This window comes from Meleagris gallopavo, chromosome 1, assembly GCF_000146605.3.
Source record: "Meleagris gallopavo isolate NT-WF06-2002-E0010 breed Aviagen turkey brand Nicholas breeding stock chromosome 1, Turkey_5.1, whole genome shotgun sequence".
NCBI lineage: Eukaryota > Metazoa > Chordata > Aves > Galliformes > Phasianidae > Meleagris > Meleagris gallopavo.
Genome location: NC_015011.2, coordinates 70,088,579 through 70,196,436, shown reverse-complemented (window position 1 = coordinate 70,196,436; position 107,858 = coordinate 70,088,579). Strand labels below are relative to the sequence as shown.

At 38.3% G+C, this 107,858-nt stretch overlaps 3 protein-coding genes and 1 long non-coding RNA gene across 8 annotated transcripts; 2 read left to right on the top strand and 2 right to left on the bottom strand.

Annotated features, from left to right (window-relative positions):
• Positions 1 to 10,598: 10,598 nt before the first annotated feature.
• RAD51AP1 (RAD51 associated protein 1) lies at positions 10,599 to 18,774 on the bottom strand. The gene is made up of 8 exons (XM_010716379.2): positions 18,656 to 18,774; positions 17,138 to 17,187; positions 15,611 to 15,749; positions 14,954 to 15,063; positions 13,790 to 13,936; positions 12,574 to 12,720; positions 11,469 to 11,585; positions 10,599 to 10,727 (listed from the first exon to the last, which is right to left on the bottom strand). Exons 1-8 carry the CDS (start codon positions 18,673 to 18,675, stop codon positions 10,600 to 10,602), a joined length of 858 nt encoding a protein of 285 aa, XP_010714681.1. The 5' UTR covers positions 18,676 to 18,774; the 3' UTR covers position 10,599.
• Positions 18,775 to 18,776: 2 nt separating this feature from the next.
• C1H12orf4 (chromosome 1 C12orf4 homolog) lies at positions 18,777 to 42,434 on the top strand. 5 transcript variants are annotated; one of them, XM_010716383.3, is made up of 15 exons: positions 18,778 to 18,906; positions 19,563 to 19,757; positions 20,024 to 20,169; positions 21,523 to 21,704; positions 24,373 to 24,472; positions 24,563 to 24,684; positions 25,637 to 25,743; positions 26,462 to 26,659; positions 29,675 to 29,803; positions 30,923 to 30,991; positions 32,493 to 32,695; positions 32,763 to 32,856; positions 39,807 to 39,864; positions 41,109 to 41,176; positions 42,185 to 42,434. In XM_010716383.3, the coding sequence occupies exons 2-15, from the start codon at positions 19,580 to 19,582 to the stop codon at positions 42,193 to 42,195; spliced, it is 1,665 nt and encodes a 554-aa protein (XP_010714685.1). In that variant the 5' UTR covers positions 18,778 to 18,906; positions 19,563 to 19,579; the 3' UTR covers positions 42,196 to 42,434. The 5 variants fall into 5 exon arrangements, with proteins under 5 accessions (XP_010714704.1, XP_010714685.1, XP_010714709.1 ...); XM_003202567.4 differs by lacking the exon at positions 32,763 to 32,856 and having other exon boundaries at positions 18,780 to 18,906; XM_010716402.3 differs by lacking the exons at positions 39,807 to 39,864; positions 41,109 to 41,176; positions 42,185 to 42,434 and adding an exon at positions 35,215 to 36,146 and having other exon boundaries at positions 18,777 to 18,906.
• A 14,477-nt stretch (positions 42,435 to 56,911) lies between these two features.
• Positions 56,912 to 68,409, bottom strand: LOC104912527. The gene is made up of 3 exons (XR_004161194.1): positions 68,233 to 68,409; positions 59,936 to 60,007; positions 56,912 to 57,674 (listed from the first exon to the last, which is right to left on the bottom strand). It is a non-coding gene; the product is annotated as an uncharacterized LOC104912527 (long non-coding RNA).
• A 117-nt stretch (positions 68,410 to 68,526) lies between these two features.
• FGF6 (fibroblast growth factor 6) lies at positions 68,527 to 78,558 on the top strand. Its single transcript, XM_003202568.4, has 5 exons — positions 68,527 to 68,882; positions 69,783 to 69,886; positions 71,972 to 72,219; positions 76,581 to 76,688; positions 78,441 to 78,558. The coding sequence occupies exons 1-3, from the start codon at positions 68,543 to 68,545 to the stop codon at positions 72,146 to 72,148; spliced, it is 621 nt and encodes a 206-aa protein (XP_003202616.1). The 5' UTR covers positions 68,527 to 68,542; the 3' UTR covers positions 72,149 to 72,219; positions 76,581 to 76,688; positions 78,441 to 78,558.
• The last annotated feature ends 29,300 nt before the right edge of the window (positions 78,559 to 107,858 follow it).

Here is a 107,858-nt window from a genome sequence, read left to right as displayed (position 1 = left end):
TACCCTTGGTTTCTTAGGGTAGTTTTGAAATTTTGATTGTCCTTTAGTTGTCTCCATCTCCAAGGCTGGAGAAGGACATGGTTGGGCTGGTGGTCAATCTCAGCAAATTGGACCCCAACCCAAATTAAATCATTAAACATTTGTTTTCGGGAGACCCTTATGGGCCCCAGTTGAGTAGCCGGCATTTTGGTTTAGTCATCAGCAGGACCTCAGCTTCTTCCAGTGTCCAAATGTTGTGCCTGGTCCACAGGCATTCTGTTTCTCCTAGGTCAGCCACTAACTCTCCTAGGGCAGCCTGCTGGACTACAGCTTCTGAGGCCACCAGGGGATTTAATATAGAGACCAAAGTACCATACAAATGCGAGGGAGCTTGCTGTAGAATTAAATCTCTCATCCCTGCTGAGAATTTGACCACACCAGGGCCATCAAATGTGTCTTCATAAATTGCGTTCCTTACGCCTAGTTAGCAGATATTATTTTGAAGGTCCTCCATGGAGGACCACATCCCTGTATGTAGAGGTTTATCAGATTTATTCGGCCATATCATACAGCAGGCTACCATTAATTATTCTATTATAGAGTGGTTTTCATTAAGATATTGATTACCTGCATATAACTTCTGCCCGAGAGCAGAATGGACAATCATGGTGGCCAACATAGCTATTTCTGTGCCATTCACCAAAATACTTTCTGCCCCAGAATCCCACAGTCTTAATAACCAAGCTGGCACACTTTCTCTAGGCTTCTGCCAAAATTGCTGTACTAAATCCATCAATTCTGTTGCCATGTATGGCTGGGCTGTTACACGCAAATGTGTCTGGGCAGGGGGCAACTGATCAGGCAGCACCCCTGCCTGTCTGCCCTGTACTTTTTTTGTTTTCTGAGTTATGACAGGATGGACTTCTAGTGGATCTGTCAAAATCAGAAACTGGAGATCTAATTTAGATTTTTTATCTTCCTGATCAATGAAGTCTGTTGATTCAGGAGTTTGGTCATTGTTTATTGAAATGTTACAAACTTGACCTATTGGGAGATGCAGAATTGGTTTCCTCCCTGTTAATGTGCCAAGTTCTTGCTCTAGTTTTTCAATACAGCCTTTCAAAAGTTGGCTTTCATTCTCTGAAGGATTATTCCTCATTTCAGCATGATTTAAAGCATTTAATAGCGGCCATGCCACTGTGGAGGCAGCCAATTATCTTTTGTGATCAGTATATCTTTGCTAAGTCCCTGAAAGTAATCTGCCATGCAATACAGAGAGATATTTCCTATAACACATAAGAGACCCCACTTTTCAATGATAACTGCTAGTCCACAATAGGGAGATCCCACAAATCCTGGGGTCTGCCCAGGAATCATTTTATTTGGGGGGGGTTAGCATTCTCCCCCTTGACACATTTATAGAAATTCCAAAGAAAAAACATGACATAAAATTTAGTGTATTTGGCCTGGCTGGCTCATCAAGTGTATAATCAATGAATATTAAGAGGCTATAATTATAAAATAAACAAGAGAGTTAGGCAAAGCAGATTATAATAACAACAAGAGAATAGATAGAAAGCTTACCCATATCCCAGGCTTACTTAACAAAGTCCAGCAGAGAGGATCTCCAGAAGAGATCCTTCCCCACGGGCAGTTAGCTCTTAAATGGGTCTAGGAGAGGTGGAGCCAGGCTTCACCTGTGCTCCCGTGGCTGACCCATTGCTCGCCTCAGGTGATCAATCAGAGGTTCAGGCCATGACTCAGCAATTCCCATACAGTCTGTCAGGAATTATTTTGCTTTTCTACTTACTTTTCAGAATAAGTACACATTTCATGAGGTTAGATCTTTTCTTGCTGTAGGGAAATTTACGTAACAATGATAAGTGTTTTTTCAGTGTAAAGCTTTTGGAAAATTCCTGCAATTGGTAGATTTAGTAAGCCCGATTTTCTCTGACTTTCCATTCATCCCATTTTTATTTTTTTTCACAAAACATACATTTGAAATTTGTCTCACTCTGGTCTCAGTCTTGGCATCATCTTATTTTCAAAAATTACCTGTCTGTCAAAATTGCTAAATCAAAATTCCACATAGGCAATTGAAAAAAAAAAATCCTTTGAAAGGTTCTTGATTGTATCTTTCAATGCCATTTCATCCAACATGAAGAAACCAGGTCCTGCCAGTAGATGGGGTTATTTATAAAAAGCTTGTTAAAGGGAATGCTCAGAAGTGACCAAATTACTTGCAATTGTTACAGTAATATTTCTAAACCATGCTACATAGGTATGTTCATGCATCATTTCTCCAGTTGTTGCGCAGTGATAGTTTGTGGAATGCACTTGATTTGAATAACTGAAACTGTCAAAAAGATAACGTGTCTATTAGCAAGTCAGAGTTTACAGTCATGCATATACTTGCTCTTTTAGAACTGCATCATGTTATTAAAAAAGTAATAACAAAACTGTTTGTATGGGGCTGCTGAATCATGGCCTGAACCTCTGATTGATTACCTGAGGCAAGCAATGAGTCAGCCACGGGAGCACAGGTGAAGGCAAATCACCTGTGCTAAAAGGAAGGGGTGGAGCCTGGCTCCACCTCTCCTAGACCCATTTAAGAGCTGATCACCAGTGGGGAAGAATCTGTCTGGAGATCCACTCTATTAGAGTTCATCTTGTGAGCCCAGGATAGGGTGAGTTACTTTCTCTCCTTACTCCAATATATATTATATTTGCTAAGCTCCTGAATATATGTATATATACACACCATCTGTATATCCATTGATTAAACAATTGGCAAGCCAGGCAGGCCAAATCCACTTTACATCATGTCTCTCTTATGGAATTTCTATAAATGGGTCAAGGGGGAGAACACCATTCCCCTAGATAAAATGATCCCTGGGTTTCTGGTATCTCCTTATTATCAATTGGCAACTATAACTGAGAAATGAGGTCCCCTGCGTACTTTGAAGAATATTTCCCTGGTACACATAACAGAATACTTTCAGGGACTGGAGATATCTTAACTACAAAAGAAAGGTAATTAGCTGTATCTACAGTGGTATGGCCACTGTTAAATGCTTTAAATCAAGCAGAGACAAGATCAGGTAACTTAGAAAATGAAAATCAACTACTAAAAGCTCGTATTGACAAATTCGATCAAGAGCTTAATGTATTAATGGGGAAAAAAACAATTTTACAGTCTCTAGGTCAGGTCTGTAGTATTTCAATAGATGATAGTCATATCTTTGAAGTATCAGACCTGGTTCAACAGGAAAGCAGGAGTTCTAAGTCAGATCTAGAGGTTCTACTTATGGCAGATCCCCTGGAACTCTGTCCTATTATAACTCACAAAACAAAAAAGGTACAAGATAGACCAGCAGGGGTGCCCCCTGACCAATGGCCCCCTGCCGAAATGCATTTGCATGTGACAGCCTGACCGTACACTCCTACTGAATTAATGGATATGGTACAGTGATTTTGGCAGAGGCCGGGAGAGAGTATACCTGCATGGCTGCTGAGGTTATGGGATTCAGGAGCAGAAAGTATTATGGTTAATGGGCCGGAAATGGCAAAGCTGGCCACCATAACGTTACACCCTGCTGTCAGGCAGAGACTATACTCTGCTGTCCAGTATACCAATGAGAACCACTCAATAATAGATTGGTTAATGGCAGCATGCTGGATGGTCTGGCCAAATAAAACAGATATTCCCTTAAACATAGGACTATGGTTCTCTATGGAGGACCTTCAAAATTACATTTGCAAGTTAGGCATGAGAGAAGCAATATATGAAGACTCGTATGATAGCCTGGATATGATCAAGTTCTCAGCGGGCATGCAAGATTTAATTATACAACAGGCCCCTTCCCACTTATATGGGACCTTAGTTTCGATATTAAACCCTCTGGTGACCTTGGAAGTTGTAGTTCAGCAGGCTGCTCAGATAGTAGCTGATCTGGGGGAGACAGAACGCCTGCGGACTAGGCGCAACATTCGGATGTCAGAAGAAGCTGAGGTCCTGTCGGTGACTAAAACCAAGACGCTGGCTACTCGAGCTCCTCGATCGGGACCCATAAGGGTTTCCCAAAAACAAATGTTTAATGACTTAATTCGAGCTGGGGTCCAATTTGCTGACATTGACCACCAGCCCAACCATGTCCTTCTCCAGCTTTGGAGACAGCTGAAGGACAATCAAATATTTCAAAACTACCCTAAGAAACCAAGGGTAAGAATTAGAGAGAATACCACCAACAACATGGAACCTAGAAGACTTCATGGTCAAATTCTCAGCAGGGATGAGAGATTTAATTCTACAGCAATTTGTATGGTACTTTGGTCTCTATATTAAATCCCCTGGTGGCCTCAGAAGCTGTAGTCCAGCAGGCTGCCCTAGGAGAGTTAGTGGCTGACCTAGGAGAAACAGAATGCCTGTGGACCAGGCACAACACTTGGACACTGAAAGAAGCTGAGGTCCTGCTGATGACTAAAACCAAAATGCCGGCTACTCAACTGGGGCCCATAAGGGTCTCCCGAAAACAAATGTTTAATGATTTAATTTGGGTTGGGGTCCAATTTGCTGAGATTGACCACCAGCCCAACCATGTCCTTCTCCAGCCTTGGAGATGGAGACAACTAAAGGACAATCAAAAATTTCAAAACTACCCTAAGAAACCAAGGGTAAGAATTAGAGAGAATACCACCAACAACATGGAACCTAGAAGATTTCATTGCTCCTAATAGGAGAAAAAAAAAAAGGTGCCTCGGTGTCTCAGGCCACAATGCCTGAGCCACTGGAAGCAAAAGAATTGGCCATAGCACAACTCATGGTGTGATGAGGGATGTTAGTCCCCCTAGGGCCTCCAGATGGGACCGGAGGCCCTATGTAGAATTAATGATTTACTGGTCCCGAAAAAATATTCAGAGAATTATGGCATTAGTGGACGCTGGAGCAGAAACATCAATTATCTACAGAGATCCGACCAAGTCTGATGGAGACAGAGTGATGACTGGTGGTTTTGGTGAACAGACTATTCCTGTCACCCAAACATGGATGAAACTGGGGGTTGGGCTTCTCCCACCCTGGGAGTATAAAGTGTCTATTGCCCCAGTCCAAGAATACATCTTGGGCATAGATATTCTATGGGGTCTGGCTCTCCAGACAACCGTGGGAGAGTTCAGACTTCCACGGAGATGTATCAGTACTGATCATCATCAATACTGATGACATCAGTATCTGGGCGGAGCAGGCAATATTAAAAGGCCATGTGAAACTTGGGCCTATTTGCCTGCTGATACCGTGCCGGATTACTAATGTAAGGCAGTATAGACTCCCGGGTGGGCAAGATGAAATATTGAGAATGGTGCAGCAATTAGAAAAAGTGGGCATTATAAGACCTGCCCACAGCCCATATAATTCCCCCATATGGCCAGTGCAAAAGTTGGATGGTATGTGGAGAATGACAGTAGATTACAAGGAATTAAATAAGGTCACGCTGCCTATTCATGCAGCCGTACCCGATATTGCTTTCCTAATGGACACATTGAGTTGGGAGATACAAACCTATCACTGTGTCCTAGATTTAGCAAATGCATTCTTCAGTATCCCAGTTGCTGAGGAATCGCAGATCAGTTTGCATTTACGTGGGGAGGCAGGCAGTGGACCTTTCAGGTCCTGCCACAGGGGTACATGCATTCACCAACGTATTGTCACAATCTAGTGGCGCATGACCTGGCTGACTGGAGAAAACCTGATGATGTTAACCTATATCATTATATTGATGATCTCCTGCTGACATCCAACTCGCAGGAGGCAGTAGGACAGGCGGCAGATTCATTGACCGCCTATTAGCAGCAGAGGGGATGGCCTATAAATCCCCAAAAGGTGCAAGGTCTGGGCCTGTCTGTAAAATTCCTGGGGGTGGTTTGGTCAGGAAAGACCAAAGTACTGTCCAGTGCTATCATAGGTAAGGTTCAGGCGTTCCCAGTCCCTACAACATCGAAGTAGCTGCAAGAGTTTCTAGGTATACTGGGTTATTGGCGTTCCTTTATACCTCACCTAGCGCAGCTGCGAAGGCCACTGTACAGACTCTCAAAAAAGGGGCAGCTATGGGACTGGAGGAAAACAGAACAGAACCCTTTCAACAAGCAAAACTTGCAGTTAAGCAAGCCCAGGCATTGGGCATATTTGATCCCACCCTTCCAGCTGAGTTGGATGTTCACATCACTCAAGACGGTTTCGGTTGGGACCTGCGGCAATGCCAGAGTTCTGTTCAGGCCCCCATTGGTTTCTGGTCTCAGGTTCGGCATGGAACAGAAGAAAGATACAGTATGATTGAAAAACAGTTATTGGCTGCCTATTCTGCATTGCAGGCAGTAGTGCCAATAACTCAAACGGCTGAAGCTATAGTCAAGACCACTCTGCCGATTCAGGGGTGGGTAAAAGATCTGACCCACCTTCCTAAAACAGGGGTGGCCCAAGCACAAACAGTGGCACGATGGGTCGCCTACCTCAGCCAAAGGAGCAGTCTGTCTTCATCACCCTCGAAAGAAGAACTTCAGAAGATCCTAGGCCCAGTGACATATCATAGTGATGCACCAAAAGAAACACTGGTTGCTCCACCAGAGAAGAGCCCTGTTCAGGACGGGAAATATCCTATCCCTGAAGATGCCTGGTACACAGGTGGGTCCATCAAGGGCGACCCGAGCAAGTGGAGAGCAATAGCATACCATCCTTCTACTGAGATCATCTGGTTTGATGAGGGGGATGGTCAGAGCAGCCAGTGGGCAGAACTGCGAGCCGTGTGGATGGTTGTAACTAAGGAACCCGGTGATGGTATCCTGACTATCTGTACGGATAGTTGGGCTGTGTACCGAGGGCTCACTCTTTGGATTGCACAGTGGGCCAGCCAAGAATGGACTATCCATGCCCGGCCGATCTGGGGCAAGGATATGTGGCTAGACATATGGAATACAGTCAAACACAGGACTGTATGTGTCTGCCATGTTTCTGGTCATCAGCCCCTACAGTCACCGGGAGCAGATGAAGCTGTCGCGCTGGCCCGAGTTCGATGGATTGAGAATTCACCATCTGAAAACATCGCCCGTTGGTTACATCAGGAGCTACGGCATGCGGGACAAAAGACAACGTGGGTGGCTGCTAAAGCATGGGGACTGCCCATACACCTACCTGACATTGTCCAGACATGTCGGGATTGCGATGCTTGCTCCAAGATGAGACTGAGACCACTGCCCGGAACAGCAGCCCATCTTGCTAGAGGACACAATCCTCTCCAGCGATGGCAGGTCGATTACATCAGGTCCCTTCTTCGGTCTGAGGGGAGAGATATGCCCTGACCAGTGTTGACACTGCAGGTGGGCTATTGCAGGCCTATCCAGTACCGAAAGCCAACCAGGCATGTACCATCAAGGCACTCACAAAACTGATGTCTGCCTACGGGACACTCAAGTCATCGAGAGCGACCATAGGACTCATTTTACTGGTGCACTTATACAATGCTGGGCAGAAGGAAATAACATCGAATGGAGATTCCACCAGCCACATAATCCAATGGGGGTCGGCCTCACTGAATTTTATAACGGTGTTCTTATGGCTGCCCTGAAGACAGACTCCCAGTCCCTGCAGGGGTGGACGAAAAGACTGTATGAAACCTTGCGAGACCTGAATGAAAGAACCTGAGACGGCAGACCCAATGCCCTAAGAATGTTGCAGACAACATGGGCCACCCCGCTTAGGATCCAAATTATGGGCACTGATCATCAGGTAAGACCCCAGATTGGTAATGAAAATAATCTTCTGCTCTCTGCCCCTGAGAATTTAGATCCTGGCACCCATAGAATAAAATGGCCTTGGAAGGTGCAGGTAGGACCCAAGTGGTGTGGCCTACTTGCACCTTGGGGGAGATTGTTGGAGGTGGGAGGCTCAGTAGTCCCTCCAGTAATAGGTACATGGCCTACTGATATTGTGGTCAACACTCCAATCTTCATTGCTAAAGGGATTCCCATCGTGTCCCTATGGCAGATCAGGACACCTCCTTTGGTGCCTGATATTATTACGCAGCCATAGACATCTGGCCAGAAGGTGTGCTACAGATGACCCAGATGTGCCCCTGTACAAGCGGAAACGTTGATCCAGGATAGAAATACTGCCTGTATTTTGCCCTGGAGAGCAGACCTTCCCCTCTTAGTAGCCCTGAAACATCTGTACTGCTTCCTGTGAGTCTTTGAGCCTTCAGGATCACCGGAAGGAACGAAATGTCATCAAAGCGTTCCAGTGTTACTGTTAGATCATGTGTAACACCCGGTGATGGTCTGCATGGGACTGATGGAACATGGGACTGTCTTGCACCTCACAACCCATGCCTCCAGTGACATCATCGAGCGCTGGTCCATAGAAGGATGTCAACTTTCACCAATCGTCACTCATCTTAAAATTTACCAACATGTATCTCGATGAAAATTGTAAGCATCGTGGTGTATTGGATCTCTGTATTAGGGAAAGCTCACCCTTTTAGTCAACCTGATCATTGGTTCATGCCATGAAGGGGTGGAGTGTATGGGGCTGCTGAATCATGGCCTGAACCTCTGATTGATCACCTGAGGCGAGCAATGAGTCAGCCCTGGGAGCACAGGTGAAGGCAATTTACCTGCCCTGCTGGAAGGGGTGCAGCCTGGCTCCACCTCTCCTAGACCCATTTAAGAGCTGACTGCCAGTGGGGAAGGATCTCTTCTGGAGATCCTCTCTGCTGGACTTTGTTAAGTAAGCCTAGGATATGGGTAAGCTTTCTATCTCTCCTCTTTTTGTTATTATAATCTGCTCTGCCTAACTCTCTTGTTTATTTCGTAATTACAACACCTTAATATTCATTGATTATACACAGACTTATTTCAACAGAAAGAGACCAGGCGACTGTGATGCTGTAATAGACTGTTGAGCATGATTATTCCAAGTAGTAAGAAAACGACTGATGCATAAATGGAAGGTAGTGGATTGGGATGCTGCATTGAGTCACCCTAAGGCCCAAGGCTCTTTGTGTTTCTTTCCTGTTCTGCTACAGCTCCTTAACCATCACACATATCAGAAGAGATCTAGTTAAGTAAACACAAAAAAAAAAAGTGGGAATTAGATAGAGGAATAACACAACATTGACCTCCTAGTTATCACAAGTGTTATTCTTAGGCACTTATCTATTCCTTTGGGTACTTCTGTTTCATCTTTGTTTGGAAGCAGTTTCAAGTACATCAGCTGGCAATTTCCTGTAAAGGTGGGGTGTTTTTTTATGTGTCAGTTTAGCAAGCTAAGACAATTCACAAATGAGGCAGGCAGGTACTAGAGACAGAAGGCATGTGCCTTCCCTAAACTCACTTAGCCCATTCACTAGGCCCTACTTCACTAAGGGCTTTGTGATTCTGTTTGGATAAAATGAGTTTATACTAAACAATACCTAAATCTCCCTGTTTCTGAGAAACAATCTTTGGCCCATCAATACTCTGTCATTCCTTCCATAAGGCAACATGCACATTATTTTTATAATGTATATAGTGTAATACATGTATTTATTAGTATGTTGTTTTATCATGTACATACTATGCAGTTAAAAATTAGTCATATCATATATTTTTTTTTCCTTAGGTAATACCATGCTTTTGCCTGCATAACTACTTTGAGCAATAGGACCATGCATTCTTTTAACACTATTGTATATGTTAAGCAGTCAGATATCGTAAGTTATGTGAATGCAAATTATGACAAAATCCTTTAATTAGTACAGGGCCAATTGTAGCATCTGGCATAATATGCTTAGGTGGGAAACTGTCTAAAAACTCAGACTCATGACTCAGTACCAATCTCTTCAAGTTTTATAAATCCCACGTGCACACAGGACACCACGGTTTTCAACAAAAACTAAGGAGTCCAAACCAAAATCCTAATTGCCTGATCAGTTTGAGCCTAACTTATGTTACTGACATCCAATAAGTAATTCCCACATTTGCATGGCTGTAGACAAAATTTGGAAGTTAACTTCAGAATTAATAAAATCAATTACTAAGATTAATTAGACTATATATTTTATTTTACTTTTTTCAAAATACATTTTAAATACAATTCTACCTAAAATACATTTTAAAAGCAATTTAAAACACATTTAAGATATTAAGAAATTCTGAAAGTGAAGAAGTGGGGATAAAAGTGATGGCTTAAGTCTTCCAAGAAATACATTTAAAACATCACTTTCACTTGTATTAAAGAAACTATTTGAGATAGAATTCCATAATTGACATAGTGCTGGTTAGACTATTTTAATGCTGAGTTCACATAGAGAACTAGATTATATACCTGTATCTTTGAGTATAACCCATAATGGGTTGGTGACCCAGATATCACCTTGATTAAATAACATTATGCAGTAGCACTTAAGGATGCCTAGCATTTTACAGAATAAAACTCTGTAATATTAGAAGCGTACTAAACAACTGTCCTAGAAAACCAACCATGTCGTGAAGCTTTTGTTGCTCAGTGGTTTTCCACCCTCTAATTATACACAAAATACATTCCCAAGTCTTTCCTGAATACAGTCCTTCACATGGCACCTTGTCACTGACCACCTATCTGCTGGTGGCATTGGGATGCAGTGGTTTGACTCTTGCAAGTCTGGAAAGGCCAAGCCTAAGGCACTGAGTAGGTGATTTAACTGAAGCATATTTCATAGAGTTGTTACTTGTTCCTGTTGCAGCTGAAAATAATTTCAAAACAAAAAGTTTTAAGAACGCCGAAAAAAAAAAATCATATAAACCTAATCTTTTCATAGCTTTCAAAGCAGAGCGGAAAAAAAAGGTATTCTAAAGGCACTGCAAGAAGAACTGAACAACATACCATGAAAGTACAAGAAAATTAGCATGTTCATGAAGAACCAATCCATTTGGGAGTCAAAGTAGCAGGCATAGTACACATTTTTAAATAACCAGCAACGCATCAGACCAGTAGCACCACATGGCATTGGACAGGCACAGAAAAACTGTGCCTAGCCTACTGTGCATTTTCAGGTGTTCTGCAATCACACAATGGAACATAATGCCAAGTGAGAAAAGAATGTTTCAGAGACAGGAGTCAAAGAGGAAAGAAACGTGTGCAGAAAAGGAATATGAAGGAAAGTAAGAATAAGGAGTCAGCAGCAGTATGCTTAAACATCCTAAAACATTAAAACTCCTAACCATTAATCTTACTAAAGCAGTTAAAACAGTCAAACATATTTCTAATATTATTTTAGAATACAAAACAACACAGCACATACCAGAGCTAAAGAAAACTCTTAATAAGCAAGAAAGGGACACAATACAATCTCTTGCTCACAATTTGATCTATGCTCTGGAAGGCAGTCATTGTTCAGAAATATGGTTTATTTGTTTGGGTGCTTTTAGGAGGCATTTCTAAAAACTTAAGACAACAGATCTATCTGTTACAAACTGTAATGTACCTGGTGGTTCCCATTTGGGCTTCTTGTTTGTTACAGGACTTGATGTATGTAAAGGCCTTCCAACTGGTTCTGAAGACGTGGACATCTTTTGTGTTTGCTCAGATTTTAGTTTCATTACTTTTGAAGGAGTAAATACAGATAAAAATAAAAGTTTGGAAAGACACTTTTACTGAGAAATCATTGCACTGTATAAGATGATAGATCTCTTTACTGCAAGACCTCTCTGAATTGAGTGAAATGAACGTAGATGTTAATAGACAATCATGTCTTCCAACCAACAACATATATTTAAATAGTTACACTTATACTCTGGAATTTCAACCCAGGTTTGTTAATAAGCACTGCAACTATTTCTTGTTAAAGATATTCCAGATACTGAATTGCTAAGAGGGAAGGTTCTTGTGTCAGCTACATAAAACAAACCATTCCTTGTCACAATTAAAACTAAATGTAAACTAAATTACGTAAATTCATGCCTGAAATTGAAACACATTATCAAGTCAGACAGGATTAACATGACAGTAAGAATTTTCTTACACTTCTTAGGTAAAACTACATTTTGTTAGCAATACAGAGAAAAATTCAAGTCTGAAGGACATGAATATTTAACATTTTCTCCAAACAGTTTTTAGCACTAGCATTGTTTGGCTGTCCTTAGATTAAAGACTTACATGTGCAATTACATACAACAACTGCAAGAACAAGCTCTGAAATTGTATATATGTATTTAAGTCTTCATATCACTCAATACTATTTAGCCTTTTCTTAAATGCTGTTGTTGTTTTTTTAAAAAGAAATGAACTCTGTCTATTCAGTTTTGTCTGTTTTATTGTAAGCAGTGTTTGTTTATTTTAAAGCTTTTTTTCCTTCAGATTTTTTGTCATCTCCATTTCCCTTAACTGTGTAGAGTCAGTTTGTCAGCCTATTTTATCTGGCACTGCAGGTCCCTTTTAAAATACTTTGTTTTTAAATAAGAAAAATGATTATGAATATCAAAACAAACAAACAAACAAACATGGAATATTTATTGTGAAAGGTATGGATTAAAACAAAAGGAATCTTTATACTAAAACAAATGTATTTCAAATTCATAGTAGAAACTTACCAGTAGTATTATTCTCAGATTTAGGAATCTTTTGTTTTCCAGTCTGCCTCTTTATTTCTTTTTTATTTCTTTTGATTTTCATCTTTTCCATAGCACAGTCTTCATCATTACTTTCACTATAATCTGAATTTTCTTCTGATTCGTCATCTATAGCAAGGAAAAACGATCTCAACTCGTTAGAGGAAATAGAATTTACTATTGTTCTAGCTAGAGTCTTCTAATCTCATGTTGAATGTGAAGAATCAGGGTATATCAAGAATATAGTAAAACATATATATATGATGAAATGTGAAGGAAATACCATAAAACATTCTGCATTTACAGATATCGCTCCCTGTATTTCAATATTTCAACACTGGTATAAAATGCAATTAACAGTTTTTAATTATCAGTTAAAAGAAATCCCCATGTGCTAGATGAAAAAGGTAAACTCTGTCAGAGCCTCTGATTTTCACGTAATTTTGTTCACAAATATTTGAGGAAGAAAAATAAGTCAAATTTCAGCTGCAGGAAAGATTTTACACATTTATTATTTAAACATTTTTTTTAAAAATGCACTAGCAAATCTTAGGAATAAATTCCAAGTAGGAATATCTGGACTATTCTCCAAATACTTTATTTAACTGATAATTTTAGAAATATTTTCCAGTAAGCTTTCTGTAATGGATAAAGACTGGATAGAGACAAGTCAACTACTGGGGAATAAGAGAGAGAGAGAGCTACAGACATTCATTAATTAGATCCTACTGGAATCTTACTGACCTACAACCAGATGCAGTAAGGTTTTTGGAGAGTTGATAACGGAAAGAAGGAAGACTACTTTGTTCTTTAATAAGCTTAGATAAAGCCAACACTTAAAGAACTGTGATGAAGAACATGCGATACTTCTCTGCAATACAACTGCAAAAATGAACAGAGGCTCTTTCAAGAGACCATTTTTCCCCGGACAGTGTGGGTAGAAAAAATGATTTTCTGACATACTGCAGCATACATAGAGAAGTGGATTATTTTTGGCAGTTTAGGGAATGTGTATAAATAAGCCCCAGTGTCTAGATTTAGTGTCCAAGTGCACTTCAGATATCACTAGTATTAAAACATTTCAGTAAAGAGGAAGGAAAGATAAAAAAGTAGTATGTGTTTCAATGAACATATAACCTAAGTGTAAGTAATCACATTCAATACACATCTAAGCAAAGGATGTTTACTGACAACTCACCTGGTACAGTCACTGGTTCAGAGTCAGTAACATGCTCTCTGTCACAGCTGTCAATGGTCAGTAACTTCTGATGAGAGAAAGCTTTAAATGCTTTCCTTTGCCTACAGCCATTCGTAGGTATGTCATCATCTAGAACCTGACTGAAACCTAGAAAACAGAAGGTGGTCTAATTAACCCAAATTCATAGTAACTCTGCTCAAAGAGAAGCAGGTATTTGAGTCTTAAGGCTCTGAATTCTTTTTTGTTTTCTAAAGTACACCATTAGAGAAGCATATTATCTGTACCTGTTTTTATGACATTCTAACTTTACTTTTCTAACTGATCAAACTGTACTTTCTGGTAGTAAAAGTGATCAGTGTTTATCTGTAATCAAACTAACTAAAGGACAGAAAGCCAAAATAAAATCAGAAATATGAAAAAGTTTCCAGTGGCACAGCAAATGTTTCGGACACATCTATCTGATGCTTACATATTCCAGACACATTAAGAAATTGAGGGTAAGCATTGCTTCTTGTAAAAGCAAATAAACTCATCATCTGAAAACACTGTGTCTGTTGTTTCTTCCAGATATTTAGTGATCTGTAAATAATTACTCAGAGTAGTTTTTTTCCAATGTTAGGACTTCTAAATTCCTCAACATTTAGCATATTTTAAAATATAGACAGTTTCTTTTTCCCCACATAACTGAAAAACAGAAAACACGAGAAAAAAAATATGAGAGAAATGTATTTAAATGTGAATTTAAGTGCTATTTCTGAAAAGACAGAGTATGAAAACACCTAAAAGTTTGCTGTCTACACTGCAGTTGGAAAAACAAGTCTCCTATCTCCTGATTGAATATTCTTATTGTTTTAGGTATCCAGAAAATAAAATTTAAAAAATATAGAATAGTAATATTTGACATTATAAAAATGCAAGTTATTAAGAAATGAAAATAAAATTTTTATCTCTCTCTAAACAACCTATTCAAAAGATCTTATAGGGGATTTATTTTTCTCATAGTAAAAACTAATAACATAAGAAGACAGGTACCACCTAGAAATTCACATTTCCTTATCATGACATCTTAAAAAAAAGCATGACTTTCAATCTATTTTTTTATAAAACAAGTCACGTTGAGTTCAGCACATATAAACAGAATAGTGCACTGAACTGTACAATAACCTTGTTCTTTTGAATTCTGCACTTCGTGGATATTTGCTGATTTTTCTTCAATGGACAAGGCCACGGTAACGTTCAAATCCCTTTCACAGAAACTATCACCCAAGGATGTACTGAAAAAACAAACATTCAAAATAAAAGTATAATGAGACAAGAGTCACTAAGCTATTTCTGACTTGCAAGAATTTAAATATCAATATTTCTACAGAAATTAATATTTCAATATGTACTTTATCAAATATCATGCCACAAATTAGTTTCAGAAAAGACTTAAAGAAAGTATCTACTGATATTAAAACCACAATATATTTAAAAGTATTATTACAAGAGAAAACAAAGCAAACATCATCCGTCTCTTGACTTCCACTTCTATAAAATAATAGTCATAAAAACCATATATCACATCCGAGATATGCACAAAAGACTGTCCCTAAAAATACAATGTGTAGTGTGTTTAATGAAGATAAAGGGTAAAAACAACAACAACAACAACAACAACACTTTCTCATTTATTGCAGTACTTTCTTAACATTCTAATTCTTAAAATAACATTCTGAGTCTTCATTCTCAAATGCATAAAGCTATAGGAAAAAAAAATACTGTTTTGTAAGTCTAGGTTCCTATTACAAAGATAGTAAACCACATTTCAATTTTTCTTACCTTCCAATAGATGATTCTTTTTGCGATGAAGTCAATTCTTTTCGTGTTTTTTGCTTCTTCTTTTTCTCCTTTTTTGGTTCCTTAGGTTGTGTTCTGGATTTTTTTGTCAAAGGTGCAGCTATGCATGCAAAGTCTTCATCTATGTAGAAGATATTAACAAGCTTTAATTAATTTTCCTTCTGTATATTCTTCTATGTGGTCAAAAAGAAGTCACTCAACTCAACTTCATCATATACTGAAAATACAAAATACACAACCTTTCTGAAATTAAATCTGTTAGTAAAGAGACAAGTGTAAAACTACTGTTCTTCAATGCAATTTAAATGAAAATATAACAAGACCTCTTATGCATCTGTGTTAAAGGAAATTTATATTAACAATATGTGACTAATGGTTCAGTGTTGAGTTTCTCAATAGCTGCAAGTTTCACCTTTTGAAACACTAAATAATAATCAATTATAATAGCAATCAGTGTCATTCATTAGTTTTAGAGTCTTGGTGTTTTGGAAATTAATTACATTAATGCCTCCCATTCACAAGAAATGTAGACTGCTTCCTATTTTCTAGCCTTCTCATAATGCCTCTCACCAAATACAAAACACATTCTCCAGTTTTCTGAGAATATTTGAAGCTATGAAAACTAAGTTTCTTCTGACCAATTACAATGCAGTTCACAGTGCAAAATAAGGAAAAATACATATTCTAAATGCCATAGAACAGATACATGATCCCTTCTGAGAGAAAAAATCTAAGAGACAGAAGAAAACAACCTTTTTTTTTTTACTATTACAAGTGATCACTTAAAAAAAAATAAGAAAAGTTATGAACCACATTTAAACTCATGAAACTAAGACTCTGCATTAACTCACGTGACTTACAAGAGATCTTCAACATCATTAAATTTTTCCTTCCCCTTCCTATCACTTCAAAACATTCAATGGATACCAAAAACTGACAAATAGCACAGGAAAAAGAAAAAAAAAAGCGAATCCAAATTCATAAATTCATATGCAATACCCATTAGGGGTTAGAAGTAAAGGAGGACTGTCACGACAACAAATAGCCTGCAATCTATTTTTCTTACCAACAGAACTCAAAATTTGATTGCTAAATCCTTATCTAAAATCCTTTAAGACACAGACCTCCATGAGAAATGTCAGATCTGTGCACAGCTAACTACATAACTCTCTTTATATTCTGATATGCAGACTTGTGAAATGATCATCAGGAGGACATGGAACAAGTAACTCTTTGAAAACTGAGGCAGGCAGAGAAACATTTTCCTGCAATCAAAAGACACAGTGCATTCAACAGATCCCTGGCAAACTGCTGTTATGCTCTGGCTTACAGAAATCATATTCTTCTTGAATCAGGATTTTTAACAATGTGCTCAGTTTACATCCACTGAAAACAGTAATAGCCTTGTCACTTAACTAAGTTACAAAAAAGAAGAACACTAAAGCTGATGCTTCAGGTTGTGGCATTCGTGCTTGGCATTTCAGTTATGTACAGAAATACATCACTTACCACCATCTTCAAAATCCCCAAATTCTGAATAATTAACAATTTTCCTGTTCCTGTAGCAAAAGAACACAGCATTAAGCCCTTCATATTGAGAATCCTTACTAGCTAATTCTTGATTTGATTTAAATCATGTATATAAGGAGAAAAGCAATGTATGTCCAAATACATGTGTAACGTGTAACTGTTGCAAACAATATGGTTACTAAGAGTAATAATAGAATAGCTTGGTTGGAAGGGATTGTTCCAACCACCCCTTCCAAGTACAGGGACACCTCCACTTGATCAGGCTGCCCATTTAGCCTACTTCAGCTTCTCTGTGTAACCTGTTTCAGTGCCCCACCACCCTCATAGTGAAGAATTTCTTCTTAATATTCAACTAAACCTACCCTCATTAAGTTTAAAATTGTTTCTTCTTGTCCTCCTGAGAGTCCCTTTCCAGTTTTGTTGTAGGTTCCCTTTAGGTACTAGATGGCTGCTATAGGGTCTTCTTGTCCCCAGGCTGAATAAGCCAAGCCCCCTGAAACTGCCTTACAGAGAGGTGCTCCAGGCTTGCTCATCTTCACGGCCCTCATCTGGACTTGCTTCAACAGCTCTTCATCCTTCTCCTGCTGGGAGCCCCAAGCATCAGCACAGTTTTCCAGATGGGCCCTCATGATGCAGAGCACAGGGGAACAATCACCTTCCCTGCCCTGCTAGTCACCCCTCTTTTGACCCAGCCCAGGTTACAGCTGGCCTTCTAGGCTGGAATTGCACACTGTTGACACATGTTGGGTCTTTCACCAACAAACACTCCCAATCCTCTGCAGCACTACTCTCAATCCATTCATCTCCTTGCCTGAATAGCTCCTAAATAAGTGTTTTGTGTTTTTGTTGTTTTCCTTATGGAAACACGGTATTTTTACACACACACCCACACACACACACATTCTCAGAGATTTATTCAATTCCTTTGTCACTTTCAGATGCTCAAGGTGTGTTTTCCATGCAGTTCTACATGGTTTACCGTGCCACACTGCTACCAGTGCAGGTGTTTCTCTACCCAGAGGGCCCCTTTGCATGAGGTGTGTGACCGCCTCTCAGAGCCCCTCTGAGAGCTACCACCTGCGCGCACAAGCTCTTTGATGGACAGAAGCACGGCTGCTGCCTACTTTTTGTGTTTCAGTTTTTTTCCTACTGTAGGAAGAGCCTCGTGCTTTCAGCTAGAGAAGAAACGTCGCCAAACCGCCCACAAGCCTCGCTCTGCAGCAGCCCACAGAAAAGATCTCGCCTAAAAGAACAGGTGAAGCAGAACAGACGACAGAGGAGAGCGGGGTGGACGTCACGCAAGCGACGGGCAGATGCAGCGCGCGCGCCAGACGCTTTCGAAGAAAAATCGCTCGGCGCCGTTCGGCGCACACTCCCAACGCCTCCGCGCCCCGAGGAGCGGGAGGCACGGCGGCTACCGAACCGCGCAACACGCGCTCGTGTCCCTCATCCCGTCCGCGCGGCCCGGCCGGACCCGACCTGAGCTACGTCACACACCTCCGCACCATCCCCGCCATCGCCGCGGGCAGCCGGCGTCGGCCGCGAGAGACGCGCGCCGTTGACGACACCGTTCTCCTCTTCTGATGCCAGCAGAATTGCACATTCGTCACGGGGAGGCGGAGTGGAGGCAGCCGGTTCTACGACGTCGAATCTGCGTCTGCGGATGAGAAGCTACTGAAGGGAAAGGAAGAGGTCCTGGCGTCGGCACTTCCCGTACAGAAAAATCGAATATCTCGTCTGGAATCCAGGTGAGAGATGAGGACGGTGGAAGTCACTCCTGCCTTTCATACGAGGGCGCCGGCCCGAGTCCCTGTCAGCCCTGCACCGGTCGCCCAGCGCCCCTCAGCTTGGTGAGACCGCTCCGGAGCCGGTGCGGCGTTCGTCTGCTCTGTCGGCCGGGCCGCCCCTCCTGTGCCGTACCTTCGCACCTGGTCCTTGCAGTCGCGTGGCTGAACGAGCTTGCCTCGCAGCCGGGCAAAGGGCTTTGTTCGCCCGGGGAACACGTTACTGCAGACCCTTCTCCTCTTCCCCTCTGTCACCAACTTTGCGTTTTCAGTAACCACAGCTGCAGTTACAGTTTCTCAGTTAAAGATAGCTTTTTATGTGTTTTTCTTCTGTCTTGGTTCTGCGTTTTAGTCACAAGGTTTATACTGTAATTCTTGAAAGTAAGTACCCTAATGCGCTCAATCCCAGCTTGGAATAACTCAGTGTTCTGGAAATTGGTGTTCATTTTACAGCTACTACCTGTGTGTTTGGAATCCAGTGCTGAGATGAACACCAATGAAAAATGCAGGATTAAAAGTTTTCATGCTAGAAATTGTAAATTATTAACAAAGACATGTGCATTTATTTATTCATTTATTTTATGAGAATGTAATTATTGCTGTTTTCATTGCTACTGCAGGAAATGAACTCAAGAAGATGAAGCCTAATAGAGGAAAGGCCTGTGCTGGAGAGAGAGATTATGTTTACACACTCAATGCTGGAAATCAACATTTTGTGCTTACAGTTCCTCTCAAATTTCCTGTGCAAGAGAATATTAGTCATTTGCATGGGCGTCTAATGCTTCTGCACAATCTGCCATGTTTTGTAGAAAATGGTAAGAACTTTTTTTTTTTAATTCGTGTCAAATATCAATGCCCATAAATGTTTTACAAGATACTTTAAGAAACAAGTACTGAAAAAAAGTGTTGTTTTTTTTAATTAAAAACAAGAACAGCAAAACGTTTGTGAATATGGCTATCAGTACGAGCAAGTATGATGCCCAAATGAAAGCTTTTCAGAAAAAACTTTGTTTCCTACTTGATTACTGGTATTCCACTGATGTGGTTTTGTTGACGTAATGTTCTCTTCTTGTTATAAAAGACTTGAAGCAATCCCTTAATAAGTTCATAGAAGATGAAACTATAAAAGGTTATGATAGAGAAGCTGAAATGGCTCTGGAAGCTGTGAAGTCAGGAGAAGTAGACATAAACCAGCTGGCAGATACTTGGGCTAAAGCTTATAAAGAGGTAAGATTAAGGCTGAAAAATTAATATTCAGAACTTGTTTTGTGAGTGTATGTGCACGTATACTCAAATAATCATTTTTGCAAAGGTGCAAAATTGCACTGAAATTCATTTTTACTGATGAATTCTTGTAAATTTTCCCTTTTATACTGAAGTTCTTTATCAGGTTTTTCCTGAATTTATGTCATTACTGGCAAAAATTTAATTGAGCTATAAAATCAAAACAGAAAGGTAAAACAGATATTTGCAGTCAAACAGAAGTGGATGTATGGGTTACAGTGCATTAGAATCAAATCAGAAGATAATAAATTGCAAAAATATCCATGAGGACTCCAAAGAGGAGGTATGTGGTTTTCAGCTCATTTTCTGAGTTCATATGAGTATTGTACTCTTGGCTATCTGTTTTGTGTTTAAACTTCAAAAAAGAGGAATGCAGAGGAATTGGAGGAGTCCTCATGGAGAGAAAAAAGCATGACAGAAACTGCAGCTATTGTGGAAAAGTTTGAGGGCCTGACTTGTCATGGAAGAGTGAAGAATATTGTGGGAAAATGCGGGAATATGTGTCCACTATAAAGAAAATTGGCAAAAAAAAAATGACTGCCTTAATGAACATCAACAAAATGAAATTAGCCAAACATTTACAAAGGAATTTTTTTTAATTGGGGAGCATAGGAATGTGATGAAACAAGGAGTTTACCCTCTTTTTCTCTGAAGAAATGAATAGGTTAGGCAGACTATTTAAGAGCTTGTCTCTGTGCGAGGATTAGGATTATACTGTCTTTTGATATTCCTTAACTTATTATTCAATATATCAGCTACATTTATCAGATTACACTGGTATGTAAGAATATACGGAGTGTTTCAGTATAAAAGAGCTTGCTGAATTGACGTTTGGGTCATTCTTTGTTCAGTAAAAATTGCTTTTCTGAAATCATTGTTGATATCAACAATTGGTTCTCCTTTCTAATAAAAGATTTTTGTTTTCATAGCTGGTGTTTTGAACCCAATCTAAAATTCATCAAATGATGAAATATTGTACAGATATTATTTTAAGGTACTATTAAAAAAAAAAAAGTGCTAAATTTTCTTCTTTGCAATTGGTTGGTGGCTGAAAATTGATTATTCCTCTCTGTAATCCAAATGCTTCTGCTGTTGGTTGCTCTCAAAAAGAAAGTATATGGGAAAAGAGAAAATAATAGTTAAGCCAGAGTACAGATGACTCAAATTAGGAAAGACATAGTTCATGTATGTTGAAGGATATACATCAGAATGAATGTTGGTTTTGTGCCACCATTATAAGACATTTTATTTTAAATCATTTGGAACCCTTGAGGACGTATCTTTTATAATTTTTAGACAACATTAGAGTATGCAAAACCTGAAGAAAACAGCTGGGACGAAGATTTTGCAGATGTTTATCATGATCTGATACATTCTCCAGCTTCTGAGACACTGTTAAACCTGGAACACAATTATTTTGTTAGCATCTCAGAATTAATAAATGAAAGAGATGTGGAACTGAAAAAACTACAGGAAAGGTATTATTTATATTTTATTTTATTGTTATACCAAATACAGGTGTACACCACCAGTTTTATGTTTCTGTCTTTAAGCGTGTAATAAATACTTAGACTATATTACTAGGGTCAGCTATCTTCCATTCTACTTGGTCACTGAGAATTAGAAAAGGTTATCTGAGTAATGTAAGTTTTTGATGGTGTTGATTTGTTCTATAAATAAGTGCTTAGGATGCCTATTAAACGAAGTATAAGTATGTACCCTATTTTGCCTTTATTGTAATTTAAATGAGAAATTGAAAGTTCCACCAGATGAAAGAAGGAGGAATGGAACTGAATGAACTTCAATTCAGAAACTCTAGAAAGTAGTTAAGTCTGTGTGGGATCCCGACTTCCCTAAAATTGTAAAGTTGCAGATGACTGCTTTGCCCACAAGGGGGAGAATACGCACTGCAGGATGTTATAAATGCCAGATACAAGTGCTGGCAATGCTTGTGAAATACCAAAATATTCGAAACAGGTATGTTTTAGCATTGTAAGCAGCACTATTTTTGTTTTTAAGCTCCTTTTATATGATGTATACCTACTTATGTAGCTTTTCTGTTTATTTCTAATGTACCTCCAGAACAAATCTTACATATCTCTAATTCAGGGATGAAAGTCTCCAGTAATGTGTATAAGCATAATTTTTTTTTTTTAAGTTTTTATTTTTTTGTGGATTGTTAACTCTTCTTGACTATTTATATAGAAGAGAGAGCACTTAATAGCATTAATTGCATGCAGCTCAACTGTGAGTGCAGGTAATGTTCTATGTAGGTGGTTTGGAATTTGTGACCATCAACTTAATAAATAGATGTATTTATGTATTTAGATCTATTTATTTCTGAATACTAGGGTGAATATAAAAGACAAAGTGAAGCCAGGAAATTTGGAAGATGACGGAGAGATGAGGTATTTGGATGAACAGCTGATAGCAGGACTGTTCATTAGCTCCAGTGCCCATTTTTGAATACAGCAAGAGCTGGAAACTTATCTGGATATTAAAAATAAGTGTGTTTAGTCTACTTCTTGGTGATTACGTTTGCATCATTTGTGTTTGGAAGGGAACAAAGCAAAAGAAATTTTATTTCAAAACAATAGTTATGTTTGCATTATAGCATCTAGCTGGGAAATTTTACTTGTTACATATTCTGGACTGTCCAATTCATTTTTATTTGGAAAAAAAAACAAGACAAAACAGGACTTGCTTTTTAAAAACGTGATAGCTATTTTAAATTGAAAATATGTATGCTCCTAATCTGAATTTTGAGATAACTAGTTTTTTTAACTGCTTTCAGTAAAAGGAAAATTTTCTTCAGATTCTGGGACTGAGCATTTAGGCCTTTGGGGATTTTGTTTGTTCGTTTGTGAAGGCTTTTTTTTTCTTTTATGTCCAGTGACATTTCCATTATTCTTGGATAAAATAGTTGTATAAAAAGTAGCTACTATAAAATGCACTTAATTCACTGCACTGTAGTACAGTCCTCATTGGATTTCTCAAATATGTTTGTCTTATACATCCCCTGCCCTTGTGTAAAGGGTTGTTTCTGCTGGTAAGTCTTGCTGATTTTTCTGTGATCTGGTAGAACAGTAGAAAAGAAACACTATAACTGAATTTCAGCAGTTAGTTCATGTATTAGTAAAATCTGCCTAATGATAAGGATAGTAAAGTGACCCAGATATTAATATGGAGAAACTGACATATGTACAGGCAAATGTGAAATGTGTGGATTCTGATTCCAAAAAGAGCAGGTAGTTAAAGTACTACATGATATATCTTTCAGCTATGTTGAGTTTTATGTAAAGTCATAGAATGGTTTGGGTTGGAAGGGACCTTATGTATCATCTAGTTCCTCCCCCTACAGTGACCAGGTGCACCTTCCACTGGATTGGACTGCTTAAAGTCCCATCCAGCCTGACCTTGAATACTTCCATAGTGGAGACTTCCACACCTTCTCTGGGTAAACTATTCCAGAGCTTCACCGTGCTTGTAGTAAAGAATTTATTCCTTAAATCTCAATCTACACTTTTAAAACCTTTACCTCTTTTTCTGTCTCTCTCCTCCCTGTTCAAGAGTCTTTCTCCTTACTTCTTGCAGATCCTTTTAAGTACTAGCAGACTCCTATAAGGTCTCTGTAGAGTCGTCTCTTCTCGAGGCTGAAAAAAACCCCATCTCTTATAGTCTCCTTGAAGAAGGAGAGGTGCTCCACCCCTCTGATTGTTTTGTTCTAACAGGTTTGCATCCTCCTCATGCTGCAGGCTGAATGCAGTACTGCAGGTGGGATCTCATGAGAGCAGAATAGACGGAGATGATCACCTCCCTTGACCCACTAGCTACTCATCTTTTGTTGCAGCCCAGGATACAACTGGCTTTCTGGGCTGCAAGTGCATAATACCAGCTTATTTTTATTTCCACTGATACCCTCAAGTCCTTCTCCACAGGGCTGCTCTCAATACAGTCGCTCATTGCTCAGCCTGTGTTTACGTTTGGGATTGCCCTGACGCAAATGGATGACCTTGGGCCTATGATTAGCATTGATTACCTGACTGATAGAACTGATCAGTGATAGTTATCAACAACGGTGCTTGTTCCTCTGCTAGTTTATTGAAAATGTTACTTGTTATAAATCTGCATTTGCTTCCCTTTCAGACAAGGAGCAGAAATGGATAAGGTGATGCAGGAACTAGGGAAATCTCTAACAGACCAAGATGTCAATTCATTAGCAGCTCGGCATTTTGAATCTCAGCAGGTAAACTAAGTTTATAAATTATAAAACATCACGTATATAATTGCATTAAAAAGAGGACTCAAAACACTCAAATTACTGTCTTCTTGTTAGGATTTGGAGAACAAATGGACCAATGAATTAAAACAATCTACTGCTATCCAGAAGCAGGAATATCAGGAATGGGTGATAAAACTTCATCAGGACCTAAAGAATCCCAACAACAGTTCAATCAGGTATTTAATTCCCCTGTGGCTGTTCCCTCAGGCTGTGTTGAGTTCTGAGAACTATAGGTCTCTAATGCATATGGAAGTAATGCATAGGATGTCTATAATAGAGGAACTAGAAGCATGGAGTTAGAAAGATAGTTGCTTATGTATGCATATACTTAGATCTTTCCAAAAGTAATATCTCCTATTTATTTCCACAGAGCAACATACACAAAAAGTTATATCTGATAAAGCGAATTCTCACCTACAAAAAAAACTCTTGTTTTTCAGCAGACACCACCATTAGCTGTGCATTTTTGCCACTGATGAAAGAAAGTATGCATGCCACTTTTGTAAAAATGTGCACCGGGGAGGTGACACACTGCTGCTGTCACCACTGTTGAAACATAATGTGTACTGCCTCACTGTGCTAATGTCCACTGCTTAGTCTCCGTAAACATTCAGTAAGCATCGATGAATGTCAAGAGGTGCATTTTTTTCCACATGGAGGAATTCAGTGACATGCTTCATACACACTTCCATGTCAGGCACCATTTAGACTGTCCCTCTGCTGCCTTCTGTTGCATCACAACAAAACTGAACAGAATATTGGTGAGAAGGTTCAACCTCTGCTGACATACCACCTTGTTCTTCTACTCTATTCCTCTCTTTTATTTCCTGTTCTTATCATTATATTGTAACTAGGCATTAAGGTATTTTTGTTGTTCAGTCTCAAAGTATTTTACAAAGAAGACTGATAATATAAATCTAATACTGAAGTTTTCTCTTCCTGCTGGTAAGCAGATGACTTCATTGCAGCATGACAGGAAGACAGGACTTCGAATACGTAATTCATTCAAAATAGGTTTAGTATCTTGATTTCCACAGGCTGAGAAATTTTTTTATAGCATTTGTGAAATATTGTTGTCGTTGAACAGCAGTTACTATAAACTTCTCAGTAGGTTTCTTATTATTTTAGCGATGAAATTAAGGTTCAGCCCAGTCAATTGAGAGAATCTGTAGAAGGAAATGGAAGAATTTATGAAGAGCAAAGACTTTTAGAAGAAAGTTTTACTATTCACTTGGGTAAGTAAAATAAACTGACAGCAAAGCCAAAACATAATAACAGACGCTAGAGAATTATATGTGTATGTCTTATTTACAGTATTTAATTGTCAATGTATTGTATACAGATTGGGATTATTTTGTATTTGTTGTTTGCATATGTAAGAAAAGAACAGTACATCATAAACCGTACTAAATAGAGTCTAGCTATCTGAAAAATACTTAACGGAAAACATTCTGAAAGCAAATTTTTATCCACTCTGCTGAGGTGAATAGTATTAAGAAAAGTATGGTGACATCAAAGCACATAACAATTAAAAAATAAAAGTATGAGTGTTGATTCAATTCCTAGAATAATAGGTGTTTAATTTAAAAAAAAAACTATTTTTATTTTACTTTACTATTGCTTATGCATTGATGCATTGAAGATTTTTAAACTTTTTATTTTAACTGCTCTCAAATAGTTTTTATTTCTAGCTTTATCACAGGGAACAAGTCTCATTTCAGGTATAAATATGCCTTTTCTGTTACAATATTGCATTTTTACTCTATTTTTAAGATTGCTGATATGCATATAAAATTATGCATTTGGTTAAGAACTTTGTGTATTACTGGTTATGTTTCTCTTATGGGTCTTTCTCACAAAAATTAGGGGGAAATTTTGGTTCATTGCATTTTAATAACAATCCAGAGTTTCATCCTTTATTGTTTGTATTAAAATCATTTATATTCCATACAGGAGCTCAGTTGAAGACTATGCATAATTTGAGATTACTGAGGGCTGATATGCTGGATTTCTGTAAACATAAACGTAATCATCGAAATGGAGTAAAGCTTCACAGACTTCAAACTGCAATGTCTCTCTATTCAACTTCTCTCTGTGGCCTCGTTTTATTGGTAGATAACCGTATCAGTTCATATAGCGGCATCAAAAGAGGTGAGTCCTCTAATGGAGTACAACATGCCATTAAAAGTCAATGTGACTCTTGAAAGAGTTGCTGTCTTCTCTCACTAAAAGTGCAGTAAAATTAATTTGCTGGAGAACCGAGTGTTTTATGTGTGGTATTACAAAAGAGTAACAAGTGCAAAAGCAGATAGAGGACAGAGTTTTGCTGAGTAGCTTGAACTCTGATATGCTGTTAACTCCTTTATCTCTGTCCTAGGTTTTGCTTTTTAGTAAGGAGGATGTTAGAGTAGAATGATTAATGTTGATTTGCCTGCTGTAGATTGGCTAACTATCAGTAGGGTCTTCTAACTCTCTTACGTCGACTTATCATACCAAAACATATTTGCAAATACAACAATTAAATAGTTCTAAAATTGATGAATAAATGTGTTAAAATGCCATGTGCTTTAAATATTTCCAGTACCATAAGTTCCATTGAAAAGGAACAATAGGAGTAGTATTTGCCTGCTCTTGGAAAGCTTGATTAATAGCCATTTTAAGTGCACCAATAATAGGCGATGATGAATGTTTGAAAGCAAGTGAATTAAACACCTGTTTGTTCTTGTTACAATTTTGAATTGCTCAAGCATTCTGTGAACCACATTACAGACCTTCCCATCTTCTTGAAGTTTAATACCAAAAAATTTACATTTGAAATATCTTTTTACCTTTAGACAGTATTAATTGTCATTTTTCTAGCATGTCTATTCTTGAGAAAAGGAAGGAAAAAAGTAGGCTTTCATACGAACTGAAAACACTGTGGAATCAAAAAAACAGAAGAGGGAAGTGTGCCCATAAAAATACCAGATGCATATGTTCTGTATGTGATTTCCAAATTGCTTAATTCTCAAAGTGTTATTTCATGCTTGCTCTTGTTTTTACTTAGTTTTTTATTATCATTATTATTATTACTGCTTACATATTTAAATTATTAACGAACTGCAAAAATTTGTTTTGCCATAAATCTTGGGTGATCAAGAGAATATTGGCGTTTAAGTAATACCACTAAATACAAAATTAGGTACTGCAGCCTTAGCAGAGAAGAAAGCAGAAGAAAGTAAGGGGCTACCAAACAATCTATAAAATATAATGCTCAGAATGTTTTGATTTTGTTTAGATCCAAAGGAAATTTGGCAAACTTAACTTTGAGCAATTTCCATAGCTTTCACACTACCATTCTTATTAAAAATGTTGCAGAAATGAATGTTTCATGTCTCTCTCATGTCTCTATTGTTTCTCTCCTCTAATCTAGTCAAATATATTGCTTTAAATCAATAATGAACATCTGGTTATGCTAAGACCCCAAACAACTTGAGGCAGCAACTGATGCTTGCCACATTGCTTTATATGCTCTGTGTGCTAAGAGTAGTGGCTTCTGATTGAAGATCTGTAATAAACACATTTGAGAATAAACTTTCCTTTTAAACTATTAAATTATTTGTTACAAGAGGACTACTCTGAAAACATTCTCCTTACTAAAAGGCCTTTTAAGACATAAATGTACTAGGAGGTTTGAAGGTTCATGATGTGGGCAAAAATGCTATATAGAAGACCTTTAGATAGTATATTGATGCTGTTGTTTAAGTAGAGAGGTAATGGTGTGCGTACTTTACATTTCTGGGTTACAAAAGTGTAGAAAACTAAAAATGGTTTTCTGCTTCTATTTTAAACCAGAAGATCACAAATCTAGTAGCTTTTGTTTTTGATTGGCTATAATGACTCTCAAATCTCTGTGTGATTTGAAAAGGATGCTATAATGAGCTTCTTATGACACATGGAAAACTGATCTTTCACTATGTTGCTATCATTCAGCTTTTTGTTGTAAGGCGTAGGAGTTGTCTCTTCACATACTTGGTATTTATGGCACAAATCTCTTACATTAGGACTTTGTAGGGCTGCTGTAACTCAGATTTAAGTGAGTATAGCACACTCAATCAGTTGACTACAATTAACTTCAGCTTAAGTACTAGAGACTTCTTTTTTGCTGTTGTTGTTTCAGTCCTAGTGTTATTTTATTTTGATGTACCCAGAAAACAGTCTTTTTGAATATGAGCTGTTTCTTCCTTTGATTTCTTACCTTGATTTCTGGTAAATTTTGATTTATCAGAATTTAGTAAAGCATTTCAAAAATGCTTTATGTTGGAGACAATACATAAGGTATATGAAGATTTTCTTTATATCCTGCCTATTCCTGTCACAGCCTGTTCATGGGAATATATGGAGCTCCTTAGGTAATCAAGGTATATTACATACTTAGAGAGGATTAGAGCAGGTACCTCAAAAAAGGAAGCAAGTTAAAATTTTTTAGCTGAGCTTCCTGCTGATAGCTTTTTCTGGCAGTCACTAACTTGTTTGGAGAAAAGGCTAGAAATCAGGATTTATTGCTTAGATTACCATTTACAGGAGCAGTATGTTATGAACCTAATTATTAACTTAAAGTAAAAATAAAAAATAAAAAATTAACTTACAAACTTAATAAACTTTACTAAGTCTGACATCAGACTTGCTTATTGGGAAAAAGGATTTGCAGCTCTTTTCAGCTGGTGGTATTCTTTTGCTTTCAGAGAACAGCATAGTTTTGAGAACAGAAGAGGAAAGAATAGTATTTCCAAATTTCCAGATGAACTGTTTATGAATTTAATTAACAGCAGTCACTTTGCAAAACAAAATGGAATGCAGTAGTTGCTGTTGGAAGAATCTATATATGTTTTAATAAAGCATCGCAGATTGAAGGGTTGTTTTTAAAGCACAGTAAAACATATGTTGCTGCTATTATTTTTGGATTTTTTTTATAGATTTTGTTTGAACAGTAGGAGTGTTGTTTTTTGAAGTAATTCTTTTGTTTCAAAAGCTTTGTTTTTTTGTTGGTGATATTGTTTTAATCTGGTTTTATTTTTCATTTTTTATTTATCATTGTAACTAGCATTGCTTGAACATTAGAACTGAGTTATGTAACATTACCTAGCATAGCCCTGTGACATTGATTTAAATCGTTTATTTTCCTAGATTTTGCAACTGTTTGCCAAGAATGCACAGATTTTCATTTTCCTGGAATTCAAGAACAACTTGAAATTGTCCAGAAGGTTGTACTTAAGGCCAGAGCACAGCGTAGCAATAAGTCAAAAAAGCATCACGGTCAGTGACAACCAAAATTACTTTCTTTACTACTCTATAATAGTCATCAGTGGAATATTTGTTGTTATGGGCAACTTAGTTTTGCTCTTATTCTGTTACATTATCTATAAAATGTGATATTCTGGTTTATAAGTTAAGAAGTCTGTGTGGAATTTTGTCTTAGCAAACTGCATGTCCGCATGGTCCATGTGATGTCTTTGATGTCATTACATACATACCTTTAAAAAAAAAAAAGTCATTAGATTCTAATCATACTTGTAATCAGCCCCACATTGTGATCCATATGCAAAGTGTGTAGGCTCATTATGCTTTCCTCTGCAATTTAAACTGCCTATGACAGTACGGAATTTACTTTACTTAACTTTTTTCTTTCTATGTAAATGAAAAGCTTTAAAAATTGTAAAATACATGCTTTGACTTTTTCCCCTCGTCATAAATGAGTGCTAAAATTGAACAATGCATTCACTGAATTTGTATTCTCTTTAGTGCTGACTAAATCCTTATGAATGGTTTACTTTGCAGTTATACTTACAAATGGCAGAGAAATCATCTGAGTACAAATACTGCTTTAACATCATGTACATCATGATTATTTTGTTTTTTTTTTTTTTGTCAGACAACTACTTATGTGGTTAAATACACCAGTAATGTGAATAGATTCGTAAGAGTACATAGAGAAACAAGTTCTCTTAGGGACTTGCAAATTGCTGTAGTCTAAGGAAAATACTGAAAGCTGTTTTTATAGTGATGATTCATGCAAATTTCTGTTAAAATTTTATTTTTTAGTATTAGGAACAATTTTTTTTTAAAATAGATTCGTAATTAAAAAGCAATAGCAAGCTACTATGTAGTCATGGGGTTAACTTTGAGTATTATGCTTGAGAAAATTGTGTTTCTTTTCGTCTGAATAGGGTGATTGAGGAAGAAAGCTAATAATTTGTTTCAGGATTCAGTTCAGCATTTATTGAAGACAGAGCACTTCCTGTTTGTCCCCCAACTTTTTCTAACTTTATGGTGAAAATTTAAGCTAGACATCAGCTCAATACATCCTATATGCTAAAGCAGATAATACATTAATACGTGATATATTTAATGTTTGTGTTATTTATTTATATACAGGAAGCAAAGATAGTGGAATTGAAGATAAATCCAAGAATATTGAACGTAACCAGTCGAATATTTTACAAGGTGAGTTCCATTCCATTTCCCCTCTCTTCTTACAGCAAATTGTGTTTTATAGATGCGTATTTTTAGCTCTAAACTCAGAACATAAATTATAAACTAAACCTGAGTTGACCTCAATCAAAGGAGAAGGACGTTCTTGTGGCTAAGGCAGAGAACTGGGTGTCAGGACATCTGGTTTCTATTCCCAGCTTTGCTACCACAGTATATGACGTTGGGGCAAATCACTTAACTTCTCTATGCCTAAAATTTGTTTTCAGAATTTGAGGGGAAAAAAGACCATCTCTGAGGATCCTGGAAAAAGGTGAAGTTTGAATACTAGCAAATTATTTTCTTTCAGATACAGTAAAGCATTTTAGAAGGTATTTGATTTTTGATCTTTGAATTTAAGAATTCATTCCTCTAAAAAAGGAAGTAGATTTAGAATATACTGTGATTTTTAGTAAAGAAGGCTGTGGAGGAGCTTGAAGATAAATGCACAGTTGAGAGGAAAGGAGATTAATCCATGTAACCCATTGGTGAATATGAGGGCTTATTAAAATCGCTTTCATGGTTGTTTTAGATCTTGTTAGTGGATTATAAATCCACTCTGGATCCTTAACAGATAAATCCTGGTAAAATCTTGCTGCAGTCTTAGATGATCACTGCTGGGATTACTTCCTCCTTGGCTGTCAGCAGGAAGGACTATATACCCATTCTCCAGATACCCCAATGGAGAGACGGTATCTTGACTTGCCAGTGAAAATAGGTTTAAAGAAAGATGCCTATCTGTTGACTGAAACAGCAGGGCTATCACATACCTGCTTCTCTGTTGACTCCAGTTTAGTCATTTTGCTCTCCAACAGAAGGTAACATGAAGAAACCTGAATTTCACTGCCTCTCACTGCTTCTTTATCTTTGATAAATGAAAACTGATTTGAAAAATTTCCCTTAAGGTGTCTTCTCAAAACCAACTCTGTAACTCATCATCCCATTGCTGCAAATTATTTTAACTTCTAATAACCACTGATACTTTTGCATTCTAGTATGTATCATGTATGTAATATAACCAATTACCCTTTTTCCTAGACCTTTTGTATCCTTTATTTTAACCCATCCATTTTTGGTATCTCCGCCTCCCACATCTGTCTGCAATTCAGTGCTTACATAATATATTTTGAGTATTATACCTCCTCTGTGTTTGTTTTTCTGTTTCATACTATGTTTAGATCATATCCGCCTGTACTGGCACTATTACATCTTACTACACCAGGTGTCTGTGATGCTAGTGAAACATTAAAGCAGAGAATTGAGTGCTGGATGAGTGTAAAACAGCGATACTCAGTGATTTTAGACCAGTTCATTTCTTTTATTTCTCTCCTTATGTATGTGTTCTGATCTATGTTATCTACTTGTATTGGCTTTTTGTCTTGACTGGCTGACTCTACTCCTACATTGCATAATAAGTATGTTTCAGTATAGGTCACTACCATGATACACTGCCTTCTTATTTCATGTTATTCTGCAGGAGAATTCTACATCACTCGCCATTCAAATCTTTCTGAAATTCATGTTGCATTTCATCTTTGTGTGGATGATAATGTAAGATCTGGAAACATAACTGCTCGGGATCCTGCCATCATGGGACTTAGAAACATTCTCAAAGTTTGCTGCACACATGACATTACTACCATTAGTATTCCTCTCTTGCTGGTACATGATATGTCAGAAGTAAGTAAATTTGTTTTCTTTTTGGCTTCTAGAGTGCAATTGTTTGCAATTATTATTTTTTTTAAAGGCACGTTTCGTGCTGTTTGACACAGATGAGGAAGTTTATCCCAGTCTCCTGCCACATTGTTGTAATAGCAGAAGTATCTATTTGGTGACCAGAGGTAAGTAACTGAAGCAGTTGAAAGCATTTTAGTTAGCTGAACTTCTTCATTTTTAATCCCACCCCTTCTTCATCCAGCTCATTGCAAGGCTGCACAAGTATTAACGAGAGAAGTGATGGCACGTGTTTGGCAACACTTATTGCTTAAAAATTGCAAGATATAATGGTTATATCAGATCCCAGTTTTAATTGTCATCTAGGGAATCTTAAAACTAAGTTCTTAGGAACAGCAGAACTAGCAAAGATAGTTTTTTTCAGAATTTTTAATTCTGTATCCCTAAACACCATTCTTTATCACCTCAGCCCTATGCAGCAGTAACCAGATTTCACCTCTGCCCTGATTGGTCACCTCCTTCATGCCTAATCATCTATACCTTCAGTTTCCCTTATTTTCCTTTTGTGTTCCCCCTGTGTACCACCTGAGCAAGAAACAGCATACTGCAAGGCACATTGTTGATAAACATGTGCTTCATATACTGAACTTTTGTATTCTTTCCTCCGTGGGACACTAATTCATAGAACTTCTCTCTCACCTGTTTTTTCACAGTGTGTAAATTATAGTTTAATACCATTGGCAGCTTCCTTTCTCTGGTTCAAAAGATACTGGCAGGAAAGGAAATGGAGGTGGGGACAGAACTAGCAGACAGGCAGTACAGCTACATGCCACACTTCCTTATGTTTAAGGAAGTTTAGAAAAGTTAAGTTTAGAAACTTAAAGGAATGAGAAAAAAAGATAATGGTGCCATTACTGTTATCCTTGTATATGTATAATTATCATGGTTTTGGTTTTTTTGAATAATCTTACAAATGTTAAGACTGCCATTCCTTCCGTACAAGTACTTGACTCAAAGCAAGAAAAGGCTCACCTTTGGATTGTTTTCAACAGATGGAATAACTGATTTTTTTTTAACAAAATTTGAACACATAAAACTCAGATACCTTTTGCAAGATTTGTGAAAGTTCAAGCAATGCAAAAGTTAAAATATCCAATAGTGAAAATTCTAAAGGATATGCTTCTATATAAATGTTAACTGTTAGTAACATATTATTTCAGAAATATACTTCTGCATCTTTGTATTAGTGTCCTTTTCAGGGGTAGCTGCATGAGTTATTACTAGGACACAATTACTGCATTTCAGAAATGCGTAGACGTTTTTTTTCTTAATCAAGTCACCGTGTGACTCTATTCATCTTTTTCTTTATTTAATCGTTCTACTTTACCTTGCGTTATATGTATGTATTTTAAAATACAGAACACAAGACCATGTGCTCGCTGTGCTTTCACATGGTGTTCAAGTGTTATTGCTGAATGTGTGAAACTGAAGAATTATCTATTTGTGTGATGTTGGATTATTAAAAGGTTCTGGTAAAACACTTTACCTTTGATATTAAACTTTTTAAGTACTTATGGATTAGGCAGAAAGTGGCCTGTATGGTAAAGTATGTGTTAAGCCCAAACTGAACTGAGTGAACTGCGTTAGCAGCATACCCTATTACATTGCTTTCTGGATAACTGACTGAATTTGAAACTCACAAATTTGTGACTTGTTGTTGAATGAATAACAGGTCTCTGAAGGTTAACGTGAACTTGGTGCCTTCAGCAGCTCCAGTTTTGAATCTACATTTACCACCTACATTAAAAGAAAAAAAAAAAAGTTTTTGTAAAGTGGTTAACCAAGAGCACAACTGTAAAGATATTTGCCACCTTCTCTGTGACAGGCATTCATCATGAGTTTGCTTTGTGTGTTTCCAAAAGGTTTTCTTTATGGCTGGTTGAGCAGATGAGTAGTGTTTATAACATTGCAGAAATAAGGAGTGTATAACATTTCATTATTGGGACTTCATAAAAAGCTACTCTTTTTTTTTTTTGTAAGAAGAAGATAAGGTTATGATTTCTTTAATTTTTCTTATGTCTAGAATAGCAAGAAATTCAAGATTTTTTTTTTTCCTGGTCTGGTCACTTATTTTAACAAAGGAAGGAAACTGAGTTTAGTATCTGGGGAAGACAAACAAGATCAAATTTAGGACAGCAGAGGTATTAATGACTGATTATTGCAGTGAAATTAATGTAAACCGAATTGAGGAATTAAATGGTTCTAATGACAAGGCTAGAGCTGGCATAGTTCCTTGGTAGTTTCAACATGCAGGCCATTTTATGCTGCCATCAATAATAGAAACACAGAAGAAAACAGCACACGTCAGGGCTCTCAGGCAGCTATCTGTCATGCATCACATATCAGGGGATCAGGGCTAGTCACGAAAGGTAGGTCATGCTTGACCAACCTGATCTTCTCTGACCTTCACTTTTGGATGTAGTCTACATATAATTCAGTCAAGCCTTTGATACTGTCTCTCACAGCATTCATGTGGAGAAGCTGGCAGCTCATGGCTTAGACAGATATACTCTTCACTGCATAAAAAACTGGTTGGATGGCTGGGTTCAGGAATAGACTTAAATCCAGCTGTCAACAGGTCAGTACTGGGGCCAGTCCTGTTTGATATTTTTATTGATGATCTGGACAAAGGGATTGAGTGCAGCCTTAATAATTCTGCAGATGACACCAAGCTGAGAATGTTAATCTGTCTGAGGTCAGGAATGCCCTACAGGAGGATCTGGATAGAATGGCTCAGTGAGCTGAGGCCCAACTGTATGAGGTTCAACAAGACCAAGTCCTGGATCCTGCCCTTTGGTTACGACAGCCCCATGCAATCCTACAGGCTTGGGGCTGCAAAGCTGCATGCTGGAAAAGCGTCTGGGGTTGCTATTCGTCAGCTGACTGAACATGAGCCAGCAGTATGCCCAGGTGACCAAGAAGGCCAACCTGGCTTGTATCAGAAGTAGTGTTGTCATCAGGACTAGGAAGGTCATTGCCCCTTTACTCACTACTGGTTCAGCATTCAGTTTTGGGGGACCCTCACTACAAGAAGGACCCTGGACCATATCCAAAGAAGGGCAATGAAGCTGTTGAAGCCTCTGGAGCACAAGTCTTACAAGGAGAGACTGAGGGAACAGGGATTGTTCATTCTGGAATAGAAGAGGCTCAGGGAAGACCTCATCATTCTTTACGCTTGCCTGAAAGGAGGCTGTCGTGAGCTGGAGTTCGTTTTCTTCCAGGTAATTTGCAATAGGATGAGACGTAATGGTCTCATGTTACACCGTTGGGTATTTAGAAAAAATTTCTTCTCAGAAAGAGTCGTGAGGTATTGAAACAGGCTGCCCAGAGAGGTGGTGGAGTGGCTTACTAAGTATGGTTGTGATGAATTGACAATTGGACTTAATGACCTTAAAGATCTTTTTCTAACTTTAATGATTCTATAAGTTAAGACAAAAGTTGTTGTTTTTTTTCTTTTTTATTTAAGTAAAAATAAAAGGCATGTAGGCTGTGTAGCAAGTATTTGTGAACAATAATTTTTACTGTAGAGCGGATTATCGAACCCCTGGGCTGTACACAGCCCTGGACAGCTGGTAATGCAGCCCCACAAGATCATAAACTTTTAACATTACTGTGACTTCTAGTGATATTTTTAATGAGTTGATTCCATTTTTCTTGAGCACAAACTGTGTAGATGACAATGAAATATAGTGAAGAGGAAGGTGCAGTGCAGGGCTAACTCTGCTTCTTGTACCTGCTGCACAGTGTCAATTAAATTTCAGTTTAATTGAGCCAGATGTGTTACACATTACATGCACGTGTGCCACTTGGCAAATAAAGTGCAGTGATTACTAGTAATAGTATTTTGTCCTGGTTTCAGCTGAGAGAGTATGAATAGTACACCAATGTTTTGAGTGTTGCTGATTGACAGAAGCATGTCTGGGACCAGGCCAGGCTGCTTGGTGGAAGAGCTACTACTGAATTAGGCAAGGGTTTATTCCCTAGCATGTGATACCATGCAGAAGGCTATAAAGCTGTGGAGAATTGACCGGGGCCAGCTGCTGCTTGGGGATTAGCTGGATCCATTTGATGGGTAGTAACTAATTTCATTGTGGATTTATAAATATTTCTTTATATATGCATGCGTACAGAGAGATATATGTATAACTATCATCACATTTTTGTTCCTATTTTGCTTCTGTTTAGTCTTAGTAAATACTTTTTATCTCAACACAGGAGTTCTATTTTGATCCCCATTCTCTCCTCCCATTTCACTAATGGGAGCAAGGGTGGAGGGGAGTGGAATGAGGGAACAGCTGTGTGTTTAGCTGCCTTCTGTGTTAAACCACAGCTTATGTACATGTGTATGCCTGTGAAGACACATGTTCTTTGTTATTAAGTGATCATGTAAGTTTTCTTATTTAATTATTAAAATTGGGCTTGTATTATTTCATAAAATAATTTGCTATGTAAACATGATTACTGGAGAAGAAATATCCAGAATACTTGTGCAGTGCTAACAAACTTTGTAATTTTCAACATCACCAAAAGCTCACAAACATATAATTTGCAGTATGTTTTCAATAAATTGTACGGTTTGTATTTGATGAGTGTTTTTGTAATGATTGCCTAAACAGATAAAAGTCATTTTACTAATTCAGGCATGCTAAAAGCAAGTTTACAGAGGATGTGTGTAATACCTGCATTTATTCACTTTTTCTCAGAAACTATACTAAATTGTATATTAAACAGCAACTTTTTTTATGTGACAGGAGCACAATAAGTTAAATGTTTTATGATAAAATCTAAAAGAGATGAAATTACAAGAAAAAAACCTAAAAATGTCAAAATATATATTAAAAAAAATTGTTACTTCTATACATTAACTATATTACATATTTTATATGTGACTTAAGACAATTCCTTAGTTCCTTGTGTCTCAGGCAAGCCAAAAGGTTGGACAACTATGAGACAGATTATCAACGTGTGTATTAACCTTTAATTTTTTACCTCTTACAGTTTCCCACCTTGAAGTGTGTAGCTGCTCATACAGTGTGAAGGTTTTGTGTAGGTGTATTTCAAGTAAACACCTTGCTAATTCACCACATCTGAAAATTAACCAGTGAAAAAGGATCTGAAATATTTGTTCTGCAAGAAGTTTCTGGAATTTAGTGTTTTCATTACTTGGTTATGACATGGCTTTCTGCAGAAACTTAAATGTGCTCATAAATTTAAAAAAGCAGTAATCGCATGGAATGAGTCTGTTGATGCAGCTTTGCAGCATATATTTCTAATCAATGAAGTTGACCTTCTTTATTTTTACCAACAGAAGTAATGTTAATCTGATAAAGATCTTTTCATCTTAAAATGGAGTGGTGTGTGGTCTTTACAGCAAACCAAAAGCCCCAGACATTTTTTTTACTTGCTGGAATGTTATTAATGAAAGCTTATCAAAAGTGATGTTTTTTTTTATGTTTTCCTATCCTTTGTGCTGTACTGTGAATTGGTACTCACTCAATCCTTTGTTTTCACTACTGTTAATTTACATATAGAGAAAAATTCTAACAACATGCCAAAATCACGAGAACGTATTTTTTAAAGATGGATTGGAATTGAATCACTACTGTGTCATTGTCTGTTCTTGTGGCTTGCATACTGTGACGTTCTAGGTTCAACCTATTATTTCCCTGAGTGCCCACAAGATTTAGCATCTATGTTTCTCTGAAATAGTCCAAGGAATAGTGTCATATCCTGCTGCTTCAATCGGTCCTTTTTAGGCTAGGTCCTTTTATTGATTACATAATGTACTTCTGAATTGCCCTTAGAGTAACAGAACCTTTCTTTTGACATTTGTTTTTAACCCAAGCCAAAACAGTGATCAAAACTAGCAGTAAACACCTACATTGCTTGTGACAGAAAGCAAACATAGGCAGCTAAATTGTAACAAAGATCACCTATTTTTTCCGTAAAGATTAGAAATGAAAATAGTGTTGTCTGCATTGTTCTGTCTGATTCATGTGCTAACCTAAATTCATAACCTAGAAGCAACACTTTGTGATGCAAAGGTTTATGTGATTAAGACATATATAGAGAGAGATTTAGTTGGAGAGCACATCTGAACAAATTGATATTATTTATTATGGACATTATTTTATCTGAGAAGTACTTACTGTGACAGCCTTTCTGCCTCTAACTAGGAAAATTCATCTTAATATAATTCATGTTATAGTTTAAATGCATACAACACTCTTTTCCTGTAAATGGTTTCTTAACTTATATAGACTGGTGCACGTAGCCACACATTACAATAATTTATATCAGTGGGGCTTTCATTTCCTATCTTGTTGTTTAACTTGAGGTAAGAAATTGCTGTCTGATTATATCTGAAAGTGACCCATCAGATGAAGATAGCTTTTGTTTGTTTTGAAAAATCACCTTTAGGAGAGGAGGTTTTTACATGAGGTGAGTGGGTATGCCAATAAGCCTAAACCAGAATCATCAGGAATACCTGATAACCATCAGTTACTGCTGTTAAGCGGTCAGGTCAGGAGCCTGTTTTTGGCTACCTGAAGCACAAGTCTGACAGTTACAATTTTCTGATATGCATATTCATTTTCTGATACATATATATATACATTCTGATACATATATATATACATTCTGATACATATATATATACATTCTGATACATATATATATATGAACATATACATATATATATGAACATATACATATATATATATGAACATATACATATATATGAACATATACATATATATGAACACATACATATATATGAACATATACATATATATACATTCTGATATATATATATATATATATATATATATATATATATGTGCGTATATGTATATCTATGTATGATATCTATACCACATAAAACACCTGGTTAGAATTCTCTAGAACACCGAATCCTTCTTCATGGAATGTGATACTGCTCGAATACCTGATGGGAAAGTATGCTTTTATGGCAATTTATTATTTTAAAGAATTTCCTTACTGCTGTTGTTGGTTGATCCATTTGCATTGAGCCTTTTCATTATTCATTTAATTTTAGGAAATGACCATTCCATGGTGCTTGAAGAGGGCAGAACTTGTGTTCAAATGTGTCAAAGGTATGTTAGTGAATGCTTCAGCTCACTTCTAGAGTTGAATTTGGTGATAACCAGCCTTAGCTCAAGCTGTATATTTCCCACTGCTCCAAAAAAGTTGTTTCAGTAACTTATTATTTCTTAAAATACTGGTATTTTCTCTTTGAAATTATTAATTTTATTAACTACCATGTTACTCTTGGGCTATTTTAAGTATCAGGAAATAATCTCACACTTAGAATGAAGACTAAAAATATTTTGAAAATATTTTTATGAATCGCACTTAGTGGAAGAAAAACCCCTTGCTGCTTTTGGGCAATCTCTGAAGGAGGGCAGAAACTGACAGTTGTCAATGTATTTTCCAGTGTCTTTTCTATTTTAATTTCCTCAAACAGTGTAAACTCCACACGCTTTTTTTAAAGCTAGTTTATATGCTAACTCATCTCTTTGCTGGAAAGTCATCAGATTTAACATTTATTTTCTGTCTATTCCAATTGTATTATTTCTTACTGCATTCTTGTGTCCCGTGCTTAAATACTTACAGCAAGCAGTCATTTAGAGCATTTAAAGTGTTAGTAGTATAGTATTCTCTCTACTACATATTTAAAGAGCTTTGTGCTGTTGTGACCTTTAGTGATTCACAGTGAAGTATCCATGTAATCACTTTCATTACATGAGTATTTTTCCAGAAATCCTTAATTGTCAGCAATGTATTCCTGTGGACCTTACAGTTCATCAGTTATAGTTAAGAAATGCTAGCATAAAATCAAAATCTTAAGTTGAGTAATAAACACCAAGTTTTTTCTGTGTAAGTTAGTTCAGGCAGTTTTTTTTCCTGCCAGATGGCCTACGTACTTTTGACACATTTAGGCTTGCACTCATTCATATGGATCTGAACATAACTGATCTAAAGAAAAGAGTTATTTCTAAAATGAAAGCAAGCTATTGGAAGGACACATAGCAATCATGTCTGGAGAAACCTCTCACTTCTGCTAATAAACACTGTTCTGTACTGTAACTGGGTTTTTTTCGCTCTTCAAGGGTGTTCCATTTTTCTCAGCAATTCCTCATTAGATTTTCCAGTTAAATAAGGTTTCAAAGTAGACTAGCCAGGTCAGATATGAATGTTACAAATAATGACAATAGTAAAGACAGTTAAAATCCTAACTGTGTATGAAAACTTCCTAACCTCCTCATTGCTAGGTAAGAGTGTAATTAAGAGGGAAGGTTGTATAAGTAATTCATATATTATGAATATTGGATTTTAGGTTTCATGATGGAAATGGCCTCATGGGATGGAGGAATTTCTCGGACTGTACAATTCTTGGTACCACAGGTGGGTTAAACAAGTTTCAGTAGTCCCCTGGATTACGTACAAACAAGAAGTTAAATGTCAGTATACTTAGGCTTTATTTCTTTGCTGTGTCCTGTTTGTTTTTTTCTTTGTTTGTTTGAGTTTAAACTAGTCCAGTGTTGTTTTGATTCCTTGCTTACAAAATAGGAATAAAAGGGTTTTATATTTTGGGGTATCCTTTAGCATATCCTGGGAGTACTAAAAATTCAAACTGGGAAATTTGTCTTTCCAAATAGTGAATATATATAAACTTTGAAAAAGATATTATTTGCTCTTATTTTTTCTGATGAGATGAACATTGCATTATATAATGTTAGGCTTTTGTTAGTCATACTGTTGAGCATCTTGGAAAATTGCGATGAAGAGAGTTCAGTTATACTTCCACAAAGTCATTAGACTAGATGTTTGAAGTGAATTGTAATGAAGATTCCTAAATGATTTAATTTGGAGCTTAAACTCATCTTCAGGAACAGGAATCTTTCCAAGTGTGACCAACACTGAGGTGTTTTTGTTGTTTGTTGCTGGTGGTTTTCTGTGTTTTGTTTTTATTATGAAAAGTGGTGCTGAAAGTTGTCTAAAAAATCAGTGTTTTCTTCGGAAAGAAATAGCATGTATTTGTTCAGAAGTCATAAACTAAGGAACAAGAGGAAGCTCAGAGTAAATGAAGCTGTATATAATTCTGGAATTCAGGGAGCAGGAGTCCTGTATATAGCAAAGACCACTATTCTCATTCTTCTAGACAGAAGTACTTGGAACAAGAAATCTGCTGGGGACAGATATGTCACATAAATACACAAACAATATTTTGGTCAATTTTTTAATTGAATTAAATAGAATTGTAGCATGCATTATGTAAAAAATCTCTTTGGCCTTCTGAAAAATGATACTCTTAAATGTTAAAAATAAAGTTTAGAGAGATTCCGTTCTTCTAAAGGACAGCAAAAAAAAAACAAAGCTTACTGTTTTATTCTTTTTTTTTTTCTTCCCCAGACAATTTCTGAGGAATTGTTTTACCAGCTGAGTAACATGCTACCCCAAATCTTCCGAGTATCCTCTACATTAACTCTAACCTCTAAGCACTGAATTTGTGCAAAAGTAGGATGTATCCTGTTGACAGAAGAAAAGGCTGTGGAGAATCGGTACTGGAATTTCATTTCTCTGAAGCCTGATAATCCTGAATTGATATTCATTGAATTTCAAGAATAATGTTATTAGAATAAAAGATAAACTGCTACCTGTATTTGGATATTAGCATTTCATTTTTACCTCTTTCATTCTTTTTCAGCACGCATTAATATTGAATTCTTCATCTTTTTCTGAAAGACATTAAATGCAGCTAGTCTTATGGAATCTGCAGAAATAATTTTCATAGTTAGGTATTAGGAATAAGAGCTTATGGAAGAAGTGGGATCCTCTTGGCAGAACAGGTGATTCAAGGTGTTTGATTTTAAAAACACATTCTAAATTTTCTCAGTGATAGTTAAAGGAGGAAAAACTGTCAGGTATCTCCTTTGAATAATTTTGATATCATTTGTCAGAGTTGTTTTTTCAAGGTGACCACAAAATAAAGCACATTACTGCTTCATTTCAGCACTTCACCATTATAAAATAAAAGACATGAGAGAACTCTTTAACCTGTTGCATTTTCACAGAATCACAGAAACACCAAGGTTGGAAAAGACCTACAGATCATCCAGTCCAACCAATAGTTCTCACTAAACCTTATCCCTCAACACAAAATCCAAACATTCCTTGAACACCTCCAGGATCGGTGACTCCACCACCTCCCTGGGCAGTCCAGTCCAGTTCCTGACCACTCTTTCAGGAAAGTAGTATTTCCTAACGTCCAGCCTAAATCTCCCCTGGCACAGCTTGAAGCCCTAATTGATTGTAGAGGAAATGGACCTGGGAGTATTGATTGATGCTCAGCTGAACATGAGCCAGCACTGTGCCCAGGTGGCCAAGAAGGCCAATGGTATCTTGATTTGCATCAGGAATGGTATTGCCAGCAGGAACAGGGAAATGATTGTCCCCCTGTACTCAGCTCTGGTGAGGCCACACCTGGATTTCTGTGTCCAGTTTTGGGCCCCTCACTGCAAGAAAGACATTTTGTAAATCACTGGAATTATTAAAAAGTAATCAAATTAATATATCTATAATTTGGCTTTTTTGAAATTATCACTCCTTCCTTATTTTATGGTGTATTTTCTTTATTTATGACAGGATTCAATTTTACCAAAAAAATAAGCAATCTCATAACCTCCTACATCCCTGCTGAAAAAGCTGCTTTTAACCCATGTTGGGACACTCAAGCTTTTTGACTTGTTTTTGAATGCTAGTGACTGGAAGCAGTTCTTAAATGTAGAGACTAGGCACAGGGAAAACCCTGTCTGAAGCTGGTATTTACAGAGTTCCTAGAGGAGTTAGCATCACAAGAAAGCAGCTGAGGTAGTGAAGGTCTCAGGTAGGTTTCTCAGAAGTCTACAGTTCTGTTCTATAGAAATCAGTGGGAATCCTGGTAGAGCTCACTTTGAATATGTAATCTTTCTATGGATTGTTAGATTCTGCATTTGAAAACTACAAATAAGTTTGAAATTATTTACTTTTGTCAGTGTGACTAATTATCTTACTTAGTTTAATAAATGTGAAGAAAGTAGAATTTTGTTCTAAGGTTACAATTTAGAATCCTTACAGAACTAAGGTAATATAAATCAGTTCATGATATTTATAAATTCACTATGTAAGTAACAAATTCTTAGCTTAGTATTTTTATTGAATCCTTCATGCGGTGCAGAAGTCTCCTGTCTGATACCTATTGCTAAACTATCAAATGCTTTCTTTTGCTGTGCCAGCAACTTCTAAAAAAAAGTCATGCAAGTAATGACCTAATTTGCTTTTCTAGAAAATAAGGATGTATGCTTATTTAGAAGGAGCTTGATTAATCCTATTTGAGCTCATTTTACATTGCTGATTGGAAGCTGAAATCAAACTCCAGTATGAGAAAAGGAAGTGCTCTAACCATGGTTCTGTTTCTGAAAGATTTGCTAGCAGAGTATTCCTTTTTTTTATCAGTTCTAAGACTTACTCTCTGTTATAAAAGAGGTCTGGGTTATGGAATTGGGTGCTTTTTTCCGTTTCTCTTCAGTCAATCTATCTACCAACAAACAACCTGTGGAACACCATAAATCCTTTAACAAATCATCTGGCTTATATTGCCGAACTGTTAACAAAAATTGCATCTAGGTTCTCCTTCTATTTTGACAAAATCCCAAGATACGCTACTTAATTTGGTAATTTTTGTTGTAAAAATGCAAGAAATTTCTTAGAAAAAAATTACCTTTTGTGATAAGTTACTGTTTTTAATTTTTTGAAGCTGTATGTTTTCAGTTCTCAGTGGATTATATGTAAAATTCACCCTAATTACCAACTGGTCTTTGATTAAAAAATAAAAAAAAATTAAAAAGCTCTAGTGGTGAGCTTTTGGAAAGGTAAAATGATAGAAGTGCGGGGAAACTATTAGTTATGCTTAAAATTGTATGGAATATTGTTCCTTTTAAACACTGTATTGACCTGCCAAAATTTGTCATAAGAATTCTTGATAAATCTATTATTGCTGCTGTTCCTTTCTGTTCACAAAAAAATAGTGTTAATAGTGATCTTTAGGTCTCATTTGGTATAAAAAAATCAGAATACAGAACTGAGATGACCTAAACTGCCCTTTCTGATTGATCAGTATCCGGCAGCTGTACAGGCCAGTACTACCACAAATGCAATTTAAATAAAGCCTTGTGAGAAATCCTATTTGCACCACAAGAAACTGTTTGATATTAAGAGGAAAACAACTTGATAGGCAAATTTTTTGTTACTGCATGCACATCGACATTCCTTGAAAGAATAACACTACTGAATACCTTAAAAAATGTCTTGAATTGTATTTGTGGCTGGGCTTATATTCAATGAGTTGTTCTTGCTGTGAAGAGAAATAACAGATTTATAGGTACAGTTCTCACCAGAATGATTTTACCCTGTTGTAATTACAGAATTTTCACTGTTAGGAGCTATTAATGCCTAGAGAGATAAGAAATTGGATCTGAGGTCTTTCCTTCTACAGTAGTTCACTCTGTGTAACAGAACATAAGTTAATGAAGCGCAACTGGAATATGTTGTTTCACAACTTTTCCCATTGTATGAGAAATGAGCAAAGCCACAGGGCGCAGTTATGGAGAGAGAGTATAAATTCAAGGAGGAAATTACGGCTAACCCAGGTCTGTTATTTACGTGAGCATTGAGCTGACCGGTTCTTTTGTTCCATGCCCGATTTTTCCCCCGTCAGAGAAAAGTTTAATTTATGCTTGTACAGTATTTTGAGCATTGGTCTTAAATGTCACTAATAGTACTGTTTCTTGTCTGTACTATACCCAAACATACAACGCTGTTGCCTGGAATTCAGGCCAAGTCAGAAATGTAAAGGAATGTCTGTTTTCTTGTATCTTTGTTTCATTGTGGTATCAGGAAGACCATTAGTGTTGTACAAAAATAAACTTGTTATTTCATCCCGCATACTGGATGTGGTAGGTTTCAGTAGCGACCACAAAATTGCAGTCCCATGGGACCACAAAATTAGAAGAATGTATTGTTGAGTGCAATTACAAACAACCTTGTTTCTGCTTATGTAAGCGCGAGGGCTTGACGTTATACTAAAATTATGTTTAAACATGAAATTGTAATCCTACCACAAAGTTCAGAAGTAGGTGGAACAAAGCAAGCATACATCATGAGGAGCTGCATTCAGAGATCATTCCTGTCAGTCAGAAAAAGCAAGACAGTGATAAAACTAAATATCCATGTAAAATCTGCTGTGCTTGTAGACTACCTCCAAGGGCTACCTTCATTGATATTCTTAAATAAAGCTGTAGAAGAGCATCTCCACAGAGAGAAAAATAAATTGAACCTTGATCTTGGAGAAGTTGAGCAAGTATTCAAATTGGTGGGCTCCTGTACTAAATGGGAAACTCTACAGTGACGGTGTTTGTCAAGATCCACATCAAAAACTCAGCACATAACTAGACTGGGAGTGTGTCTAATGAAGACAACTTAACTGATAATCTGAATGAGCTCAGACATAGACAGTTGATTTGCCTGTGTGCTTTTAATTCTTGAAATGGATGTTAATCTATGATACCTATTAGCAGATCTTTTATGCCCCCAATAAAATTTATATTCCCAAATATTTCTGTAGCAAAGTAGCAGCTAAACATGGGCAGCAAAATTGCAGCATCTCATTTCCAGTTTGGAATGCACTGACCTCGTTCTCTGTACAATCCATGCTGCTGTGGTGACTTTAGGCTATAGAGGAACCCATCAGAAACATGTAAAGCTCTTTTTAAGATTAATTCCTGAAGATTAGTCCAGATTTTAGGAAAATGTAAGTGATTCACAGTTTATTATTTCAATTCACAGATCTGCTGGAGTATCTTGCAAATAATAATAATTTTAAAAAACAGCATTCACCATGAAAGTTTTAAAAGATAAAAGTCATTGAAACTAGTCAATATAAGATGTGAAGTAGGTCTTGTAAGTTCTGCCCTGTTACTCTAACAAGTCAAGTCCAGCTCAAGGGTTATGTTGAAATAATCTTCCTCTGGGGACTTTCTTCACTGTGATTTTTTTTTTTTAATGGGAAATGCAGTATGGACTAAAGTACATGATGCATGGATCCTGTCTTATCTGTTTCTCGGCTTTCAGAATAGGTGTGAAACAGTGCTATCAGCCAATCTTAGGTGCTTTTGAGGAAAGACTGAGTAATATTCTCCGATGTGGACAAGTATTTGTACTTGTAAAGGAAAAAAAGTCACAGAACAAAATAAGTTTCTCATGTCATATTTGTAATGCATACATATAAATATGAGCAGCTAGAATGAAATATTATCTGTAACACAGAAAGAAAAAAAAGGAAAAGCTATTAGCTTTTTAAATCATAGATGTTTTTTAAACCATAAATGAACTCAAAGCAGACTACTGGACCATATCTTAACTTGTCAGAAGAGCCATGGTAGGTACCACTATTAAACAGGAAGCAATTTTCTACTGCATGTTCCAAGAAGGGCTTTAACTTAATGTATAGGGATAAAACTGAGCAAAGAAAAATATATAAAAGTTATGGAAGCATTATTTGTAAAAAACTTTTAATCGATCTCATAATGTATAAGCATTTCTATGTGAATGAAGGGATATCTGCTGTGTAATTTACAAAATGACATGAGGTTACATCTTTGCTATTGTTTTATAAAGCACTCTCGAGCTGCCTAGTGGAGACCAAAATAGAGTTTGATGTCTTCCTTTCTGTTTTCTCAGCAGAAATGGATTGATTTCTCCCTCCTACTGTTCTGTCGTTGGGAAGGACATGCATGACCAGCTGAATCTAGACAGACATCTTTTTCCAAGCTGTCTTGATATGCTGACCAGTTTTAAATGTGTACAGATCAGCTTACCGTGAAGAATTCCCCATTTCTTCAAGATGTTTTTACTGTGAAAATCAAAGTGTTGGGTAGCAAATCTTTTAGTTGGGTCCAGACAAGGAGAGTCATGTGAACATGGCATTATCATCTCTTTCCTAATGCACGTTGCTTCATTTGCAGCAACGTTAAATATCACCAGAACATCTTTGAAACCTAGTGGTTTCAATAGTAATTCAAGGCCTGTTCTCCTCCTCACAGTGATGGAACCTGTACATATAAATTTAGTGTCTTGAGCTGAGTAGTTACCAGACTTGAAGCTGGTTTGGTAGTCTCCCAAAAGTCTTATTTTAAGTGCCTTAAACTGAACCATAACAGCATCTGCCCAGCATAAATTATAATTCTCCAAAATGCTCTGTACTCATTCATACAAGTAATTTATAGTGACTGTTTCAACTTTGTTCCAATGAACACTTTCAAATCCAGGCAGAAATAGCATCACTCCACAAACAGGGGCCTGCCACTCCTTGTGTGCATCCATATTATCACTCTTCTGCCTGCCTATTTCCGCAGCAAAATCTCTACCAGCACAAGCCAAAGAAGCCTCCTTTTTGAGACATAAATCTTTTCTTGTTCACCAATAAACTGTAGAAATTGCAGCAGGTCAGTGACATGAGCTATCCCTCAAGCTTGACCAGCTACACGAGAGTATGTGAATGCTTCTGTTGACTAGCTTTTTGGAAACCACTGTTTGACAACCAGTTGTTATTTTGGATATATTTTTAGCCATTTTGGGTAATTTTTCCTGCCCGTGGAAGTGGTTCTTTCTTTCAAGCAGTCCATAAATCATGGCGAGGTCCTGCAAACTGATGTTACTAAATGCAAAATGATACACATCACTCTTGTGTTGATAAATAGCCTGCTCGGCTCTGTTTATGGAGCCTTCCAGTTAAGACATACAAACTGCAGATAAAAATATTGTTGGGAATTGCTGCACCTCTGCAAGTTTCACTTGATTTCTAAACCTTCAAAATAATTCAGAAAAGTGCTGCATAACACTAAAGGATATTTTACTTTCCTTGGTACAGTGTCAATTTCTGATATTTTTCAGCAGATGGAAGTTGATGTGCCCATCTGATCCACTGATTATTCAGGGGTGCCTTTAATAATGGGCATTACACACAGTTCTCAAAAAAGACAAAGTCTTGGTCCCTACTGCCTGTGAGTCACTAGGTAGCTGGTTGCTATCATGAATCCCATCAAAGATGATGACATGCGGGTAAAGCTAAGTGATGGGTGTAGCACTCCATTCAGAATCACAAAATTTTAGTGATTAGGAGGAATCTCTGGAGATATCTAGTCCAAGCCCCTGATAAAGCAGTCTCCCTACAGTAGGGTAGAGGAAAGTGTCCAGGCAGGTTTTGAATATATCAAGAGAAGGAGACTCCGTAGCCTCTCTGGACAGCCACCTTCACAGAAATTTTTTCTTATAACGAAATAGAACACCTTATGTTCCAGTTTGTGCCCTTTGTCCCTTGTCCTGTTGCTGGGCACCAGTGATAAGAGCCTGACTTCATCCGCTTGACACCTGCCCTGTAGATATTTATAAGTATCAATAAGGTCTCTCTGTTTTCTCCAGGCTAAACAATCCAAGTCTCTCAGCTTCCTCACAAGGGAGATGCTCCAGGCCTCTGATCATCTTTGTAGCTCTCCACTGGACTCTCTAGAATTTCCCTTTCTTGATCTGGAGATCCCAGAACTGGATGCAGTATACCAGATGTGGCCTCATCAGTGCAGATTAGAGGGGAGGAGATCCACCCTCACACTTCTGGCCACGCTCTTTTAATTTGTGACCACAAGATCTGGTCAACCCGTTGTCCATCAGGAAACCCAGGTTCTTCTCTGCAGAACTCCTTTCCAGCAGGCCAGCCCCTAACCTGTACCAACGCACGCATTCTTCTCCAGATTTAGGATACTGCACTTGCACTTGTTGAACCCCAGACGGTTCCTCTTTGCCCAACTCTCCAGCATGTCCAGGTCTCAGTGAAGCTCTGGATGATTAGCCCATGGCACTCAAGTGACCATGGCAGTACAGAGAACAAAACTTTCTGTCCTAGTTACCACAATTTTTGGGGGAATCACCCTGTTTCTAAAGTACCTAACACCCAGGAAAGTGAAACTCTTCATGTATCAAATTATCTAGTCCTTCTAAACCACCTAGCATTGGCTAGAGCTAATTATTCTACTAAGTCAATAGTAAAACTGAAGGACTTAACTGATTGAATGATATATATGGTAGACAGTCACATAGAAGACAGACAGCAGATTTAAGGGTTTGGCACTGAAACTACATTCTATCCACTATGTAACGTTAGGACAGATTATGGAAAGACAAAAAGTAATTGATGAGAAAAACTTTACTTCCTGGGAACAATATCAGGCTCTAGAAATGTTTAAATTGATTTAAATCATGTGGCTGTTATAAATCACATTAGAACGTACTAGTTGTCATGCAGAGAATAAAGAAGCTTTCTTCTTTGTGAGACTTAAGAGGATGTTCATCGTTCCCACTACCTTCTCTCCAGCCTTAGGTGCATATCAAGTCCACCAGGCACCTTGAGTGAGAAGGAATATTGCTTCTTTTTTCCTTTTGGCTGGATGATTGTTTTTAATGTTTTAATGCAGTGTCTACTGGACACTGTGTTCTGTGATGGTAGACTCCATTACATACTCCAGAACAACAAAGTACTCAGTGCTTTTCAAGACCTTTGCAAGAGGCTTCCAGCCAGACCAATATCATATTCTCTTACCCTTTGAAAACTGCAAGATTTGAACTTGGATTGCTCAGTTGCTCTGCAATGACTGTTATCTCTGAGCTACCAGCTTAACTACAGTTCACTCCCAAATAGAAAAACCTTGTGAAAGTAAAAAAAAGTCTTTGCTGATCAACGGAAAAATGCATATAAAAATAAAACACTATGTTCAAGAGGATGATTCAAAAGAATGCTAAGGGAAGGCTTTCAATGTGATGAATGAGAAAACTCTTATCAGACAGTTCCTACAAAATCTGTTTAAGCGTCCTTCCTCCCTAAAGGCCTTTTACACAGAAATCACAGAAATTGAGAAGCTAAAGCACAAGGCCTTCACACGATGGAGCTTTGTTGGATACAATTATATGAGCTGATTTTGCAGTTAGTCTCCTCCATTCAGCCACATGCTTAAGCCAAATTCAGGGCTTTTTTTATGATATGGTAATGTTAAATCCTGGCCCTGCTGAATTTTGTGGAAGTTTTGATATTGGCTTCAGTAGGGCCAGGTCTTAATTTCCCAGTAACTCTAGAAATATGAAGGGGTTAAGTAAGATGAATGTGTTTAAAATATGTAAGTGCAGCCTGCTGGTCAAGGGAGGTAATCCTTCCCCTCTACTCTGTCCAGGTGAGGCCACACCTGGAATACTGTGTCCAGTTCAAAAAGAGCAGAGGTCTTCTAGAGAAAGTCCAACAGAGGGCCTGGAGCATCTCCCTTACAACGTAAGGCTGAGAGACATGAGACTCTTCAATCTGGAGAAGAGAAAGTTGAGAGGGGATCTCATCACTGTTCAGAAATATATAGTGCAGGAGTCAAGCAGATGGAGACACTCTTTTTGGTAGAGTGTAATAGAACAAGGGGAAGCAGGCAGAAACTGGAAGAACTTTTCTGTGAGAAACAGGAACAAGATGCCCGGAGTGATTATGGAGTCTCCTTCTCTGGAAATATTAAAAACCCATCTGGGCACTTTCCTGTGCAATGTACTCTATGGAACTTGCTTTAGCACAAGGGTTGGAGTTTATGGTACCTAGAGATTCCTTTCAATCTCTACAATTCTGTGATTCTGTGACATCAAATATTTGCAGCTCTTCTAAAGAAAAGGTAGAAAAGGTATATAGCATCAAGATCTAACAGCTCAAAATCCAGACTGGGCCTCAGAAGAATGATTCACTTCCCCAGTGTCAGCAGTGCCTCATAGCATCTTTTGCCAACATTTCCCCTTTCAATTTCCTTTGAAAATCATGGGTTTGGAAACTCATTCTTGCAAAACTGAGATATAAAGCAAAAGAATGCCAGATTAATGTCACAAAGTAATTAAACCTCCAATAGACATATGGTTTTCCAACAAGTATGTGTATACATCTCCTCACCATTCTAGCACATACTTCCCAAATCTCCCTTGGACGGTGGATTGGTGTAGGTAATATAAATGTCATGAAAAAGCAAACAAGTCAATAGTTTCTTCCATGCTTCATTTGCATTAGGGTTGTGTTCAGTATACTCATCAGGTCACTACCTGCACCTGTATTCTCTTCTCTCTTCTAATTGAACTCTGTTCTAGTTTTTCTGAGTGAGGGACTCTCTGTTCCATGCATATGTGTACATGGAGGTCTAAATGCCAGCCACTGGCCCCGGGTTAAAAGGGCTATGAGCCTGAGGTGCAAGCAACTAGGTAAATGGAGAGAATGCTTCCTGTGCAGGTAGGCACATCAGTGTGTGCACTTGCCTGTGTCACACTGGACTAACCACAGATAGAATGGGGGGTTTGACAGCCACGTTTTTGTGCAGCCATCAGCAACCAGAGCATCTGAGAATCAGCATCTGGGGAGATAGGGGCATCTGGGGCTCAGTTACTTGGAGGTCATAGGTCTGATCAACTATCTAGAGGCGTACACAGTTGTTTGTGTATGTCTATGCATAGGGCAACAAGGAGGCTAGGGATCCAAAAGCAGCTACTGGCCAGACTCAACATCTAAGTCCAGTTACTGGAGGGATCCGTAGTGCATGTGTTTGTGTATCTGTGCAAGGAAGTCTGAGCACTAGCAAAGGAAGTAAGTTTGCAGGCCTCAGTGGCTTTAAAGTCCAAGTATCAGCCACTGGAGAGATCAAAGATTGTAAGTAAGTTGCTGGATAGTCAGATTGTATAACAGAACATCAGCTACTGAAGGAATATGTATAATATTATGTATATATACATACATCTATTTTCCACTCTGGTCAAGGATGAGGCAATTTGTGTTGATTTTGTTTGCTCGAGTACTATGTTTTCTGCCTCTGTTGATTGATAGGATCAGGTGTGTAGAGATGTATGTAAGTATTCAGTGCATGTGTGCCTACTGGGAATACACACACAGCCTCACTGGACATGAGAACTAGAAGCTGCAGCAGCCTCAGATCCTTCAGGTTAGATTCAGCAAACCCTAGCTCTCCAGAATCCTTTGACACTCCCCATACTCTGAATCCCTAAAAGCCTTCTCAGCTGATGTGTAACTTATAAGTCATCTGTTTTCCAGCTAAAATAGATCATGCCCACTGCATACAATAAATACCAAGAGATGGAGAACTGATTTACATATGACTACCACTCTGCAGAAGTGTGTACGATCCTGATTCAGAAAGCAAGTGTTTGTCTAACTGCAGTTAGACTTATATGCTCAGACTTAAAATTATGCTTATAATCAGATTTTATGGCAACAGGGATTGTCATGGCTGAGGTGACAGGCAAGGGTGTTGTCCTCCTATCCACACTGGACTCAGCATTCGGTCATGCTTCTAGACCATCTTGGGTATATTTTGAAGTGCATGAGCAGAGCTTTCACTGGTAACACATCTGCCGTGCAGCGAGGATGTGCAGCATCCACAGGTTCCCTGGTTTCTGGGACATGTGACAAGAGTGATACCTTCTTTTATCCCTAATTTCAGCCAAGTTCAGCTTCTAATGCTATTCTTTTCCCTGGATGCTTGTCATGGAGTTATCTCTAGATCTGTGTCTATGATGGGGGACAGCAGGCCACAGACCCACCAGTCCAAAAAAGGGAAGGGAGAAGGGGGCAGGAGGGCAGAGTTGAGCAGGAAGAGGGAAAGAGAACAAAGAGGAAAATAAATTTTAAAAAAATCAAACAAACAAACAGCAGCAATGATTTGAGGAGGAAAGTTAATTTACAAAAAAGTTAAATTAAAAAAAGTTAAAGTTAATTTAATAGCAGAAAAAAAGTTAATTGGGATTGAAGATGATAAACCAAATGAGAGAGTGTCCAAAACTGAAGGCTTTATTCTAATGCTGAAGGCAAGACAGCTAGGGAGCACACTTCGCAGAGACAAGCAGTAAAAGAAGGGGGCATCTCGTGACTTGTGAGCAGTTTTAGTTTTCCCTCTAAATGGAAAACGGAAACAGAACAATGAAGTCTTCTGGGAAATGTAGGTGTTCTTCTTTTCTGAGAACCAGGTACCTGGAAATATTGACAGTCCACAGAATTGGAGCATTCTTTAACTTCTACATGATGTTATGATGTACAATACCAATAACAACAAATCATAAAACCATGACAGTGGTCAAGCCGTTCTCTGGAGAGAGCTGGATTTGAACATCTCCAGGCCAGAGTGGGCCACATCAAAGAGACTGATACAGTACTAAGTACAAGCAAATATATACAAAAGTAGGACATCTTTCCCAAGGAATAACAGTCCAGGCTGACCTTCCTTCCTCTTCAGTGCCTCCAGAAATGTTTGGGGGCTATAAATCCAGACTTGACAGAAGGGCCTGAATCCAAGAAAAACTGTGGACTTTGGAGACACCCATTAGAGTTCCCTTGTAACTAAAGTAGACAATGCCTCCACAGTCCCTTTGCTGGCTGCTGTCATTCTGGGATCACTAATGTTCCTATGGTGCTGCACAGCTCTACAAAGCTCTGGATCCAGCCGTAGAGGAAGTGCTACCATACTGTTAGTACAGTGTGTGGGCACAGGCTGGAGTAAACTCATCAGAAGTGGAGAGGAGGCTTGAGCTAGGGAAACTAGAAAACTAGAAGGAGCTCTGGATCTTCTTTCTCTAGCTGCAATTCTTCCCCCACCCTACTCTACGTTCAATAGGTGAACTGTTAATCAAAATGCTCGCTGACCTCTGTAGGCAGAAAGAGGTGGCTTAGATGAACCCTTCAATTGCCTTGTATTAACTGACCCACCACTGTTTGAGTGAAAGGCAGCAGCAAGGAGCAGCAGAGGGTAAAGATATTTCAGCTGATGAGAATGGGGAGAAAACTCAGTCAAGACCAACATAGTTAACAGAGGAGGGCAGTGGACGCACTACCCTAATTCCTATGAGAAGGGGAAAAATGAGGCATTTGGATACTTCCTGCTTGTGCCCTCTTTCCCTTGTCCTTTGCTATTCACCAACATTTTCAGCTTTCAGAAGAGAAGTCAGCAAGAATGTCAGTGCAAACTCTGTGCTGCACGGGCTGGATGTAGATCATCACTGGGTGAAAGATACATTCAGTTGTGATGTTCAGAATCCTCAGGCCATGCACATAAAGGAAAGCTCTCCCCAGTCTATCTTAATACCAAGTAACCTCTCTATTTTTGAGCAAGCTGGATCTCAGATAGGATTTTCTGCACCTTCTGCCAAGTCCACACATATGAAGTTGAATGCATCTCAAAATCGGTGATAATAAGAATCCGAAGTCATCTGGGAAAGCGTGCATGCAAAAATATGAGGACACAATCAGATTGCCACCTGTGTTCTGATCACACTAATGGTGATGCTTGCTGTCACAGGTAGATCTGTGAATGAAACTATTCTCAATAAGTAGCATTCTGTCCAGTAATAAGTGAATAATAATTGCACAATTATCCTCTTGCTGCATAAACCATCTCAATTTTTAAAGTGGAATCATACACAAGCCAGACATGCCAGACACTTAGAAAAATAAACCAAGACAAAAACAAAGGTGGCAAACACAAAGCAATCAGACAGAGGTAGGGATGAGTCAAGCTTGAGATGGCAATAAGAATTAGCAGGAGATGTGTAAGAGGTTTTCATCTCCTGTATGTGCCAGCCAGACAGTCATAAATTATAACAGTCCAGGATGCATTAACATTCATCCCTGTGGCCAGTTCTTCAATTGGTTTCTCATGGTGGATTTCATTGTGCCACAAGCACAATTATTTGTCACAACATTATTTTCATGATAGGTTATTTCACGTTAAATTACAGCATTCGCATGTCTTCAGATATTTTGTAACATCAGGAGAAATGCTGGGCTAGAGGAGATAGCTGAACTTACATGTGGTATATGCCAGTTTACTTAAGAAGAAGCATTTTACTGCTGCTGGAGAAATGCAACAAAAGATCAGTGCTGAAACCTCACTAAAGTGAATTGAACACACATTCCAGCTGCGAACATATGCTCACTTCCTGCTTGATCAAAAAGGAAATTTCAGAGCTCTGCTACATGTTTGCCTTGACACCACTCCATGCTGCCTATCCAGCGTGCATCATAATAAACCATTCTTTAATCCTGCTTGGAATACAAATTCTATTAAAGGATGCTTGGAATAGTTGCACATTATCAATGGCAGAGTATGGAAAAGTGCATGATAGCAGCAAGAAGGATATCAAGAGGACAGTTATACAAATGAGCTAACTGTGTGGTTTTATTTCATAGTTTCATGTTCCCACCACAACCTGACCCTGTCCAAGTGAGACTCGTCTTTGGAGGAGATAAATTAACTCAGCTCTTGCATTTTTCTCGCCTGTACCTTCTTCAAATGTTTAATCTTCTGGAGCTGCCCTGATCTTGTCAATGTCAAAGAAGTATTCCATGAATGAAGAATACACACAATCTTAACTGTGCTGTCAGAAAGTGTGTAAGTGAAGGTCTTAAAGCTACAAGAGCTTCTGACTGATAAAGAACATGTTCCCATAACATCACTTGGTAAAGATAAGACTCTTGTCTTTTTAATAGAACAAAATTCTTAGTTTTCATATTTAACCACAGTCACTGTTAAAGCTATAACTGGTTTTCAGAGTATTTTAGGGATCTGATCTTGATCTACCATATGTTAAAAACCATCACAACAAATACCTTACATTATTGTTCCTAGGGAAGAAATAGCAAGGTGACTGCAGCCTTAAATACAAAGCATTTATAAAGCATTTATTTTATGTTCACATTTGCCACTATCACAGACTTATCTCTAGATCTATCTGTATCCATGACAGGGGGACAGCAGGCCTGCAGGCCAACTGACACAAAAGAGGGTGGGGAGAAGGGGAAGGGAGGGAAAGGAATAATAATAAATAATAATAATAATAAAAATTTTAAAAAAAACAGCAGGAATGACACAAGGAAAAAACTTTATTTACTACTAGTGATAGCAGAAATAAAGTTAATTGGGATTGAAATAAATAAACCAAACAAATGAGAGAGAGGGTCCAAAACTGAAGGGCTTCCTCTGATGCTGAAGGCAAGACAGCTAGGGAGAACGCACTGTAGATGAGCAGAAGGGAAAAAAAGGGACGTCTCATGACTTGCAAGCAGTTTTATCCTTCCCTCTGAATGGAAAACGGAAACAAAAAGTCCTCTAGGAGATGAAGTTCTCTTCTGAGAGCCAGGTGCCCAGAAATATTGGCAGTTCACAGAACTGGACCATTAATTCTTTAACTCCCAGTGCACTACATGATGTCACAGAGTACCAATAACAAAAATCATAAAAGCATGACAGCCACTCATATCAGAAATGACCACTTAAAGGCAAGCAAGGAGATAGTCTTAAGTCAGAAAACCTTGCAAAGTTTCATGATATTTAGAAAGAGGCATTGATGTACTCGTTACTTACAGCCAACACTTCAATGTCTCCCAGACTCCACTGAAAAATGATGCTAGTTCTGAGGACTTGATGCACCATAATTGGAAGATATTTTGACACAGAGATGGTTTTCCTTCTGAAAACTAGACTTGAAAGCTTCATGAAAATACAGAATGGCCATGGTAATAAATTGGATTTAAACTCTAGGTTTATTAATCCCACCTTGTTTTTAGTTTGTGTCTTCAGTCAGTTCAACTGTACAGTATAGTCACAGACAATCTCAATTAATAATCATTTAGTGAGTACAGACACGATGCTGCTTGAATAGAAGAATCCATTGTTAGCATCAGATTGACAAAAAAAACATAGGAAAAGTTGATACAACGAAGGTAGCATTGCCATTCAGATGAAACCTGAAAAACATTTATGCAATTCAGCATTAACAAATAAACAGCCTTGCCGCTTCCAAGACATAATTCCTGGCACCAGTACAGGCTGGGGAAGCAGTTGTGCTCTTTGAAAGAGGTTGAGAATCCTGATGGAAAGTGAACTGAACTTGAGTGAGAAGCTATGGTGAGGAAGAACAACTACATGGCACTGCAATACCAAGAATGTAGCCTTTTAGCAAATCTGTTGTGTTCCCCACAATTTCTAAGACAAATTTCCACACATAACTGCAAAATTTTGTTTCATAATCCTTAGTATCTTTGAATACTGCATCATCACAGTTTCTGTTTCAAAATGATGTAGTTTTTCTCTTCCTCTCTTTCCATTTTCGCTTCTGGGGAAGAATTCTTCCCATTCCTAATGTCATCCAAAATCTGGGAAGAAAACTCTAATTTCTGCGTGGTCATTCTTTTATCCCTTGCAATCCTGGGTGACTTGACAAACGAGCATATGCTCTCAGAGTTCATTTTGTACATTTAAAGAGTTAAGGCATACCTACTCAGTACATTGGCATAGATATTCATTCTTTTCCAAGAACTCATTAATTTACACTAATGTCCCTCTGGGCACATGTGATAGAATCCAGACTGGTCGTACACTCACTTATTTTACCTTGTTTTTTCTACCATCAGCTTCATCACTGAGACTTTTGACTGACCATTAGCAAATTGGCAAATTTCCATTGCTTGCTAGGCCTTAATAAGGAACTCCCAAAACAGTATACATTAAACTCCAAGGAAAATGTCCTTGCACCTCATAAAATGCAAAGACAAGTAGTCTATTACAATTCTAGTGCTTCTTGTGAAGCAGAATTAAGAGAAAACAAGGCTGTTCACACATCAAGCAAAGCCAAAAAGTTTTAGCACTTATTGATTCCTTTTGCTAAACTAATACATTGGTCCTTAAACTAATATTCTGATCCCTATTGCTAAACAAACCAGCCTGTGTCACCAACAAAGTACCCTTACAGAACTAAATCTTATCAGTTATACGGCTTTAAACAGTAGAAGGAGAATCCCTGGAAATTATAACATAGTGTCTCCAAAATTTTAACAACTTTGCCTGTTCCTTCCTTGGCCAACATTTTTAATACTTTCTCTCACTTCTTTTTTTCCCTCCTTTGTGACAACTATGGACATTGCTCTTAGACAACAATTTTCTTGGGGGAAAAAAAAAAAAGATAATGTAATAATTTAAACTGATTACCTAATAATTCTCATGAAGACTATTATAACAAGTCTTCTATATCTGATTCTTTGCTAATAGTATAAAATTCACAGGTTTGTATTAGAGTAGCTTATTTTTTAATCTATTATTGTATTCTAATTCAGTGGATTTCCACTCCTTTTTCTAACTCCTGTTTTAAGTTCATTAATGTCATTGTCATTTAACCGTTCACTGGATAAAGAGCTCTGCTGGACAGCAGTTCAGATGTACTAAGCAAATATTCTGCTGCATGATAGCCAAATGAATGAGTAGTTAGACCTTTGCTACTTTTCCTGCTCCTTGCTTTTTGTACACAAATACTTGTGCTTCTGCCTAGGAATAAAGCTTTACTTATACCGGGGGCTAGTTTATTTTTCAGGTAGGAATTTAGCTGCATGTCATTGAACTAAGTGAATAGTTTTCTCTAACAAAAAACAAATCTAGCTTGAATCTTGCAAAGAAGCTAAAATCAAAATGTTACAGAAACCATTGCTTTCTTATCCCAGTGCACACTCTTTCCTACATAGCCCCAAACAAAAACACTCTTATCTCTACAATCACAGAATGATCAATACTTTCCTTTCTTCATGCATCCTTGGCATAGAAAATATCTGCACTGCAATCAGATTCGTCTGAGTAGCTGAACTTGTAAGTCAATGTTAATCTTACATTCTTGATCCCCTGAGAGATCTGTACAAAGTATGAGCTTCTCAGCAGATTCTGCCCTAACTTGAGTCCTCTTTTCTGTATCATTTGTCTTTTTGTTGAGAAATCAACACTTTTTATTACATAACAAAGAAATAAAAAGGAATTGCCCTCCCACTCTCATTTACCTATTTCTAGAAGCTTCATGTAAGAGCTACAAGCAGGGAAAATACCAGCTCCATCTTTCAGCACAAATGCTGATTTTGAGCTGTCAAATAGTTCAAGATGATAACCATCAGATTTTAACTCCTAGAGCTTTATGACAGAGATTTTGGATATTTATAAGGAGAGAATGTTGTAAGGAAAAATTGTTTACCTTTAGAAGTGGTATAGCCTTCAGGCCCATGCTGTGATTTCCTCAGCCGCTGACTTCCCTTCTTGCTGCTGCCTGGAATTGTGAAGAATTTGCTCAGCCCACCTGCTCTTGCTTTGGTGTTAGTACTGCTTAGAGCAGGAGGCTGTACTCAATGAACTCCACAGGTGCCTTTTAATGTTAATGTTCCTGTAACTGTGACTCAGTCAGAGGTGCAGAGAATCAGATGCTTAGTGGAGACTGACACTTCAAATGTCCCTCATGCATGAGTTATAACATGGTTGCTCTTTCTGTACATGCAGTAACATGATATGAACACTTCAGAATGTTGAAACTAAATAAAATAAACACCCAAGCTAGAAACAAGGAGTTTCTTCCATGGATGGGGTAAGGCTTAGTTTGAGAAAGTTGCCAGTGTCATGCGAGAAGCAATGACAGGGAGCTGGAGTCCTCCAGCTGCTGCAGTTTGATTTCAGAATTTTTGCCCTAAGTACGCACCCATCAATTAGCGGCAAATGGGGCTGATGGGGAGGGCGCAGTGCAGTGCTAACTCAAGTGGTGGCAGATGATTGTATGTGTTTTGATGCATTGGCTAAACACTCTTTTGTGAACAGCAAAACATATGCAGTTGTGCTTTCCATTCTGATAAAGGAATTTGGGAGTAAGTTTCAAGGTTGCTGAAAAAAATCATCATCATCAATTTTTGCAATTCTATTTTCAGTTGACATATATAAATTACCTGCAAATTTTCAAATGGAATTTACTGAGTTGCAATCATATATTCAACTCAAAGGAAATTGATCATGTCTCTCTACTATTTATAGTATATAGTATATTTATAGTATATACTTTGCTATGTACTATGTACTTTACTTATAAAACTTTTCTTACAGATAAAAGTATCTCTTGTTTTACATTATTCACGTTCTTGTCACATTATTCATGTCATGGCCTTCTCACAGTATGTATATTTGTTAGCAACTGTTCTAAAGAACAAACACAGGAACAGAAAAATTTCATCCAAAATCTCTGATGAACACCGTGAGAACTCAGTAAGAATTTCAGCTACTGCCATCAAATCAGACTAATGCATTAGTTTCACAAAAACACGATCAAATATCTCACTAGTTTTATGGTTTTGTTGCTCTTTTTCTTTTAATGTTTTAATAAAAATATTAACAGTTACAGTAAATTTTGTTACTTATATGCATTAAATATATTATATATTTTATGAAGACTTATCTGAAATTAATGCCTCTAGTTTAATTATGTTGGCCCATAACAACAGAGGTGGATGCTGGCGTGATAGTACCAGATGTTGAATCTTCCAATATTCCATTCTGTTTTGTTGCTGTGTGACAGATGGCAGCAGAGGGGTTCTCTGACAGAATAATGTCTGATATGGAAGTGTGTATGAAGCAAAGGTGCAGAACTAAATTCCTTCATGCAGAAAAATTTGCACCCACTGACATTCATCAACACTTGCTCAACATTTATGGAGACCAAACAGTAAATTGTTAACACAAAGAGGCGATAGTGGTGCATCTCAGTAGTGAAAACAGTGACCACGGGTCACCTCCACTGGTATAGGTTTTGATGATCATGACATGCAGCCTCCTGTTCATCCCTGGCAAAAATGCATAGCTAGTGGTGGTGACTATATTGAAAAATAATGTTTTGTAGCTGAGAACTTGTTCTATCAAATATTATTACTATACTCACTGTATCTGTTTTAGTTTCCATGGACATAATTAGGCAGTGTTATTTTTGAAACAGTCTACATGTGTGTGGCTCGACAATTCCTCTTCACTCAGTGTGGCCCAGGCAGGCCAAAAGTTCTGACAACCACGACCTAGCATGTGGCTGATGAGATCTGTGTCCTTGAACTCCTGCTAGGTAGGTAGCCCTAGGAGACTTAATATCATGGAAAACACATACAGCTGACAGCAGAAGCCAGGCAATGCCCTGCATGAGTGGCTTAGTTCAGTTTGGGGTTTTGATGCCCTCTAAAAATTTCTCCCAAGTATATATCTGGATGGAAGCAAAATGCTAATGTGACACTGCAACAACTGTCCATCTACCCTTGTTTAGCTGGGAATGTAGAAATGTTGTAGTACAAAATAAAGACATGTAGCCTTCTAACACTCCCAGAGCATCCTGGATACTGCAGCCTGTGGCTAAGGCACCCTTCTGACACAAGTATGCAGGACTTTTGATTATAGTCTAGTGATTACACTTCTGAGCTCAACTGAGAAACACATATGTGCTGCTGGGAGAGAAACGCAAGAGATTTCTAAGCAAACACCATCACTGTAGATGCTGCTGGATCTAACACAACATGACCTGGTAGTGACCAGCTCACATACTTTTGTTTGCAACCTGTCTATTGCTTCATTCCTGATCAAACTGCTGACAACAGAGGAGGGATTCATCTGCAAGGTAGATGTTAGTTGTTAGATGTTTCATGTTATTGTCGATGTGTGCCTCAGCTGCTGTTACATGCAAACCTTTTCAACAAAGATGGTGAAGTCCTGAGAATGCTTCAGCTCACCCTGGAGAGGACATCAACTGTCTGGAAAGATGATTCAGTTTTTGGGCTTCCTGAATGTATTAGTTAACAAGCACTTGCTGACTGCAAACTTAGATCCTCAGAGTACGTGTTGGCATCTTCCCACCTGTGCCTGAACAGAGCAGTTGTGCAGCCAAAATAGCTCTGAAACACTGTTCCTAAAACTGGTCTCTTTTCTTCTCTCCTCTTGCAGTGAGGCACTGACCACTTCCATGACTCACTCTCCTTTAACCCATTCTTCCTTTCTCCAGTGAATGAGAAACATGACAAGGGTTACACATCTATCTGCCTCATGGTATTTCGATGTCTTCAGACATGGTGAGTATAGTCAAAGTATGAAGTGATATTACTTTTCCTCCATTCCAGGGGACCAACAGGCAGTCCAGATGTGTACTAGAAATACTGTTCTAATTTGGAATAAGTCTTGTATTCCATTTAAAGATCTAACCACACTTCCTAAGTACCAAGGATCTGAGGACTATCACTTCCACCCCAAGTAGCTATGGTCAGGACTTGGGGATGCATCGTTCCTGATACTGATCAGCTAGATCAGCCTAGTATCTTCCTATCTCCTCTTTCTTCACTAACACAGCAAGGGGAATTGGAAGAGGATAGGGGAAGAATGCAGGGGAAATCAAAGACAGGGTCATTTCCTTGTGAAATTAAGCAACAAAGTGTAACAGCTGTCAAAGCTGAATTCTAAGCTTTAGACTTTCAGTGTTGTCCACCATGCAAAAATAAATGAATAAATAAATAAATAATGCCCCCTTCCCTCCCCCCCCCCCCCCCAAAAAAAAAAAAACCAGGAAAGAAATCACATCTGCATGAAAACTTCAGTATTAAGATTTTTTCTTTGAACATGAGGACAGATCCAGACCGAGGGATATAGAATTGGTGTGCAAGAGAAAGCCCTTGCTTGAACTAATGGAACATAAAACATGAAAGTTACATTCACCTACCAAGTAGCAGAAATTGTCTTTAACCTCCAGCACTGATTACTGTAAATTATGTGAAAGACTTTCACAGTCAGTCTCTCGGAAAAAAAACTCACTACAATCACCAATAAAAAATGTAATTTCTGCTTTTCTATTAATGATACTACTTGAATGGGCCATCTAATGTCACTTCTTATGCAGTGTCCCTGTTCGTACTGTAATGAGAAGACCATATATGTAATAAACTAAAAGTAAATTAAGTTCTAATTAATTAATTAATTAATTTCCTCCTAAAAATGTCAGGAAGGCATTCTGTCATTTGTACCTGCCTGGAGGAAATTAGCATATGAAATCTCAGTGAGATCTCTTGTTTTGAAACGGGAAGGTGATATTTATTTTAAACAGCTTACTAAGTTATTTTCTCTTACCCATACTCTCACATGCACCAAGGCCTGTGTGCCCAAGTGGCCTGGCCAGTGTTTGTGACACGGAAGATGATGGAGGCCAGCTGTTACATCCTTAGTACATATCTTGGTTTCTTTTTGGGTGGTGATGATAATCTGGTTTTTGAACACATCTTTTATATATGCTTAGGGAGTCAGCAGTTGTAGTGAGGTAATACTTTTCTTCAGAAACTTGTTCGCATCAGCCTCTAACTATCTTAGGCAAGTTTGCTGTCCATTGTTTTTTATTAATTGGTAGTATCTATTTGGCTACACATCTGTTCCATTTGTGGGCTAACAAGAAGAGGAGTAACAAATGCAGGGTAGTATAACTGTTGTTGTCATTGTCCTGTGATCAATGTTCAAGTCTTCTACACTGTGGTCCAATTCAATGCGAGCCTTCTGATCTTAGTGCCAACAACATACTAGTGGTTTTACTGCTGTTAATTGACTTCTTGCATACTCAGATAGACCATTTTCATAGCCCCTGCTGTACTATTTTTTCTCCTGCTTTCATACAGCATTCAGATGTTCTGTCTGTAAAAGTATTTTTGTTACAAATCTCTTCATGCTGGCCAACTCAACTGCAGCAAGACCCATTTTCCTAAAGATAATATGATGTAGCCCCATGTTTATACCAGGGTTAGGAGAATTTTATGGAAGTTGTTCAAAACCCGCAATACTTGCCATGCCACAACAGTCAGATTTCTACCCCTTCTCCTCTTTTCCACCACCTGCCTGGATATTCAGCGCAGCAAGGAGAACAAATTTAGTATGACTTTCTGCTTTTGAATGAGGGACTGCTCTTCCCAGGCCTTAAAATAGGCAGAGATGTTTAATAGATTTGAAAATGGAACCTAGGAGCCTAGGTCATCGTGCATTTTTGAAAGACATACTCTGCATCTGTATCACATTACTGCTCAGCTGCTTGGCTTTTCCTGGAGTATCTGAAAGTGGATATGTGCTGCTGTGTTCCAAAGGGGGCTTATTTTAATATTGTACTAAAATACTGACAATGAAATCTTGTTACTTTAATTAGGTGGCAACTACCACAATCTTGGATCTTAAAACTTTGAGTAAGAAAAGATTGAGTGCTGAGGTAAATTTCTACCAGTATGGACTTCACAGGATTTATTTTACTGTAAATGTTACTGCTGTCTTTCTTGATGTCTCCCAGATTTTGCTGGGCACACAATGCCAGAACAATATATCTCAATATATTTCAGTATATCTGAAAAATCAAAAAGATGCCTTTTTTCCAGAGACAGTTAATTCACAGATTAAAAAGACAAAGCTTAACCAAAATGAAATATCTTTTAGATAAGGCGCTCTAGAACTTACACAAAAATTCTTATTCAGATCTCTTTGCTAATACACCAGAATTCAGAAACCTGAAGGCTGCAGATATATGGGATGGACTCGTTTTGGTTCCAATTCAGAACTGCTGAACAATATAAGACTCTGATGCAAACTTCAGTTCTCAACTGCACACCATTTTGTCTTAGGCTAGGTATCAAGACACTCTGTCTTCAAGGAAGATCAAGGGTACCAGGACACAAGAGGTACTTCCCACAGAATGGTCCTTTCATTTAGGCCAACAGAGTGGCTTGGTGGGAATCTGTGGTGGCAGATATGTCAGCACAATTTAGAGAAGCTGTTTTAGTCACATACTAGCCTTGCTATAAGAAAACTGACAAAAGCGATGGAAATCTGGGATGAAAAGCCAGCTCTGCATACTCTTGTGTCTGCTATGTTCTGCTGCTCTTAGGACACTAATGATGTGTAAACTGCAAAATTATGCTTCAAACATTTCTTAGGGAAAAGCAAGCAATACTTAGAAGTAAATATTACAATACAAATTTTAAAGACAGTGATGTCTCCGAGGGATTAAGCTTTTTCTTTATAGGAGTCACATGCTTTGGGAATGAGCAGATCTTCAGACTGTACTATAAAACAACATCAGAAGTCAATATTCTGTCCCTGTAACAGTGGCCATGAGAATTTGTCCCGTCTTCTTTCGCCTCCCACAGAGGCTCTGTAGCTGTGCTAAAAGGCTGTGAAAAAAATGATGGCACTCCTTGCTAAGAATTATATATGAACTTTGCATAGCTGAAAAATCATGAGACAAAATAAAAAGTGGTAGAGAAAGTGCTATGAAGATTTTCATTGTGAACAAGAGGCAGAAGATAACTTGAGTACTTGCTTCAACCAAGTCAGAGATGTTCTCAAATTCTGCTTGATTACAATCCCCTCTCAAGAGCATAATCAGTATTTCATACATCACTGACTCCAACTTCTCACCTTCAAGGTTGCCATCTCTTCCCTGTCACTCACAGTGCTTAGATTTGTGGCCTCATATTACATCCCTGTTAAAGTGAAACTGAGTGTCACACCCGATATGCTCATTTCAATTGTACGTCTGGGGGCTCTTCTTACTAATGCTGAGGCATCTCAAATGACACACGTTCTATGCTATGAAAAAATGCCAGATATATTAGCAAAAGTATTTGCATAAAGCTCAGTAGTTTTTCTCGACCTAGCGTATTAATGAGCCCCATAACACTACATAGGATGGATGACTGATCATAGAATCATAGGATCTTTTGAGTTGGAAGGGACCTGTAAAGGTCATCTAGTCCAAATCCCCTGTAATGCACAGAGACATCTGATAGATTTCAAAGAATGAAAACAGCATCAATGCAAAATGTAATCAATTAAGTTAGACAGTCTCAAGAAGAGGAAATGAAGATGCTCATAATTTACAAAAAAAAAAAGAAAAGAAAAGAAAAAAAAAGAAAAGAAAAAAGAAAAAGAAAAAAAAAAGGAGCACTTGGTCTTGACAAAAAGAGACTATGAAACAGTAGGGAGGAATAGCCATTTCTTTCTCTCTAGTTCTTTAAAGCATTATGAAAGTCTTTGTCTTACAAATGTGCTGAGATAGCTCTGAGAGAAAGACTTTCAATTTGTTTCCTTGGAGACTGCAAGAGATACAGAAAGCACAATAACACTATTTGATACAAAACACTATTTTTCAACATAGTCACCATATGTTATGCATTTTCACCGACAATGAACAAGAACCTACATGCTGGGCTTGTCAATATCTGCATGGCTTTCCAGCACATGGCTTGTCATTCACATCACTGTTGCCACTGCTGAAACACACCACACACCACCTCACTGTGTTAATATTCACTGTTTGGTCTCCATAAATGTTCAGCAAACATCAATGAATGTCAATAGATGCATTTTTTTTTTCTGCAAGGAGGAATTTGGTTACATGCTTCATATGTGATTCCACAGAATCACAGAATCAAAGAATCTTAGAATCATAAAATCATTTGAGTTGGAAGGAACCTTTAAAGGTCATCCAGTCCAACTCCCCTGCAATGAACAAGGCTATCTACAGCTAAATCAGGTTGCTCGCAGCCTGGGCCACCCTGAACTTGATTGTCTCCAGAAACTGTGGCATCTACCACATCTCTGGACAACCATGTCAGATGCCATTTTGTCAGACTGCATTTCTCCTGCCATCTGTCACATGGCAACAAAACGTAATGGAATATTGGTGGGAAAGTTCAACCTCTACTGCCATACCACCAACATCCACATCTGACATCATGGGCCAATGTAATAAAAAAGGAAGTATTACTTTCAGAGCAGCCCTCATAATTGCACAACTGAATGAGTATTCAAAAGATTCGATCCAAGATTCATCCACTGTGTAATCCACACATCATTCCCACATAAATGTGATCACTTGTAATTCACCTCAGTGAAAAATACAAACACTTAACAACATTAGCAATGCCCCTTTCTGCTTATAACTTCAAGTTCAATGCTCCTGTCTGCACAACGGCTCGTTAGAATTGCCACTGCAAACATAAGTATGTTTGAATAAAAGCAGCAGGAGCAAGTCCCATCTTTCACTTTGCTTATCTCTGTGTAATGGGTCACAAGCAGTCCTTTCAGAGGTACAGACAAGCTGTTAGTGCTTGGACCACTATAGTAAGGGGTGCCTTGGATTTTCTGGGTATGCATAAAAACAGAAACAGCCACATCATGCCACTTCTCCCCAGATACTGAGCTACTCTGATGTACAGTGATCATGCTGCCAGGCAAGCAATTGAAAAGTTTTCATTGCTCACTGGTGAGGTCCATTACTGTTTTTACATCCTCTTCTCTAAATAAGGAAGTCCCTGTGAGACCTCTGCCTGCCCAAACAATTTGATTCCATTGCTTTTCACAGCCAGTAAAACCTCACTCCCTCCTCTGGTCTTGGATGACCGCACTCATCAAAATTCAGTCATCCCGGAAGAAGAGCAGGTTAGTGTTACACCATAGCAATCTTACCTCTGATATTCTGTTGATGTCAGTGATGATGTGGGGAGCATCAGCCTCTGCACTATAAAGATTGGTCAAGCAAGCAACACTGAGGCCACCACGGGAGTGCAAGATCTCCAAATCATGGTCCCCAACAAACTGAGTGCTGTTGGCCTGTCTCTGCTTCCAACCTGATTGCTTTTAGGCTTTAGTTTCATGTCAGCATTCTCCATTTGCTTTCCAAAAATAAGCCTATGCCACCATACTGAAGGGAGAAAAATAAGAGGGGCGATATTTTTAGGACCATTAATTCTGACCACGTGCCCTGGAGGTTGACCAGATGACCGCTGCACAAAGACTTCTCATCATTATGTCTTGTGAAGCCACCATTCAATGGACATTGACTGTTTTTATTCTCTTGGGTTTTCTAGCTGGGATTGCTTCAACACACCGAGTTGTAAGCAGAACTAATGGAACATTGCTGGAAAGAGGATGGCAATCTCTGTTATCCAGATCCATTTCTGAGATGTCAGAGGAAAAGTCAGATGTGAACTGGGAGAATGACTATTTGCTAGGAATCAAGAGGCAGCGGAGGCTCTACTGCAATGTGGGCATCGGATTTCATCTTCAAATCCTTCCAGATGGAAGGATAAATGGAGTTCACAATGAAAACCAATACAGTGAGTTGCATTCAGAAATGAACTAGAATATATGTCACTTAATTGCTGTGAACTCTAGTAATTACCATTCATAGAATGCAAATATTATTAGTTGAAATTACCAATCTGTGCTACATCTGTTGCCCTTTAAAATTCTCTGAGATCAATAGACATTCGAATCCCTCATGTTGAAACATGTTACAAATGCCTAGACAAATTTAGATACAATTTATTTTTGCTGTGCTTTACTGCACAGACCAGAGAAGATGAACCAGGTTGAAAACTTACTTTCTACTGCATTTTCTTGCTACTCACCTTCTCATCTGCCTTTTGAATTCAGGAGACAGTCTCTGAGCTCCTGTGATTTTGGAATCCTAGTCTTGGGACACTCTGTTACTGAAGAGTTACAGAGTTACAACTGATCTGCTTGTTCTTGCGGCTGCTGTTCTGCATCTGTAAGATTAGAAGAAAAGCATCCTGTGGGTTTGAATTTGTCTTTGAAGGCAGTAGCTATAAATTTTGTAGCTATCACAAAGGGCTTCAAATACAAGCCATACTTCTCTAGAGATCAATGTCATACTCTGTAATTATAAATTAAGCAGATACAAAAAATTTAAATATTAGAAAGCCTAGGAGAATTTGAGAATTTGACAGATCTGTGAGCAAAATCGATTCGAATCGACAAGAACATGATTCCAGAATAATCATTGTAAGATCCTTCAGCATGTAGGAGAAAACAAGCGAACAAAAAAAAAAACCCAGATAATTTATGTGTACTTCTATTATGCACAGGCAGGAAAATAATTATAATAAAAAATATGGTATGTTCACTAGGGATTTAAAATAAATCAATTATCTGAATTGCCTTTGATTAGCTATAAATTCTGTGATAATTTTTCTAATGAACTTCTTATTTTTTAGGCCTCTTTGAAATATCTACTGTAGAAAGAGGTATTGTAAGCCTGTTTGGTGTGGAAAGTGCTCTCTTCCTTGGAATGAACAACAAGGGGAAGCTGTATGGAACTGTGAGTATAAATGCAAATAATGTTTCAAGCTTTAAACAAAAGCTTTAAACTTTTTTTGTTGTTTATTTGTTTTTCCTCCACTGAGAAATATCTGATTTCAAGTAGAGAAAACTGCCTTCCAGCTACATAAAGCCAACCCAGGCTAATATCATCAGTGTTATTCAAAGCAACAAGTGGTGCAGCTGTTAAAGTTTTTCAGTAGGTTGTACAGAGAGTACCCTAGGAAGCTGAATGTATTTTGCAAATAGGACAGATCAATTAGGTGGTGTCTTCTAAGGGCTTGGCACTGCAAACATGTTCTAGTAACAGAGAATCCTGCTCATGCCAGCACTGCATTATGCTTACAGGTGTGCTGTGGAAAAAACCCTAAGAGGTAAAGTGTATGTGTGAATCTGTGCACTGATGTGTATGTATATGCCTGTGTAGGAGAGAGAATTAGAGCTATCTATGCTAGCTGTAGTTAGTAAAATCATGACAGTGTTCCCCTTCTTACCAAAACAACCTTGCCAGGAAGAATAGGGAATTCTACTGTACTAAGCCCACATATCCATCTGGGGCTATTTTAAGAATGTTTTTTGAGATCATTGTCAAAGAGTGAAGGAAGAGCTATAGCTGTTAACTATGATACGCAAGTCACACTGAAACACAATCAACATCATTCTCATCTAGAAAGTGCTACCTGTGCTTTTTAAATACAGTTTAGTCTCTGATACCTGAATCTTCAGTCTCAAAATTTAGTAGAAAAGACATTTGTTAGGAAGCTTGTTTGAAAAAATCTGACTGGGCAATGAGCAAAACCAATCCATCTCAAAGTAATGAATAATACTGAATGAGTTAAGCTCCTAAATTTTATTTTATTTTTGATCAAGAAACAACAAAGTCAGTTCCTTTGAAACAGTTGTAATCTATAAAAACCATTTCAATGCTTAATAAAATACCAAATAACGAATGATTGGTAATTATTATTGATTCCTTCTCACAGAAATAGTGACAATGTGATATTTTAAGTTTCCAATTTGAGAATATTATTTTGCTCAATTTTGAGTTCAAACACATAAAAGTTCCAGAAGCCCAAAAGCTGTGCTAAATGAGGCTTTCTAAAGAAGTGCAGGATCTGGATCCAGAGCGTCTTTTGATATTTGTCTGTCTGTCTATCTATCTATCTATCTATCTATCTATCTATCTATCTATCTATCTATCTATCTACCTATCCAGTTATCTATCTGCATATTCTAGTTTCTACTCAGTCTCAATTGTTTTCAAACATATTTTTAAAAGCTGTAATAGGTGTGCATTCACATGATGTCCTAAGCTAAGCTCTAATAAGCTTTGAATCATTTTATTATAAAGATGTTCAAGTAGAACAGCACTGGTAGTGTCTCATGTGCCAGGCATCTTATGTCAGGGAATTATTCTTCTTGCTCTTTTAATTTTCTCAGTGCTCTGCGTTCTTCTCTTGCTATTCCTTGGATGTCCTCTCCCAGATAACTCCCTTTCCTTGGATTTAGGGGACATAACATTAAAATAAATACAACAGTTTTCCCAGATTAGAAATTATTGCATATCCCGCTAACAGTTGAATATCATCACTTATGATTTAATAAAAGAAACATTTAATGATAAACAAAGATTTTATTCAAGGAACCAGTTCTTCCCAAACACTGCTAATTGCAAAAGAACTGAAGCTTTTAGCAGCCAGCACATTATTCTTTCATAAATCACAGTGCTTCTTGCAGAGGGGAGGTGTGAAATAAAGCAATTGGATAAAAGGACATGATACTGGCAAATTATTGTTTACAAAAAAAAAAAAAGGAGAAATACATGATTTTCATTTAATTTGATCTGCCACAGGAAGTACGCAGTCCATTATCCAGACAGGTGACATCCAAGTTCACGTAACAAGAAATTAAGCACAGAGTGGGGAGATTTATTGTTAGATATAGATACAATGGCACCACCAGTTGCACTTGATAATAAACTCATTATCTGTAAAAACATTAGCAAGATAAGTGATCTGAGTCTTTCTGAAATATTAATTACACCTGCTTTTTTTTTTTTTTCTCTCTCTTTCTTCCTGTTCTATAGGCTGCTTTCCATGATGAGTGCAAATTCAAAGAAACCTTGCTGCCCAACAACTACAATGCATATGAATCAAATGCTTACCATGGTGCTTATATAGCACTCAGCAAACATGGGAGAGTGAAGAAAGGAAATAAAGTTTCTCCTGCGATGACAGCAACCCACTTTTTACCAAGAATATGAGCAGGATCAAAGGAGAAGATCTAAAGCCCAAGAAAAACTACTTCATTTTGCACACTGGAATAATTTCCCAGGTAAAGTATATATGTTGTTCATTGAAAAAAACAAAAACAAAAAACCCACAAATATATGTGTATGTATATATTTGGATGAAAATATTTGTACTAGATTCAACATAGAGAATATGTATTCTGATTTTACATGGCTGTGTGACTCCTTTGTTGCTGATCAAAACAAAATACAACTTGGAGTGCAAAGGGAAAGAATGTATTTGAAAAACGTAGAATTTCTGTGATAATTATCTAATCAATTGTTTATTATTTACAAATTAATATTAATTACCTCAGATAATAAGCCTTAATTGTGAGCTGTTTATATATCATGTGCCAAAACAACAGAAGACTGCTTCATTAGAGATTCAAGTAGTTTGTTCCATTTGAATATCTGCCTGCACCTCCTCTTATACGCTTGTACACGTGTACTGTCTCATAAGGTCCTTGGTCAATTTTGATTATGCTGGTGTTCATTCCACAAGCATTTCCACACAAGTAAGCTGTCTATCCCTGGAGCTCCTCTGTTTCTGAAAAATTCTGCAGGTTATCCTCACATGAACTTGCTGATAAAATGAAAACCTACAATAAATTTCCATCAGGAAGAAACACAGGATAGATCAGAAATTGATCCCAAATGCAAAATGCATGAGATTACGAGGAAGTTGAGTGCCACCCGATTAGCATTTTGTGTGCTATTTAAGTTTAGACCCACCTCTAATACAGAAGAGTACACTTTCAATATAAACATAGACATGGGATGTGTGTGTATCTAAATAATTATATACTTATAATGTATCTCTGGATGCATCCTGTCTCTAGACACTTAGGTTTTCTTATGTATATATACACACAGAACAGTAAATACTTAATGGCAACATTTTAAATTTCAGCTTAATCTTTTTTTGTCTTTAAGAACTAAAATAGAACTGCAGGGTGTAATTTATAAATTGTATGGAATTCATGGAAGTTTCCAGTGAAGAGTTACCATAGGAAATTTCTGTCTTGAATTCCCTTCTACTTCAAGTATAATTGGCTCTTTTCTATCATACCTCAATGAGGTATGAAGGACAGAAGAAGAAAGAAATTATGTAAGCCCACCTTCCCAGATAGTTGCACAGGAATTTATACTATAATTCTTACTTACATCATTTGCAAATCATCATATTCGAAAATAACATGGCAAGCTATATGGAATTTTCCCAAATCTCTCCTAGAAGATATACAAACGGTGCATAACCTTTCCTAAGTATCTTAACAATCTTTTTCCATATTACCAATGAAGCTACATTCTCTGTGTTTTTGAAAGGGTATTTTTAGAGGCCTTAAGTCAATAGTCACTATAAATGTTGGTTACCAGTAGCCTTGAGATTCTTGTATTGATGATGTGCTCCTAAATTTGAAAATAGATTCAGTGCAATGTCAGAGCATGAGCATTTTCAGCATAGATGGACCATGCTGCTGCTGAAGTGAACATCTGAGTGCAATATAATATCTCCCATGTCCAGCTAAAATGCAATTACGTCCAGCCTTGACATGCCATTCTATTTGTAGGGGATGTCTATTCATAATGAATTTGAGCCTTCTGAAATGTATGAAAAACACTGTTCAGGGACAGATTCTCAGATGGAGTAAACCAGCCAAACTAGACTCTCATTTTATAGGTGCAGAAGATTTGGCCCAAAGAGCATGCCTACAAAAAAGGTACATTTACAGCCACACTTTCTGAATAACTGTCAAAATTCTTTTGTGAATATGACACAGTTTTACAACTAGTTTTGTGTGATTTACACTTGAATTTGAATTTATTTTGCTTGAATTAAGTGGTGATCACAGCATAAGCAAAGAACAAAAAAAAAATGGACTACTTATCATACACAAATGGGGTACTTTATATATGGCAAAAGAAATGAGTTACCAGCAAAGGGTTATTGTAGGAAATTTCTCTGTCTTGAATTCCTTTCTATTTACTACTTTAAGTATATTTGGTTCTTTTCTATCATATCTCAATGAGAAGAAGAAAGAAATTATATAAGCACATGATCTGGCAGTATGTAGAGAGAAGCTAGATTGGCACGTTTTGTTCATCCACAATCTGTGCAACAGTTTGCGTTAGAAAAAAAGAATGCATTTTAAGAGAAAAAGCAGAGGGCAGATTGTGTCAAAGAAAAGTTTGTAGGATATCCATTAAGTTAGAATTTGTTTCCTAAAGGTGTGGATAGGCAGTCTACAGCAGTGTTATCTAGCAATCTGTATTCTTTTGTTACATTCCTAGTTGTCTATGAAATGAAGTTTGAAGAAAGTAGGAAGAGTGTATGGACAGAAAAAATTATTGTCTGAATGTTGACAGAAATGTTTGTTTCTGATTACACCAGAATCATTAGGTTAGAATGAAATCTTTTCCCTCTTAAGCCAACGTAGTCTGGAGTAATTTGTTGTTGCCAGTACTGTTAAGTAATGGGACAGCTGGCATGAAAGATGAGAATCAGACTCACTGACTCTGTTTCATACATTTGGGTCAACAAGAACAAACTGTAGAAACACATCACAAGAAGTCTCTTCAAATCCAGCCTTCTGAGCCAAACTTGTTCTCAAGAACTGCAAACTTCTGCAAGATGCTGTTTTGCTGGACATTTGGAAACCCAAGCCATTCACTCTGCTGAGTTTCAATTTGCACCATTGCTTTGTTCATATTACATACCAATGCCAGCCACATCAACACTTGAAGCCGACACTGAAACCATAGAAGTTTTCAATGTCAGGAGTCCTGATTAATGAGAGTAAATTATGCCATTGACAGGTGTCGTAAGTTTGGCAGCAAGCCCCTCAAATACAACTAATGCAGTATTGTAGCGTTGTTCTGTTATAGACTAGCTGGATAGAATACTTTGACAGAGACTCTTCTTAAGTGAATGCTTGACTACATTTACTAGAGGAGTTAAGGCATTTACTGACACATTGCTGTGTATGTGCAAGCAGTCCAGAGGCAGCTCATAGTAGATGGAAGACTTTGAAAAACTGCCACTCACTTTAGATAATTCCTGATAAACTTGCTGAGCTGGCACAGAAGGAAAAAATACCATTCACAAGCAGAATTTATGAAAAATGGAGGTTATAGTGAGCATATAGGTATAATCTGTCAAATTCTTAAGCAAGACATTTTTGAAAAGAATAGTTCCATGGATATGTGACTATGTGAAGTCAAACTCATGAAAATGAATCAGTTTCACAAGTGAGGGTTAAATAAGAAACCTATTATTGACAGGTTTTTTCAATGGTCACTTTCAAAGCATCTCAGCATGCAGTAGCACAAAGTCATGAAATGAGCTACCATCTTTGAAAGCATTGCTATGAATTCCTCATACAGGCTGTGTGGCTCAGACTTTGCACATTTTCAATGTTTCTTTTTACACAGACAGATCCCATAATAATTTAAGGCCTAATCCACCTCTGTTACAAAAAATCTTTACTGACATTTTATTATGCTCTTACATTGATACTGTAAATCAGTCAATCAGAAAACTCTCTTAAAACTCAAGTTAGAGAGCAGGAACACTTTATTATCAGCACTGGATGCATGGGGGATATGCTCCTTCTACCACACATGCCTTGCAAAAAAGATCTTCAGCTTGCATGCATTACTTGTGTTACATAGGCAGAACTTTTCCCAAAGGTATGCTACATATGTGGAAATTTCTCAGAGACATGTTACATACTCAGTAACTGATTCCAAGCAGGACTTCCTATTTGTTAGGCACAAAGACTCAGCAGAACTTCATTTCCTCCTTGGTCCAGAGACACAGCTCTTTCTGTTATCTAAACAAATTGCAGGGCTATCCATCAACGAACACTAGCCAGGTTAACAATATCATCACAACTTGTATCAATCCCTCCTTTTCCTTTGAGAGTCTGTAAATAACGCACAAAAACCTTCACTATATCAATCTATTGTATCTCCAGCAATAGTCAGAACAATAATTGCACATAGAAAAATAACTATCAGAAACAGTTTCTAGGTAAATCCCAGCCATTGCACTGTTGTCTTGAATTTGCATTGCTGGGAATATCTCCCCATGTGCACAGGACAACTGACTCTGATTGAGGGACATTAGTCTACCAGCAAACATACCTTTATTTTCCTCATATAACCAAGACTTCTCCATAGGGCCCTTAAAAACAGCTGTTAATTGGCTCCTGTAACAAAGCGTACAGTTGGACCACCAGAACCAAAAGTATCTTTAAATACCCTTCCTCACATTTTGGTGTTTTGTTCAGTTAGGCTTTGTGTGAAAAATGCAAAATGAATGTATAGAATGATTCACTTTTTTCCTACATTTGGTTGGTTTTCTCTAAACCATGTGCTATTTTTTCTGTTCTCTCCCCAGAGGACCGCAAGGAATGGAAATTGTTCTGCATTTTTAGTGTTGGATTCATTTTTGTATTCCATATCAACACAAACCAGACTGCTGCCGTTGCCAATTCTACCTATTTTGGTACGATGTGATAATTCTCCTGCTAATGGATACCCTGTTTGCATGTTCCTTGGTAACATATTCAGCAATAGTTAAGAATAAGTACATTAGCTAGTTTCCCTACGATTTGTAAATGTACATTACATTTCCATCCTTCACAGCCTACAAAGCTAATTCCCACCAGCAATGTTACTTTTTACATTATGCTTGCTTGATTATCTTAACTTTCAATAGTGAGGTAGTTGATTCAACTTTCCATGTGGAAGGTGCCTTCTTAATCCAAGAATAATTAATCCAGGATCTTTTTCCTTCCAGTTTCACTGCATTGTAGGTGGAAACTTGGAAGGGTCCTTTACACTTCTCTTGCAATGTTTCAGAAGTCCAGGGTTTGATATATGCCAGTGTCCTGGTTGGAATGGATTCATTGAGGAATCCAGACTCAAATTTATTTAAGACCATATATTTATTTATCTCTTGCAAGACTCTTCTGAGAGCAATTAGTTTCTTGTATTATTTTCCCCCTGTGTTTGCATCTCTCCTAGAACTCAGGAGTCTGAAATGGTCATCTGTACATCAGTTTGTATGGGCTAAGGCCTCAAGTCTGGATTCTAATTCTCAACAAGACTAAATGCAAAACCCAAGTGCAGTCCATAGAGGTCTCTTGACATATTTGCTCAGCTGTGTTTTGAGCATTTCATTCATTCTTTCCACTTTCTCACTAGACTGGAGTTCATAAGGAGTATGCAACTTCCATGTAATGTTTAGCAATTCACTGATTTCAACAACTACTTTAACTACAAAATGTGTGCTTCTATCAGATGACATTCCTACGTGTATTCCAAATCTTGGAAAAAATTATTTCAATAATATTTTCACCACTTCCCTGCTTTATTGGTGCAACATGGAAAGACCAACCAGTAAATGTATCCACTATGATTAACCTATACCTCAGTCCTCTAGTCCGAAGCAATTCAGTAAAATCAATCTGCCAATATTCTCCACGTGCCCGTTTTTCTGACTTGACAACATATTTCACACCTTTTGGTAACTGACCTATCCACCTCTATTATATTCCAACTAATAACTGACTTTTGAAGATTTTTCAGCCAATTTTCTGTTCCTCATTGTACAGCATTGTGCTCTTCCCTCACTAGGCTATTCATGAAATAGTATTGTAGTACCACTAGGCAATGGTAATACCACTAGGCATAAGGAATAACTGCCCTGCCATCTCTCTGCCTTTCTGCTTTTAGCACTTTTAACAAATTTAGACCAGGTTTAGCACTTTAGTTTCTACACTTTTTTCTGCAGCCCTTTTGCAGCCAAGTTAGCCAGTTTGTTCAGTTGGTCCAGAGACACAGCTCTATCTGTAATCTAGACAAACTGCAGGTCCATCTATCAATGAACACTAACAAGCTTATCAGTACAACTTGTATCAAAATAAATTCACTTTTCCCCAGACATGTAGAGATACAGCCACACACACAGTGGAAAAGCAGAATAATTTATATATACCTGACTAATTATTTCAATTCCAATATTTTGCACAGTAAAATGGTGCCAATGTTCTTACATTGTTTTTTATCATTAAAATATACCTCATACTAGGATTCAATACAGACTCACAACTGAGACTGTAAATTTACAAGAAACATAAAACTGTCCAATTCTTTGTGAAATTGTGTCTATTTTTATACTCTTGTGCTGTGCACAAGAACTGAATTGGAATATCATCATTGAATATGGAATAATAGTTTTTCTTTTATTAAATAGCTTTTTCTTCTTGCTTGGAACTACTTTGGGAGGGCAGCTTCCTGCAGCCATCTGAAGATTTTTGACTCACTATTCCCTAAAACTGGGAGGGGTAGAGGAGGAAGGAATAACGCATTTCAGTTGATTGGTAAGTTTTGCCATATTTCAGCGATGTGATAAGGTTTGCTCTCCCTCTCTTCTGTGTTGCCACTTAATCATTTCTTCAGTTAGTTAAATTAATACAGACTTCTCCCAGTCTGAGAACTACACTGAGATGTTACTAGAAACTAATAGCTGAGAATCTGCTGCTGACTCAGTGGTTCAAGCACACTATTAATCAATCCATAACCAGTATGGCATTGCAGACTGGACAAATCTCCAAAATTCTTCTTGCAGGAAGACCCTTCTGAGGGGCCCACAAACTTTAGCAATGACTAAATGCCATTCTCTGCATTTATATTTCATATTTTGGCTGTCTATGCTATCCTGCAATAGCTCTTTCTGTTTAAAAGTAATCATAAATTCTTCATATTGTTGCTATGTGTATGGACTGAATGTCACATGGGAAAGGACTACATTTCATGGATGAATTAGCCAACATTTCTGTTTGCTGTAGTGCCTTGTTTGCTGATCTGAAGGGCAGTAATTTTAGGCAGAAATAGGAACTGGAAAAGCGACACAACTGACATACAGTGACTGGAAACAAGGGCAAACAAGCGAAATAGAGACATAAATGACCTGGTGAGGAGGACATCTGCAGAAGCTAGGAAAAGACTACTTTACTGGCCAGCTTATTAAACACCGCTGCAGAAACAGGCTGGTTTCTGCTTCTGGATCACAGTTTGCCTTTTGAAATATGGCACTAGCCAGGCACAGCTAGATGAATGCCTCCTTGTCTTGGGAGAAAGAGATGATTCTGAGCTCCCTTCTCATTGGGTGCTCCCAGCTCACGGAAAATAATCTTCAGGGAACTTTGGTGAGAAAAAAAACAATGATGACTAGGCTCCACATCTCTATGAATAGAAGGAAAAATAAATGGCTATACTTTACTCCATTCACATAATTTTCTCACTTCTCCCAGTCATTTGAAATTTAGAACTGTATCTGTCTCTGTGGATACAATGTGATTCAATTCTGTGATTCACTGTGACACAGTAACTTTATTCCTCTTACCACTTTGACCTACCCTTCAGACTAAGGAACTCTGGCTGCTCACCTCAGGTTCTGTTCCCAAAACTATAAAGGCATGGGATGCTTGTGAGGGAAGGACAAATGCAGTTTGCCCTTAACAGACTAGAGCAAATGCAATTTAAACAGAAAAATTAATCAAGTGGCTTACAGAGGATGCATCTCCTTAGAACCTTGTACTGTTTGCTCTCTAGCTACTTACTTCCTTATTCTCTGATCTGTCACGGAGAAGGTAACTGCTCCTGTGGAATGTTTCTCCTTGCAACCATACAAGAACAGGAGAGTTTCACAGCAGGTCTCTTCTCTCATAACAGAAGGCCATTCTACCTTCCATGTTCCCAGGCCTGAAGCCACTGGCAAAGACCCATAATCTGTCCACTCAGTCTGGCTTTGTCTTGTCTTCATCTGTGGGTGTTGTTTTCATTAGCTTCATGACCTTGGGTTGTCAGTAGCTCCTGAAATGATCTGAGCTGACAGAAGTACTGTGAGCAGCATATGTGAAAGCAGAAAGCACGACTCTTCTTTGAACTTCAAAACCAGAGGAGGTTGCATCAGGAATAATTCTCTATAGACACTGCCTCTGTGATAGCCTTATGATTCCTTCACAGAATCACAGAATCACAGAATTGTAGGGGTTGGAAGGGACCTCTAGAGATCATCGAGACCAACCCCCCTGCCAAAGCAGGTTCCCTACACCAGGTCGCACAGGTAGGCGTCCAGGCGAGACTTGAATATCTCCAGAGAAGGAGACTCCACAACCTCCCTGGGCAGCCTGTTCCAGTGCTCCGTCACCCTCACCGTGAAGAAGTTCTTACGCACATTCGTGCGAAACTTCCTATGCTGCAGCTTATGTCCGTTTCCCCTCGTCCTGTCTCCACGTACCACTGAAAAGAGACTGGCCTCACCGCTATGGCCGCCACACCTCAGATATTTATAAACCTGGATCAGGTCCCCTCTCAGTCGTCTTTTCTCAAGGCTAAACAGACCCAGTTCACTTAGCCTTTCTTCATAGGGGAGATGCTCCAGGCCCTTCACCATCTTTGTGGCCCTCCGCTGGACTCTTTCCAAGAGATCCCTGTCTTTTTTGTACTGGGGAGCCCAGAACTGGACACAGTACTCCAGATGAGGCCTTACCAGGGCAGAGTAGAGGGGGACTATCTCCCTCGACCTGCTGGACACGCTCTTCTTAATGCACCCCAGAATGCCATTGGCCTTTTTGGCCACGAGGGCACACTGCTGGCTCATGGCCAACCTGTCGTCCACCAGGACGCCCAGGTCCCTCACTGCAGAGCTCCTCTCCAGCAGCTCATCCCCCAGCCTGTATTGGTGCATGCAATTATTCCTCCCTAGGTGTAAGACCCTACACTTGCTTTTGTTGAACCTTTTGTTGAAGCTTGTAACTAAAGGAAGGAAGCAGGGACAGAAGGAAGCAGGGACAGGCTACCCAGGAGGACTGCAGAGACACTGCCTAATCCTCCAAGGTTGGAACTGTGGAAGGCAAAACTCAGCTGGAACTGGAACTGGAAATGCATATGAAGACAAGGATTTTTGTATATCGACTGCAAAAAGAAAGCTACGAGCAATATGGGCACTCTGCTCAAGGGTATTTAGTGAAGAAGGTCATGGAAAAGCCTGTTACACAGTACCTTTTTTTCTCAGTAGGGTTTGCCCTAGGTCTCCCAGATCTCTGAACCTAGCAGAGTCCTCGGGCAGGAAGCAGTAGGTATCCTCAGCAAAGGAAAACTGAGATAGGTGATTACTTAACCTATATGGACATGCAGGACCCCATGGAGTGAAGAAGATGCATGCTGAAGGAGCAAGCCAACATCACTGTGAGACTGCCTTGCCATTTCCCTAAGTCATGGAAATTGGGAGAGAATTCTAATCACTGAAGAGATGCTAACTTCACTTCCATCTCCAAGAAGGTGGAAAGGAGGATCAAGTTTGATCGGTCCTTGGTTCTTGAGAAAGTTATGGAGAAAATCCTCCCGTAAGCCACTTGAGGCATTAGAAGGACAAGAAGCTGAATGGGAGCAGTCAGCATAGATTTACCAAGGGCAAAACATGCTCACCAACCTCATGCATTCTGTGGCAAGGGAAAGGCAGTACATACTGTATATTTTGGCTCTAGCAACGCCTTGACTGTGTCAAAGCCCAGAATAAAAAAAACATATTGTGTATTCCCATACTGTGAGGTAAACGAGAAGAAAATGGGTAGGACTCTTTTCAAAAAACAGCTAGAACCAGTAAACAAACTATCATGTTTTTATAGCTTAGACTTCGATGCACAAGTTATTCTCATATGCAGAGAGTGTATACAGGCTACTGGCTAATTGGAGTCATAGGAACGATTTTGAAGAAAAAACCTATATATGTTGAAAGCAAGTTATAAGATAAAAGCTTTCTTTGATACCACTGGAGTGAACTCAAGCCGTTATGTGTGAATATGAACTTCATGTGAAAGTATAACAAAATCTTGAAGAAATAACATTTATAATTGTTTTCTTATAAAACATTTTCAGGAAAGGGAGTACTTACTCAAGGGGTGAAAATGCCTGATATTAGGTTGTTAAGAAAGCGAATACAGTAGGACAGAAGCCACTAAAAGGTAGAAAATATATCTTCAGATGTTTTTAATGGCATAGAAAAGCTATCAACAGAATATAAAATGAAGTTAACAGAACCCAATTTCCTTGTTACATACGTGCCAACACATACCTAGAAGTGTACTTAGACAATAACTTAAGGAAAAGTTAGACTTATTTCTCAATCTAGCAGAGAATACCGATGCCCCTTTAGAATGGGTCTTTTCTCTGCCAGCTCCTGAAGAAGAAGGAGAAAGTCTTCCTACACTTAAATCCTAAGGAAAGACATTTTTATTTAAAAAAAAAAAAAGTTTTAACTCTCATCTCACCATAAGTACTTTGTCTGGGTTGTAGAATGTTACTTTAGAAAGATAATTCGTGTGAAATTTTAAATTGCTCTGTTTGAATACAATGCTGTACTGTAAATTTTAGGCTATGCTCTACTCCTGTATGATTTCATAAAAGGATGTCCCAGCATGGGAAGATATGGAAGGCAATAGATTTTATTGATGGTATTTTGCTGTGGGTATAAACTTGATGTGGAGTTAGTGGTGTAAGCCAGAAACTTAAATTGAGGCATAAGTGTAAACTGAGGAATTAATTCTTAACATTCAGGTAAAAAAGGAGTGATGAAGGGGCCCTGGAGGTGGTGGTAGAGGTGTAGTAGAAAATTATCAGTATTTTTCTACTTAAAAAGAAGGAATGATAGATTTAAAAGAAATATATATATATATCCAATCTGGTTGCCATAACTATTGATCCAAGAACAGTAATCTGAAAAAAAAAAAAAAGGACATTGTATGTAATCATAACAGGTAGTTTAAGGGCAGTTAATGAAGAAGGTGCCTTTCCTTTTATTATCTGATCACAATTGCTATACAAAATTGCCCACTGAGCTCACTATGAAGGCCTTGCAACATCTTTTCCAAAATGCTATTCACCAGAGACTGTAGTTAGTGCCACTAACTACATCTAGCTTTAACTGGATGCCAGCAATATGGGCAGAAAAATGAAAAAGTTCCCGTGCTTACGCACATATGAAAAAAAGGCTCCTGTATGGAATGACAGTACTTGCAGAAGCAGACTGCAAGCTGTTTATGACAATGGCAGAGAAAAGAGCTACACAAACACAACTTTGATTGAAGAGGTTACTGTTTCATGTGCAGTTAGACGATCTATAGCTAGAACATAAACCTGGAAAAGACTTTTTGTCAGCAGACATTCTGTCCGAGTCTTAAATAAAACGGAGGTAGTACAAACATGAAGTCTGATGTTGTTCATGTAAATTGTTCAAGAAAATATTTTTGGTCTCAGACAGGATGCAATCAGTCACTGCAAGAGACCATAATGCAAAAATGAGACTTTGCAAATGGTAATACCGGTGATGAAGGTTGGCTGTTTTAAACGTAAGCCTATTTTTTTTAACAGTTTTGGAGGAGAAATGTATGTTGTAGATGGCACTTTACTCAAAGGTTCTAGATCGATAGTGAGTAAAAAATTTAAATAGGAAATATGATTACATGAAAGAGTAAGCATATCAGGATTGGAGATTACTGGTTAGAAACACATAGAAATTGGCTAAGAATTAGTGCAGGTATAAAGGGAAAAAACAAGACACTACCATGACAACAAACATAAAACTACAAATATTCAGAAAATGTGGGGGAAAAAACAATACCTTTATATACACTGTGATTTTAACTTTAAATAAGGTTAGGCCTGAAGATCTCATTTGGCTTAAATAGGCTTTATATTTTTAGATGAAAACTCTTTTATGTTTAGGGTTTAGATTATTCCTAATTTCCACAAATATCACCAGTAGATTACATAACAATTTCTGTTTGCATATAAGAAGTTACCTGCCTTGGAGAAACAAAAATGCTGCTTTTGAAAAATTGCTGGTTTTTGAAATAAAAATAGATGGAAAATAATTGCAGCAAAAGTCATACCATGTCAATACATCATATGATTTGAAGTCTTTGTAGTCACAAAATAGCACACACAAGGTATTCGAAAGCAAAAGCTGTTATGAAAATCCCTTGTTCCCAGTAAAATAAGTTTGTCCATTTCTCTGATGATATTACTAAGAAGGGCCACATGAACAGTGGCTACCCCAAACTTACACAAAAGAAAGAGGAAAAAACAAACACCCAGAGGCTCAAAAGCTCCGTAACAGAGCACAGCAGAAAAGAAAATGAGGATCCAGCAACTGTGGTGGAAAGAACTGTGAAGAAAATATTGTAGAGAGCCACAAGCAAAGGAGCACAAGCTCAGGCTTTGCAAAATTTAGACTACTGTCAATTAATCTTTTCCCCCTCCTTCATGGAGTGATGAAAGGGCAATGTCTCCTCAGAGATGTCCAACACTGTTTTGCTTCCTTAGTTCAGAGCTATTAATGTAAGCAGCTTGACTTTAATCAGGGGTCCATCTCTCTTTTTTCCAAACTCCTTTTTAAAGCAGTCACTACCTTACACTGAAAATGCCAACTGCTTTTTGGTCATCACCTAACACACATGACAGGGCTCAAATAACATACATATTAAGGTACACAGTCAAGATGATGTGAAAAGGGAAATAGAAACAACCAAAGTTGACTATCAAGAGAATAACACGGGAAAAACAAACTTACTCCTTGACTATGGTATTATGAATCTGTTTCCCTCTCTACCCCTTCCAGCTTCTTCTTTCACTACAGTTTAAAGATATAAGTCATTTCTGGGCAAAGTGAATTTTGAAAACTAAGCGACAAGATTCAAATTGTATATACGGATTTGTCCCAAGGAGAATTGCACCAAGACTGCAGGATGCAGTCCACTCACAAAATCTGCTGCTGTGCAGTTGGACCACTCAGCTAGAATTGACCAGTGGTAGGAGCACAACATCTCTGAAGTACATTTCTAGATTTGCAAGTAGAGACCTATTGAATTTTTACAGCCATTTGGCTAGTTCTTGGCACCTTCCTGGTTCTCTGCCCCATTCTATGCATTTAGACCTCAATGAAGGAAAATCATTTATAAATGCGCTTACCTTTAAAGAGGTGATTAAAGCCTACAGGCATCAGTAGCAAGCAAGCATATATCTACTTATGTCTAAAATAAAGATGAGATTTATACACTTTAAGTGCATTCCTAGAAGAATTTCTTATAAGAGATATTTCCATAATCCTGCTTGCCTATAAAAAGCACAAAAGATTTCTATAAATAAATATAAGCAGAAATGTGCTCTTGGCAAGTATGTTTAATTAAGAAACTGTGCATTTTGATTTATTTGGAACATAATATATTTCAGCATACATTAATTTCTTTAAACATACGTAGTATCTGTGTGAAGTGATTTTCAAGACAGTGTAGCCTACCTTTTGATTTTTCAAGTATAACATCTATGCTTCTACTGTTGAACCAGCCACTAATGGTCACTCAACCACAGTAAACAAGAAAGCTTCCTTCCCTTTTTGTATGGCCTATTTGATGCTGTTTCTTGATCTTAGTTGTTGACTCATATCAAATGCAAATCAAAGTCTTTCAAAGTATGAATCACTGCTGCCCGTGGTTAAGGGGGTAAGAAGAGATGAGAAGGGAAATGTTACATTTCTGCACAATACTGATGACTGAGAGCCGGTATGACTCATACTTAAGAAGGCTGATAGGCCCTTTCAAGTCAACAACTTATGAGATTAAGAAGCAACTTCAAACAGGACTTTCAAAGGGAGAAGAAAACAGGAGCTGTAATAAGCAACAGAGTAATGCACACAGCCACATCCGGAAGTCCTTGCTGATGCAAGATTCCCATTGACATGAATTTCATGGTTTGCAAGAACTGCTCTCAAAGTTCATGGTTTAGAACTGTTTGTCAGTTAGCTGGAAGCTTCAAACAGATGGAAGTCCACTTAGAAGAGTTTTAAAATGATGATTATTTTTGGTCAATTTTTGTAAAAAGAGAGTAAACAAGAGAGCTGAATGACATTCCTCACAACCTCCCTCCATCCCTCCCTTCCCACTCCCCAAAAAAAGAATTCCTTCTCATATATATGACATTGCTATGAAAAAAGTGAGCATACCTGTAGTTACAAAGAAAAGGCTATGGGGGAGAAGGAGGGGTTCTATTTGCTGAAAATTAAATATGGGAGATAATCGAAAAAGTAGCATTCAATTAATCATTTTGATGTTCAATCTAATTTTATATTATATGGGAAATCACTGTTGAATTAGAAAAAATGCCCATCCCTACAGCAAAACACAACTGCTGAGGAGAAAGAATATATTAGAGGATATATATGAGGAGAAAAAATGCATTAGAAGGTCAGTAAGTCAGAAATGTACCACTAAAAACTGAGAGAGATTTTTGCTATTACTTTAAAGATTACTTTTGTGCTGGGGTGTGATATTTAATCAAAGCTTGTTTTGTGCATTACTTTCCTACCTACCACATATATTACTGCACATGAGCTCCTTTTATATTTGGCTATGCCGGATTTAAATGCAGAACTCATATTGCTCTTTTTGCAGGACAAGGAATCAACATGTCTTTTGTGTATGAGCAAGATTCTGTCTTAATTCTATAACAATTTTCTAATTCCTTTCATATTCTTGTCAATAGTGCCTAAGACAAAAACTTGGCAAAAGAGCCTTAAAATAGAGTAAAGGTATTGCTCAGCTAGTGTAAAAAGAGCAAGGAAGCAAAGAGATTTACCTAATTTTAGAGCAACAGCGAAACAAATAATTTTACTTAGAAGAGGGTAGTGGACTTGGTTTTGAGTCTTTAAGAACATTTTGGATTAAAGAACAAGGAATTAGGATTACTTGGCAATTACAACTGGGGTAATCAGCCAATGATCCTGCACAGAGATATGCAACTTCTATCACTTCTGCCCAAAGGAGGGCATTGTATTGAATGCCAGTGACCCAATGAGTGGCTGCTATCTGCACGCAGCCATCCGTCAACCCTCTTCCTCTGAAATCTCTGGACAAATCCTTGGCCCCTCACCCTACCAGGCATTCCTGTGGAGGGGGGCATCCACAGGGACTTGCTGCCCAGCCACAAGCTGGGGCTGTACCATCTCCTGGCTTCTCCTTCCTGCTCCTCCAGACGGTGCCAACTAACTGCAGTAACCACACATTCTGATATGACAGATTAAACACCAAGAATGAGGAAATCAAACAGCACACAAAATCCACAAGGCAAGCTTGCTGGACAAATATTTCCAATTAACTTTGCAGTTGGGCCAAGCTGAGTCTGAAGCTGGCTCTGTAATCAGAAACCTCTCAGTCGGCCGGGCGGGTTTCATGTGGTTGGGCTGTGCTGTGCTCAGTCTGGCAGCAGAGAAGCTAGTCCTGTGGAAAGGACATGGTGGGAGGATCATAAAACTGGTGCTTGTGCGCACTTTATGGCAGGCAGTCACTTATTTTCGTTGCTGTTTAAGTAGGCGAGTTAAGGGGATTCAGGTGCAAAGTCCCATGGGCACATCTGGAAACCCAGGGACCCAGGAGCTATGCCACAGCAATGCCCCAGTTATTTCCAGCTCTGAAAAGATGTTTTGCCTCAGCCCAGCCCTTCTGGGAAAGCAAGGTGGGACACCTTCATTCAACATGGACAACACGGGCACGTAACTATCTGCATGACTTGTAACTAGTGCTTAAGACCTGCCTGTCAGAAGTACTCCTGAATGCAAATCGAGCACATACAATGCTTAAACCAACATCAGATCCCTGTCTTGCCAGACCCTCAGTAACAGCAGCTTTAAAGTTTTGGCTAGCACTAAAACAGTTTCTGTAAAATGCACCACAGATAGCTTCTAATTTGAAAATATTAGCATGAATAACAATGTGTTTGATATGCATTCAAACAGTTATGCTCTTGGTTAAAAATAAACACAAAAAACCCTCTAACAAATGTTTGAGAGAATCTGTTTAGAGAGGGGACTGATACACATTTGTGGTGTCCTTTCTCAGTTGATTAAATTTGAAATAGAAAATTAGATTGATTAGGTTTTTCATTTTAACTTTATGGTTATCCTCTGATGCTAAGTTGCCAATTACATGCAGGTGGTGTAATATCAAGAGTCCCGAGTCAGCAATGCTCCACCAGATTTACAAAGCAAAGCCACAGATTTAACAATGAATTCCTGCTTGTGAGGAACCTGCGCAAACAGTAACAAGTCATGTCACCCAGCAGCACCTCTTGTGCACCTCAGATCAGATTCTGATGGAACTGATGTGTATTCATCATTCATTTAGGTCACCTCATGTGCACTGGGTTTTCAGCTTTAAAACCTTCTTTTTAAAACATAGATTCAAGTATCTTAACATGTTCCTGGAAACGCTGGAGGAATAAACTCCCTGGCAATATTTATGGGTTTTGTTTCTTTGCTTATTTTTAATTGTTTGGTCATATTTTACGTATCAGTATTTTCTGTTTCCTCTACAAAAATGAGGGAATACAAATCTGCAGTAGCCCACAGTCCCACTTGCACATTCTGCCCTTCTCTTTCTATCACAGCTGGGTTTGTATTTCCTTAGGGCAGCTAACAGTCTTTGTAGCCTCCCTCCCTCTTCCATCAGCAGCAGCACTTAGCTTTGAGCTGTGCATAGCCATCTGTCCACATCAGGGCTTTAGATGTGACTGGTGCATGGCATCTGCAGGCCTTGAGGAGCCTCTTGCTTTCTCCACATAGGTTGGAGACACCTTCCACACATAGGCATTCTCAAGGACCCCAGTACCTCCCCTCTCACCTTCTGTGACCAGGTATGCAGATGCAAACTCCTTCTACATGTTAATCAGGGCTGTAAACAGCCCTGAATACACCATTTTGTTCAGTCCGACATGCATAAGTGATTAACAGAGAAGAACATTGACAATAAACATTCTCTGATCAGAATAGTCCAGCCTAGATTTCAGATTCATCCATTGCAAGTTCCAGTCCTGTCCTGCATTTATTTGCCCCAAGATGCTGTCTGCTAACTTGAAACCAGGAACCCATTGCATTAGGCTAAAGATGCATACACAGAAACAACAGCAAATAGCAGTGGAGCTTCTAAGAGCTGGCAAGAGTCTGAATGAGCAGTGAGGAAGAGAGGTGGAAGGACAGATGGACAGTAAAGCCATGGAACAATGCACTGAAAAGCTGGAGTGTCTTAGGAACAAAAGTCTCACTTACTTTCAGCAGTGATTTTGAAAACTGCATTCAAAATGACTTCTTCATGGTCACAGAAGGGAAGCCAGCAATGAAGCTGATACAGGAGAAGCAGTCCAGTACCCACAGAACCCCACAGCTTTCCTAAGAGAGCTGGAGGCAGGCTTCATACACTATAGATTATCAACTCAGGATAGTAGACCCATCTCAGAAAAAAGTTAAATACTCCAGCAGTGTTGCTGAAAACAAACAATATGGCAGTGGCACTAATGCTAGCCTCAGCATCCAAACCACTAAAAGGAAAACCATGGCAGCAAGGCTTGCTGAAGAAGTCAAAACCTCATGAACAGTTATGAGGGAGGAGGAAAAGGATTTGCAAACTCTGCAATCATCTGTACAAAGCTGCATTGAGATGTACAGCTAGTGAGATCCTCATGGTGCACTGAAAAACATGCACCTGGCTCATGGCTTAGTGCAGGCTTAAGGTGAGAAAACTGCAACTAGGAGAGAAAGCAAATGTTAACTAGAAGAAATTAGAAAATGGAATGAGGGCCGAAGGGCAGGGAAGAAGCCCGAATTCCTCTTTTCTCTCATGCAAGCAACAGAAGCTTCCAAATTTAAGGAACAACCTTGAATTCAATTGCTTTTTTTTCCTTTTCCTTCCTGGGGATTTTTTTTTTTTTCATTCTAATATAGGGTTGACAATTGCAAATCGTGTTCTTCAAGAGATGGCTACGGAGTTGTAAATAATGAAATGGCAAAATCCTAATCCTCAAATCCCTGCCCTGCCAAAGGGGTGGCCTGGGTCCCAAGTACTGAAGAACAAGCTTATGTGCTCAGTTCTAGCCTTCAGCACAGTCTACTGTGACCAGGAAGGATCCCTCCAGGGAAGCACACCAGAGAGCATATTGCAAACATGGCTGCTCCCTGTTCTGCAAACACTGCCATAGTGCTATGCCAGAGAGGAAAAGACATCCAAGACACTGCACAACCTGCATAGAAGCTTGCTTTATTTGCAAGCTGTGTTTTCTTGACACAGCCATGTAGCAATCTCTCTCCAGATGACTTCTGACTGTCAACTGAGGCTCATACAGGTTTTTGCAATTTTCTCTAATATGACTTTGGTAATATTACCATATGCAATGCCAGAAATTTAAAAATTCTAGTGATGCAAGAGACTACAGAAGTGATGTCAGAGGTTGAGACACAGGTTTTTAACCTAATCACACCAAAAACCCTTATAAGGTTTTTAAACTCTAATACTGGATTGATTCCTCCATCTCTTACCCTTAAAAATATTCTAAAAGTGAGACAAAAGAGGATAAATAGATTAGAATCAATTATTTCCCCAACTGATTCCTGTGCTTTTACAGGGTGCATATTCTGGGGACTTTCCACCATTCATGTTTCTACTTACTGGGAGGCAGGACCTACCTGGATTGCAGCAATCTCAGCATATTTCAAAAGTCCTTTGGTGTCAGTTGTCCTGCTTCTTTTCTGAAGTCACCACTCCCTGCTGGTTCATAAGCTCCTTGCCCTTTGGCAGGACCTTGAGACTTCAGCAGTTTTTATGAACCCAGTCCTCCAGTGGGTCCTGCCAGACTCTGGAATCAGAAGGTCATTTCATGGCCTTCCTCCATGAAATATGGTATTATTATGGACAAAGAAGCAGAACATAAGGAGGAAACCCAATCCAGAATAGTCAGCGTCCTCATTAAAAATTAAAGGTTTAAACAATTTTATATATGAAAAAAATAATAAGAATGATTAAAAATATGAGTATCTTTTAAAGAATAAATAAAAAGGAACAATTTAACCAATTTCCTGATGGAAAACAGGTTCAAACATACCACCTTACAAAGCTGTGTGCTGCAAGACAAGGTTGACTCAGAAGCTGAATTTTGTGGATCAAAGCTCACCTTGCTGATGAACTAGGAATAGTGAATTTGGTGTTCACATGTCAATGATATTAGAGAAAGGGAGAGGACAACAGAAGACGTGAACAAGGGGTTGTCCTGAGAAGACATAGATGAGAGCTTCCAGAAATGTTGCAAACAGAAAGGACAAACATGGCCCTCCTCTGGCATTGCGGTATACATCTTCACCTGGCAATCAGGGCTCAGTGTGGCCTCTCCAAATGCACAGCTTTGTGCCAAAAAGCTTGCTGGCTTGCATCACTATCTGTTATGAAAGGTTCAGTTAAGCTTGGCAACAACTGCACTTTAATGACTGCTGTGGTTTAACCTGGCAGGTGGTTTGAGCACTGCACATTCATTCACTCCCCCCACTTCCCAGTGGGACAGGGGAGAGAATAGGGAAAAAAAACCACAAAGTAGAACTCATGGGTTTAGATAAAACTATCTATTAAGATAAAGGAAAAGAGGAAGGAATATATGTACATATATGAATGTATATAACAAGTGATGCACAAGCAATTGCTCAGCACCCCCTGACTGATGCCCCTGAGCAATGGAAGAGCATGAAATGAACTCCCACTCCCTTCAAAACTTCTACCACATAATATCATATGTATGGAATATCCCTTTGGCTAGTTTTAGTCAGCTGTACTAATTCTGTTCCCTACCAGCTCCTTCAGCCCTTCACTGTGAATGGCCTTGGCTCTGTACGACACTGTTTCACAGCAACTATAAACATCAGTGTATTATCAACACTGTCTTTCTCCTAGAACAAAGACATAACATCATACCAGATGCTCTGAAGAAAACAATTCAATCCCAGCTGGAACTAAGACACGTCTAGAACAATATTGTTCTTCTGTAAATTAACCTGTTTAATATACTCAAGCTAGTAATTATATTCATTAAGTTTCCTACTACGTTAGTCACGTCTGTTGCTTTTTGTTCATGATGGCAATGTTGAACAGAAAACTTTATTTTTAAATAATGATAGGTATGCTTCTCCTGAAAAATTCAGTCCTGCAATTTGGTTTGCTCCATGGATACGAATTCTCAGGAATAGATTCTAAGGGACAGCTCTTGAATCTTCTTGTGGGAAAGACAGGTTACTTTTCCTGAGAGACATTTTAGAGCTTAGAGAAAGTGCATTTGTTGAGTGAGAAGCATGTCAGGGAAAATAATTCAAAATGAGGGAGCATTTTAAAATCCTTTCTTTGGTCAATGCTGGCAGTAAAAGTCTCACTTGAAATACTGCAAGAAAATACAGCAAGCCTGCACAGGGGAGCTGTGGCTGAGCAGGAAACTAAATGCAGTAATTAACTGATTGTAACTATGAAGCACAAAACACAGCACATGGACGAGGGCATACTTTCAAATATGGCAAAGGACTTCAGTGACAGTTAATCACTCATCAGTGTGTCCCAGCAAGGATTCCCCGATCCTTTCTTATTGGATTATTATTATTATTCACATTTTATATGCTGGTTCTTGGGTCCACATTAGGAGATCACATTTTGCAAAACTTGTGCCAGAGGGACAAGCTAAAAGAATTCAGCCTCATTGCTTATGCAAAGAGTGATCTAAAGTAGCTACAGTGGAAGTATGAGGAAGGGGATACAGAGCCTGCTGATTATTCAACCATGAGGATACGCTGAAAGATTTCTTTCTAAGCCTACTCCAGCACAACTTCTCCTGCACCGGGCCTACACAAGTCTGATTACTGTGCACACTGTGCACTAGCTTGGCAGTGAAGTCATTCAGTAGTCTGATTAAAATAACATCTTCTAATTCCCTTTTTGTTGTAATTTACTGTCTCTCTCCTTTGGCTGAACCTGCCAGCCATCCTGGAGGTGAACAAAGAGAATGTGCTAAAGTTGCCAATTCTGGAGCCTGGTGTGAGAGAAAGTCTTTGTTTCCAAGGCCTGTATTTACTCTGGAGACAGTTAATCAAAGCTACGCATAGCATTGTAATTCTTCTGTTACTTTCTTCATATGGGTACGAACTTGCAACTGTCTTTCAAATCTCCACAGTAAGCAACTTCAATTGCTTACTGTAGGACTGGTTGAGACAAATTCAAGCTTTTGCAAAATGGCTTTAGGTAATTAGATTACATCACTATTGTTGTTGTATTTCATATTAGCACCATGGACACCAGCTAACTTTCCTGCGCAGCTGAAATGAATATCGAGACTGTTTCAGCAAAAGGCCATTTAACACAGCGCAAAAGGAGACTTGCAGGAGCCCATTCCCATAGCAAGGAAGAAATGAACATTTGGGACAATATGATCAATTTATCAAATGTCTGGCATAAAATCAAGGGACAATATACACAGACACATCTAAAATGAGAGGGTGATAAAGGTGTGCAGGTTAGATGTTCTGAATTTGCTATAAGCCCTCCTTTTAATAATCCAGATTGCTTCCTACCGTGCGTAAAAACTGTACATATGGAACCAACATCTGATGAATCATTTGTCTTATATTCAAAAATCATATGGAAAACTTTCCCTAAAGTTCTCTGCTGACTCCAGCAGACACTTATTTTTTATCCAGGTACAGCTGAGCAAAATCATAAATAATTTCAAATGACAAAGTTGCAGATTTGCTCCATTACATAGATTCTGAAGTCTCTGATGAAAGATTCTAAGGCAAAGTAAAACTACACTGAAGCCACTCAGGCTATTGCAACTCTGACAAATCTAGTTGAGAGCTTTGCTATGAGGCTCTGCAGTCTCCTTTCAGTGTAGAATTACGTATGGAAGAAACTTTCCTCACAAAAGAAATGGTGTGCTGCTTAACATGCAAATACTAGAAATCTCTTTTGAAATACAGATACTTGAACAAACAGATTTGTAAAGCTAGTAAAGGCTTTTTAGCATGGGCATGGATGCAAGTTATCCTAGATAAACATTAAATATGAAGATCACTGATTTATTTTTAAACTACTATTTATTTTTTAAATGTCTCCATTACACAAATGCAAACAAAGCACACTAGAAACAGAGCACTCTGTGAAAAGTCCCCTGAGCACTGCCTGTGTGCGTACATCCAGCCCAGAATGTGCCTTATGGGCAATGACCTCCAAATAATTCCAGCCAATCTCCTTGGAGAGGATGCTGCTATATCTAGGATCAGTTCTGGGTGGTCTCCAGTTGCACCGGAGAGACTGTTTTAATGCAGATAGTGTTGTAAAATTTTGTGACTGTTAAAGAAATGGTGGTAAAAACTGCAGTATGTAACATGGCTTCTTCAGCATCTTTATGAAATGAACCATATCAGCACCTATCTACATCACATTTGATTTGTTTGCACCGAACTTTTGCCAGTTTGTTCCACCATCATTCAGATGCAGAAATTAGGCAAGGAGCACTGCATGCCAGTCTATGGGGCACCGAACTAGGAGTCAGAGGTATGGATTTGTCCCAGGTTCATTGCTTACTTGTGACCTTGGTTCACATTGTCTGCTTCAGTTTTAGCTTTTGTAATCTGGCAGTATGCTTGTGTAGAGATATCTGCGACTGTAAGCAAACTGGGATTTCTTATATGCTGCAGTACCAAACCCAAGTAGCAGCAGAAAAGCACCAAAGAAGTTGCGGTGTCAAGTGCAGACAAGAGGTTACCTACAAACTAAAGCATGGAAAAAGATCTGAAGCCAGCCACTCTCCCTCTCCTGCCAGGAAAGCATAGGAGCAGTGCAGTTATGCTTCACATTCCCTACATTGTGGTCTGCTAAAAACTGCCTCATCACATGGTATTTACTCCTTCATTTCTGAGCAGCGGAAACCATGAACTGATGATACACAATATCTTTCCTGCTTTCCCAGTATCATGTTTCAATTAAAACCATTGCAACAGATACTGCAGAAGCACAATATGCGCTCAGAAACAGCAGGAAAGGTGATCTGTGATACAAGCTTTGTCTTAAAATGTAGTCTACCACATGAATTAAATCGAGTCTCTGAAAGTGAGCAGAGGAGAGCAATACAACCCCAGTCTACAAGCCAGTGCATTCAGATGCGTTAACAAAAGATCATGGTCAGTTATACAAAAAAATGCTTGAGCACAAAGCCCTTTTGTAGCATCAGATGATGATTGTGATCTAGTAAGACCAGCTCCATACCCACCTGAAGCACTCTCAGCTTGATTTTATGCTTACTCCCTTTTGTTTACTACTCTCAGACCACCTCAGCATCTGAGAGAAAGCAGTTTCTAAATCAGCTTGCACATGCTTCTCCTGCACATTTAATTCACATTGTGCTAATGCATACAATGTGGATAAAGGAATAGAAGTGATTCTAAATCACAGATGGCTAAATGGGGCTGGTTGTTCTCTGAAGTGGCAGTTTTTTGACTTATTCTCTCTTTGTTCAAAGTTAAGATTGTGTCACTGGAAATCTGTGGTGAATTCTGTCTCCTACTGAATGGCAAAACTCCCAGCTACTTCAGCAAGGCCAAGAACAAATTTCATCCTCTGTATCTATAGCAACTCAGAGGCATAAATTGCATCCATGAGACCTTAAAGTCAGAAAGCAATGGGTGGCAATCATAACGAAGCTGTTTTTCCCAGGATTCTTAGAAAACAGAAGACAAATAAATAAAAATCTAGAATATTTTAACATTTCATTTCCCAGCCCCTCTTCATGAGCAGCTACAAATCCTAAGAGTTTCCCATTGCCAGTGGTCAATGATATCATTCAGAGCGATTTTTCTACATCCTCCTTTTGCTGGTCTTTCTTAGTGTTATTACAGTTTCCTGTGGGCTTTAGTTTGATTTGTATTTATCTTGGCTGTGAACTGACCTAAAAATATGAGGCTATTTCAGGAAAAAATACCCAAAAAAGAAAAAATAGTAATCTGTATTTTAATTTCTATGCTTTCTGCCACTCAGCCCACTTAGCATTTTTAAAATACATTATTTATTTATATGTGCGTTTGACTAAAGTTTTGGCAGTACATGATACAATCAGGATGTGATTACATGGGCTGTATGTGGCAACAGAAATCAAGTTCTTTCACAAAGTGCTTCAAGCTCTTGCAGACAGACTCAGAAGCCATGCCACAGCCATCACCCTGCTTTTTCCCATCATCCAAACTGGGCCTTTACACAATGCCACTCATGCCACAATGAGCTCTGCTTCAGTCTGGAAAGGCAGCCCCAGTCCTGATGTTGAGGAGCACCTTCCACAATATTCACTGGTGGTTTTCCTTCCAATGCTTTCCCCGTGAGCAGCCTATGAGGAGATGGCAGCATTAGGTGTCACTACAACGAATGCTGAAGGCTGTGCTTCCAGCCTCCTCTTTCAGGAACCCTTCCAAGCTTGCCATAGTACAAACTGATATAGTATTTTAACAGACTTCCTGTATCTGTGTGTATATCCAAACATATAATTGAAAGAATATTCTAATATTCAAGTAGTCATATTTTTCAACTTGTCTTTTCAACAAGTCTAACGCTGTAATCATGACATTACAGGACACTTGTATGCTTTGATGTGGTCTTTTTATAATAATATACAAGGCGATGGCATCATTTTGTCCAGCTGAAAATCTGTGTGGTGGCATTGAAGTTTTTCCACTTGCTGAAATGAATCTCATCATTCTAAGAGGAGAAAAAGCCCCCAAGTGAATTGTATTTCTAATTCGTTGAAAGTTTCATTAAAAAAATCCAAAAGCCAAAAAACAAACAAAGCAAAAGTAACAAACAATAGCAATAACAACAACAACAACAAATTTCCCACTCAGAGACCAATAAATTGGTCTCCTTGCATGTTACAGTGCAGCCATGAAACAAATGGAAATTATTAAGAACTGCAGTTGTTATGATTGATGCTACTGCAGTCCTTCTTCCAGAAGAAAGGCACCAGTGCAGACTAGTTGAGTGCTGAAAAACTACTTTGAAATAAATGAAATAAAGTGATTCAGTAGCACTTTTGCCAGTAGGATGTGGGATGGGCAGACTGTGAGATATATTGAATTTTCTGCACTGTCTTCTGACGTATTTGTGGTGGAAGTCAGTTGTGCTCTCATCCAGCAAAGCAGGTGAGCATACAAACAACCCTCTGTTGCAGCGGAGAACATATGAGTTATCAGGACTCAGGAGTAAAGGTGGGTATCCACAACCTGTGTGTTTCCTGGAGAATTTTAACTCTATTACTGGTTTGGAAAATATTCATTTTGTGGTTTAACACTGGAGTATTGACTGCATATCCAAGTCACTTCTTCACTGAAGAGTTCAGCTGCTCCTAAGACCAGAAGAATTTCCCTTACAAGGTAAGTCATTAACCTATCCTACTACCTCAGCACTGGAGTTGGTAGCTTGTGTCTTGTCAGTGCCAGCTCGAAGACATTAAGAGATTGAGGATACTGGACTTACTTTAGTATTTTGTTGCAACACACAATTACTCTTCATTTAGTCATTTGGTTTAATTTCTCTGGTGACTCATTACACAACCAGCTTGGTGATTGATACTCAACCACATGTACACAAATACACAGGGCTTCTGACAAATAGCACGCAATGTTTTCTGTCTGTTTTTCATCTGCAGTTGACTTCTCTCCAGCCTTGCTACTGCTGCTTTGATCTCATGTTGGCTATCTTCCATACTATCCTTCGCTTATTTTTGAGAAGATTCTCCTGTTTCATTGTCAGGATTATTTTGTGCCAAGTTCCTTCTGTTCAGAGATGAAATTTCCCAAAGTGGTGCCTACTTCTCAGTTTCTAAACTCCTATTTGAGCACTTCAGTAACTGGCTTTGGCTTTCTAAAATTTTGAGGATAGAGCATCTCCTTACAGAAGATATCAGGTACAGGTCCAGCTTCATGTAAAATATTAGGTCTTATTTTTGTGTTCTTAAATAGGTAATTAGAATTACCTAATTTTCACATGTGGGCTTAAAGATCTTGACAGGAATTCCCATACACTGAATTATAGTTCTACATCATTTAGCAGCAATTGCTCATAAATAGTTTAAATCTCCACTAGTCACACAATTCAGTTTGTCCAGGGAGGTGGTGGAGTCATCATTCCTGGAGGTGTTCATGAAAAAGGGTAGATGCAGCATGGTGACATGCCACTGAGTGACATGGTTTTTCCAACCTTAGCCTGAGTGGGCTTTTCCAACCTTAATGACTCTGTGATTCTGTAACTGATTTCCAAGCTTTTAACTAACATACAAGTTCTCCAGCAATGTAATAATCTATTCCAAATATTTCATATAGTTATCCTTAACTCTATGAGACATTAACTTGTATAGTTAGCTTGGATTATTATCTTTACTGTAAACCTATTTTGGGGGTGAGGGGGGGGTGGGAAGAATTTTGGGCTGATAGTTCCCCAGCATCTAAATCAATGATAAATCTCTCCAGATTTAGAGGCATGAACAGCTGAAGTGACTAAATCATCTGGGGCATCTGTGGAAATATTTCAACTGGAGTTACTTCAATTTCCTATAGCTGTGTTAACTGCTATACCTTGATAAAAACCTCTAAAGTTACAGAAGAAATTTGTAATGAACTTGAGTGGGATGCAGCTATTTCACTTCATAATCATGTCTGGACTTCTGTTCTGCAAAACAATCACTACACAGTGTCACTTCCTGCCATGAAAATTTGCAGCTTCCAGTCAACTAGGCAGAAACTTTAAAGGGAGGATAATGGAACTGCCCTCTCACTCAACATTCTTGGTTATTAGCTGGACTCCAAACAGAGGCTTGGCATCCCCATTACCCTGCTGGACAACTTCTACCAGGGAAACAAGCAGTATTTCCTCTAGATCTAACAAATGTGTTGTTGCCTTGAGGACAGCAGACAAAATCAGGGCATCGACACCCCCATCAGACAAAATGAAGCTCCTCTTTGTCAGTCTCGTAACACTGGTGTTTGCACAAAACTCACTAGCAGTCAAAGCCCCAAAAAGGCCAAACAATTCTTATCTTGCACTTAGCTACAGTTGTTACTCAGACTTGGACTGGGTTGAGTGAGCTAGTCATAACAAGCTTTGAAAAGGGGAAACCTTGCAAACATCCCCCCAAATTTACACTTCAGATTACCCTTCTTGTTGTCTATGATACAGAAAATAAGTTGTTCAGAAGCTGCATTAAGCTGATTAGATTTCCTTTGTATCCCTACCTTTCTTTGTTTGAAGCTCTGAGGTAGCTTCAACCAATGCAGTAAAAAGTTGGAGGAAGACTTAATTTTGGTCACTGCCTGCCAACAAAAACTTGTAGGTTTGGATGGTACAAATTTAGAACACTTCCTATATGTCTGCTCAGATTAATAGGAAAAGATGTCCTAGGAGATTATTCACTGCAGTCTTTTAATGGGAGGTGTGATTTCAAACCATACTGTAGTTCATCTCAAAAGCCATTGCTTTTGAGACACTACTCTTTATTGTTTTAGCAGTAACTGAAGAGTTTGCCAGCTTGACATCTCTGTGATATAGAATAATATCTTCTCCAAGTATGCAACTGAAGTAATATGACTTGGTAAGCTAGGAATTGTCCTTTAAAGTTTTATCTTCCGCTCCTGAGTCAGAAAGCAACTATGGCTTTAGACTAGAGAAAGATGACATTACAGTCTTAGGGATGTAGTCCCAACGCCTACAGTTACGTCCTGTGTTAATCTAAGATAGCAGCATGCTATTCCAATTACTTGAAAGCTCACAGAAGTCAGGAAAAAATCATCAGTATGATGTGAAAACAATCTTGAACCAATGTTATGCTAGAGCACAAAAACTTTCCAGCTGGACTGTAATAATCAGAAGTGCATAATGTGAGCTGTATTGGAAAGCTCTACAGAATTTGATTTGTAGATTTTTCTTTCTTTCCCTCTCCAACTTTGGTCTTCCTCACCCCCACCTTAATTTTATCATGTCCCTTTACCAGTGTTCTCAAAGCTCCCCATCTGAGTTTGGTTCCTTTGGAAAAGTGCCCTGCACATAAAATTATCTAAAGCAATCTTCCTTTTATTCTAATACTGACATTCATAATCCTCTAAGGACTTAAAAGAAAAAGAAGGAATAATATCAATTGTGGGAAAAAGGCTTTCATAAACTTAAAGGGGTTTTGATCTGTTAAAATAAAATTTTAAAAATCAGACATTTGCGTAACATTTCCCAGGCTAATCCCTAACATAATTCAGATGAGATGGTTTAGCATAGAGAAAATAATAGAAATTCTTTCGATGGAATCAAAACACAAGGTTTTGTTTATTTAAAATAATTGCAGCTGTGGGATAAAAACTTTAACTATACCAAACAAACAGTCCTTCTTCAGATGTAACAAAAATTGCCACTCCATTCTTTTTAGAGCAGAAAGGTGATTACAAAGAATCAGAAATCCGTAAGATCCCAGCTGTTCACTATTTCAGATCTTTCGAAGACACAAGGTCACCTGTACTCTGTTCAAGGGCACAGGAAAGGATAAAAAAAAAAAAAGATGCCTTGCATAAGTAAGAGGAGAACATCCTCCTTCTCCCCAGAGATGTGTATTAATAGCTCTCTGCAAGATGTATAAGATGTACCCTGAGAGTAGGCTTGTACTGTGCTGATATCTAATTCCCCAACTCCACAACTATTCAGCTATGACACTGGTATATGTGGTAGGTAAGATCCACCAACACTTACGAGATCTTTAATTAAAAATAAAAGCTTGGTCTGAATTGCCTCTTGAATACTGAAGAATTTTTAGAAACAGATCTAAAGCCTAAGAAATATGGTTCTTCTCCACACTTTTATCTCTGCTTTGACTTTAACACATATCAGCATGAAAAACATCCGCTTTGTAGTTTCATTTGGAGATTAATATTTAGCTTAAGTCCTTGGATTGTTTGAACTTCAACGTCCCTCTCTACTCACTGAAACAATCTATCAAACAAATAAACAAAACCTTCAAGTCTTTTTTTCAACTTCTCTGAAGAACAAACTCAGAGAAATCACGAGGTCTGGTAGCCATGTGTTTTTTAATAGCTGGGACAGCTTTAGGAATTGTGAATCTAAATGATGCTTTCATGCTGTGGTTTTCTTGTTCGAAGTGAAGGCCTAATCCTTCCTCTGAGCACCTGCAGTTAGAGTCAGAACTGGGACTAGAATTCATATTTCTCCACCTCTTGCCCTTTCTGCTTCTCTGCATCAAGGCATCACTGTCTGACCATTGAGCATTTGCTATCAGATCAGACATTTTCTTAAAGCTCAAGGATCATACAACTCATTCTCCCTTCCCCACTGAAAGATGACAACTTGGAAAACTTGTGAGATTTCCGTCACTTCTGCAGCTAGACAGATGACAATCAATCTGAACTAATTTCTCCTGCATACCTGTGTGAGAGTAAAACAGGGAGGAAGATAAAACACAGCTCTTGGACTGTGTGATGCACTCAACACCGTCTCATACAAACATCCTCCAGGGTAAAGAGATTAGCAACCTTTGCTATCTGTACTTGAAACAGTCCCTGTATGAGGCTGGAAGTTCACTGGGAAGGACAGAATCCATGTCTGTCTGTCAGCTGAGTGGGCTGTATGGGATGCCTGGGTAAGATAAAAGCTGAGACTTTCCCATTTCACGCCCCAAAGAACACTGGACTCTTAAGAGACAAGAAATGTCAAGAGGTTGGACAGTGTCCTTTAAATGAAGCTCAATCCACCCTCAGTGACAGGGAAACAATTTATACTGGAGGACCACATATCTCCCATGTGCATTGGTAGGGTTGAGTCATCTAGGCCTCTGGGGTTAAGTAGGCTGGTTGAGAAAGAGATGTTTCAGGAAGATTCAAATCTAAACACTGAAAGGGGATGGAGAAACCTCAAAAAAGCTATCCAAGTTACTTTCTCTTTCACTGCTGGACACAACTTGTCAAACCTTATTGACTGTGTTCTTTTGTAATTCCCCAAAGATTCTCCTGGCCTTCTGCTATATCTACTTCTGTCTGGAAGCTAGAATTTCAAAGGCACATACAAACAGAAAAGTGTAGAAGCAACATTAGTACTAGCTTTTCCAAACATTGCGCTAAGCTTTCAGACAGCACAAAAAGTCACTTACAGACTGAGTTAAACATTTTTTTGAGTGTGTACTGTTACAGCAGTTCTTAAAATCAGATAATGTCTGTCACATTAATATACTGCAATAATTTATATTAAAAATAAATAATAAATATAGTTTATTATAAAGTGTTTTCCTATATTCAGGTGAATATGGACTATCCAGCTGACAGTCAAACAAGTAAAGTTTTTGCCATTAATTTCTTTCTATTGAATTTCTTTGTTTATCTCACAGTATCTGATGTTGATAATTTTTACAGGAATATGGACTTCTAATTTTTAAACATAAATGTGTTTCTGAACTAGATATCTGGGAAAAAAAAAAAAAGAAAAAAAACAACCTAAAAGATCAATCTTTCCAATTTCATACTTGGAAATTCAATTTTTTAATCCAATCATATTATTACTAGACTTAGAATTCTTTAAAATCCAAATAGGTCTCTCAGACCTACTTGATTATGGATATCTTTCCACATCTTTCTGCAGAATGAACAGAAAAATATATCTTCCCTTTGCACTACTGGGTAATGAACACAGTATTATAAGAAAGAGTCACTCTTTTCCCCATCAAGTTCAGCAAATGCAATGCACTTAGAAGCATAATTTTCTTGTCTTTACAGTGGACTGCTCTTCTATTCATTTAATCTTTGGATACTCTGTAGACAATTATTTTTAAATCTCTTACACTGAAACATATAAACCCTTCAGACAATTTAAAATGCTCATGATTTCTGCAAGACTCAGGAGTTCAACAGTCTAGGGACAATTCCTCTTGCTTATGTTCCCTATCAAAGGCAAATAGATGTTGCTATAACCTTTTAAAAAAACCTGCTCTTGGAAGTGTTATAGTAAATATTTAAATATGCTTTGAAATCTAATATCCTTCCTGAAGTGGAAGCCCTGGAGTACAAGAGCTCTTTGAGAGTATGTTTTGGTTTCATAGGATTGTACATATATGATACTTAGCTGTGACCAGCAAGGCCATGAGTCATTACTACCATTCCCTCTTGTAAAGAAGGTTCCAGGGAGGAAAGCTGTCCCAGTGCAAGGAGAGGGTAGGGAATGTGTTTGTACTGTGTCCCATATCCAGAGGCCTCTGATCAGAAATTCAGAATCTAGTACTCCAACATACACCACTAGTTGATTCTTTCTGCCTTACTGTAAAATCATCTGAAACATTTTCCATGCTGCTTCCTATCTCCTTCACAAAGAATTCCTTCATCTCACAAAGGTTTTCACCTGTCTGTTCATTAAGCTTCTGCTTGCAGCAATAAAAGGTCTTAGAACCAGCATAAACTACACTGCCAGCACTGTGATCAGTAAAGTTGTACTGCTCTACACCAGCAGAGTCCCTTTGAGAATAATTTGTCTCAGCCACCCCTTTCACTACACCAATCCACACAGGCTGATGGCTCTGATGAGTTTCGCAGGGAAGGGCACCCTTGAGTGAATCCCAGAAGAAACTGCCTTTTCAGACAGAATCTGAACTGAACAAAATTTCCTCCTCTGAAAGTACAGCACTCTTAGAAATTAGTTGCACCTTCTCTTACCTATGATGAAAGATAAATTAAATTTTTGTTCTCCCTTAAAGGGTTTTGGCTCTGGCCCACCAATACACTGAAGAGGATTGGGAAGTAGGAGTAGCAATTAGGCTTTGTGCTCAGGAGGCTATTTCTAATTGTGGAACATAGGTTGGTGTTGTTACAGTGAGTAATGACAGTTATGGCATTTCCTGCAGCGCAGGAAAGGACATTTCTGGGCCAGAAGAACAGTAGAATGAACTAACTTGTTTCACAGGCTTGGGAGAGTCAGCAAGAACAGAAACACATGCACTGTTTGGAAGAGACCAAATGGTAGTATGTCCAGAAGAAGCTGTCCAAGGGGTACACAGGTTGATGATAAGTGTTTTTGTCAGGCCAACGCATGGAACAAGTACCCACCAAGAGCACCATTTTGTTCTTGCAATCAGCCAGTTTGAACAGTGGGTAGCTCATGATCAGCTTAAATGACGGAAACAACGTCATGTTACAAAGCATTTCATCTTCTGCCCAATTCATATTTCATAAGTTTGAGGCAGGGGATTCATAAGTTACCCATTGCTGGTGAAGTACCTTCCACAAATATTCCTTTGGCCCACCTCCAGGGGAAAGAGCGGCCTCTTTTTCAGTCTTGTCTTTTAACTCTTTAAGAAACTTAAAAATAGCATTTGGAGAGTTCTTACACAGAAATCTAGGGCCACTCTTTGATTTACACCCAAACATTTCAAACAAGTTTATTCTCTGCGTGGTCACAAAAATACTGTTTCCAGATAGGGTTCTAAGTGCAGTGACATTCACAGAAGAGCCATTTAATGTAATATCAGTTATATTAAATTAGAGGCACAGGGAGGCACAGATAAGCCAATGACATAGTTGTGAGCTATTCCTGTTTTAAGGTCCAGATCAGGATATACGCTCATGTGGCCAGGCACAGCATAGGCAAGGACCAAGGGTGAGACTAGATGCAAGCCTTGAATAGCAGCTCCTGGTAAGGCACTGATCTGTGGCCCTTTCCCCACCACTCAGCCTGTCATCTTCCCTCAGAACTGGTGGACAGAGGGGCCAACCCCAGCTTGGAGCTTCTGTTGGGCCTGGTGCTGCTCTCAGAATGCTGGCTAAAAGCATTAACAAAGTAAGCATGAGGATGAAAAATCTATTGTTCTTCTCTTTCTTTCTTTCTTTCTTTCTTTCTTTCTTTCTTTCTTTCTTTCTTTCTTTCTTTCTTTCTTTCTTTCTTTCTTTCTTCTTCTTCTTCTTCTTCTTCTTCTTCTTCTTCTTCTTCTTCTTCTTCTTCTTCTTCTTCTTCTTCTTCTTCTTCTTCTCCTTTCTTTCTTTTTTTTCTTCCCCTCTCCTTTAAATGAAAGAACAAAAAAGATAGAATATGTTTGATTCCCCTTATCATGCTTCTAATTGTCATCAGAAGAAGGGAGGGCATACACTGCCAGTGCTGGAAAAGCCACCACAGACCAAAGCCACCAAAACTCCAGCCTCATCTTTTATTTTTGTCTTTTCTGCATTCATAGAGAGGTTGGGAAGGATCATGGAGGAGGGGCCTTATCTTCACTGCCCTGATTTGCAGAGGCAGTCATCCAAAAATAATATTCTGGGTTGAGTTCCTGGAGAGGGATGTTGGGGTTTTGTGGTGGGGAAAAGCTGGCAACATTGACTCTGGTCTGCAAAAATCTTCCTTCACCCCTTACACATTTATTGGCTTGTTTTCACACCTTGCCCTCTTTGAAGGATTATATACAGTAACATGATGCTGTCTGGAGCTTCAGATTTTTTGAAGGTTCATTCAAGCTTGAAGCAATCCCTGGCCTCCAAAAAATGAGAAAAAAAGAAAAAAAATAGCTCTGCCTTGATTGCCTTCCTAGACTTCCCCTGACTTTTGTTTTTGAAAGAACTGTGCCACTTATGTGTGTTCTAACATATCCTTAACTCTTGAAAAATGCCATATCCAAAGATTTAACTGCTGTATGTCCTACATAGACATATGAAGTATATTTCTTTTTTTATTCATATTTTATTGGAAGTTTTACAAAGCATACAGAACAGATGCCAGTACATCATGCCGAGCCTTGATTATACAGACCCCGAAGCCCCAACACTGCCATACAATCCTTCCTTTCAGGAAATAAAAGCCAAAGACCAGTTTTCCTGCAGGACCACTTGTGGGTATGAGCTGAAGCCCTTATTACTGGAGGTTCCTTGGGTATGATTTAAAGTTTGGAAGTTCCTTCTGTTCACTCATCATAAGGTACTTCTCCAAGTCTAGGCATGCTGCTAAAAGTAGGAGCATTCATCCAAAACCAGGGAAGCACTCAGCCAAATATCTGCTTCCAGCTTAGTAGCAGCCTTCTTTTCTCTAAGCAAGAGAGCAGCAGATGATGAGAGATAAGCCTACAACAGTTCATACAAGGAGTATATCATCCCAAATAGCTGCCACCAGAAGATGCTGCTATGGGCGAGGACAAATGAGTGGCAACAAAGCAGCACTGTCAACAGAGCCAAGTCTACTTTGCAAGGAGGAGATAAAAGAGCTCCCTGAGAGCTTGATGGGCTTTGCCATGACAAAATAGCAATTAAAAATGAACAAATAAAGCAGATTTTCACTGGGCCGACATTTCCTCCCATACTTTGTGGTGTAAATCAAAGCAAGCATGACATTCTCCGAAATTTTAGATTTATTTACATGTGTTTGGGTTGACCATGTTTACTCACTCGGGGTTTCACTCCACCACTTGTTAATGCATTTGGCATGCTCTCGTGTAAATACATCTAGAATTTCAAAGAAAGGTCATTCTCTATTCCCCCTCCATGCAGAGGGAATATGCCAGAACTGTGCTGAGGATATGGAATGAGATCACTCGAGATCAGTCGCCATGGGTGGGTAACGATGAGGTTACCCCTATGGTGTGTGTAGATGTATTCCAAAACCTCATTATAGTTATGATATAGTCTCATGAACACGGCAAACCCATCTTTGAAACTGTTCCTTGATTTTAAATCTACTTGCTGCTTTATGGAAGCCACTACTGCAGAGATTTTCTGCTGATGCAATGCTAAATGGCAGCAGATGGGGCAAAAAAAGAGGTGGGAAGAAGAAGGAATAGAGGAGTACAGAAAAGGGAATGGAAGGAACTGGGGAGAAAAATATTAGAAAACTAAAGATCCCCCATGCATTTGAGGATGCAACTTCAGAATACTTCTAAATCTTTATTAATAAATCAGTATTAGGAGCCAGTTGTTTATGCAGATTGTAACACCTACATGCCTGGTTGGTTCACCGGATGCTCTCTCATCAGTCTCATTGCATTCTGAATTAGATCCTGCCAAGCTCCATGCTCCTTTTCTGCTATTTAGAGACTTTTAGATAAACAAGCTATTCTTGTAAGTAAACCAAATACTGGAAATTGCAAACATTTCAGTTTCTTGACCAAAAAGAATTCCGTGTTACACAGGACAGGAGATGGCTCTACCAAACATGAAGTATCACTGCTAATTGACTGTCTCCATTAATCCAGGTGATAGCAGTGGTCCTTGCTAAGGCAATATCCTGCAATGCATAAACATCACTTCTAATCCCATCTGACATATACTTTGTTCATATTTATTCTGTGCTATTGTGGGAATAAAATGTGCATTGTCTTTTAGCTTTATTTTTTAAACTTTATGGTAAAGAGCTTTGAATTTATTTTACTTACAGTAGAATTTTCTTTCTTTTAAATACATCTGGCCAGTTGGCACAAAAATATCACTATAGCTGGCTGAATCCCTAGAGTTTAAAGGAATATTTCTGGTAACAGGGGATTTAGCTGAAAATGTATTTCAGGATTATTCACTCAAGGATTAAGGCAAAATGAAATCCATATAACACTTACTATTTTATACTTAAAATTTAGAAACTACTTTGAAAAACCCAGCCAGAAAAAATATATTTTCTATTTTACAGACTCTGTTTGCTTGTTTGCTGAATTTGCTGAAGTCACATTTAAACATTTTTTGCTTGTTTTTAATTTGTTTGTGGTTGTGTTTTTTTCTTTTTCTTTT

Coding starts and splice junctions, on each gene's coding strand:
- RAD51AP1 (XM_010716379.2), bottom strand. CDS start 18,675: ATGGCGGGGATGGTGCGGAG. Junction 15,064..15,610: donor AAAGAATCATCTATTGGAAG/GTAAGAAAAATT, acceptor TTGTTTTTTCAG/TACATCCTTGGGTGATAGTT. Junction 12,721..13,789: donor TGAACCAGTGACTGTACCAG/GTGAGTTGTCAG, acceptor TCCTTGCTATAG/ATGACGAATCAGAAGAAAAT.
- C1H12orf4 (XM_010716383.3), top strand. CDS start 19,580: ATGAAGCCTAATAGAGGAAAGGCCTGTGCTGGAGAGAGAGATTATGTT. Junction 21,705..24,372: donor CTGAAAAAACTACAGGAAAG/GTATTATTTATA, acceptor CTTCCCTTTCAG/ACAAGGAGCAGAAATGGATA. Junction 25,744..26,461: donor AAGTTTTACTATTCACTTGG/GTAAGTAAAATA, acceptor TATTCCATACAG/GAGCTCAGTTGAAGACTATG.
- FGF6 (XM_003202568.4), top strand. CDS start 68,543: ATGACCGCTGCACAAAGACTTCTCATCATTATGTCTTGTGAAGCCACC. Junction 68,883..69,782: donor TCACAATGAAAACCAATACA/GTGAGTTGCATT, acceptor CTTATTTTTTAG/GCCTCTTTGAAATATCTACT. Junction 69,887..71,971: donor AGGGGAAGCTGTATGGAACT/GTGAGTATAAAT, acceptor CCTGTTCTATAG/GCTGCTTTCCATGATGAGTG.